Source organism: Zonotrichia leucophrys, chromosome 6, assembly GCF_028769735.1.
Source record: "Zonotrichia leucophrys gambelii isolate GWCS_2022_RI chromosome 6, RI_Zleu_2.0, whole genome shotgun sequence".
Classification (NCBI taxonomy): domain Eukaryota; kingdom Metazoa; phylum Chordata; class Aves; order Passeriformes; family Passerellidae; genus Zonotrichia; species Zonotrichia leucophrys.
Genome location: NC_088176.1, coordinates 10,086,028 through 10,209,137, shown reverse-complemented (window position 1 = coordinate 10,209,137; position 123,110 = coordinate 10,086,028). Strand labels below are relative to the sequence as shown.

The 123,110-nt window shown below is 41.8% G+C and overlaps 1 protein-coding gene and 1 long non-coding RNA gene across 9 annotated transcripts; both read left to right on the top strand.

The window, feature by feature from the left end:
* Positions 1-18,821: 18,821 nt before the first annotated feature.
* Positions 18,822-110,929, top strand: ADD3 (adducin 3). Of its 8 annotated transcripts, none has more exons than XM_064716431.1 (16): positions 18,822-18,841; positions 52,269-52,314; positions 86,399-86,619; positions 97,502-97,640; positions 99,046-99,197; positions 99,314-99,394; positions 100,442-100,591; positions 101,436-101,579; positions 101,668-101,766; positions 102,796-102,978; positions 103,218-103,475; positions 104,541-104,660; positions 105,938-106,027; positions 106,715-106,835; positions 107,736-107,831; positions 108,549-110,929. In XM_064716431.1, the coding sequence occupies exons 3-16, from the start codon at positions 86,428-86,430 to the stop codon at positions 108,839-108,841; spliced, it is 2,118 nt and encodes a 705-aa protein (XP_064572501.1). In that variant the 5' UTR covers positions 18,822-18,841; positions 52,269-52,314; positions 86,399-86,427; the 3' UTR covers positions 108,842-110,929. The 8 variants fall into 8 exon arrangements, with proteins under 8 accessions (XP_064572501.1, XP_064572499.1, XP_064572505.1 ...); XM_064716429.1 differs by lacking the exon at positions 18,822-18,841 and adding an exon at positions 19,052-19,186; XM_064716432.1 differs by lacking the exon at positions 18,822-18,841 and adding an exon at positions 19,953-19,975.
* Positions 110,930-116,254: 5,325 nt separating this feature from the next.
* Positions 116,255-119,250, top strand: LOC135449895 (uncharacterized). The gene is made up of 3 exons (XR_010440878.1): positions 116,255-116,335; positions 117,203-117,326; positions 117,645-119,250. It is a non-coding gene; the product is annotated as an uncharacterized LOC135449895 (long non-coding RNA).
* The last annotated feature ends 3,860 nt before the right edge of the window (positions 119,251-123,110 follow it).

Below are 123,110 nucleotides of genomic sequence, written 5' to 3'. Positions count from 1 at the left end.
GGTGTGCTCCACACTGCAGATCCCTGGAATACAATGTAGGGTACAACACAGCGCAGCAAAACTTGTAGTCTGACAGAAGAGTATAAAAGGTCTGTTTGCAACCAGCATCCCAGCATTGGGAAGGGTCATTGGCAGGGGCTGGGATTGCAAACTGTCCCTGAGGAGGGACAAGAGAGAGGAGAGGGAGAGGCTGGTGACCAGGACTGTTATAACAGGAAAATTTCTGTCCTCATTAACCTCCTTGGGTGAAGCTAATTGCTATTTCTCGATTATTCTCACCTTATCTTTCAGCCTTGCCCACAGGGGACTCCTACAATCCTGGCAGTCTGGGCCAAAAAGGCCCATTTAGTTCATCACACATCAGTGTCCCCCTTGGGGTAAACTACAGCCGTGTTTTGCATTTGTGTTACAGACCACATTATGCTCACCCTGCAGAATATTTGCTGAGAAGATTAATTTCTTGGAAACCAGCCAGAATCCAGTGATGTTCATACTAAAGCACGTGTCAGGACATTTTAAAAGCACTGCAACATTGGCACGATGATCACCATCATTTGCTGATGGTGAACTCTGCAGCTGAATCCAATCAGGGTTGTGAAATACTCCTTTCAGCCTCCTCTGACTCACAATAACAGTAATAATAATAATTTGGGGTTAGATTTTGAATTTGGCTGTGGCTCTTAATAGAGGGTTGTGGAAATCTGCACCTGCCAGAGCTGTGCACCAGCCCAGGGAAGGGAAAAGGATCCGTCCAAAACATTTCAAATGTTTGTCATGTGCCTTTCCAGCTCTCCAAGTGGGGATGCCTTCTCCTCTCCTGTTCTGCAGCATTTTCAGTTTGTTTGAATTTAGGACAGAGGCTAAACACAAGGTAATGAGCCTGTGCCAGTGAAATTGTTGTTTGATTATTTTTTGCCAGCAAATCATTATTATATCACTTTGGGCTAGCTCATGGACTGTGGGAGCAGTGGCAATCAAATACAGGGAGGAAAGAAAATACTTCTTGTATGTGGGAGTGTGACTTGGGGAGCGTGCACAGCATGAAATACTCAAGCTGCTGGCAGATCCCAGTGTACCAGGGGGAGGACAGGGAAGGGGAAAGCTCAGCATTTTCACAGAACTTGCCCCAGTTGCTCCAGGTCTAGAGATGCCATTCTGCCTGTCCACAGCCAGTCCAAGGAAAACAACTACAGTGTGAAAGCAGGTCTGTCCTCCCCCCTCCTACAGCCTCAGCAAGAGAGGAGAACAAACCAGGAGGATTGAATTTTATTAACTTTCTCTACTTTGGACCCAGCTCAGAGCAGAAATAACAAGCATCACTGTGGACAGACTATCAATGTGATATTGATGTCTCTATGTAATTTTAAATGAATTAAGCCACCACTCAGAAATACCTTACTGCATTGTCTGGTGGCCAAAATGTGTCCTCATTCTGTCTTCCTCATCAAGTTCTTTATTTAATAAAGGTAAAAAAAGACTTCATTCCCATCTCCTAAAAATGTGCTAAAGGAAGCAGAAAACAGAAGGGAAAATATTGACGTCTGGAAGAGCTTCTAGGTTGTTACTGAACGCCTGGTATTGCAGAGCCACATTGTTAAGGTTTCTGTACCCAGAGGTGACTTCTAACTGGTTCTGACTCATTGAGCACTGAAATTTAGACTAATTTGGTTTCCTTCCTGATAGAATTAATAATGACAAACTGATGGGTATTCTGCATAGGAACCTCATTCCAGAAGAGTGATGATCTTGTAAGAAAAGATATTTTCACGTCACAGAGCATTGTGCAGAAATCTCCTGCCTGTGCCGGTGACAAGTCCTGTGCAGTGAACAGCCATGTCACAGGTGGAGGTGTGAGTGTGCCATGTGAGCTGCTATCCTGCCTGTCTGCAGGGACCTGGGTCTGAGCTCTGCATCTCAGTGCCACCTGAGCCAACAGGAGCATGTTTAGCCCATGGATGAGCCCTGAGGGCTCTGGATTGCATGGGGGGTTGGTGCATGGCCAGGCTGAATGAGCCAGTGGATTGCTGCTACAGGCTTTGCCTGGGTGAGCAGAGGAGGCAGCACTATTTATTTCATTTGAATAATACATGGCTAATAAGTTAAATAAGAGAAGGCAGAGTGAGCTTTCCGGTTAAGCCAAAAGGTTTGATGCTTGTTTCCTGGGCATTTGGAGTCTCTGGGAAGCTTTGAAGTGGTCCTAATGAACTTGCCAGTGTAGATAATGTAAAATCTTTAATAATTAATTTATCAGGCAGAGCTGTCTATGATATATGTTATTAGATGTTCAAAGAGATGAAAATGTCCTTTCTAAGTGGTTGTTTGACCTCAAATAAAATGATGGAAATTGTGATGCAAAGAATTTTATGGGAGCACTTCAATCTACCTGGCTTTGGATTAAATTCTCTTAATTAGGCTATCTTTTATGTCCTTAAAATGCTGCTTTTGCATCAGATAACAAAAGAGAAGGGTGAGGGAGAAAGACCTGAAGAGAAGCAACCAAAATTCCCAGAGACCAACATCACCAAATAACAGCCATTAACTCTTGTAATCTTGATCTGTATCAAGTGATCAAGGCCAGGAAATAAGCCATAAAAGAACTTGCTTTATCTTATCAACCCTCCTATACCCATTATACCTTTATTGTGGTTGTAACTTTCATTTCCTTCACCTTCTTCTTTTGGGGCACCTGTAATATTTAGACTCCTGCTTTGCAGTGTAATCACCAAAAATGCCCCCTGCCCATCTCGAGCATCCCGCAGCCTTTTGATGGCAGATGCTGTTTGGCACCTTGGTGAGATTTTGGTGACAGAAGTGACCCAGCAACCAGTCTGTGACCAGGATTTTTTTTTTCCCTTCAAAATAATGCAGATTTTTGTGGGAGACAGCAATGGAAACTGGGGATTTGTAGGAGGGGGCTGAGCATCTACACAGCTCTCACCAAGGGCAGGGGATGCCAGTGGTGTCTGCCAGTGGCTTGGGGCATCTCCTGGCCACAGGACAGATGAAAGGGTGCTCTCAGCCCTGCTCCCCTGACACAGAGGCTGGTGCCACCAGCACCACTGGGCTCTTTGCCATGGCCCCACAGTGCCACAGCCTCAGCACTGTTTCCAAGCTGGGAAACACAGCAGGAGACACGCAAGGGGTTGGAGGTGAAGTGTGGGATCATTTCCTCCCTGCCAACACAGGTCCAAAACACGTTTTTACAAGGTTGCACACATGACTGAGCAGTCCCTCCCATCAGTGTGTGAGCGCTGGGATTGCCTGGACAATAACCCAGCCTCTTGTGTTTGTGTTTCCAGGGACTGTCCTGCAAACTGTCACGTGAAAGTTTTACCACAATCCAAGTGAGCATCTCAGTGCTGGCTGGGCAGGGTCACATTCTCCCAGCCCAGGGGCACACCTATGTCCATGTGGGGGACAGCAAGTCCAGTTTTGTTCCTATTTCCACCCTAGAAAATTACCTAACAACAATTAGTGCCAGTGTTTTGGTTGTATATAACAGCAGTGGTGTAATGTGCCAAGACAAGGAAAGGCCTGAGAACAGCAAAAAATTGTTTGTATTTTTAGCTCTCAGCTCTGAGTTAAATGAAGGTTTCAAACATGTGGCATGAGTCCTCTTGGATCATGTTTAAAATAAATTTTGTATGTTTGGAAACAGTGAAACTAGAAACTGCAACAACAAATGTTGTGTTTGGGGGAAAAGATAGCAGGGAGAGAAGAAACAAGCCTATCTGGAGATCTTATCTTCGTTTTCCTTGGGAGGACAATTTATCTGGCCAGCACTGGAAGTTGATCATGGTTGGGTGGTTCCCAGCAGCCACATTTGGAAAGGAAAGGGAGGCAGCAGTAGGCCAGGTAGATATCTGAGTACTTCCACGTCTGCTCTTTAAGTGAAATCCCAGATGTTCAGGCTCTGCCTGCAAACCTTTAACGACTCGGATGAAAACGAAATGTTTGCTGCATTCTCTGCCTGGCTCCACTTCAACACCACACAGTGCACACACATCCCCTGTCACCTGCACTTGCCTTTTTGCAAATGGCCCAGATTTGAGCCTTGTGGCTATTTCCAGGACTCCTTAGTTTTCCCTTGTCCATTCTAGCAGGAAAAGATATGGGAAAAGCTAGATCTAATGTATGCAAAAGACACCACAGTGGTCACTGGTGCAGCACTGGTGTTAAATGCTTTAGGAGATCCTTTGTTCAGCCTGCATGAAACTCCATTCTGCCAAGGAAGCATATCCTGGTAAATTGCATATATTTATGGATATATACCATGTCTAAATTTTAAAATCATGCTCATTGCACAAGAGAGACTTTATCCAGTTCCTGTGATGCCATTATTCCTCAAAGTCTTCACTAGCACAAACATTAACAGGCCCCAGTGACCTGCCTGTATTTTGGCCTGACACCTGGGAAATATTTTTATTACACAAGGTTTCCTTATCTGCTCCAGCTATAAAACTAATGGAGCCAGGTGTCTGCTAGGTCCTGTCTGCTTGGGAGGCAAATGAGAGCCCTCCTGTGAGCTCCTGCCATGGACTGGGATAGCAGCACCCCTCCCAGTGTTAACACCAGTTCAGCATCTGAGATTGCCAGTGGATTTTGTTTCTAATTAATATGTGCAAGGTAATAGACATTTATTTGTGTAAATAAATATATAAAAGGACCACAATTTACAAGCCCAATTCCCACCCAAAGTCATTGCCTTTGTGAGTGAGGCCCGCTCACCTGCTGAAAAATCCCTTGAGCCTGAATGTGTTGAAATAATTTGGTGTCCCAAGCTGTGTAATATTTTAAATGAATCACAGTACAAGGAACAGATGTTTATTCCAGTGAGTGCAGGAGTCCAGACAAAAAGTATTGGGTTACTGTCTGTCTCAGATAACAGTAAAAAGCACAGAAAAGTTGGGATTAAACATTCTACATGTGTTCAGTGTAGAAAATTTAAACCTTAAAAATGTAGCCCAGGTTCTGTGCCTGGCCTTATGGGACCAGACCTGCAGTTGCCATGAGGCATTCCCAGGCTGTGGTCAGCACCTGGGCACAAACCTGGCTGCTGGCACATGCCCTGCACATTACACCCAACTGAGGCTTAGCTGCTTTACTTTGGGGTCTGGCCCTGTTCCTTAACTCTCATGCCAAAGTTGATCCATAGCTGATTTCTGTGAGAGGTTTGGGACATCTGAGACCCCACCTAGGACATTTCAATTCTTTAGACACTGCTGTCCTGAGATCTAACTGCAGAACTGGTCTTTTCAAATTAGCTGTTTTCCTTAAAATAAAGGCTCATTATATTTAATTAGTTGGTTTTGTCTGTTAAACCAAAACTCTAGATTAGGAGTGATAAAACCTGGGCTGAGTTGTTTTTTTTTTTTCCCCAAATGAAACATGAAATATGAGGCACTCCAGAGAAATCTGGGGGCCAGGGTGTCTTTGTCAAGCTGGCGCCTTGACTCTTAGCAACTTCATACAGGGAATGTTTGCTCAAAACTTTCAGGAGAAAGCAGGAGCCCAAGAAAGCAAATGAGGTAACTTTTCTCTCTGTAGAAAGATCATGCATATCCAGGGATGCTCCTTGCCTGAAACTTTTGTGCCCTGCACTGATTCTTTTATCATCAGCATTACCCACATGAGTCCTGCTTAGGGTCATTTCTAAAGACCTGAGGGTCCAGACTGTGCTGTGTGCTTGGGGACCCTGAGGGATCTCAGCCTTTGGCCCCACAGGAAGGCAGCCAGTGCAAAGCAGTGTGAGCAGGTCTCCAGCAGCTCCTGCCACCAGCAACCACTGTCCTTCAGCTGGCAGCAACTGCAGAAAATGAAAAGCACCATTTCTATATTATAAAATCTGTTTAAACAAACAGACCTCTGCTCAGAGAGAGCTCTGCCTCCTCCCACATCCCACCAATTGCTGTATCACAGGCAGTGCTTCCTGGCTGCAGAACCTGAGTTTCACTCATAAAGGAGGAAAAATCTGCTGCTTCTTTTCTGTTCCTGTTTGCATCCCTCACCACGCTTGAAATGAGCTGTATCCTGAGTTATTCTTGTATAAGCCTTCCCATTGTTCACGTCACGGGTTATGGATTCTGTCCCTTGGAAGAAATATGAGCAATGTTATGGAAAAGTGAGAATGGTGTTGAGTCTGCACGAGATACTCATGGATGTGACATACAGGAAAAGGATGAGTGCTTTGCTCTGTCCTCATGAATGAAGCCACAGGAAGGAGATGTGACAGGGCACTGGGCGAGCTGCTGAGAAATTTCCATGGTTTGTGACTCTGCACTGGCTCAATTTGCATCCTCATCCTGCATTTTCATTGACTGAAAATGTGCCTCATAAAGGGCTCCTCTGGCACTAACAGTCTTGTCTCTGCTAAAAGGTTTTTTTTTAAATACCTAGCACCAGTCATTCAGACTTAATTTGCAGGAGACTTGCAGGAGACTGAAGGGTGTCTTCATAGCAGGCTACAGCTTCCTCACAGCAGGCAGGAGATGGGCAGGTGCTGATCTCTCTTGGGTGACCAGCAATGGGACAGGAATGAAGCTGTGCCAGGGGAAGTTCAGACTGGCCATTAGGAAAAAGTTCTTTACTGAGAGGGTGTTGATCTCTGAAACCAACTCTGCTAGAATTCAAGGTGTTAAATGCTTTAGAGGATGCTCTCAGTCATAGGGCTTATCTGTAGGCAATACTGTGAGGAGCAGGGAATCGGACTCAGTGATCTTCATGGGTCTCGTCCAGCTTGAGATATTATATGATCTTATGACAGTCATTGGTCCCTTGCCCAACTTTCCACACTACACTGCTCCTATACTGTCATCAGCACTGCCAGCTGAACATTTGCAAGGACGGGAGAAAACACTTTGTGCTGGTAGAGACCAAAAGTGCCTCTCTGCTGGCTGCAGTCTCCTCCCCAGGATGCTGTTACCACAAGGTGTATTTTGCTGGAACAGGGGAAAAAATCCAAAACACCACAGCCAAAGGCCTGATTCAGGCAGGTGCTGAGCATCACCAGTCTGGAGCACTGTCCCTGGGATCCATTGTCATTTTTCTCCCCTCTCCCAGCCCTGGCAGTGCCCATGGTCACCAACACGGGCTGTGCTGCCCATGCCGAGCTCCTGCAGGCTGCTATCATGAGCACAAAGGAAGGAGAAGGCAAAACAAGCACAGCCAGGAATCACATAATATTGCTGCAGCCCTGCCAGGAAACAGACTGTAGAAGTTCCTGTATTTAAAAGCCAGGAGATGAGTTTTATTGTTAGGAGTTGTTATAGCAACCGGAGGTGCTGGAGAGTAATACATGCTCGGCGCGTTGCAACAGACTCTGACAAGTTCAAGACTGTTGCCTTGCTGCTAAATCTTGTTGCCAAGGCAATGCAACACAAGGCAAGAGCCTAGAGAAATGAATACTGCTGACAGCTCATGCCAGCAGGCCCGGGCTGATTAAAAGGGAACTTTTAAAATTGATGTTAAATTAAAAAGCACAGCAGCAGAAAGATATGGAGGAGAGCATCCAGAGGAGGAGCAATGGGTTAATGTCAAGCAATAGGTAAAGGAAAGCATTTGATTAAAAAACAATGTGGCTGAACAGGATGTCTTAGCTTGTGATGCAAGAAATGTGCTGCATTTTTGGAGAGAGTGAAAACAAATTCACTAAATCCTCACTTTTTATATTTGTTTGGCCTGGGCAGTGCTGCTGTAATTTGAATGGGAACTTTGGCTTTTTCCCAACAGTGTTGACAGCAAAAATAATTTTCTCAGTAAATTTGTTTAGTGGCATGAATGTTGTTGCTGCTGTAGTAAAAACCATGAAGTAGCTTAGTCAACTTTCAATTTTATGTTCATTTCCAGCTTTTTAAAATGCTTCATGGCAAAAGGTTAGCTGGAAAAGAGATGAAGCTGCAAGCTGATTATTCTCTCCTGTCTATGATTCACTGTTAATGCTGACAGTATACTCTGAATTGAAGGAAGAATATTACCCCAAGGACCACAGAGTCAAAATAAATGATCAGTGCTGAAGAAGTCAGGTAATTACGTTAATTTCAACTACACATACAATATTTTTACATTGCTATGGGATACTAGGGCTCTAAAATTCAAGTACTGCAGAAGTACCTCAGATACACAATGATCTCAGATGAACCTGTTGACTTGTCAATTGATTTGTGAATAAAAGCAAAGCATTTCTTGGACAATTACCATAGCAGTATTCTGTTCCACTTCCACTTATGCCCCACATATTTTACATTTCCATGAATTATCAATAGCTAAAAATGACCTCATGTTTTCCTATTCAATGACTACTCCATCATGTGCAACTTTCAGTACAGTAGTACTTCACCTGATCAAATGCCCTGTGTGGGAATTTGTTCTTCTGGCACCTGCTGTGGATCATGGAAAAGTCAGGTCTGCAAGTACTTTCTATTATATTAAAATGGGAAACTAAGACATGGGAAGTGGATTGCCAATTGTGCTGGAAATTTTTGTGTGTGCATTCCTTGGCAGAGCCATCTCTATTGACCTTCATAAAAGTCAGGGTTTTTAATTAACTGGCAAATATTTTTGTACTATTTTGAAGTTCTTAAGCTGTGGGCCAGGAAGCAGGCAGGTGACTGGTCATATGCTTGTAGCCATCATTTGGTTTTCAGCAGCTAAATTATATTCAAAAAAGCTGGCAATGTGTTACTTGCACCCTTACTACTGTTACTGGCATTTTTCCACAATTGCCATAGCTAGCTGTGAGATATTATACAATCAGAAAGAAGGGAAAAACTGGTTCAGGCAATTGTGAAGGGAACATGGCATTGCCCCAGAGGATGTTTTTGTTTGGAGACTGTCCATTAGACAATGAAACATGAGAGTCCACGATCTGGGCATTTGCATATTTTTTTAAATTTTAATAAGAAAGCAAAAAGAAACTCTATTTTTAGTCTCAGTTTAATTTCTCTGCTGATAATTCCACATGTGGTGTTACTTCTTAATATATTCATGAGAAGGTTTTGAAGCCCTCCAGAATATCCTTCCTTTTTCTGAAAGGAAGCATACACAGAAGTCAGGCTAGCAAAAAGGCAAAACCATATGGGCTGGTCACACAGCAGCACCAACATTTAGCTGAACTGCAGGACCCCGGAGCACTTCCAAGACCTGGCTCTCCTATCTGCAAGTCCCATCTGCCCCTAGTGCCTGTGACAACGGGATCCTTCTCGGAAGCTTTCTGGACCATGTTTACCAGCCTGAATGTGTTGTGTGATGCCTCCTCCAGGACAGATGGGACACACAGGGGAAGCTCAGACCCCACAGAAAGAGCCAGGGCTGAAAAGCACTGCAGCTAAATGCACCTTGGCACAGCTCTAAAACATTGATGTACAACCCAAGGGCATCCCCCTCTGCCTCCTTCTGCCTCCTGTGCCCCTTCCCTGCTGGAGAGCCACCCGCAGAGAGCAGGGAGGCACTGTGGAGCTGGGACAGTGTGTCATCGAGATAGATACTGATAGCAGGGCAGACAGAGCTATTTCCAGAATGATTAATACTATTAGCACATGCTGAAGCTTTAGGCTAAACATAAGCTTCAGAGGAATGGATTTTGATGTAAAAAGTGAATAAATGAGACAACTGTCAGAACAATGAGTGGTGAACCAAGCAAAGATTCTTAGTGTAGGAGATGCAAAGCACTGCCTGCTGGCCTGTTTTCACTGAACCTGCTGGTAAAATTCCCCCTGCCCTTCAGGCTGGAGAAACAGCTCAGCAATAGCATGTGGCACAGAGGTAACCCAGCCAGCAGGCACCAAGGCTGCTCCCACAACTCATTAGCTGCATGGCATTTGAGCAGAGGCACGGCCATGGTGACACCCTGGGATCCAAGGCACCGATCCTCCCCCGGCCCAGACCATGCTCCACTGCCCTGGAGCCTGTTTGAAGATCTTTGTGCTGCCCTTTACTGTACATACCTTGAGTGCCTGCAGGAGTACCAGTGTGAAGGCTCGTCTGTCACTAAATAAAAAGCACGTCTCCAAAGGGCCATCTGACTTATGCTGTCTTCTCATAATCCCCATTCCAGAGGTCTCAAATGCCATAATTGAAAACCTGCTGTTCATCCCCTGAAAGTCAGGTTTAACTTATTGTAAGCAGCTCCCAGAAGGACAGTATTTTGCATAATCAGTTACAGGGGATACATGTAGCATCTTTCTGTTTTTCTTCTGATACTTTCCTCACAGGAGAGCAAGCAAATAAAATGTAGGCATAGCTGTACAATGTCCTCTTCTCCACTTCCTTTTTTTTACCTCAATCATCAAGTCTACTTGTTTTCTTATGGCAATAGCATTGTATTTACAGTTCTTAATATCTTTTTTGAAAATTTATTCTTATTTTTCTTACATAAGACATCTTGAGAATAGATGTCTTGAATGGATTCACCAAAATTAGGTGGGTTTGTTACTTTAGATCCATGTCTGCAAAGAAGTCACATGCTCAGGGCGTTTCTCTGGAGTAGCTAATTCAGCTTGGGCCCAGCCACATGATCCCCCTTTCCAGCCCTGCCTTATGGCCTCTGAGGAATGTTGCATTGGCTGCGAGGGAATTGCTAGGTCTTGGCAAGACGCGTTAATATCTTCGCAAAGACTTGTTAGGGACCAAGACTTCAGCCTCCAACTATTTCCTCTGATAAAGCAGAGTATTCACAGCAGTTCATTAGTCTTGAATGACCAGTTTGACTCTGAGAGAAATGAAAGTTCCTCAGAAGCCAGAGGGGCTCTGTAAGTAAAGCTGGCTGGTGTTGCCAGCAGGCTTCAAAACAGAAGCATAGTGTTGGATCCAGTCAGACAAATCAGTGGCTCAGGACACTTTAGTCAAGGGTTGGGAAAATGATCATCCAGGTAGAAGAAAGGTTATGAATTATGGCCATACCTGCTGTAATGGGGTTTGAAAGACCAGCTTCAGGACATGGAAAATTTTGACATGGGCATTCAAATTTGATGTTTTCTCCTGACGATCTGCCCATGTTTATACACCAAGTTTGTAGCAACAACAGAATTACAGCCTTGTTTTATTACAAGCAGTTGTTTTGGGTTTTTTTTAACACTCAGTGTATCTTTCCATTAGCATCCAACATTACACTGATAATCCTTGAAAGCAGCAGAGCATGAGTATCATATCTGCAGCTGGATCTCTCTGCTAGGAAGCTCGTTACACAGCATGGAAAGAATTTTTGCTATCTCATTTTGAATCATTGATAACAATATCACAAGTGAAGGGAATGTATTGTTCATCCATGAGATTGTAAGGGATCACTCCCACAGTCTCAGCACATTGCTGTCCCAAGCAGCCACTTGCAAGGCAGAGAGGCAACATCTGAGTTACACATTTTGCAATCCAAGAGCAGTTTTCCTAAAGTGTGGGGGGCACAACACTGGTGCAAGGGACAGAAGGAGTATCACAAAACTGGTCCCTCCATGCCAGCTTCCCAAAGCACTTGTATCATTGAGCTGAGCTTCAGAGCACAGCCCAGAGGACTTTAAAGGAGCCTGAGAGCTGGCCCCTAGCAGCAGCAGCCAGCTCCAGCAGCTGGAGTGTTCCATCTGAGGAAGGGTAGCTATCAGTCAGATGCTCAGAAAATCCCAGCTGACTCAGGGCCCCATTTCTTGGCTCTGTGCTGGCCTCTTTACACCTCTGGTGTTGGAAAAGGAAGTGAAACAGCCGGTTCTCATGTATAGGTTCAGCAGCTTTGAAAAGCCCCCCGTTGTAGAAAAGCGCAGCAGAGCTGCGAGGTCTGGAGCTGGTTTCCTATCTGAAAGCCAGGCAGGATGCCTGATCTGTAGCTGCAGTTCAGCTTGACAGAGGGCCAACTCCAACACCACTGTTCTCATCTGCTTCAGTGTCAGATGAACACTTGTGTGCCATTTTCCAATCCAGCATCATACAAGCCTAAACCAAAGAAAAACGTTCCCCCAGCTTTCTGTAGAGTGGTGGCATGAATTGCTGTCTTGTTCAGTGACATTTTCTGGCACCCATCTGGCACTGGGATCCAAATCAGGGCCCCAATTTAGCAGCTATTCAGTGACTGTCCCATTCCAGCCTCCCTTGCCCTAGTTAGGCACATGTTTAAAGAACTCGTACAGCCATGCTTATGCCCTGAGAATAAAACATCCCAGCAGAAGGGCAGAGAACCAGCTTGATCAACCACACACAGTGAGATGTGTTCAGTCCAACTAATGGGTAATCTTGTGTCTCCCTACCACAAACACACAAGATAACTCACTGTCCTGCTTGGCAAGACAGTGTTATTGCCTCTTGGGGAACAAGCCTTCTTCCTGGTCAAAGATTATCCTTGTAGAATAAATAATCAAACCAAACTAATGATGTATGTGTGTGTGTATATATACATACATACATATATTTATATATATATATATATATATGCAACTTGTCATATGAATCCATATGAAATACATATATAAGTATATGCATATATATACATATATTTCACATGGATTCATATGACATATTGGATATACTTATGTCGGTCTATCTGATGGGGTAGAAACCAATGGGGAAGGTGCAACTACATGGAAGGAATGGGAATTTTCTGGTGAGCCTCAGCATGGCAGAGACTGTTCTCAGAGGTCGTAAAAGACTTCTGCAGCCTGCTAATTATACACTAGCCAAATCTTATTACAAACAAGTAATAAGTACAGGCACGTTTGTTGGTTTTGCTAATGACATTAATGTCCTTTTTGATGATTTGCAGAGCTCCAGGAGGCCAGAGACAATTTGTACTGATGTACCTCTCACTCTGGTGAGGTCTAGGAAACTCTGGATGTTTGATAGTTTTTCACCATTTATCTTTAGACAATCCAAGGTCTGTTTTCTTGCACAGTAGTTTGAGCTGCTTCATCTGCTGTATAACACACACATTCAGAACTCTAATTAGATAGTGGATCTGTGTATTATTTTCTGGTATGTAAGTGATGCTATGTAGAATTACACATTCTTCTTAAAGGGAATTTGTGCTTTTACTTGTCCACAGTTTCCTTATCTCCCTCAGCTGTGACACTGAAGTCTGTTCTGTAAATTCATTTATCTTTCCCCTGTGGAGTCCCAGAGAGTTCAGATATCCCTGTTAAAACCACAGACTTTGCAATTTAGGGTAAATCATCACAGGGTAAGAGACAGACTTGGAACTGGTTAGTACACATTTTGAAGAATTACCAGGATTTGCTGGGCAAAGAGAAGCAAAGGTTTTTCTCTTTTCTCTCTATCCACATTCTTCTGTGACTGATTTGTTTTGAGTTTCCAGTGTCTGTTTGCACAGACCTGAGCGCTGGTCCCACTGCCCTTCTCCACTTCCTGTCTGAGAACAAATGGAGACAGTCAGCAGCAGCAATCTCACATCCTTTCTATGAAAACCACTGAACACAGCTTGTCCCACCAGGGAAATCAGTGCTTTAAGAATGTGAGTAATTCACTGACTTCATAGGAATATCTCAGGATGGTTTTTTCCGCCTGCTCCATGGCTGCAGTGACAGAAGGACACTGCCCTGAGCTCCCTCTGGCAGCTGCAGGCTGGTGCCAGGAGCTCTCTGTGGGCACTGCTGGCCTGTGCTGCAATTTGGGGAGCCCTGCTGTGCTGGGGCAGCGAGCTCCTGCCCCCAGCTTTCGATCCAGCCATTCCTAGCATTACACATCCCTGGGAATACACTCAGAAACTACAGATGAGGTCATTCCCAAGAGTCTGCTTAGGTATTTGGGGCCCTTGACACTGAGAGGAGCTAAAATCTTATGCTTTATGAATGGTTTTTAAAGGGAAAGTGGAACTCTTTTTATAGTACATTAGCTGTTTGCTAATCTTGAATGGGTAAATTATTAACTCCTCCACAATTTGTTTGTCCTCGTTGTTAGATACTGCACTAATACACATTCTTTTATCTTACTGGCCTCCTAAGGAGCTTTGGGAGTGACAGTTACTTATCAAAATCCAAAATAAAACATTATTCATGGATTAATATTGTTTAAGCATATTAACAAATCTGAGGCTGACTTCATTGCCTTGCTGTCCTTTCAAGTGATCCATCAAATATGAAAAGCAACAGTTGGCCCAAACAGCTCTGAATTTGACTTGATGCTCTAAACTTCGAAACATTTGTCCAGGAATTTACACCACATGCTCCTTTGTGGGCTCTGAGATAACACAAAAAGCACAGCATGCCAAGATACCTCAACACTGAGGATGGGGGACTCTGTCCTATATTCAATTTGTCTTGGGGTAATGAAGAAGAAAGTGGAGCTCCAGGGTAGTTGCAGAGAACTTTTTTCAGACTTACTGAGTCAACAAGCACATCTATCAGTGTGCCATGACCTTGGGCTCCCACACTTGCACACTCCTCTCTCCCAGCTGGTGTGTGTCTGGTGACAGCACACCCATGTCAGAGATGGCACTTGAGGTTCCAGGCACCATTCATGAGCTGACAAAGAATCCCCACCTTGTTGTTCAACCAACACAAACCTTTTGCCTGGGTGTAGATGGTGCTGAGCCAATAAATGAGGGTTTAGTGATGCAAAGAAATGTGCTGTGCTCCAAATGCCTCATCAGAATCACAGATTAGCGATGTCTTTTTAAAAATGTGCTCCGAACATGAGTTTCTCCTTCCAAAAATAACTTTTATTTTGTTCATATTAGAAGAGCAGGATGTTCTTTCCTGTCCTGAAGGGATAAGGAGGAAATGAGAACTATGGGGTTCTTACATGGTATGAGCTACTATTCTTCTGGACTAGTGCTGTGAATCTTGACTTTTTTTCTCCCCAGCCTTAGCATTTTATTCCCCATGGACCTAATTTTGCATTCATTCATGCTGATGTTACTCCAGTGAAGCTCTCTGATATCAAAGGCATTCCTCCATGTTTACAACCTCTCTCATCCTAAGGCAAAAGACATTAGAGGGGAGGCAACCTACTGAAGACAGTGCATGCTAAATGTCTCAATTCCCTTTTCAAATGACATAAAGTCAGTTGAGAGACATGAGTGGGGGCAGAAAGCATCCTTTCCTGTACTCTGTGTTCAAGGAAAGAGACAGCAGTTTGGAGGAAATGTGAACGTAATGGACTGTGCATTTGTATCCCATTGTACCGAGGTCTGACAGGAAACACTTGGGGCTTGATTCAGGAAAAAGTAAATCCTATCCCTTTATAACACTCTCATAACCCTGGTTATCCTGCAGTATCTGACTGCATCCCTGTCTTTAATGTATATATTCTCACAGCTCTCTCCAGAAGACCAGAAGGAAATCTGGTCACTGGGGAGCAGGGGAAGCATGGGAAGAGATTTTACAGCATTTTCCATCCGATGGCCTTCCTGAGTGATAGCAAAAGGCCAGCAGCTCTTCACTTTTAAACCAAAGGGACTCCTGAGCAGCTGCCACCATAAGCAGTTCCTCAAATGGGGAAAGCTGCAAATACCAAACTTTGGATAATTTCTGAGCAGCCTCTGCCAAGCCCATGAGAGCTGTTTGTTGCCATTGGCCTTCGCTGTAAAGTGTTGATGGTTGCAGTGAGTTCCCACCATGTGTGCAGGGCCAGAGACTCCTCAGCAGACACTGCAGAATCCCTTGGTTGCAGGCTCACCCTGCAGCAACATGGAAAAGGCTCCAGCTCCCAACATTCTGCAGCTCTGTTCCTCAGGCAGCCTGCTGGGCTGTGTGGGATCTGTGCTGGTCCCAGGAAATGCTTTAGCTGCTCCCAAGGGAGCCTCCCTCCCCAGTGAGCAGGGTCAGGGAGCTGTACAGCCCTTTGTCTGCGGGGAACATGCAGTACCACCAGTGTTTGGCATTCTGTGTACAGCTCACGGAGCTGCAAAGGCTGAAAAAGAAACCAACCCCCACACGTGACCCAGAAGAGATGGATTGAGGACATAATGCCCTTGATTGAAAAGGGAGTCACCCAGGAAACTTTGTGGTATATTTATTTTTTTTTTAACTAGAGCTAAAGTAATTTGGCATGTGTGTCCCCTGAGCTGCTTCCTAAACCACAGCTGCATGAGGAATTATCCAGCTCTTAGCTGAAGTAACTTCTCAAAAAAGCCCCAAACATGTAGGTCATTAAAGTGCTAATAAAAAAAAGTTGATGAATCTCTGAGCAGTGCTCTGATTATCTCTCTGTGGGGAATGAAGGACTCATTAACATGAGCTCCGTGCCACTCCCTTGTCCTTTCTCTGAGTTTGGCATAGAGCAAGGAAACAAATGTTTGTGGTTTGGCCAAGTTTCTAATGAGTAGCTCAGCTAGGTCCACTGATGAGACACGTGGCTTTAGGGAAGGTGAAAAGGCTGCCCTAGCATGTAAAGTGGCAAAGAGTGGCAAAGCATTTCTGCCACACTGGGTTCCCAAAAAGGAAACACTACTTCTTGTGTGGATTTTTTTCAATGTATTTAGCAAGAAATGTACAGAAACAGAGAGGGTTTCCTTGACATGGCCAACAGAGAGAAACAGTGTGAGGTCCAGAGAGGGTAACAAAGGCAGGTGTATGTCTGAGGGATCATCTCCAAAAATTGTTGCTGCAGCTTGTTGTGTGTTTGGTTTCACTTGTTAAGGGGGGGATTTAATGCTAAGATACAGTCCAACCCCAAAAGAACAGTCCTGTCTGCTCAGTCATCTGTCGTCCTTGCTCTGGATGTGACCTGTCCCACCCCACAGCAGGATGGATGCACAGGCAAAGGTGTCCATTTGCTGCATCACCTGCAGGAGCTGCAGCACTGAGATCTGTCTAACTAGAGAGTTAGAGAGTCCACACCACTGACTAACTAGAGAGTCCTCACCACTGAGTCTCTAGAAGCATCTGGCAGCTCTTTTGAAGGAGGGAGCAAAAGCTCCAGAACTAATGGGAGAAGTCTCTTCCATGCAGGAGAGTTTCTCCTTGATCATGCTTGTAATCCATTTATAGCCTGAATCATCAGTAAATGTCAGCTTCATAATCCTTCCGAGACTAAAGTAGAACTCATCTACATGCCCAGGAGAAGAAAACTCACCCTACAATAAACCTGCTGGGATAAGCAACTGCTGCCTCTGAAATTCAAATATCAGGGTGTGTGATCAATGTCATACAGCACCTTAGCACACCTGAGACATCAAGTCTGTCCCCTGCTGCTGCAGACAATGCATTGCATAATGACTTTAATAAACTACAACTTAAAAGCAGTGAGATTTCCATTCCAAATACCCCCCTTGGAAAAGACAGTATTTGATTGCTCTAATGGTTAACAACTCTCTTCTGGTTTCCAGCTGAAATTTGTGTGTGGCCAGTTCCTATTCAATCACTCATGTGCCTGCACCTTCTCTAGCTAAGCAGTTGTCTGGGCCAGAGCTCAGAATTCAAGGCAAATCCCAATCCACTAATTTCAAAACCACACCTAAAGTTTGTAATTTATTGGCCTCTTCGGATTCAAGGTTTATTAAAACACGATACAGCTGTAAATTTTTTCCAAAAGGAAATAAAAATGAGGGGATGAACATGGATGGAACAGCCCTACAAATTCCATGAGTGTTAAACTGAATTAAGAGGCAAATTGGAGAAAGCCAATTGCTCTAGCCTTCACAGCACACTCCACATGTAGTTACATATTCTTCCTGTGCCCAAGGTAAGTTTTAATTTTCAACAGCCACCAGTATTAAAAGTCCTGTATTAAATAACAGATGCTGTGCCACCTCATCCCCTTATTAGTGGCTGTTCCCGTGGTGCTGGAGCAGCCAGGTGGAGCCATCTCAGTGCTGGGCACACATTTGCAAAGTTAAAACGTGTTCTGCACCCTCTCTGCATTCAAATCAGACACCCCATGGCTGGACAGTTTGGTGCCTCAGGCATTTTTTCCTCCAAGGACCTCTCTAGCTCCCAAGGGCCCTTGCTGACTTTGCAGCGATGGTCCTGGAGCTCCTACACTGATGTGGTGGCAGCAGCCGGCCGGGCTGGAGCCTCTCCGGGACTCCATCAGAAGAGGGTCCTGGCACACAGGGTCTCCATCCAGCCCTGCTGCTTTCCCCATCACCACAGTCCTCCAGGGGCTCTTTAAAAACGAGCAGGACCCAGAATTAAAAGGTTTCATCCTCCGAACCTACATGGAGTTAGTTAATGTGTAATTTTGCACCTGAAAACAGCAGTGCTGATTTCAAAGAGACCTTCCAAGACTTTTAAGCATATTTTACAAAGTTTCTACTTTATTGTGCTTGTAACTCACTCCTAGCCTGGATCATGGGGACTTGTTGAACTTGAGGACTTCTGTGTCTTAGAAATAAATTAAAACATAATTAAAATACAGAGGGATTTTTTTTGTTTGTTCTGTTTTGTTTTTTGCATAAAAAGGAGAACTATTACCCAGTGCTTCCGTGACTTCAAACGTCTGATCAGAGCCGCTCAAATGCAACAAAACCAGCCCTGTAAACCGAGAAACCAAGTAACTTTGGGTGGGGAACCAAGAACAGGGATGATTTCAGCCGCAAAGCGGAACAACTACAGAAAGCCAAGAAAACAAAAAACAGGGAGTAAAAAAAAAAAAAAAGGCGAAAGAAAGGACAGTGTTTGCCAATATGACTTTAGATTTTGTACAGCTTTTTTTAGCCAGGGTTGCTCTCGGCAAAAGAGCTTTCTCCTGAGCAGCACGAGCCATCTGGAGAAGCCGTCTGCCGCCTTTCAGCCCCAACAACTGTTTGAATTTCTCACAATTTCACTTTCAGCCCAGGGTTTTGTTGTTGTTGTTTGTTCAGGGGGCGTGGGCTCTTTATTCATTTTTCCCGCACACACCTCCCCGTGTGCCCCAGCCCCCGGAGCCGCTCTCCGGCCCCTCGGGACCGATGCTCAGCCCCGCACTGCAGGTACGGCCGGGGCGCGGGGCGGGCCGCAACAATGGAGGGCAGCCGGGGCGGAGGACGCTGGCGGTGCCGCCGCCCCTCGGCCAGGCTGGAAGCCGTGGAAGGGCGAGGGAAGGCGGCCGAGATTCCAACTTGGCCGAGGGGCGGCCGGGGAAGGGCGGCGGGCGAGCCCCCGCGAGCTGCCAGATAGTGATCCTCGGCGGGCGGGCGGGCGCGGGAGGAGGAGCCCAGGTGTCCCTTCCTGCCACATAGTGCGCCGCCCCTTTCCCCGCCCGCCGCCGGTGGTGCTGGCGCTCCCGCCGCCGGGCGCGGGGATGGACTGCAGCACAAAGGCGCGGGCCCGCTGAGGTAACGCTGCCCGGGCTGCGGGCACCGGCGCGGGGGCGGCGCGGATCTCCCTTCCCGCCCAGCGCGGGGCCGGGGCCGGCCCGGAGCCGCGCTCGGGGAAGGGGGGCGGCGGCGGCCGGAGGCCCCGAGCGCTCCCCGCGCTGCCGCGGCCGCCCCGGGGCTGCGGGGGGAGCGCGGGGCCGCGGCCGGCGGCGGGATGGGGCGGTGCGGGGGCACGGCGGGGCCGAGGGGAGCTCGCCCGCGGGGCTGCGCCAGCTCTCCGCCCGGGGAGATGCTGCAGTGCTGCCGCTCTGCCTCGGCGCTGGGCTGAGGAGGAGGACGGGGCTTTAAATAATGCGCCTCCGCTCCGAAACTCCGCTAATCAAATAAAACCTTGGGAGTGAGCGTTGTAACCGCGGGCTGTCCTTGCTCCACCGCAAGGCTCCGCGCTCTCTACGCCTCCCGGAAAACTTCTTAAAATCCACATGATTTGGGGTTTTTGTAGTGGCGCGCAGCTCCACCTTGGCCGCGGGTCGCGGTGCGGGGAGCCCGGGGCTGCGCTGCCCGGTGCGGGCTCCGGCATTCCGGTCACGGCAGCGCGGAGCCACCGGCGTGACCGGCATCAGCCCGCGCCGCTCGCTGCTGCGGGCTCGCCCTGGCCACCCAGCCCCTTGCCCTGCTCCCAGCTTGGAATTATCTCCATCCTGTGCCTCTCTTAGGGTGCAGGAAATTCAAGATTGCTGCCTTGAACTTTAGGCTCCAGAAAGGAGGATTTACCATGGCCTTTTGGGAGTTCGTCCCTCGCTGTTGGTCAGTTTTCGTCTCTCATTGAAAAGCTTATTTAAGAATTCAGAGCGGAGTTCTCAGTCAGTGTTCACTGCAGACTTCAGGGCAGGCAGTGTCTGCATGGCTGAACGATGGGATTTTGGCAGGGAAGCCTTGGAGTGGCTCTGTCAGGAGGGCAGAGCATGCCTCTAAAGCAGCAGCACAGTCGTGGAGGTGGGTTGCCTCTGTTTCTGTCTCAGCATCATTATGTTACAGGCAGGTTGAGCCTGAATCTGCTGGTTTTCATTCACATGTCCTGGACTCGTGTCTGGAGGGTAGTGATGTGATACCAAGTGGAGGGAAAATGTGTAGGCATGCCTCATCTGTGTAGTTCCACTATGTGGAGGAGTTTAGTTTAAAAAAAAACAAACAGATAAAATCAATGGCAATGAATATCTGGGCCAAAAAATGAATGGCCAAGGGTTATAAAAGCATGAATGTATAGAATTGCTGAATTGTGTGGGAGAAGTTGCTGCTTAAATGAGCTTTGGTACCAGAGGAATGAAGCTGACAAATGTAACCTCAGCCTTTCAAAGAGCGCTTCGGTGTGCCTGGGGCAGCTGTCTCGCTTACCTTCTGGTCCAGTTGCTGATGACTGGAGTGAAGCACAGGTGTGGCAGAGGCACGGTTGTGTGTGATCTGCTGGGAGGGGATGGTGGTGGCTTTTGGGGGGAGTGGTGCAAGACGGGGCAGGTTCTGCCTGTGTCTGCTTTGACAGCAGTTCTGCTGTGAAAAACTCCCTTTTGCCTCCCTGCCAGGGTTTGCCGTGTACCAGGGAGTTCTCAGGGCTGCACACCCGGTCACTCCAGTGGCCTTGCTGGCTGGAAACTGTGTGAACAAATTGTACAAACCTCCTTGGTGGCATCCAGTCCTTGCAGGGAAAGAAAGTGTCAGCCCAGGGGACAGCCTGAGCTCTTGGGCTGTTATCAGACAAGCTCCTCAATGCTGATTTGAGTAAGAAGCGTGTGCATTTCTCAATGAAACAAAATGATAGTTGTGTAACTAATAGAGTATACCAGTTTTAAGTTTAGATGTTGTCATGTTAATACTTTTAGTGTTAGTTGCATTATTTCTCAGAAGATATTATTACTTGAGTTTAATTTTTGCTGGAAGAATATGAAGTCCCAGGCAGGAGGGGGTGGGCTGCTTAGGGGCTGAGTGTTTAATGATAGAGGTTAGTGCACGACGATGATGATGATGAAGCACGTCCTTAAATCCTGACCAATAGATGGAGTGCTGCTATGCTTTAGGATATCTGGGGATTTAATGGTCTCTTGGTTAAATCAGTCATTATCCTTGACTCTTTCCTGAGGATTGTGGCAGCTGACATTATTTCAGGGAAAGGTGATTTTAGGGTGGTGCATGCAAGCTGCCATGTACCCCACAATCATGTAACCCCAAGAGAAGGTCCAGGGGTGCCTCTGACCCCGCAGGCTTTGCAGTGCTTGCAGGGAGGTTGGGCTGGAGCGATCTGGGGGCACGGGGCAGTTTCACTGCCTTGGCCAGCAAGGTGTACTGCAGCCCTTACAGTGCCTGCTTATGAAATGGGCTGGGACAGGGCTGGCTGAGCCCAGCTGGGCTCGGTGGAGCTGTGCTGGAACGGTCCCTGTTGCATGTGATGTTAGAGGTGACATTGCACGCAGGGGCCGCCTGCTTTTGTTCAGCTCCACTTGCTAGAGGCCAAATGACCTGGCATAAGACTATTTGCTGTGAAAATCATGAGAAATTAACATGTAAGAGTGAAAATCGTGAGAAATTAACATGTAAGAGGCGACAAATGAAAACTGTTTTAAGAACGGCCGGCATTAGTTTGTTTCCTTTTGTAAGGGAATGTTTTACGGATCAAGAACGGAACTGAAAGAAGGCAAAATGCTGCTGGTTTTTCCCTTGTTAAAATCATCATTGCCAGTTAAAACTGCAGTGCTGTCCTTGCTGTGCTGTGGATGGTGCTGGAATGATAATGCTTAAAAAAACCAATTTTAATTTAGGGGGATAACTTGTTTCACTTTAAAATGGTGCATAAAATTGCCTTTTTGCTAGCGCTTTTTAAACTGGATATGAATTCTAGTTTCTTTAAAAAATGTCCTGTAACTTTAGCAGCCATAGTAACCTCTGGCTAGTATTTCCCTTGTAAATCAATTTTGCATTTTCATAGTGCTGCTGCTTCAGAAACCGAGTTGGTCATTGTTTTGGTATTGACTTAGAAGAATGCAATCTATATTTTTTCATGGCATTGCTTCCCCTTACATCACAGGCTTTTCTTCAAGCTATGTTTTGAAATGCCTGTTGCCATATGAGAGATGGTGGTGTGGCTTCTGCTTGGATTCTTGGGGGTTAGTTGTCTTTTGTGCAGTGTTTTTTGGCAGATGATGATGAATAAAAACTACTTGACCCTTAGGGAACAAGCAGTAACTTACTCATTGTGTGTTAATATTAGTTCTGTTTGCCCACAGAGTCTACTCTGCTTCTATACTAACTCTGAGTCACTTGACATGTGGGAAAACACTTTTGTTTCTTTTCTGTATTCAAGATAACACATATCATTGTACATCATCACAGATGGGATTTTGAGGTATTTAATTTAAAGGTATCCTAGGAAGTATATGGCTTTTTTGCAGATAATTTGTGATCCAGATTATTAATTAAGAGAAACAAATTTTAATTGGTTAGATAAGAAAGTATGTTCAGTTATGGCATGCTCTTAATCTGGGCTGGTGGCAGAGGGGTGGCAGTTCAAAACTGCAGAGTAAACTGGAAAATGTTGGCTACTAAAAACTTGACATTTTCTACAGATTCATTGAGAAGTTGAATAGTGGGAGAAGGCTTGAGTGCATCACACCTCAGTGGGAGGGTGATGGCTCCAGGTGTTTTATTGCCCCCTGGATCTTTACAGCCTGGTGAATGTGATGTAGGAATCTGTTTATTTAGGACTCTGGGAGCATATTAAACATCGTTTGTGTCTTATGGTGGTAATGTCAATTCCGCTCGACAAGGATGCAATCGGCTGTTACAAAGTGCTAATTAGGGAAATATTCTAATAGCCTCATTCATTGTTCTCGTCTGTTAAACTGTTGTGGTCTTGGCTAGGAAGAAACTCTTTTCTTGCCTTGTATTGTCTGGCGTGTTAAAATCCAAGTGACATCAAAGCAGGAGGCAGCTTCATGTGAGTCAGCAGGCTGAGGTGAAATCCGTAAATCACAGGCTGGTGCGAGAGCTGGGGCTTGCTTTGTAGCATCTCATGTTGTGTTTTCTTGACCCACAGCAGCTGACAGCTGGTAAATCCCTTCTCCCCTGTGCAGCTGGAATCTCCTGAAGTTATTCTGCAGCTGAAGTACGTGGCAGCCCTGAGCAGCCCGGAGCTGACAGCAGCACGCTGCTGTGCCATTGCTGCCCCGAACAGTACCTGGTGTTCCTGCAGCGCTTCAGCCCGGAGCTGGGCTCTGCTCTGTTGGCCAGAGAGGGTTCACTGAATTGCTTTGGAAATCTCTGCTGGTTGTCTTCATCTATACCTGTAATAACTGATCTGATCTCACACTTTTTTTTTTTTTTAAATGCATATATTCAAGTGTTAAATGATACGGGAGTTTCGTTGTTTTGCTTCTGTGTGACTTTTTTTTTTCCTCGTATCCCTGTGCATATTATCCATTGCTATTACACTAAACACAGCCTAGGTCAGAGGCCAGGTGGACCTGCATATTCTGATGCAAATGCACAGTAAATGGAAGGATACCTGCATACCCCTGTGGTAAACAGAGTGCAAAATGGGAAAGCTTACTTGATGGGTAAAGCTCACTTAACTATTCAATGCAATCAAAACAAGGAAGGAAAAATCTAATTATAAATATATATTATATTCCCCCCTACAAATGTAGACCAGCTTTTTTTTTTTTTTTTTTTTTTTATTTTGGACAGCTCTAGAAGTCTTGGCAGAATTCTGTGGGAGCAGTTAGTTTGGTGCTGAGGTTGTCTGTGTGATTAAAATAAATAGTTTCTAGAGCAATGTAAATTATAAATTGGCTGGATTCAAAGAGATTGCTGGTATTAATGTAAGTCATTTCATATAATCCAGTATCCCAGTACTGTCTTAACAACCCATATGATGTTTTAGTCTTTATGGATGTATATACAAAAAACCTCTGTATTTATAGAGAGCATCACTAAAGGCCACAAAGTCAAGTATTTGAAAGCTGGGTAGTGCTTTCCAAAGAAAATATCCTCAATTTAAAAATTAAATTACAGCATTGGAAAGTACACTTAGGAGCCCTGATGTCAGAAAGAGAGAAGTGTTTTGGCTCAGATGCTTCAGATCTAGCAGACACTTAGCAGAGGCAACCTTCAGCCTAACGTGAAAAATTAGGTGAAATTGAAAATAGAATTTTGGGACGGAAACAGTGGACAATACTAGGTAGTGCATCCAGCTCTGTCTAGAACTGAATACAATAACTTGAAAGTACTGACCTCACAAGTACCTCTGTTTTTTCCTGACTCAGATACACAACCATTTTTAGGAGTGTTAATGAATTGCATAACAATTTCTCTAGGCTCCTGGTCAATGCTAAAACAGGGGTAAAACACAATTTAAGCAAGCTGCCTTTTAATATTATTTAAACTATTGCTACACACCAGGCAGCATACCATATTTGCTGTGTGTCCTAAACCACCAAAATCTAACCTAAATTTTTTTTTCTTGGAACATACAGACTTTATACAGCATTTGAAGGTGTGCCCTGTGGAAGGTCAGATCAAGTTTTCTCAAGTTATTATTTTCAGCTGTATTGACTACAGTTCTTTGAAGGTACTGAGATTTAGGGTGTAAGAACTTGTGTATGAATATAATACCTGGCATGCCTATGCTACATTTGCCTGTGTAGCTCTCCTGATACAGCATTACTGTAATAATAAATTAATACTAGTTCAATATATATTTCTGTTACTGTGCTTAAATTGTGATAGTACCCACAACAAGCTCATCATCCTGTTTCAGATCTTGATTGCAGATGAAGCTTTGCACTAAATACCTGGTTAGGGGATAATTGTCCTCGTAGTGCTCACAGTTCACCTGTACAATTTCTGGCTTTCAGTTGCAACTGTCTTTAAATGCCTAAATATGCCTAAACATATAGGCAAAGGCAAAATGCTTCTGGTAACCCAAATGGTTTTGGACCCAGCCATCAGGGCAGAAGGCAAAGATGTTCATGGTCTTTAATTCACCCACTAAAGAGAAGCTTTTCCCCCCTAGAGCAAACTGTGTCTTTTCAGGCCAAAGTCTTTGTAACTTTCTTATTCCTAAAGTTACTGAGGTTGTAAAAGCATTTGTGGGTATGTGTTAATTTTTTTCCCCCTTTCCCACCAGTGGGCATAATACTGAGTACAAAATGAGATTTCTTACTGATGTGCTGATTGGAATGGGTTGGCTGTGCAGAGCTGTTTGTCTTTGACACGTAGCTGACTTGGCATTCAAAGGACACGTGCATGTTCTGTGTTAAATGGCTTAAGGACTGGAGTGACACAGTTGGAGGGCTTGGCAGATACCTCTGTGTGTGCATGATTTGGAACAAAAAACTCCATCTTCCAAGACAAACTGTCCAAAGCAGATCTCTCAGTCAAAATTTCATAAATATTTTTATTGCAGAGATTTAATTCTGAGCATCTCAAGAAGAAAAAAGGACTTGTGATGCATGTTTTAATAATGGCTAGTACAATGTTTTGTAAAGCCCAGTATGTCTGTGACCAGCAAAGCACTCTTTAGGTGTTTGTTTTGTTCCTTATCAACCTGATCAAAATTATGGGTCTGTATGGAGCAGGGAGAAAAATGCAGAAGAAATTGCAAATACATTGAAATTTATGGTGTTTCAAAATAAATAAATGAAGCCAACACAAAAGCAGAACCCAAACCAAGTGGTCTGGCAGTCAGGTTCCCCCCTCCATTTTTTTACTCTGTTTCAAACTTTGTTTAAATACTTCTGCAGCATGCTGAGAGATTGAATACATCTGTGTAGTGCTAGCATGAGAGAGTCTGTGCTCAAAAACAGGTTAGTTCAAAAAAAAGAAAAAAAAAAAAGAAAATCTTGAAATGAATCCAGGTAGCTTCCTAGTTAAAACATATCAAATAACATAAAGTATGTGAACTCAAGACAACTCAGTTTAACTATATAAAACATTCAAGCTGTAAAGCATCAGGAGGTTTTTTTTATAGGTGCCTGGATAATTTGCCCTGAGGTGGCAGGGGAGCAGATTGGGTTGGTTCCCTTTTTACATCAGATGTTTTCCTGTGAGCCAAGAACTTGGGGAGAAACTGAAATACTGCTTCCTCTTTAAAGGGCTGTTGCATTGTATACATTATGCTCTTTGTGTGTGTTTGCTAAAACTTAGATGTTTTCAAAGATCTGTGTCCCTCGTTTTAACATGTCCTAAGACAGCTCCTGGTGAAGGGCCGGATTTCAAAGACTGCTTAGTTCTTCTCAAGCACCACACCATTCAAAATGGAAACTTTTGCTGTCTGGTCAGCAGGAAGTGTTCTTTTTCCTTGCCATTCCTAACATGAGTGTTTTATTGCATGTCAATGTTTCTAATCAAATCAAGTGGCACTTAATGTATTGCCTGTGTCCTTCAGAGTATCTTAAGTCCCCAATTGCCTGGATCAAGGCACTGTCTCTCAAGCAATGGACCCAAAGTGGCAGATGGAGGCTGTCAAGTGTGGTTGTTATTTCTTCTGTACCAGAGAGGTGTCATCCAGCAAAGGTGGGCAACACTTCAGCCCAGTGCTTTGGGGAATCCTTGCTTGGATGTGGAGATTTCCATCTGAGGAGAGGTTTGGCAAACCCACAGGACAGACCTCGGGCTGAGAGGGAGGGAGAGCTCTCAATGGGGACGAGAGGTTGGAGCGCTCTGCTCCGCAGGCAGGGCCAGCAGCAGCCCGGGCTCCTCCAGTGCTCCCAGTGCCAGCTGCCTCCTCTGCCTGCTCCTTTCCTGGACCTGCAGGAACAGACAGCCTAGGCCATGTGTGTCAGCAGAGCAATGTGAGCATGGTGCCTTTCCAAGCACCTCGAGTGCTGTGTGGCACTTGTCACCGAGCTTGGCTCAGTGAGCTGTTTCACAGGAACCCATACCCCAGACCAAAGTAAATATACTTTTTGTCTTATTGTCTGGGTCTTATTGTCCCAGTACTTGTCTTAGGAGATTCTCTCTCTCCACTGGAAAAATGATCTGTTTCCTTATTGAAAAGAGTTGGAATTCTCCCCTTTATGGGAACAATATTTAAAAATTAAAACAAAAACTCCCACATGTATCGCTTCCTCTCCTATTAATATTAGTTACTCTATTGCATAAAACTAATGTACGTGCAATGTTGATTAAAAAGAATTGCCTAATGGTGTGAGTAAGAATAAAAGTTTATTTATAGCCTGGGCTAGCCTTTAACAAGAGAAAATAGCTTGAGGTATAGCATGTAACACTAGTGTCTGGCTACTATCAAACATGCTGCAAATATATAGTAACAGATATTGTGGGCAGTAAATTTATCTTTGTAGTAGAAACCTGATGTTGTTGCTATTCCCAGGGGCTAAGTTGAATTACATTATTACCAAGGCTGAGCTAACAGAGCTTTGCTTATAGTATACATACAGACAAGGCGGTTCTTCACAGAGAGGTGACCTCTGCTGTATTTTGGTTTCAGATTTCACAGGGACCTATTTCAAAGTTTTTTGCTTCAGTCCACACCCTGCTGGTAGCTAGCTATAAAACTCTCTTTGAAGTAAGTAAAAAAAAAAAAGTCTGTCCTTTATTACTTTAATAAAGTCAGATAAAGGTCATTTGTTTACTCATTTTGTGATATACACTGCTGCCACTGTTCCTTGTCAATACAAGTGATACTTGAAAGATGGAACTAAAGCTACAAAATTACTGGTTGCAGTGTGCAAATGCATAGTGTAAGTAATTATCTTTTTTATGGGTCTTTTGTTTATTAGTTAACTTGGAGAATGTGCATGAGCATATATTTGTGCTAGAGAAGCTATTATGGTTGACATGGCATAATATAGTGTACTCCCTCCAAGGTTATTCTACACTCTCTCTAAACTTTTTTTGTGTTTCTCTCTCTCTCTCCAAAACCAATTTAAAGAGCCAAATTAAAGCCCTGTAATCCTATTTAAGAGCTGTGTTGAATAAGAAGTCTGTATGTCACTGTTCCAATAAATATAATCACCTCTTTAGTGCAGTCACTCCTCTCTAGGACAGATTTCCATCAGATTGAAATATTTGGGTTGTACATTACAACCAAGCTGAAGAGGATACCCTGCTCTTCCCTCCTGGCCCTGCCTCATCCTCTCTTGTGCAAGCTCTGCTGCTTGCTGAACTTGTGCAATTTGCTGTGAATTGCAGCAGAAAAGCTCCTCTCCCCCCTCTGACTGCATCAACTCTCTTCAATAAGTTGAATTAGCTCAAGAGAGGTTTGAGTGAGCGCTGGGTGTGTACAAGGTGTCGAAGGCAATGGGGAGGAGCAGGGAAAAGGGGGGGTGAGAAGATGGGGCACTGTCAGTGCTGGGCTCCAGGGAGACTCCAGCCCCTTGATCCTGGTGGGATGATGCTCTGCAGCACTGGGAGGTGTCAGTGAGCACTGCAGGGTGGGAGAGCAAGAGTGATCAAATGTTTTCTCTGGGCTTTGAGATACAATTTAGCAGCCCACAGATTGCAAGGTTCCCCATTACCCTCCCAGTGCGCTCAGAGTCTGAGTGGGAATAGTCATGTTTAAAGGCAGATTCTGGGATAAATGCAATGTTTTGGCAAAACAACATAATTTAAAAAATATTTTAATTAAAATAATCTCAGTATGCTAGGCATATCCCAGCTCTGTGTGGCTTTCCAGTGGGTGACAGTCCTCTGTGGTGTGCTGCTCTTGGGCACTTGGTGTTGCTTTCCACAGCATCCTCCCCTTGCCTCCAGAGCCTGCACTATCCATGCATAGCACAAGATGCACAAATAAATTTTCTATAGTAAAACTCAAAGGTTTGCACTACTGAGCAGTGCATACCATTGCTTCTCTTACTTTTTCTTTATTTCATAAGTTATATATAAGAAGTAGAGGCTAAACACTGTCATAGCAGAACTTTATTACATCAGGTAGGCCACACTGTCTATATGTATAGAACAAATTCTTTCTTTGGTGAGAGAGAAGGGTGGGGCTGCTCTTGGTTCTAGTAATGAACTTCTGCATATGTTTACAAGATAACTTTATATATAATAAAGAATTCAGAATTCCATTGAAGGAAATGTATACAAATAAGTTGCTTAGCATATCTCAGCGAGCTGCCCAAAATGCTAATTCTAGCTTGCAGTCTCTTAGGTGCCTTTCACAATGGCATTGCCTCTCTTCTCTTTGCATCCAGGTTCTCATCAGTTAAAGAAAGTGTAAGAAAACCTGGCAGAAGAATTGTTTTAGGAGTGTAATGCTGAGCTCCTAGCAGCAGAAAGCTCTTTGCTGCTGGAGTTGACTGAAATCGTTCCAGGGCATCTCTGTGCAGGTGGTGGTGATAGAAGCTCTCAGTGTGAGCAGCTGTCCTGCAGATAGCACTTTATTGTCCCCACTGCCAGATCCTCCCAGCTTTCCCCTGCACCTCTCTTGTCCTTTTTTCTCCTCTTCTAGCTGCAGAGAAGGATTGTCTTCCAAAGTTTGCATTTGCTCTGCTTCATATGATATGCAGGCTTCAGTGTAGAGACTTAAGGAGTCTTATCAAAGTAATACTGGCTCAGTCAGAGTAAAGATGCTTTAGTTAAATAGACTATGGCTGTGTTTAAAAATAACTGCTCTAGCTGTGTCAGCGTGTTGGACGACCTGATACTGACTTCAACAGAAAGAGCTTCTGAAATTTACTTTGCCTGTTGCAGTATTGCCCCAGTGTGAGCGTGGTTACTGTTGGTAGCATTTCAGTGTTAGATGAACCGAAACAGAGCCCCTGAATTTTACAAGTGAGCAGCCAAATGGCTTCAGAGAGAGCTTGTTGTAGTGGGCACCTTTTCAATGCACAAACAGGAGAAGCAGCAGTATTTTTCTTGATCACATTGTGAAAATAGCAGTGCCTGGGTTTGGGTGCAAACACCACCCTCGTTTAAGCTCCGTTAGTTTTGGGTTCTCAGCTAGCTGTAGTGGAAAGGTGGTGTGGGTATTTTCCAGCCCGGGATCTGTGTGTGACTCCATGCTTGCACACATGTAGCCTGTTGCTTTCTTGTCATGGTATGGTGTGTGGAGGGGCTTTCTAGTAATTACTGTGCAGTTGTCTCATTTTGCCCAGCCCTGGTGTGTCTCTGACTTCTGCTGCCTTTCTGAACACTCATTTAAAACACTGATGTTCTTAAAAACTCTGGGAGAGCTTTTAATGAGAACTTTTTGAAAATACTTTGTGTATCTGATGTTTATTCTGTGTTTTACAGTTCTTGTCATGTGTGGGTTTTCTGTCCTTTTTTTTTTCTTGGCAAGGAAGACAGTAGTACATTCTTGTATCAAGAGGAAGAGTATTAAGCCTACTCATAAAAAGAAGATTTATTATCAAATGTAGTTTTTTTCATTTTGTCCATTGGAAATTATGGTTTTTTTTCAACTCTAACCATACCCAGATTACTGGCTTCATTCATGCAGTTGTATCAAGTTTGGATGCTTTGTTAAATTATGACTCCTGAGGGTTTTCTGTTACAGAGGTTTCTTCAGTCAGGGGAAATGAGGGTATAATAAAGAGGATTCAAGGACCGGACACAATGATTCCATATAACTGAAACAAACAATGCCAGATTTGGCTGATGTTGGATTTTCCATCAAACTTTTTTATTGGCGTTCATTCATTTTACTTTAAGCAGAGTTTAAAATTGAGGCAGTTTCAGTGCCTGAAGGAACTGAGGGACCAATAGCAGATGATTTGGGCAATACTTTTTTAATCACTATATCCTATCATTGTGCATTTATTTTGAATTCTGGCTTACTCAGGAAGTTGCCTTGATTCAAATGCCATTAGAGCAGTAAATCCAACAGGAGACATCCAGATTCACTGAAAGGACTATCACTAAAGCCAGTGTAACAAACCTGACTGTGCCTGGGCTTTCTGAAACACTGATTCCAGGCATTGAGCTCGTGCTCAGTGAGAAGCAGTGCTGCTTTCTGGAGAGTGAGTACCTGACCTTCACTTCTGTAGCCTCTCACTTGCTGCAACTCCCTTAGCTGTTATTGGTAGTATATTTTGTGTTTTACCACACTTATAAAATGTTATTAACTGTAATGTGCTAAAATAGGGATAAAATAATCAGAGTGTGCTTCATGATGCAAGCAAAATTGCTGTGAGATTTTATAAATAAATGACTGCCAGCCAGAAATACAGTGTGAAGCAAGAGCACAGGGTATGCTGGTAGCTCCCTCTCTTTCTCATGTTCAGCACTGCCAGAAGGGGAATGATGCTGAATCTGTTTTTCACTGCCTCTGCTATGCCAGAACATTGGATTTTCGGGGTAGAGAGTATGCACTACTGTAATTTTCTGCAGATAGTTCTCAAGGAGAGAGAGGAGGAGAAAAAAGTAGTATTAGTTTTGACATTTACAAGCTAAGAGGTACTACATTAAGCTGAAGTTGAAACTGTAGCTGTTGTTTAAATGTCTTTTAAATTATTTTAGAATGCTTTGGGGTGTTTTTCCTATTCATTTCTGTGTCTTTGCTCATTGGTGAAATCGGATGCATTGGTTGATACCCAGCACACAAAACTCTTTCCTCTTCCCATCTTTTCTGTGTCTGATCTTCAATGTACCTTATCCAATTCTTTATTCACAGAAATCTAGGAGAAACTTTCCTAATGCTCTTTCTCTTATTAGAGAAATAATAGTGGCATCAATAATGAACAATTGTTCAATGGCAGAACTTTAGATGTTCCTGCATCTTTTCTGTCTTCAGTGGCTTAGAAGTAAAAATGAAAGCCCTTGCAGTGACCTAACATGTAGCACTTTGGAAGATAAAAACTAGATTCATCATGGAGCAAAAAGCTGTATGTGATCTGAGATTAGCACTAGCATCCTTGTGCATTATGGTCAAATTTATTGGACTCAATGTTTTTAGTCTTTTTATGCAGTATGTGGTAGACGAGGATTCTACTTGATGAAAGAAAGAAGGCAAGCTGACAGAAGGAGTAAAACTACATATTGCCCCAAGGATAAAATTTTAGAAATATTTCTCTGGATTCCAGCAATGGGCATTACATAAGAAAGAAAAATGTCTGCCCTGAAGTGCCTAAGTTATTGAAGCATTTGTAAAAATAGGATTTGTCTGTCCAGAAATTTATTGCAATGTCTACTTCTGACCAGAGGTGACACGAGTGTGGATGCTTTGTAAAGTCCCACTCATCTACAGGAACCTGTGGGTTTTGAGGCTGCAAGGTTGTGTAACATGGTGTGAAAAACATAAAAGGTTGCAGCTGATATCTTCAAATTATTTATTTACCTTGCAGTTGGGTGAAATTAAGTTTCCTGAGAGGTCTGAGTGATGTTATTTACTGTAAGATAATCTGATCTTGTAGTTGTTTGTTCTTTGTGGTGAACTGAGCTAGCACAAATGACCAAAAGTGTGCAGTTAGGCAGCTCTCTAATGAGAGGGCTCTCTTTGGTGTATTTGGTAGGTCAGCATTGAGGAGTGGTGGCTGTAAAAGCAGAGAGGAGAGCTGTCATCCCTGTGAGATGCAGAGACTTCCTTGTAGCATCTTGTGGGGAGGAATTTGCACTGGACTCAGACCCAGGATGTTCTCTTGAGGCACAGCTCTTTGTTTGGCTCAGCCCTTCAGGGAGCAGAAAGGCAGGAGGTATTCACAGCACTGTTTGTGGCCAGCCAAGGCCTTCCACTTAATCACATTCCTGCTTTGAATTGCTGTTTGGAGAACACTGAGGATGCTGGAAGCCTTAAAACAAGGCAGACTCCAGTCAGGCTTGGCTGGCTAATTGAGGTGCCCCAGCAGAGCAGTGAATCACACACTGGGGTTGTTATTCCTGCATACAGATTCTTGGTACCAGGGGCCTGGATCTGTGGCTCCTCTCAGCTCTGTGCAGATAACACCCAGATAACAACTCTCTTAATTCTCAGCTCGTTATTCAGATTGCTGTTCCATTTAAATATTCTGTCTGCACTTTGGCTTAATCTCTGAGAAGACTTGGGCTGTGAGGTTTTTTCTTTAAAACTTCTTAACACAAGCTGTGTAAGTGCTGCAGTATGTTATTTTTCTCCTTTTAAGATCTTTTATCCCATACTGATGTGACAGCTGTTCATGTTCACCCATCTTGGCAACTGTGAAACCCTACCTGTGAAGTAGTTGGCAAATAGTAGATGAATGGAGGTTTTGCCATTGATTCATTAATGAGTCCAGAAACCACCTGTTAGGTTTTGGGTTCTCAAGCAATTCCATTTATTTGTCTTCCTTCTGAAGAAAATAAACAAATACTCACTCATCCTCATTTGTTTCTCCTACCCTCATCCATAGGTAGGCTTCTCAAACTGGGATTTCTTTTTTATTTATTAAAGAAAAGACTTTGCTAGCAAGACTCCTGTTATAAATAGCAGGTGAGTGCACCTACACATCAGGGCTCTCTTTTTAAGTGAGGCTGTGGCAGCTGAAGTTGGGGGGTAATTTTTGAATGCTCTGCAGATAGATTGCATGGTGGGCAGAGCCTCTCACCTGCATCACACCCACAGACCAAAGCAGCTGGAAACCCTTGGGGGGAGCAGAGCTGAGCTCAGAGCTTGGGCCCTTCAGCAGCCTCTCACTGAAGAAGCCTTTCCTTGAGGAGCAGGAACAAGTGCTCTGCTCGCCTCTGGGCTCAGAGTTTGTTTATCCATCCTTCCCAGAGCTTCCTCTCTGAGCAAGGTGTAGCCACACTTAAAATCATCCTGATTCCCCCACTAAAAACAGTGTTTCTACAACCATGCATGTATATTTAATCCTGCTGAAAATGATTCTCAAAACAGATGTTTAAAGCTCTTGTTAAAGGTCACTTGAGACATTTTAAATAGTTGTGTAAAATTCCAGTTGTCCTGTTGTCCTGCCTCCAGAAGCAATGTACCTGTTGGTTAGAAATTGGCTGGTCGTGAGAGGATTTTAAAATTTCACCTCCATTCACATCATCTGACACAGAATTTCTTAGTGAAAGTAGGACTTTCCCCTGTTTTGATTTTTATTTTTTGACTTTTTCATCATTTCATATGACCTTTTTAATACCTTGCTTGGAAAAGATAATCTAGATTAATCAAATATATGAGCTTTACCAATAAATGTAGGTGCTCCTGCATGGTGCTGTCCTCTGAAGGAATTACTTAGTTTTATTTTTTAAAGGTCTAATCAAAAGATAATTTGGGGAAAGGGATTGCTTTCTTTTCAACTGTTGGTTCTCAGTGATGTCACTGAGAACTAAGCCAGCTTTTCAAGTATTTTTGTCCTTCAATAAATTCATTGCTAAGGGAACAGTCTCAGTAACCACTGAACATTTTGGGGGGTTTTCTACTTTAACTTCCTATGCTCATGGATGTGGAGTGAGAGTAATGATTATAAAGAGAGACCATTTTTCTTAAGCAGTGGATTCTCTGTTCTTATGAGTAAGGAGTGTGTTTGTTAAGAGGACTGTTCTTAATTAATTCAATACTTGGCTATCAAATATCGTGAAAATCTCTTGGGTTCAGGTGTGGAATGATGCAGTCAGTCTTTCTGTACTGTTTCTCTTCTGTTTTGAAAAGAGTTTGAGCTTTATTCTAATTTTCTTGAGGCTCTAGATAGGATTTTATAAACCAGCAAGCATGAAACAGTGGAGTTCTTATTCAGACTTTACTGATTTTGAATTTAAAACTTTTCTGTTGTTTCTGCTCTTTTTCTTGGTTCCTCAGGGTTTTATCAGAATTATAAAACCTTCTATATTCTAAGCAATTCTATAGTACACCAATTAAATCTTTAATTTATATTTTGATTGCCGTAGTGAGAGTTCTCTAAATTTGTAAGAGATTTCAAGGATGATATTATTAATCAAAAATTTTGGTATGTTTAGTTGACTTTTCATTTTCTTTACTTAAAACACTACAAATAATTGCTTAGAGTGTCTACAGTTTCCACAGTTCTGCAAGCAGATTTGTAGCACTATTTTTGCACTTTGAAAATTAAATTACAAGTCAGATGCAGTGCTAGCTAAGTATTGTTTGTAGCAAGGAAACCCAGTCTAGACTTGATTGTAGCCTGCATCATTGCCTTCTCACAACTGGTAATGCACTGAGCTGCTGCAGAGCAGGGTTTCCTCAGCACCTGATCAGGGTTTTTCTATAACAGTGTGCTTGAATTATTTTTTTTTAATTATTTGTGAAAGGGGAGGGCATGCAACTTTTTCAGTTCTAGGAAACATTTTCTTTGTGAGTTAGGAGACCTAGAGAAAACATAGAAAGTGAGTGAAATTCACATAGAGAGAATTTTTCCTTAAACACTGGGTTCAGGATGTAGGCCACATCTGTAATCATGTTTTTAGAAATGAGTCCATATTAAATGGATTCTCTGCCAACAACATCTGGTTGCACTTTATGTACGTGTTTTCTTTCATAGAGAAAGCAAACCATATGACATAACCCCAGCCAGATAAAATGATTGTTTATAATACTTTGTTTATTTATATAGCACCACAAGATGAAATACATCTTCATCTGAAAAACCTTGCAGCAGATTACCAAGGTGAGCAGATGACATCTGCATTTCCAGATGGCTGGTTTGGGGCACTGTGTTGTGTGGTTTTTAAGCCCTGCTTAAAGGCATATAAAATTAGAGGCTGAATTTGGTAATTGAATGGGGGCTAATAATTCCAGGTGCCTTCATGGGGAATGTCCCATATTCTGTAGAGGGGCTGTGATGCTGGAAGTGCTCCTGATGCTTTGCATGGGGTCAGAAGGAGCATTACTGTGCAGTGACAAACCTTCACAGACACAATGCCTTTAGGACTGGTAGTAGCCCTCTGGTAGTGGCCGCTGCTCTGAGTAAAATTTGAGAGCAGAGATTTTTATTAAAATGGGCAGCCCTGCAGTTGCTGTGCTGAGCATGAATTGCTCAGAGTAATTTCAGCAGGCTGATCTTACCTGGGCTCTTAGAAGTGGCTTCTTTGCTTACAAAACTAGCTGTGTGTGGGACTGGTAGTGCTCCAGCCTGGACTCAGCTCTTGAGCCCTGCTTGGAAACAAGCCACAAGATAAGAGCTGGAAATACCTTGCAGACATCAGAGTGTGATATCCTGTATTAAGGAGTGCTGGGCTGTGATGCCCTGGGAGCAGGGGGAGCTCCCACTGGGGTTTCAGCTGCTGAAATCCCAAACAGCAATCTCCTCAGCACCTGCCTGCCCAGGTATTGAAGGGTGTCACCTGTGTCTTTGTCACCTGAAAGCTGAGCCACCTGCAGCTGTAGAAGAAGCTGTGTTTAACTGAGCATGGATGGTACTGTACTCCTGAATCTGAGATATTCGGAAGGAGGAATTTCCACGTAGGCCAGCAATTATTTCAGAAATAGCTTCAAGTATCAAAAGCTCGATGGGAGCTTTTCTGCCCTGCCAGACTTTGTGTGTCAGTGAGGGACATACTGGGGAGGGAGGCAAATGTCATCTGCTGCACGGTTTATTTCTTCCCTGAACAGATTTCTATCAAATGTGCACAAGGAAAGAGCATTTTGACAATTTGTACCCAGATAAAGTATCCTTGTGTGCTTGATGATCTCAACTGAGGTCCAGGGTGTCTTTCATTCTGCATTTCTTAACTGATTATTCATACACTAAAGCTGCTTAGAATATGCAGTACTCAACAAGTAATAATTTATTTGACTCTTTGCTGCAACTGATTAACTTTTCTGTTAACAGCATAGCTTCTTCTTTTGAGCCAGTCAAAAAAATGACAGTGGTTTTGAATGGATTTTTCTTGCATTACCCAAACAAACCAGAAATTTAAATATTGTGGCTATTAGACCTTTTAAAATTAGGCACCCTAATTAACAGAGCTAAACATGACTTAATTACTTAATGTAATTAACAGAATATCTATTACCTTTTTAGTTGCTAAGCTAAAAGGTTTTTACTCGAGTACAAGCTTTTGCTGTGCATGATGACCCTTTAAAGGCTTTTGGGACTCTGTCCAGCTGGCAGCTTGGCATTGCTGAGCAGATGTGGCTGCTCTCTGGAGAGCTGATCTCTCCTGCTTAGCTTTATTAATTCCTGACATTCATATTGATCTGTGGGTCCAAACAAAAGTAAAGAGTCTCAGGTGGAAGTGGCATAGTGTGTAGCTTCCTGTTGGCCTTTTCTTGCTATTTTCAGGATATATTTCGGTATTTTTAGTCTTAGCAGCTCTTATTTTGTTGTATGTGCATGTGCATGTTTCACTGTTTCTTGGCTTCATGCTCAGTTCTTGGTGATTCATAGAGCATCAAAATGCACAGAAATCATGTTCTCAGCACTTTGGAAGACCTCTCCAAATAATTCTGCACGCTGGTTGTTCACAGGAAGCAAGTGGGCGTGCTGGAAGAGCATTCAAGTTTCCCGAAAGTGCTCATGATCACTGAGGAACTGCTGTGCAGCTCCCTTCTGAGAAGCAATCTTCACTTCTTCCAATTATTTAATAATTAAAATATTGAGGTTGGGAGGAAGTCCATTTTCCTGTAATAAGGCCAGGTGGTGTTGAAAAAACAGTTGAAAATGTGTGCTGGTGGACTGAAGTTTGGTTTTTCCTGAGATGTACTTTATATCCATAAAAAGCAAACAATAGTAAGTTTGACAAAAGTGACAGATTTTTCTTAGTGTGGGGAGAGTTGTAGTCAGATGTTCTGTGCATGGGAAGTCTTTGTGGGCCACCCATCAGTGTATTATTATCACAGTAGTAAAATGAAGATTTTTTTTTTTATGTTTATCAAATTCAAGAGGAAATTTGAGGAGTTTATGAATCAGAAGAGTATGACCAGAGCTGGCATGTTGGAGGCACTGATCACAGGTGGTTGCAGGCTGGTTCTGGAGGTCACAGTGGAGCATGCCAGTGGGCTGTGGATTTCCCCCCGAACCACACTCTGTCACAAATAAACATGGTTTTTATGATTATTGCAGCAAAGGCTCTGCACTAACACACACTGCTGACCTCATCCCAAGAAACACAGCACCAGCCAATTTCTGATATAGCTCGGGAAAAAACATTTGTTTAAATACTTACTGAAAACAGATGTTTGGGAGTCTTGTTGGGGTATATTAAAGTCTTCTGAAAAAAATTTAAATCCTGTACTGTAATTATAGTAGCTGATAGTTTATACCTTTCCAATCCTTGGTCTCTAAGGCCATGCTTTGATAATTTCTCCAAGGGAAGCACTTGCTGGTCAGAAAGTGGATTCAGATTGAGACCACCCAATAGTCACAGAGTAGAAGTCACGGCAATATGTGTGTTTTCATTTAGTATAAACATTTTTAACTTAATGACTTCCTGTTTCTAAGGATGAGAATAATCTTGCCTAAAAAAGGAGGAGGAGGAATATTAAAACAGGAAACTTACATGCATGACTGTAGTTTGCTAGCAAGCCTATAGGCTGATGCCAGCTTAGGAGAAAGCTCATTAGATGTTTTGATAATTGCAACTTGCAATTCCTAAGGTATTTGTCAAATAGTTATGGTTGTTTTCCTACAAACACACAAACTTGTTCATTTTGCCAGCAGAAATGGACCAAGTAACAAGAGTTTGTTGAATGGAACAGCAAGTGAGGGATGAGTTCATGTCAGGAAGACAGAAAGGGAGAATACAGACAGTGTTTTAAGTAGTGTCTTAATGAATGTTACACTGGATAGGTGTTCTGTTTAAGCAGGTAACAGATCCTTGTTTACATTTTGAAACCTGTTCTGGATAGGCAGATATTGCTATAAAAGAGTAAAAAGAAAAGCTTAGCTAAAACCTCACAATTAGACTTGAATCGTTTAAACATTCAGCAAATTCAAGCTGAAGGTGTCTGTCCTAGTTTTGTTCACTTTCCTAACTGAATTTGATGTACAAGTTCTCAATGTGACTGCCTTGAAAATGGCTGGTTTTTTTCTTGAGTTTGGCACTTTCAGCAGTGGTAAAAATTGAGTTGCAGAGATAGGTAAAGGCTTGTGTAAGTTGGCTGAGGTGCACCTACTCAGGGAATCTTACAATTCTGTAGTACTGTTTTATTTTAGACCTGGGTGTGGATTAATTCTGCTGGCCTTCAATGTGCCAGCGGAATTAATCCACAGCAGGGAAACCTTCAATGTGTATCTCATGCAGTTTTGCATCACCATTTATTGGAGTGTTCTGGTTGATCAGCACATGTTCCCTTCCCTCCTTTAAAGTAATTTTTGTTGAAGGGATCCGGGTGTGTGCAATAAAGGCTTTAGCCTAAGCTGAGGATCTTGTTAGAAATGCAGCTACTGAGAGGTGACTTTAAAGTTGTGCATTTATTTTCCTGTATTGTTACTTTCATAGATTTTCTTCATACCTTAAAACTAATAAAACCACAACATGAAATTTAGTATCTTGTGTTTTATCTGTAAGTGGCAAAAGGTGCTGGAAAGCAAAGCTGGGTGGCAAGTGAAGACTGCTGCAGTATACAGATTTTCCTGTTGCACTTAGACCTTGCAGTCACTGTTAGCCATAGTCGCCACTGAAATTCCTAATTTTTGATTTCCAGCCTCAATTCCTTAAGCTGTGGAACTGTTGCATTAAAAGCCTAATCTCCCTTTACTAACATTGTCATGAACTAAGGTTTTACGCTTGCTGAAATTTGTCTTAACAGCATGGGCAGTGGTGCAATGAATTTTTTAGTACCAGGCAAAGAGGACAGCAGTGGTTTCCACTGCCTCCCTGGCATGTCCAACCTGGGCATTCTTATCTATTCAGTTTTAGCCCTTCCTTTGGTAGGTCACTTGATTTCTGCACGGTTGGCTTGCTGTGTTAGGGAGAAGTGGGCTGAAATGCAGAAAATCTTACCTCCTAAACATGCCTGGAGTGTGTGCTAGGACTCATTTCCACAGCAGGGATTTGGAGGTTGGCTGCTTGCTCTGGGTATGGCTTTGTTCCTCTCTCCTAAGCTGGTGTGTGCTCCTCAGCACAGGAGCTTTTGAGTACAGCCACACTTTGTGGATGTTTTGGATACAAAATCAATCACACTTTGCTTGAATGAAAGTAAAGCATCAAACAAGGGTTGTTTTGCTTTTAGTGTTTCTAGCAGGGCAGTAAGAGGCAGCATCCTTCTATTTGGAGAAATACAATTCATCTCTCTTGCAATAACTCATAGAGTATGTTTGGTAAGGAAAGGCTTTGAGATTCAAAAGGGAAAAAAATACTTCATTATATATTTTATATATATATATATATGTATATATATCCCGCTGAATACAGGAGGTAATCTTAAGAAACTGTGTTCTTGCCAAAGACAAGATCAAAGTTACTTGATGTTTCCACATTGTGTTTACAGCTAAAACCATTGTTCTGATTTGCATTCAGAATGATGCATGTGACAGGCCATTATCTGGATTATTCAGTGTGTATAATTAGGCATTTCATTTCTTTTCATTTCAGAGTATCTGTGCAGATTTTAAAAATTTGAAGTAAAAATTATCTGTGCGCTTTGATACAGCATTTGCATAATTAATTTGAGAGGTTGGTCAGAAGGATTTATTTTGAAGCTTTTGTGCCTAAAATAGGTTCCATTGATTTATGGACAGAGATGAGTATTGATGTGTGTTCTGCAGTGGAATAGCATAGTGGAAATAATACCCCAGCCTGGGGCAATGTATTTGGAATTTCAGGGCTGGATGTCACCTCTGGCCATCAGGCAAACAGTTTTAGAAGTAGACTCTTGACACTGAGGTTTTGAGATGCATTGATGTTTTCCTTCTGAAAACTGTGCAAAAAGAATTTTCACTGCCCAGACTGACACAGCAAAACAGAGTTCCCGCTCAGGTTGAAATTAGCCTCACTCAAACACCTGTGTTGAAACTGCTTTAGAAACATTCTATTTTCAACTCACCATCTAGTTTTCACTGAATGTAGAGGGGACCTGGGTTTATACTGAAATGTGAGTTTAAGATAATTTTAAAAAACAAACAACAAACCCTGTGTATTCTCAGAGAGAAATTGTGTTGTGAGAATGATGGATAACAAGAGTTGTTTTCCCTCTTGCAGACAGGTACACGTGTGCACCCTCTGTTGCTAAGCAGTGAGTTATGTGGCTGGTTGATAGGAGGAATGTTTCATTTCAGAGTGCACCACAAACCTCAGAAGTTTTAAATTCTCCAAGGAATTCTGATTATTTTGGCCTGGAGGATCTCATCATCTGGAGCTCCCTGGTGTAGCTGCCCTTCCTGCCTGTCTGCATGCTGAGTGCAATCCCTGCACACGGGGTGCAGCCCCAGCTGGGAGAGCACCCAGAGCAGCCCTGTGCCATCAGGTTGGAGGGATGCTCCCCAAAGCCCAGTGCTCATCACAGCAGGGAAACCTGCTTGGCATTCGTGGTGTGGAAACCTCTCTTGAAAATCAGCACCTTTTATCTGACCCACTTGGAGTCCTTGGACAGAAAAGTTTTCTGCCTCACTAGTTAAAGATTTGTTTTTCCTCTGAAAGAGGAACCTTGAGATGTGGGCAGTCAGATTTTCTAAAAGTCACAGCAGAGCCTGTGCATGCCTGAAGGAGCAGACTATATTCAGTGCCAGCTGTATTATTTTTAGTGTCTCTTTCTGCACTGCAGTTGGGAGGAGCAGGCTGGCAGTGGCTGTGAGCTGCTGTGCATCCTGCTTACACCTCTGTGCTCTCCTCAAAGGGATGAGTGCCTCACCAGTGAGCCTGCCACTTAAATTGCTTGTTTAGGATGCCAAAGGTCCAATCCCTTAATCAGTTTGGAGTTTTGCTTCATGTGCCTTCTGCAGCTGATGCTGTGTTTGCTACAGAAGCAGCCCAAACACAGAAATTTTGTCCCTTGGATTCTGCCCTGTTTCCTTAGAAACTAATTTCATACCATAGCTGCAGACTGAGCATCAAGTCACTTTTGTTCTCTCTGTTAGAAACATGTAAAACCAAATTGAGGCAGACTAAGTGCAAATATATTATTCCTCACTTCTTGGCAGATTCTTCTCTTCTTTGCAGCAAATATTCTCCTACTAATAATTTTTCAACTTGGATGCTCTAGAGAACAGGGCCCATTAGGCTGTGATTGCTACTCCTTTGATTAAAGCTGTGAGGAGTTGTCACTGCTGGAAGTAAAACTTATTTTTAGTAGTTTGCATAAAATGTTCAGCTTGTGTCTCAAGAAAAGGAGGTTCAGGGTTGCCTGAATGTTTATTGTCCATGTCTTCAAAAAGAAAAAATATTGCAAATTTGGGGGAAAATTTGAACAGTTTGAAATGGAGGGGGAGAAGTCCTTTTTAGTAGAGGTATTGCTCAAATGATAACAGATCTCCTGGGGTTTTGTTTCTGATAAGTAATTTGGCTGTGCTTCCCTAAAGCAGAGATATGCTGCATCTTCACAGCACTTCAGCTACTTTCAATCACAAACTGTTTATTTGCTCTGCTGGTCTTTTGAGTTTTGGAGTTGAGGAGGGAAAAAACTGGGAAGTTTTTTTCAACAAAAAAATGTTGAATCATTCTAGAGACTGGCATCTTTAAAAGAAAGCAAGCAGAATGTGGTAATGTTTGGGTGAGTTATTTCAGTAGTTATTTTTTCATGTGGGCATATTCATTACATTTTTAATGCATTGTTACCTCTCTGCTGTGTATTTCTCTAATGAAGTTACTGTGGCTGTGGTGTGCAGCCTACCATACATCTGTAATTGAACTTCTACTCCTTGGTATTCCAGAAGAGCTGCTGAAGAGACAAGATACTTGACATGATCATGAAAAGTCCTTATGCCACTGAAGGGTCACTTTGTTGCACTAAATTCAGAGGTTCAGCTGGAAAATAAACAACAGTAGGGAGTTCTCTTTAAGGAAACATCCCTCTAGAAATGTATTTTTCTTCCTAGTAAGTATTTTCTAATTTATGTTACATTGGCATTTTTCCCTTATACAGGTATTAAATTAGTTCATTAAACTGAATTAATATTTGAAATTAGACAGATGTTTGGGTCAGGCATCAAAAAGCATTGGAGCTCTTCAATTCGTGGTTAAAAAGCTGAATGTCAAGCATCACTCATTGCTTTCATTAATTTTCTGTGTAACTAAGACACCAATCTGGCTTTCATTTAAACTTGATGCAGATTTCTGGTGCATGTCAACTGGAGCAGAGTAAATCTGCAAAATAGCTTTTAATGATAAGCTGTAGTTATAGACTACCTTTGATCAAAAGAGATAGTGTGCCCTGAAAAATAGGGTTATAAAATACTAAAAGGCAGACTTGTACTGCAGCTCAGATAAAATAAAAAATAGGTGGGGTTTAAGGATGTGTGGTTGAAAGTAAAACCAGTTTGAAGCAGTTTCTTGTCTTCTGCAGTTTGTGCTTTTTCTTCAAGTTTCCTCAGCATACTGGATCAGCAGTGTTGGGAGAGGGGTCAGAGCACTGATAGTTTGATGAAAATGCAATTTAAAAAAATTGCGTGCTCCTCTGTCCTGTAGCAGCCGAGATGCAGCAGTCACTGCCAGGGGGAGGAATACCATTAAAATGGATACAAGTTCAAAAGTAAATGTTTGTCCATGTTCCTCTTAAAATTTGTCTCTGATCTTAGTTTGGCACTAGTTCATTTTATTTGCAAAGCTGTCACTTTTACTGTCTAAATAAACACTTTGGTACAATTGCTTCTATCCTAATCCATCATTCATGAACTTTCATGCTGTTTGTAAGGGCTTTTGTGAAGAGAGGGTGAAAACTGAGGGGAAAAATAGTAATTTCTATTTTTAATTTTTTTTTAAAGGCAGCAGTAGGAAATTATAAGCAAAGAAGTTGTATGACATCAGTAGAGCTCATGAGGGAGATTGAGTGAGGTCCCCAGAGAGATCAGTAATTTTTTTGAAAAAATAAGAACTTAAAAGATAACTATGGAGACAAGACAGAAAGATAGTAAGGAGATTTTCTTCGTTCATGAGCAAGTTTGACTTTCTTCTTAGTAATGTAAATACAGTCCAGATGGCTGGAAAGTACAAGATGCTCCCAGGGGTTAGGGTGGAGGTTGGCTGAATTAAGCTTTGCAGAAGTCAAAAGTGAACGAGTGAGATACAGAGTTTAAAAAAATAAAGCTGTAGTTGGTTTTGATCCTTTCTCAGGTTTGGGGGCTGAATTGACTGTTTCATGAGCATAATTAAATAAAAGAATATAAGAGGCAATGTTTCTGTTCATAATGTCATTATGAAGTAGGGCGAATACTGATGAAAAACTGGTTTTCTTTCACCAGTGGAGTTGGTCATTTTGTAAACAAATCATAACCTCAACTTCCAAATACAGCTTGCTCTAATAAATAAGGGGCTTGGTCTTTCAGAGAGGAGGAAAAGTGTTTCAAGATCTTCATGTACATTATTATCTTTGCAGCAATAATTTGGTGTCATGGATCCACCTATGGCTTTATCCATAAGTTAATGCTGGAAGAAAATAATATCATACATCTGAAGTTTATGTTGTGAAACATCTTCTGATCAAGGCCAAGATTCCTTGTGGTGGTTTTGTCCTGCCTTGATGCAACTGGGCTAATTGCCCCACTAATCACTGTGGGGAGTGTGGGGAAAATCCTCTTTAACCCCTCAAACTTCAGCTGCAGGTCTTCACTTTTATTTCCACCATTCTCTTCCTGTTCGCAGGCACAGTATGAGAGGAGTTTTGTCAGTCTCAGACAGAGCTGCATAGTGCCAGTAACCTTGCTGGGAATGCTCAGAAGTAATGTTGCTGCAGTAGAGTGAGAGTAACACTTCAGCTGCAGAGCTGAAGGACAAAACTCTATGTGAGTGCAGGTTAAGAGGTGCTGTGGGCTTGATGGCTTGCAAAATAACATCAAAATAGCATTAAAGGAAAAGGTGAGAATAGGAAGGAATCAGTGTCTGCTCTGGTGGTTGAAGCATTAATTTAGCAAGAATCCCTCCTTAGTAAAAACATCCTAAATGGACATTTTTAGCATTGATGTGACAAAGGCAGCTTGCAAAAAGAATTGCTGAGAAATTAAACATAGGGTAAGAATATGCTAGGTATTGCTTTTACTTCATGGGAGAAAACATATGGAGAGAGTCCATATGAATCTTGCCTTGCTTTGTATCCTTAGGCAGACCATTGCTCATAGTGTGTGGTATTACATTACTAGGTTTATAAGTGTGAAAATTTAAGTGTATTTTTCACATGTGAATCTAGTGAGAAGGGAGTCATAAATACCTGCACATACCTGAGCGAGTTGGGAAGTTGTTCTTGTTTCCTTGTGTGGGAAATGGAACCCAAGGGAGCAGAAGTCTTGCTCCATGAAGTGCCCATTCCTTTCTTGAAGCTCTGGGGCTGTGTTGGGTAGAGCAGGAGGCAGGTGGTCTGTGTACAGACCAAGAAGTTACTTCCAGTTGTGATGTGAGGTGGTGGCCAGCACAATGTGTCTGGGCAGCTCTCTGCTAGGAGTTCATAGGGAAAGGAATGGGCTGGTATCAGAATCAGAAGTAGCATGACAGAAGGGACTTGCAGTGGGTGGAGGGTCGGATTTCTTACAACCATTAGTAGTTTTGGTGTTCCGGAAGGGATGTGTGTTGCCAGGAGTGGGATCCTGCAAACCACAAGGAAGGAGTGATTGGTTTCTGGTGAGAAACCAAAAGCAGCTTTGGAAATGACCATTCTACATTAGGAGGTGGGGGCAGAGGACAGAAGTGAGACTGCAGCGAAAGCTAATGGGTTGAAGTTAACTGAGTGATGGTAGAAAATGAGAGATTTTGTCTCAGGGAGAAGAAAGCAGGAAACCTGTGTTAACAAAAGGTGAGAAAGGAGTCATGCCAGGCCTTCACATTTTCTTTTCTTTTTATAAAGGAATGTAAGATATTTTTTCTTTCAGGAGAGACTTAAAATCTGAGAAGTCTGAATACAAGAATATATGTGGAGTGAGACAAAAAGGAAGAAAAGAGGAGGGAAAAAGGTTCAGGAGCATTAAATAGCAGCTGAAAAATGCTAGGTGTCTTTCTTCTCAATGGCCCAAGCATTGGACATGGCTTGACAATTATTTTACTTAAGTGGATTTGGTGTATTTTCGTTTTTCATAAGGAAGGCTAAAGGAGCACTGTCTGCCTCCTCTAGACAGGCATTTGGAGCTGCAGTTAGCACTTGTGTTTTGCCTGGTTTGACACAGCCATTACTGGAGGAGATGCAGTGCATTACACTATATTAACACACACCTTCTCTCATGCCACTCTCAGCATGGACCTCACTCATTTGAAGGGAGCAAGGGCAGCAGAAGTACATAATGCAGAAACTACGTCCCTGAGGCCAGTTAGAAGGTCTATTGCAAAACTGTACCCAGCAGTCAGATAAGGCCATTCAGATGAATTCTGACAGTGTCATTTCCCATTGCTTGGATTGTATTTATGTGAAAACTTAGTAGTGCAGTACTTAAAATACCCCACCTGAAACTAGTTTTATTCTTGCTGAGAAACAGTCATTAAGATAGATACCAGACAGCAACTTTATTCTTTACAACACGAAACTGTTGAGCACTGGACCTTTGTTAGCGGGGTTTATCAGATGACAAAGGTAAAATTAAATAGCCAGTTACTATAAACAATAACCCATAAAGTAAGTGTGAATTAACACCTTTGTTTAATATGTATTTATTTCAGCCAGAAGTCATAATTAAAGCTTTTCAGTTGCTCTTCAATAGCTTTAATTTGTAATATTTTTCTAAAATCAGTCTCTGCTTCCTTATCAGCACCAAAGCTTCTAGTGATTGTACTGGTAATTCAACTTGAGCATGAATGTTACATAAATTTTGCCTAGTAGTTTCTTGCCATTCTGAACATGCATCTTGGTGCAGTGACTGTAGGAAAAATTAGAAATGAACTGTGCATTTTAATGAAAACCAGCAAATAATTTCTTGCATCACTTGGTATTACTATGTTCTAATTATGGTGATCGTGGTGTGCTGTAAGTGCTGCCTTGCTTTACAGTCTGCAGAGTCTGGGTAGTACTCTAGCAACACCAGGGAGATTAAATTGAAAAGGTTTTGGTGCATATTTTTTTCTTAGGATGTTGACAGCAATAAAAATAAAAGATAGGTTTTGACTTCTCTTCTAAATCTCAGCACACTTTGATGTATCAGCTGAAGTGGGGTTTTGTTATCTAGTTAAGATAAAAACTGGAAAAAAAAGTTTTGCTCTACTATTATAATTAAACCAAGCTGTTTCTTTGTATAATTTATGTCTAGAGCTTCAGAATGATCCAAACAGGAGGGGAGATTTCACGTGTTTGTAACTTCAGAAAAGATGAATTCTCCAAGACCAGCAGTGTGCTGTGATGAAAGGTCAGCTTCTGAGAGTTCAGTGGGCATCCCTTTGAAAGAAAACATCAAGAGATGCAGTAATTTAAATAAAGCCTAGCTTGAAAATTTTAGCTACTGGTTTAGCAACTCCTGGTAAATGGTTTTGTATGTGAAAATATTATGGGATGTAGTGGTATTTTATCATTGATGATCTATGGAAGTGCAGTACTGACATGTTTCATTTATGATGGTGACCTCTTGCTCTGTGGAGCCATTGGAACCAGTGTGTTGTCAAAGCCTCGTGGCCCTGTTTGGGACACTAGAGCCATATTCATTCTGCTTTTAGAAGAGCATGGAGGATTTTCCTGTGTTCCCTCTTGAAAGGGGAATTCCAAAATTTGAAATCCTGTAAGAGTGGTTTCCTTGACTACAAGCATAATAATCTCTCTGCCATGGATTGTAAACACTTCCACACTAGCAAAGTCTTTTTATGTCTCTATCTGAAGTTAAGACATTTGTCTGTCTTTTCTACCATCCAAAATTCTTGACTTGTTTGGCAAACTAATTCCATAAAGCTTTGTCTTTCATTGGCTTTGTTTGTTTTGGTTTTTCCTTTTGAAAACAATTTGGTCTCTTTGTAGCACATTCCAGTTTTGTTCTCCTTTCATGACTTGTTCCTTTTGCTTTCCTTCAGCCTGAATTGAGAGAATTAAGTGCAGTTGTAGCTCTGATTAAAATCTTGCCTTAATTGAGTTGCAAATTTGCAATGGCATATATTGGTCAGGGTGCTGATGTAGCACCTTTCTCATTCCTAGTGCCTTCCTGAATTCTGACAATAACGCGTTTTCAGTTGCCTATGTTCATTTATCCTATATTTCTCTCTTCACAGCATGAAGTTCAGCACAGAGTGTAAATTGCTTTCTCCATGATAGTGACTTGTTAATTATCTGTCAGGAAAATTAGGTCTCTTTGTAAGTCCTGTCTTGCCTTTCCCTTGAGGCACTTGCTCCCTCTGATACTTGCTCTCCTTGTGCAGTTTCTGGTAGAATGTCAGTTCTGAGCACCATTTCTGTACAGGTACACAAACATTTCCAGCTTCCTTTGGAGGGATTCATTATGTCAGTTGACATTGCTCAAATAAATCCTAAATGAAGAAGGTGGTGAGGAAATCTACCCATTAGATTTATATGGGATGTATTCTAAGGTACAAAGAGTAGCATTGCTTTTCCTTTCATTAACTCAGTTGAGTATCAGCCCGTGTTTTTGTGCCTCATCTGCCTTTCTGTCAGGGAATGCTGTGGGAATGTGTCATGTTACTGATATGCTGAATTATGGTTGGGGATAGGGGTCTGTTTTGGGTTGACAGGGATGCTAACAGCATTTGAGGGAAATTCAACAAATTAGTAGAATGTTGCAGTTTTGTTAATCAAAGGGGCTAAATAATTAGGCAGAAATTCTCTCTGGAGCCCCTAGGAAGTATGTTTTTGTTAAGTTTCTCAGGTGCTGATTTATAGTAAAGATGTCTTGTGGCCCTGGTATGACAGTTTTGTATTCTATTATATCATCTGTTTTGTATGCTGAGTGCTGAGAATGGAAAAGATGGAAACATGGTTAGATTGCCAGTTGTTTCCAATGAAGAATCTCTGTTTGGTGGAACTGTTTGCATTCCTGTGGTCAGCAGTATAAGGAAATACCATGTTATGAAAAATTCCCAATTGTTTCCTTAAGGGCTCTTTGAGTTGCACAATCTTTTGATGGTTTTGTTTGTTAGAAAAAAAAAAAAAAAAAAAGAAAAAACTTAGTTGCCAGCTCTTCAGTTTGGAACTCAAAATTCTCTTAAATATTTACTAGAGCTTTGCTTTAGTACTCAAGGTTTGGATTCAAACCAGAAGTGTATTTTCCTAATGCACACCGATCAGCCACTATAATATGAGTAGCTGAGGAAGATTATCATTTCATTCCAGGGCATGTTTCTTTGGGATATCCCAACAGTTCCTGGACTATCCATCATTGTGATTACTCATAGTTTCTGGATGCAGCTCTAAAACATTACTTCTCTAAGAGAGGCAGAGGTAGCTCTCAAGTAACCAAGTGGCTTTTGCACTTTAATTCTCAAGATAAATGGTATTTCTGACACAAAAATTCTTTTGTCCTACAGGCTGAAGCCCACATTTAGCATTTAATTTGTACTTGCATTTTCAATATCCTGTTAGGATTTGTGTAGTATGTCTGATTTCTGACATATGCAGCTATTCAAATGTATTGAAAATTTTTCCAAAGCTGTTCATGTTCAATATCTGTCTCACTGCTGTCATCTCTTAGTTAAAATCCATTTCTCCTCCAAATTTATTCATCCAAGAATGTATATTGCTGTTTTCCCTGATCTGAGAGGTGACTCTGAGTTTATTCTTTAATGTGTGACTGTTACTCCTTCCCAGATTTTCTTTTTCCCATTCTTGATATGGTCTGCATCCTTTGTTACTGATTATATAATTTTATTTTGGCATGGAGTCATTTAACTGATGAACAAGAGCTGAGAATGTCACCTAAACAATGCAAAGTGCAGTGAAGACATTTCCTGACCAGTGCCTGTGTCAAAGTTTCTTGCTCATACTCCAGGAGTGGGTAGAACAGGATGAATGGGAAATTCCCTCTGCTGGATTAAGCAGAGAGAATTAAGTCATGGCACTAAATGGCAGAGTAGTTTGATAATTGTCACATATTTTTGTTGTTGTTTTAATAATGAGAATTTTGAAGTGGGTAGGGATGAATAGGGATGAATTGTGAAAGTGCATTGAGTGGTAATAGGGAGAAGGGATGTGAAGTAGAAGAAAAAGATTGTAACAAAGAGCTTGTGACAAAGGACGGACTGGAAGAAGTTTGTTCAATAGCATTTTATGTTTGCAGTGTCACAGTTTCTGGCTTTGTCCTACAGTACCTCCTTCTATTGAGAGCTGTAGAATCTCCAGCCTGTGCGGTGGCCAGAGGTGGGGACAGAGCTGGGCAAGCTGCCCACGGCTGTCCTGGGGCTGTACTGGGCAGGAGCAGGGCTGTGCCACGCTGGGGAGACTGAAGTGGTGCCCCACGCCTCAGATATGGGCACCTCTGTGTTCTGCAAGCCACTGCTCCTAGACCTGAAGCTGGAAAATTGGAGAGACTGAAATTTTCCCGTCTGAGAGTGGTCTGTCAATGTCCTCTGGAAACAGGAGCTGCTAGCCTGGAAGAGAGTCTCTTCTTGCTTGTGACGGCTACGCTTAAAATAACATATCAGGAGCTTGCGTAAAAATAGTGTTCCCTTATCTCTAACAGTGTGAAGTAGATGAAAAATAAACTGCACTCATGCCAAGAATAAACAGTCACGTTAGAGTGTTTAAATTCCTGATGCTGTGGAGTACTCACGCTCTAGCATGGCATTTTGGTGCCAGTGGATTTCTTCTTCTTTCCCAGTCACTGCCACTGCTTTGTGTGCTCTGCCAGGGAGCAGTTGGCAGGGCAGCAAAATGAGCAAATATGCTCAAACCCCACAAAGATCACCTAAACAGAGAATTCTGTCCCCTGAATCTCCCCTACATCTGTATTCCTGTCAGGTCTAAAAGTAGATGAAATAGTCTTGCGGCTGTTTACCTGTATTACACATATAAGTGCATTGTTCATTGCTAAATGCAAACTTTCTGAGCAAGACATTGACTTTATATAAGTAAATAATTCAGAGAAAATAGACAATTTGAGCAATACCAAGATGCAATAACATCTTATTTTTACTTCTCTTGGAATTTTATTTTTTGCTTTAGAGTATCTTGCAATTATAGTGTCTTCCAGTAATTTTGTATAATTCTACTTGCATTATTTTTGTGCACATTGGTTTTTTTTTTTGAAAGTCAGTTCTTTACTCTTGAAATTCATAGAGCACGTTGAATAATCCAGCTTTTAGTGCTGATGGGAAATGGGATAACCAGGCTGCTGAAGTGTTGAAACTGGTGAAGTATTTGTAGTGTGATATGCTGAGAAAACCTAAGCAGTAGTGCTTGAGGAGAGAATGGTTGAAAGAGTCTGTTGCAACCTGATGAATTCAAATAGGGTAACAAGTTGGTGAGAGGTACCAGCCTTGCCTCATGGTAGGCTGAGCCCAATGTTTTCACAACGCATAAAATGTCTAATTTGCAATGTACAGATCTTAGAAAATGTAGCATATGTTTTGTATGCATGCATGAAAGGAAGGAGTCTGGCCCCTGTCCCCAGGAAATAACTTTTTTTTCTTGGTGGAATGGCTGAGGGAAAAAGGAAAGTGCTAGAAATAATTTGTCAGGTTTGACTGAAGATAACTTGTGGTCAAAGCCTGTGAAGACAAAAGATGACAGAAGTAAAAATTGCTATTTACTCATTTTACTTCCATGTTAGAAGATGAATGCAAGAGGAAAACCCATTCCTGCTTGGTGTTGGGAAAGGGTCAGAGCAGGGCAGTTGTTCCCGTAGGAGCTCTGGGCACTGGTAGTGTTCAAAGGGAGCTGTTGTGTTCCTGTGCTCTGCTCCTGCCCCAGCTCAGCCTCTGCTCTGGGGCTCAGCTTCCTCAGGGCTGCCAGAGGAGTTGTTGATTGTGGCTGCTATGCTCTACTTTAAAAATGCAGCAAGTAGTCTGGATTTTGTGAGTTGTAACCTGAGATTTCCAGCTAGGCACTCTTAAATGAGACTTCCCTTTGAGATTTTGTTATATGAAAAATGCATTATGTGATAACAAACTAAAATTTAATTCAATGAAAAATTCTGAAAAGGGGTTCAAGAAGCTAAATATACAGTATACAGTATATTCCAGTTATGTTGAGAAGCCTACCACAAGTCAGTTATGTCTTTTTTCTGTTTTTCAGGTCAACCATATTACTAGAGAGGAGGAGAGCTGTGGAAAAACTCAAGGTACCTAAAACATTTTACTGCCCAAATTCTTGCTGTATTCTAGTGTAACAATATTAGGGTGGAAGAGGGAACTGAATCAGTGAACTGCCACTTTTAAAATGTTTTCATTAAAAACCACAGACAAAAAACCCCATCGCAATAATCTCATTAATGTTGTGCAAAGTACTTTTGTGGGATGAAGTTTTGCCTTAGCTTTGGTGTGTGTACAAGAGTCTGAACAAAGCTGCATAATACTTGCTGTAAATATATAATAGAACTGCACAGACATAGGGATATTGCAGTGTCCTGCAAGTTCCAGTCCCACTGAGGTGGATATTCCCTTTTTGTACAGTGGGGTACAGGCACCAGCTGATGATAAATATCATCAAAGACGAGTGAGTGAGTGTGGTGATTGCAGCTTTGACTTTCTTCAGGGCAGTTAGCAGACTCAGCTTACAGCAGTTAGCTGCTCCATGTACAGCTCTAAAGATGCAAAAGGAGTGGTGAGAAGATGGCAGAACCTGACAGCAGCCTGGATTCTACAAGCTGAACTGGGGATTCTTTTATGCATTTTTCAGACACTTCTGTTAATGCCTTACAAGTGTATCTGTGGTATAGATAACATATATTGTGTTGTAGTCTTTATAATAATAGGCAGCAAACACTCTTGCAGTGGAATATTTTAGGGATTTGAGTGCCTAATCTCTTATCTGAAGTATTTTTTTGTCTAGCACTCTTTTATCTAGCTCCCCAGGTCTTTATTAAAATAAGACAGTGTTATAACTTGCATTTTCATGTCTGTTATGTAACTAAAAAGACTATATTAAAATAATCCTGTTGCTACCACTTGGATAGGGTTCTTTTGAAAGATTTTTCTTCGTTGGAGAAAGTTTTTCTCCTTTCTTTGCTGGGAAGTATTATCTGTGAGATGCTGCATGTACCTTGCAAATGGAACGCTATGAGGCAGAAGCAAGGAAGAAGTCAAAATATTATCACTTCATCAAAATGGAAAGACAATGGCTTTTGGTAATAAAAGCTGATTTTATACTTCTGTGCACTTCAAATTGAGAGGAGCTGAGCTGCCTCCTTCCACTAAGAGTGCACCAACTTGTTACTTGTGAGTAGTGATGTAGTGACCTCTGGTCCTTTCTGTCCTGTAGATGCCAAGTTTGTGTTGTTTGTAGCTGTGTAGGTTGCTTGTGCCACACATGCAAAAGCAGTTTGCTATAGATGAGAGCAGAGTTTATATGGAATTATTTTCTCAAATTTCTACTATAAATACAACTTTCAGAGATGAGTTATATTGAGCCTTTGTGATTGATGGAAAAAATAATGGATATTTTCTTTTTGTTTGAAGAGTGTGAGAATTTAAAAGAAAGGGCAGTGCAACTTATGGTCCTGGTAAAAACAAAATGTGTTCAGTTCTTGAGCTGCTGGTGGTAGTTACGCTTACATTGCACATGCTACAAAACTACTCATGTCTGTTATTTAGACAGAATTGAAAATGCAGGAGAGCAAAACCTGTCTGCTGTCCAAAAGCAAAACCAACAGTGTTGTTGTCACTGATGTGTTCATCAATAATACCTTTCATTTCAAGAAACTGGGTAATTTCTTGGTCCTTTCACTTTTGCTTTAAGATGATTCAGATCATTGGTTCCACCTTGAAACTGAGGCCTTCTGTGATGCTTGGGGTATTTAAAATACAAGATGTTTTCCTGGGATCTTGGGAGAGTGCTAGACATGGAGCCCCAGTGTGGCTGCATTCCCTGCAGTGTTGGACTGGCTTCTCCTGCAGGCTCCTGGTAAAATGAGAAGCTGGCAAAAGGCATAAAAAGGAATTAATGTGTAGCTGGAAAAAAGATACAGGGGACTCTTAGACATTTTATCTGGCGTCTCCAGTGCTGAAGGAGAGGTTTCTATCTCTTTGCTCATTTTAGACAAGGGATTTTACTCTTGACATTTTTTTGCCCCTCACTGTGCAGAACCTGTCAAATCCTTTTCCTGACACTTTCTCCCCCATCAGTCCCTCAAAAAGACTTCAAAAGAGATTTTTCCCAATTGCAAAAGGAACCAGGCATGGCCTTTCTAACTCACCCTGCATTTGAAGCATTGATAAGTAACATGTGGCTGGCTCTAAACTGCTGACTTTCCCAGCCATTTAAAAAAAACACAGAGTATGGTTTTAAAAGAAACTACAGGATTGTTCTCCCTTCTTTGCAATTGCCTTTGTGTAATGTGTCCCAAGAGGTTTGATTCTTTTCTGTCTGAAGCAGTGAGAATTCACTACTGTCTTTCTGATTAACACATATTGAAAAGAAATGTCAAATTTTAAAAACTTTTCCATATGGGAAGTGTTTCTTTGTTCATAATCTGTGTCACGCTCTTTAAGTTGTAACTTTTTTTTATTTAATGCCTTTGGATCATCACTATTTGGAGGTACCCTAGCAGAAAGAAAAATATTATTTTTAGAACTTGATATTGAGTAAGAGGAGCCTGGAATAAAAATCTACTGTCTTGCATAATTGTTTAAAGCTGCTATGGAGTTTGGCAAAGGTAGAGACTGACAGTTCTTTTCCGTAAAATGTGGTTGGGGCTTCATGTTTAAAGACAGGGTATGCCTGAGGACAGCCCTGATCCTTTTAATAAGAGTTAAGCTTGCTTGAAAGGCGAGGCTAAAGATGAAGAAGAATGTAACCTGGGGATTTTTCAGCTTATTCAATAACTCCAATCTGATGCATCTCATTATAATGATATGAGAACATGGTAAAACAATGGCCTTTTTATTTCCTGCTCTAAGGAACAATCTAAAAGTAAACTGTACAAAAATACAATAAGATGCATCACTAACAGGAATCTGTCTTCCAGTCTATCACCTGAATTGATTTTTCTTTTAAAAATAATAATAAAACCCCAAGCCCTTCCTGAAATACAGACAGTGTAGCTGTATTACCCATAACCATTTCACTTGGTCAAATAAAATTCAACATTGTCTCTTAGCTGTTGGGAAAGCTGCACTCTCTCCATGGTTTGTGTGAGGAGAGCTCAGATCTTGAACTATTGAAACGTTCAAAGGGTTTGTTGGGGCTGTTTTTGAAAACATCTCACAGAGCTTTTAAGATTCAGCAAGTGCTAAAGTTGATATTTCTTTTTTAAGGTCTCTCTCTCTCTCGGATATGAAGCATATTTCCAAGCTGCAGGTGGCATTACTCATTTAGACTGTTAAAATCCCCTTGCACATAGGACTGAGGAAGAGGTCAAGGTAGGGCAGAGCAGGACAGTTGCCAAAGTATTTTTGCATGTTACCAGCGTGGAGTTGACTAAACCTTTTGTCTGTGCCCTGCTGAAGTGCCAGCCTTTAGTGTCCCATTCCTGCCACCTGCACGCACCATGTTTCCCAGCTCTGCTGAAGGTCATGTTCCTAACTAGGCTGCTGTGGTGTTGATGGTTTTGAGCCCCCGGGCTTTCTAATCCTTGAGAGAGGCTAGATGTGTCTGTGGGTCTATTTTAAGCATGCTCTTGAGTGCTTTCCTCCCACCCTGCCCAGCATCTTTCACCATTCCCTCTCCATTCTCCAAACAGCCCTCACCCTTCCAGCCCATCAGGGAGGAATTGGGATGAACATTGGCTCAAAATCCCTTCAGGCATGATGCTTCCTAGGGTCAAGCAAGGGAAAGTGTTTAAGTGTTTACTCCTGAATTTATTCAGCAAATATGGAAAGATTGTGTTCTCCATCTTTTGTCTCAGCTACCAGCCCTGATGGAACCATATTTAATCATCCCAAAAGCCTGGGGTCCTCTGGTTAAATGTAAATTTATTGGCCCCTCTGAGCTCCATTGTCAGTGAACTTCCTGATTCTGGTCAGTTTTTTAATTGGTGCTGTTTAAGTTGCCCAGATGTGGCTCTTCAAATGTCAGTGACTGTAGATAATCCTGTCTGCATGAATATTGAAACAGAATATGGGACACAAGTATATTTCTGCCTTAAATTCCTGTTTCCAGTAAAAAGAAGTTGTCTTGCAGTCTAATAACAAAGACAAAATTAAACACGGATTTGGGCTTATGCACATTTCATACAATTATGTAATCTGATACTTTTTTCTCTAGAGAATCAATTTAAAGCTTTTTTTATTCCTAGTGTGAGAAGTTTCAATGCATAGAAGTCTGAGTCTTTGCTTTTATCTCATTAAATATTTGTAGTTGCAGACAGTAATATTTGTTCATGCTGTTTCTGCAATCTGTGTTTTTCTTGTTCAGATTGAAAGGTAACCACATTAATTGTGAAGAGGATTTGCATTTAAAGTCATGCATTGGTTGGACTTTTCTTTCCTGTTGAGGTGAAGAAACTCTCTGGAACTCAGTTCCTGTTTACTTGGCTGTCTCAACCTTGTCCTGTATGGATGTGACAATGGTGTTTTATCTCCTCCACTTCTCCAGCTTTCCCTGCTGCTGGTAGTGCTCATGCTGAACTGAGCTGTTCACTGTGACCAGTTCACCAAAGCACTGGAGCTCTGCCCAGATACTCATAACAAATGAAATAAAAAGTGGGATATATATTATGCAAGTTAAAGTAATCAAAGAGAATTAAAAAAAAAAAAAAAAAAAGATAAAAGGAGATCCTGTTCAACATTTCTGTAGTTGTTGCCTTTCTCCTGAAAAAACACTTGCTTTGTGTGTAACTCCTGTTGCTTTTAGTACATATGTGAAAGAGCTATGGGGTTGGTTGTGTTTTTAATCATTATTTTAAAAACACAATAATTTTCAGCATAGATTGTTGTTACAAACCAGAACCTGGTTCTTTGTAACCTCAGCACCAAGTGATGATTGTCTTGTCTCAAAAGAGCCAAACTTAAAGTTTCTCTGACATAAACAGACTAAATTTGAGCACTTATGCTGCTTCTCTCGCTGTGATGGAAAGCTGGTGTAGCTTAGAAGTTGAGGATGAGGAAGATTAATAAGTAAAACAGGAAAACATCACCCTAGGATACTTTCAGAATTGCTGCTTCTTGGATGATCCAAAGCAGTAAGGAAGGCTTATCCAAATTCCTGCAACCTTTTAAATGCGAAGTGGGTGCTTGAAGCAAAGATCCCACTTCCTCCTCGGGCATGCTGCTAATCCCTGAGTTTGTGCAGAATTTCTGTAGCTGTAACTTCTGCTGAGGATTTAGGAAAAAGACATTCAGACTTTCCAAAACAGCACAGCTTTCGAAGGCTTTATTTCACTTTTGTTAAAATACTGAATTGTTGGTGCTGCTTTTTTTTTCCCCTTTTGTCTTTTGCTTTTTGTTCCCCTTGAGTGCCTGGAACATGCTGAAGAGTGTTGGATTGCTCTTTGCCATTTTCCCTTTCCGAGGTCCCTTTCATGGAAACAGTTTGCTGGCAGCAGATAAGTGTCTGTATCTCATTCCCAGTCAAATTCCTCAGTCCATGTGATAAAGAGTTCCATGGGAGGCAGGAGGAGGAAGAGGACAGCATTCATGTGAAGTTGATTTCAGAAGGGGCAGAGGAGCTTGGTGGGCACCTCCAGAAGGAATTGTAGGGAGTTGCTGGGCATGGGAGAGAGGCGCTGGAGCTCTGGTGTTCACCACACACAAACATTTCCAGCTGACACAAGAAGGCTGTTCAAAGTTAGTAATACAGATTTTTATTATCACATCCTGTTAATTATAAATTAATGAAGAACAGCTCTGCAAAGAGGAGCTGATGTAACTCTTCAGTTGCTTGTGACATGGTGATGAGATTTTCAGCTCTTTCTCTGTGATGATGGAATTAAGGCTGGAAATGCTACTCAAAGTTGCAGACTGGTATATTTTAAGTGGTCAGGTTTGTAACTGCAGGAGAACAGATCTACCTTAAAATTAAATATTGTTTCCAAAAGATAAACTCATTCTATTTTGCTAGCATTATAGCCATTAATGAAATGTCTTTAATTGTGTCTCTCTACATCTACCACATTGTACTTAATTTTTTTTAATTGCTCCTTGGTGTAGGAATAAATCTGTTCCTGATGACTTAAAACTGCTGAATCTTTGTAAAGCATAAAAAACCCAAATGTGGCTATATGAATATTAGCTTCCCATTGTGTGTTTACTGTGGAGATTGTTGGATTTTATCAGGTCTGGCTTTATTAATCAGCTGTAGAGTGAATGAAGAATATGTGTTTTAAAACTGCAATTTTTTTTCTAAAGTAGTTCTAAATCTTGAAACTCTCCTACTCAGTACCAATTTAACTTCAGCAGCAGCCTGTGGGTTTGTGATTTTTCCCCCCTTCACTTATCGGGCTGTATTCAGAGATTATAACATCCTTAGCAAATGCTGATATTTAGAAAGTCAGTTTTTTGTTTTTGTTGTGTGTCAAGTTAAAACAAACTCAGTCAAGTTCTTTGCAGCTGATGCTCCCTTAATTCTGCTGCTCCTGCAGAGTTTAGGCTGCTAACTGAGACTTGCCAACACTCAAGTCTCTGCTGGTTATCAGGGTGGAGTGCTAGGAACTGTGATTTGTGGTGTGTCATTTAGGCTGAGGGGAGTCTTGGTTGAAGGGGAACGGGGTAAAAACAATCACTAACAAAACATGAAAGTCTGATTTCTTTATGCTCCACTTTCAGGAACAGTTTTGCAGTGGTTGAGAGTTGCTGCTATTACCCAGTGTCTACACCTTAACATAGAAATAGGGAGGGTTTCATGTCAAGAAGTTCAGTTTGAAGCTTATCTATACCATTAACTGGAGAAACCTATAATTATCTTAATTCTAAATTCAATTTAATCACGTTTTTTGGACTAACAGTAGTGCAGCTACACAAATTGGTGAGTGAGTTGCTGAATGAAATGTGTTTATTATCCATGGAAATGGAGCACTTGCACTTCACATAGGCTGTTACTTCTTCTAATAAACTGAAGCAGTCAATCCCTCAAATATTGCAATTAAACAACGATAAAACAAATTCATCTGCGTTCTGTTTGCAGTGTTTGAGTATGTGTCCTTAAAAAAAAAATTTGAAAAATTGTAACACACAATACAAATAGGGTTATGCTACATTGAACATCGCCTTGATGTTTGGGGCAGCAACCTGCTACCATGAAGGTATGGAAGGAAGCAATTTTGTGTTTCCAAAGCCTGTGGGTACAAGTCTGAAGCTTGTTGAAGGCAATGACTTCAGAAGGCATCAGTGTTTCTCTCAGCACGTTTGTGTCTGGGATAGCAGAGCTGTTCTTCCCTGGCTCCCAGGAATGTGTTTGTCTGATTCAGGTTCAGGGGTCTGAGCAGTGCAATTTCCCTGCCAGCCTCCTGCCTTTGCTAGTCATAAAAATGAACATGCTTGTTATAAGGAGGTTAAAGTCTGCAGATAGTAAAGTGGCTTTTAAAAGAATGAATGAGAAATTGGATAAAATATATACCCATCTTCTGAAGACTTCAAACTTTTTGTTGTTGGTACTTTTTATTTTTAAGAGGCAAGGAGGGGTTTATAGCAGGATTTAGGAATCTCTTAGCAACAAGGAACCATCTTTCAAAAGTTGAAGTTTTTGCCGAAGAAAATAGAAGGAGGAAAAAGACTCTCTCACAAATTAAATTTTAAAGTATAATAAGTCTGGCCAAAAGATATTCTGAGAAACAATTTGCTAAAGATACCAGAGCCAGCAATAAATCCTTTAAATTGAATCATTTCAAGTACATCAGGAATAAACATCCTGCCAGACAGACTGGAGAGCTGATAGATGACTGAAGTATAGAAGAAATACCTTGTGAACATAGGGCACAGTAAAAAAGCTAAATGGTTTTTATCCAAGATTTTTCCCTGAGAGATTTTAGGGCAGAAACTTCACTTTGCAGGTCATATTTTGAGAATTGGTCTCAAATTGAAATGTTGGTTAAAAAGATTTTTAAAACACAGAAAAAAAAAAGTGTCAAATTGCCAGGAGTAGATACCATTTACCCAAGAGAGCTTACAGTAACCACCAGTGACAACACTGATCTGGCAACTGTGATCTGTTGCTTAAAATGGCTGTGAGATCAGAGCAGGAAGGTAGACAAACACAATTTCAAGGTATTAAAAGCATTCCAGGAATAGCCAGGGTACCACAGACCTGCAGGTCTGTACAGGCAAGTTGGTGTGTTTCATTAGGAACAAAGACCACAAAATTGGTAAACACATGGGCAAATGCGTGGGCAAAAACTTCTCAGGATTTGAGGGAAGTGCTCATGTGCATTTCAGATAGATGGCCTTTAACCTTAGGGTGGGACATGCAGTTATTTAGGTCTTGTTTTCCTCCTCTTCAGCTTGCAGAGTTGAAGTTGCTGTTGGTGTAAAATGCAAAAAACCCCCAATCACTTGCTCTGTAATTGCATAACTTTTTGAAAAATGTACTTGCTTAACAGCCAGGAACAGAATACTATATCACAATGCAACTATGTGATAAATTAGATGGACCCCAATAAATAACTGGATTATATGAAACAGTGGACTGAAATTAACTGTGTTGCCTCAAGAACACTTAATGACACATATGTAATAAAAATCTTTGACTGCTGGTGTACATTAATTTAGATGTGAATGTTTGTTTAATTTTGGTCAGGTTCTGACCACAAGATGTAGGTGAAGCTTACTTTGTGGTATGTGTGGCATTGTCTGTAAGCAGACTCCTATGAAATCTGCCAAGTCTGAATTTTCTCCTGTCTTTGTATGTGATTGGTGCACATCACACTGAATGTTTCTGACTCTTTCTTACATTACTGATAACACACATTTCTTGGTAAGAAGATAGAAAATAAATAAGTTAAAGTGTCATATTGGCATCATACCAGGCTTTAGGAAAAAATATTTTTTTGGACTAAAAGCAGCTTCAAGCTTTTTCACGGCTAGAGCCTCTTTAAGGTACTTAATGATGGTGAAATAGCTTTAAAGTGAAACAGATTTACTAGAGCAGCCCTCTTCAGCATCTGTCAGCTTCATACCAGGTTTGTACCAAAGAATTACAAAATGACCAAAGGTTACCAGAAAGATAAAGTTACTTCCATGGAAATATTTTCTTTCACCAAATCTCTCCTTTAGGCTTTGGGAGTATACACTGTAGATAAAATTATGCTATTCTCTTTCAAGCATAAATCATGAAGTTTGCACCATTGCTATTTTGCACATTGTGTCATATGGAAGAAAGCATATGTTTGTAGGTGGGTACTGATAAGTTTCTATGATTTAGAAAAGTATTCAAAAATCTTCTCATCTTCGCCATAACTCAGTGTTGCATGTTTGTCATGCATCATGCCAATTCAGCCCTGGCTCATCTAACTGTCATGTAAGGAGGAGAGCATAAATCAGCTTTTACAAAATACATTTCAGTGCAGTGCATTCAATACATTTCACTGCAATAAACTCCTTATTGCCATGAATACAGCAAGGTGCTTGTAGTGGGCTGATGGATGCGAGGGGTTTGTTGTTGCCTTTACTCCACTTTCAGCATGAACCATTAAAGGATTTCTACTATAAAGGAGTGCTTTGTTTATTTACATGTCACGCTAACACTGAGATGTAGCAACTGTATTACCATGCTGATGTCAAGAAGTGTGAGTTGTGCAGTGCAATTGCTAACTTTTTGGCTCATTTTTCTTTTTTGAGATGCACATTAGCTGCAAGCACTTACTGAGAATGAGAGATAAAGCTTTGTTATTACTTTAAAAATAATTTATGGAACTTGTTAAATACTATTTCCTATTAAGCTTGTTTGCTTTTTAGTAGTCTTCACGGTGAACATTTTTGTAATCCGTAATTTTTTTTAAATTATTTTTCCAAAAAAACTGTGTTTTGAATGCAAACCCAATAAAATGTATCTGCTAGCTTTCCTCTGTTCCTCCTTCCTTCACTTTTCCTTCTGTTCTATTCCCTACATGTTGAGATTTTATTCCTTCTTATTTTTTGAGGAATTGGTCATATATTTTTACTTAATGATTGCTATATTGGCAGCTCTTGCACTTGGTATTCTGAAACTGTGTTTGTGCCTGGTCACAATTTCTCACAGCATATTTTAGTCTACACTCACACTGTTGCCAGATCTTGGGATGTGCTTGGCACTGAGTTTCTCCTTTTATGCTGTGTTGTATCTCACTGCTGAGAATAAGTCTGTAATATGTGGTATTGACTTGGGCAATGTAAAAAAAGACCTCTGGTTGTGAGATGCATAGAAAAGTGTATTACCCGTTGTGCACGTGAATTGCAAGAATTTAATGAATTGGTTTTATATCTGCCACTTGGATTTTTCCCTCTGGGCTAATAAAATAGTTAGGTGATCTCTTAAACGTTCATTCTGCCTTGCCTGTAGCTTGTCAGTGTTTCAGAGCAGCACGTGCCTTGCATAACTCGAGATCTCTTCAATATCAGTGCCTGCTTGTGGATTGTGTGCCTCTGTTGGAACTGCTCTAAGTCTAAGAATGAAGTCCAGATAATTACTCACTTCATGCCAGAGAGAGCTTAGTTAGACAGTGAATTCAAGTGCTATGTAATTATCTGAAGTTAGGCAGAAAGAATTGCACTCTAGGACCTAATGGTTTCACAAATACACATGCTGAACATGAAGATGTTAAATTTCAGTACTCAGTAGATAATATAGATGATAAATGAAAACTGTTACTTTAGGACTTAGGAATTTTTCTTTCGAACTGGGAAATTTTAGACATTGAGCAACTTTGTTCCTGATTCACATCTCAGAGAGAGAACTTAAGTCATCCCAAGTGACTCACAAATTATTTAACTGTGAAGTATGAACTTCTCTTGCAAGTTCAGATGGTGCTATTTATCCTTAACTATTATGTGATGTAAGCATTTCTAGGCACAATCAAACAACTTCCATATTTCAATAATTATTCCAGCAAATGTGATATGTGTTCATATTCAGCCTCAGTAAAACAATTTGCATGTATTACAGCTGGACATGAAAATTAGGGACTTTCTAAACCCCTTTTACATTTTTTTGGTGTGAAATATTTTGCTGTGTATCAATTCTGAGAGGTGTGCACAGCTAAACCTCACTATTTCTCATCTGTAAGTCTGGTTTGGGACATAAGTGGTATGTGGGCTTGGAACCCTCTCTGCATCTGAATTTTAACATTGGTGACTAAAATTTATCTCCAGCTTGAAGTATCATGCCTAAATTTAAATGGTAAATCCTTACAAGCCGAAGAATTGTAAGGATAGATATTTCATACTTTTAAAGAGTACATAGATCTTGGATAGGTTTGCTTCACAAGAGGGAATTTTGCTCTGAAGAAGCAGGAAACAGAAGAGACTAGTCAGTGAAGAGTTTTGTTTAGTTAGCCAGTTGGCATATGTGCACTTGCAAGATTCACTTGAATGATTTCTATTTGTAGTGCTCAGCTGAGGTCTACTGATGCAGTGAAACTTACTGTTATCACTTTCAGCATCTATCACTATTTTCACAGCCTTCTATCAAAATATTGCTGAAAACTGAGCCTGAGAAACAAATTTGAAATCAATAACTAACACCCATTCTAGTTAGTGCGGTTGGGGGAGGAGGAATTTTTAAGCTACATAATTTTTTAAGGCATCTGCAGCTCTATCGCCATTCCTTTCTTTACTGAGATATCTTCCATTTTGAGGTAAGTCTAAAAAAGCCTTTAATCCTTCTGGGATTTTTAAAGACTTTTCCATATTCTGCTGTTTAAAAATACTTTTGTCTTGTATTGTCCAATATTTAGAATAAGTAGGATATTAAGAAATAAAATTATTTGCATTGCTGAACTTCATGTGAAAAGGACTAATGATCTTGGGAAGGTGGCCTACGTACCTTGAAGGTCTTGGCATTGCTCACATTGTGATGTGATTGACTGATCATCTCCAGGAACTTTCTGTGCATGTTTCTAATATGTGAGAAAGCCAGGTTTTGCTGTGGCAGACAATAAACAACATAGGAAATCATCCCCCCATGGATTTGCCCAATGTTGAGTAGCTAAAAATGAAATTATGGGAAGAATGATGAGTGCTGTTCTTGCTTTCCAGCAGCAGTGGAACTGTTCATGCAGCAATATAGTGAGATTCCATGAAGTCTAAATTGTGCTATGCTTCTGATTTAAAAATGTACTGCTTCTGTTTAGCCTTTATTGAGTCATTGGTTCCAAGAGAGAAAAAAGGGATGGTATTTTAAGCTGTTTGTACAAATTTATATCTTCCAGTCAACCATAGGGTTTGGATTTACTTTCCTTGAGAAGCTGTAAATTACTGAAAGTTCTCTGCTTTTCTGTTTTCCAAATTTTAACACTGCATGCTTGTATCATGGTTTTGGAGATTATACCAAGCTTCCAGAAGCATTGCTCTAAACTTTAGAGATCCTTTCTTGAAAAGGCAATTGTTAAATATTTCATCAATCCTTAGCTGGAAGGATATTTTTCTACCATTTGTTTTATCACTGTATGAACATTTCACAGTTTTATTTCTGCAGAATGCTTTTCTTTCCACACAGTGGGGCACAAGTGTGTAGTTTTAGCAGACTCAGTTTATTCAGCAAAATACACAAGCTGGTATTTCACTGCTTTTTTGTGAAGGGAATAGCCCTGTGATAGTTACTTCTTACCATAGGCACTGATCTTGAAAATGGTCAAGTGAAAATACTTTCTTATTAGTGTCATTCTTTTGAATACCTGTACAGTTTTGAGAGGATTGATTGCTCCATCCAATGACTTGCTGCTACCAAAAATCAAAGGAGCTATTTTTTACTGGTGGTATTGAAGCTGAAGAAAAAAATGACAGTAATATATATTAGAAGTGGTTTTCTGTGTGTGGCTTTACCCAGCAAAAAGGAATCAATTTGTAATTTTTATACAGGGACTGGCTTAGATTAATGGAGGAAAAAAGTACATGTTGTTTTGAGTGTTTAAATTATTAAAAGTATTAGAGGAAAAAATGAGCTGTTCATGTAAACTAGTGAGTTTGAGTGGGCAGAAATTTCCAGGGCTCTAACAGGGTGAAAATTGTTGATGATACCAAAGCATCCCCCTTTTATATACTCTGTGTCTTTCCTGAAATCTCAAGGGTGGCATGAGGGGATTTCATTCACAGGAAAGACTCTAAAGGACTGGATTCTACCTTAAGTTTTGGGGCCTGAGGGCTGCAAGCATTGGTGAGATTACTTACTAATAAGTCTTACTCTAGAATGGGTGGAGCCAAGTCTCTACTGCAACTTTGCTGGGAAAGCATGATCCCAAGTGACAGTAACAGCTTTTGTGAAGTGCCCCCAGATGTACCTGTCTGCCATCAGTCAGCATAAAATCACCTTGGCAGAGCTGACACAGACCTGCAGGTTTCTGAGCTCATCCCACCTTGTCTCTGCCAGTGTTGGTTGTGCCCCGCAGGCTGAGCCTGGCTTTGCTGGCCTCCCTCTGCCCCAGATAACTTTATCCCCATAGCGCAGATACTCAGTCTGGATTTCATTTCTTCCCCTGCAGCTCCGTGCGATCGCGCGCGCATTCCTGACGTGTTACCAGCAGCCCACATCTCCGACAGGGCCGTATCAGCTTTCAGTGGCCCAGGCTCAGAGGGGAAACAGCCCAGTTCCTCCACACACAAACAGCTGGGCAGTTGTGGATGGAATTAATTGCTGATATGCACCGGGCTGTGTTTTTCTTCTCTTGTCATTTCCTTTGCAGCTGTGAAAGGCAAGGTTTTAAGGCTTTGAAAACAGAGCAGACCTTTTCAGTGGGAGTAATGTAAGAGTACTGAAATATATGTGTAGATTAGGATTTGCATATGAAGCAAAACCTCTCCTAAGATGTAGCAACCGGCACTGTTGACGTTGATATTCAAATTCCAGGTGCACCCTGCAAAATTAATTTCTGACTTTGGATTTCCAGCTTGAGGAAAAATTCTGGCTGAGGAGATTTGGATTTCTGAAAGCAGTAATCACTGTTTTCTGAACATAGGAGTCTGAAGTTGGGCGTTGAAAGCAATCTGTTATGAAAATGGTTGTCTTCCATGCACACTTGGAGCTGGTTTATAAAATGCACTGATGCTGCTTTAGCCAAATGTGAGAGTCAAGTTGCTGAAAGTCATGTTCCAGCCCAGCAGTTATGGGAAATTTATCACGGGGTTGGAAAATACATATGTTATCAACAGGGCTGCATGTCTGCCTCGAGGCTTCACCCAGCCCATAACAATCCAAAAACAAACCACCCATCACAAATGAAAAAATGCTGTCAAAAGTAGGTTCTAAGCCCTAATGCTGTCAGAAGCTGCAGCATGCTGGGCTTAGTTGTAAAATCAGTGGAAAAATGTGTGGTACCTGTTGTTGAAGATAATATTTTGTGAGCTTCCAGTATGAAAGTATAACAGATCTTTTTCCCCTTGTTTATTAAACTGTTTTAAATGCACTTTTGTTTTATGGAATTGTTACACCTCCCCTGCAAGTAGGCTTATGCTGCCGTGCAGTTTACTCAGGGGAAGATCTCTAAGCTCTTTTGCCAAAGTAATTACAACTCTCCTAAGTATTTTACTAGTACACAGTATTTGCATACCATATATTTATAAATAATCTCATACCTGGAATGAATTGTTTAAACAAATGCTTGAAAAAGGTTTTGTTGTTTTAAGACCTGGTCTTAATAACTAAATAAATGAAGTTGTACAAATATGCTGAAAATGTCCCCACCAGCTTGGGTTGTGTAACTCCTTGTATCTTAAGATGAGTATTTCAAAGGTCCCACTGAAAGCAGGGCCATTATTTGTGGTAAATACTGTGCAGAGTGAGGAAGGGTTGACAGACCAAGATCTTTAATAAATAAATAAATAGAAATTGCACAACTCTTGAAAGGAGCCAAACTTTCAGTCTCAGCACCCACATCAGCCAAACTCTTGCAGAGACTGCTGCAGAGAGCTGTGGGATTGTACTTCCAGCAAATACAGAGGAGTGCATCCTTACATCCTAGTTTTTCAGCCTTCCATGCAAGGGATTTCCGCTGTGACCTTGTCTGTCGTGGCTAAGAGCACGCAAGGGGACAGCAACCCAAGTCTGGCTCACACGGTATGCAGGAAGTTCAGCTGCAGTAATTTGATTGTAAATCTGAGCCTGAGAGTCAGTAACTCAGATCATGGCTGTTACTTCAAAGAACGAAGGTTGCCTCCTTGAAGGGCTTTTAGTTTTTATAGCTATACAAAAATTAACTATTACATTAGTTGTATGTTGTACATATCCATATATATGGTCATATCTTATTATAAATATACATGTATTATAGGCACCCTGTTCCATATCTGTCATACTAAGTACTTTTTTGGCAGGTAGTAGAAGTTATGGAAACAATTAAAATTCCTGTGCAACACTGGATTACTTATTTGTTTGGAAGAGTGGGTGGTGGTGTAGGGAGGGGAAAAAGGCAGATCTCTGCTTCAAAACCAAAGAGTAAAAGCATTCTGGAGTGGTTTTGCCAGAAGGTCTTTTTGTCAATTTGTGTTTGGACAGAAAGGTCTGAGTATCAAGAATAGAGTTATGGGGTTTGCACTCTGGTGTATGTTGTTAGTAAATATTTAAGGAATTATAGAGCGACAGTTGTTTTTATGGCCAGCAACCAACTGGTGATCCTTTCAAGGCAATAAACAGTGTATGAGAACAGTGTTCTTAATTACCCCAGCATGTAAGAAGTTGTTAAAGGTTAGAGACTGGTTGTTCTCTGCTCTGCCTTCACTTTAATCTAGTGCCTGTCTGACTGTGAGATTAAGAGTGGCAAAAAAATCCAGCCAGTTTTAAGGAACTCACAGAGGAGCTGGGCAATTTAATTCATCCGACAGTGAGTATCTTGATCCAGACTGTCTGCACTGTGCTTTTCTGTGGGGTACGTGACAGGTTGGTGGCGTGATTTGCTTTGCAAACCTGTAAATGAGTTCATGTTTGTGAATCTTTCAGCTGTGGTTTCTTTCTCCACCCTTTTCTCATGAATAAACTTGAAAAATATTTAGGACAAGATTTCTCTGGACTCGCCAGGTCTGATGGTATCTTTTTCAACTGTGGTCTTTGTATATATGTGCTTCTAAAACAATTGGGAGGTGTGGTGCAGTGTGCTTCCTTGGAGGGAGGCACTGATTTGATCTGTGAGAAGAGTCAGCTACAGAAAATGCTGAAACTAACACTGCCTGGGAGGAGTCTGTCGCTTTGGTTTTTAACTCCCTTTGAGTTTTGCCAGTAACTTGGAGCGGGGAAATGTTTGGTCAGCTGTGGTGTAACACTGAAAAGATTCTTGTCCTGACAACTACATTTATCAATATAGTAATAAGTTCAGTGTCTTAAACAACCACCTGACTTACTACATGAAGAAATTGTATGCAGTCAATAAATACTTCAGATTGTTCTGTGTGTGACTGACAAGCCATAGTTGACTAATGAAATACAGGATTTGGCAGTGCTAAAGCTCGAGACATCGTTGAGTGAACTTTGTGTAAGAGTGGGTTCATTCAATAAAAAATAAAAGGAGCATTTAAAGAGCCTTTTATTCCTGTCATAAAGATGCTTTGTGCTATTGCAGTTGTGTGTTTGACAGAATGGTTGGGGATGGATGCTGCAGATAGTTGTCTTGTAATTTGAGTGTCTTCTATTTGACACCAGCATGATTTTTATCTTCAGTGTTGTGACATGACTGGTGAGTTACAGTTTCTCTGTTTGAATGGAGTTTTCTAGTGCAGTTAGTATCATGTATCCATAAATCAGTCTGTTAGCATTGGTCATTCTGTATATTATGGGATGGGTTTGTTGGTTTTTTGTTTTGGTGCTTTTTAGGAAATGAGATCTGATTTTCACTTCTGCTTAAGCCAAGGAGAACACCAGACTCAGTAGGACTGGGCTCAGAGTTTTGAGTGTTTGTTGGCAGCTAAAGTGAACACAGCCACATGGGGCACAGGGCTGATTGCACTGTGCTGCAGTACCATGGGTCCCTGTACCTTTGAGGTTTTAAGTCTGTGAAATAAAATGAATCACTTATATTTTGGTTTGTGGTTGAGTTTGGTTTGTAGTTGTTTTTTTAATTGCTGTTGGTTTGGAGGTTTTTTATAGGTAGGTAATCTTGATATGTTTGAACACATGGCTCTCTGAAACAGCTCATTACTGGTCACACAGTTACAGCAATTGTAAAGAGAGATGTAGTTCCCCATCTCTCTTTACTGTATCAAAGTAGTTCAGCTTCTGTGAGTATGTGTGCTAATGAGTTTTTATCATGTGTGTGAGTAGTAGCAGACTAGACATTCTCCCATATTAGTCATTGCAGTGTGATAGATAATAGAGAAGTCTATTCTCATTTAAAGCTATAGCAGAGTGCATGAGGCAGCCTTCATTAATGTATGCTACAATTGTATTGAATTTCTTAAATTACATCAGATTCTTTCATTACACCAGAATCAGAGAGATTCGTATGGTAAAGGCATGACCAACTAGTTTTAAGTAGTCTATTAAATTCAATTTTCTAGTATCCAAAAGCATACATGCACCCTGGTCAAAGAAAAAAAAACAAGAGCTAAGTACCCAAGTATTTTAAAATATATAAACTGGGGAGAAAGGATGAACAAAAGGCTTCTAATTTTGAGTAGATTAATCATGCTTTCAACATCTGGAATGAAGGTTTTTCTTGAGCATAGTTTTGAGATACACAATATTAATCCCAAAGCTTTGTGAGGGTGAGCAGAGCTTAGCCTAGGAGGCAGATACTAAGTTCTGGCATTAGTTTTTTTGCATTGTTTCCACATTCTGGCACTCCACTCCATTTCCTCGCCTCACTGAACACTGAAAGGGACATAAATTGACATAACTAGATTTTTGTGACTGGGGCAAGGGAAGCAGCCTGAAAGATAAACTTTAACCTGTCATCCTGTCAACAAATTTGCATTGTTAGAAAAGTAAGAATTAATATACCGTGGAGTCAAGAATAGTATGTAGGGACAATGCATTGAGAAAGTCCATATCTGAAGTTAATTTATTTCAGCCTAAAAATAGAATTTAAACATCCCACTGTCTGATTTGCTTTTTCATTAAAAAATCTACGTTTCCCTTTTTCTGTCATAAAAAAAGCTTTGAGTACTCTCACTGCCTAAAGCAAGGAAGTCTGAACTATGATAAAAGTTAATGGGAAAGTAATGGAAGAATTTGGCCTGTCCCTGTAGTTTTGGGACTGCTAGCTTCTCTTAGCAGTCTATACTGTGTCTTGAGAATGCTGCAGTTCAGTTATGCAACCTTGGGAAGTTTCTCTCCCACTGAATGCACTCTTCCTTTATTAAGGCTAATGGGAGTCATGTGTTCGTGTCAGTGGGAAAGCAGACCCTTACAAATCTTTCTGGTAGATTTGGTGGAAACAGAGCTCACGTTCGTTATTGCTGCTCTGGGCAGTTGGATGTCTCATTAGCGGAATGTTAATGATGTTCAGTGAACTTCATTACTGGACGAGAGGATGTGGTGAAAATATAAAACGAGTGACTTTTCAATCTTACAATTTCCTGTATTGTTGGATTAATTTCTGCCTGTTGTGTCCATTCTCCCATCCCAGTACTTACACGTTGTGTACCTGGAGTCTGGTGGATGTGATGCTGGGGGTGCTTCAGCCCTGGTGCTGGGGCTCTCTGCCCTGAGCCCATGCTGTGGCTCCTCTCTCCTGTGAAACTTACAGTAGCGACCATTAGATTGTCAATCCTTCTGCAACCTCAGGTAGGAAGCAGATTATAAACCCGTATCCAGCAGGTAGGAGCCAGATTTTAGCCGTGGGACTGTCACTGCAGTATCTTTACTGAGTGCAGAGGGAGCGAACACGGCTTCGCACAGCCCTGTGGGGAAGGCGATGGCGAGACCCACACCATCCCTTCACTGAGCAGATGTTCCTGCAAACCCCCACTAACGAAAACAAACCCACCAGGTCCCCGCCGAGCCGCAGGATGGGCTGGCCCCATGTGAGGCCGAGCCCTTGGCTGGCAGCGGGAATTCGCTTACCCTCTGAAAACGCGGCCTTTCGTTTTATCTCGCTGAGGCGGCCGCAGGGGAACAATGGGTTATTAGAGCATTGGAACAACACGGGCTTTGAGTGACCCCCGCGGTCCTGTGTTCTGCAGGCGAGGCTAAAAGCAGAGATTGGCTGCCCTCAGAGTTAATTTGGCAGCTGCTGCCTTGGGGCCTGGGCTGGCGGCGGGTGTGAGGTGAGGGTGGCCATGAGGGAGCAGGGAGCGCTTCCCCTCAGGGCCCTCTCTGGGAAAGGGAAAGAAGTAAACACAAAAACAGAGAGCTGGCAAAGTCGAAAGTGTTCAGTTTGTTTTCTCTTTCTAGTATAAAATCTGTTTTCCTTCATTCTTCAGCTTTTAAGACAAAACCGTTGCATTGCTGGGTTTTGCCACTGGCAGTAAAAGTGGCTGGAAATGGCTGAGTGGCAGGTGAAGAGTCTGGTCACAAGCAGAAGTGTGCTGACCTCCCCAGTTCTACATGGAATGGCACAGTCATTTCCCATCCCATGCAGGGTCCAAAGACTTTGATCTTAAATGTGGCCTTTGGAGGTGTCATCCTCCCTGAGGGTCATCCCCCTGAAGCTGTGCACATCGATGAACAATTAGGTAGATTATGCCATTGATATCTCAGAAGTCAGATCCCAGCATGACAGAACAGACTGAGTTGGAAGGGACACACAAAAATCTAGTCCAATTCTTAGCCCTGCAAAGAAACATCCCCCAGAATCACACAATGTGCCCAAGAGCATTGTCCAAGCATTTCTTGAACTCTGTCAGACTTGGTGCTGTGACCACTGCCCTGGGGAGCTATTCCACTGCCCAACCACTCTCTGGCTGAATAAGCTTTTTCTAATGTCTATTTTGCTGTACCAAAAATTTGTTTTTTCAGAGTAAGGATGTAAGGCAATGTTTTAGCCTACAGACAAGGTATGTTCCAGGTATGTATGCTGCTGGTCTTGAAGGTGCATTTTTATTAGAAGCACTCATATTTCAGTGCTGGTAAAACATGTAGAGCTACAGAGTGGACATGAATTTTTAGAAAATCCAGAAGGCACACAACAGCCAGATGTTTGCCAGTAGCAATACTCCTCTTTTGTAAAGCAGAAACCCGTTTTTTAGTTCCTCAGCTTTCACTTACACACATATCCCTAACAACAACAAAAAAAGAAACCACCTCTCCTGATGACACTTCACTGTCCTGGGTAGAATTTTCCTGCCTCCAGGGCTGAAAGATGAGCCCCTCCAGTGAGTTATTTGTAGGTCAGCTGGTCTTCCCATAATGAGAAATAACAACGTGATGAAACTAAGTTTTATATTCTGGACTGGTGTACCTATTGCATGCTGAGGTTTTATGTGTATTTTTTAATGTGTTTTTCTCAAAGCACATAATAATGAAGAATTGTGGCATCCCCTTCCTGGGTAGCTATCTACTCAATATGCAAATGTATTCCCAATGCCCTGCTGGAAGCCTCCCAGCCAGTCCTCACAGAACAGTTCCTGCATTGCTTCTGAGAGTCCAGAACCAAAGACTTTGCTGTCAGTATGGTGAAAGCAAAACGGGCTCTCCATGAAGGAGGAAATATTTAATAGTTATGTTGTGCACATATTTCTTTGGGTTTTTTTTTTTCTTTTTTTATCAGTTGGGGAAAAACAAGCGGTGGCAGCAGCTGTGCCATGTGAGCGAGTGTGTCATGAGCCTGCTGGGCAAGGCATAGTGAAGGGCATTATTCCTCTGGGAGGTTGGCACTGGCCATGGCCCTCCAGAGTTGCCACAAAGGATTTTCTGTTCAACATCTAATGCAACAAGCACATTCGTATGTTTGCAGAGGGTTTCCATGGAAACCATGTAAACTGTGATGCTGGCAGACAGAGGCAAAGGTTATACTATTGTAGAGGCCCTTTTGTATTCTCTTTAAATGTTTCAGAGCAGCTATATTTCTTAACTGATATTCTGAGCCTGTGCAGCAATTTGTTCAGATTTTTGGTTTGGTCTTTTGTTTTTCCTCTTTCCCCCCCTTGTATTTTTCATGGTTGTACTGAGGAGGTCAAATGAGATGTAAGAATAACAACAAAAATGTGGGGGTTTTTTGTTTGTTTTTTTTTTTTTTACATGGGATCACTTGAGTGTCATTATTTGAATTGACTTATCTTTCTGTTAGTGGTAATGATGCGATTGGAAATGGAAGGAGAGAGCACAAAACCAAATTCAACCCCTAGCAGTACATTTCTCATTTTTGTCAAGTGCTTTTATTGCTCAGGTAGAGCTAACTTGGGTCATTGCTCACTGGCATCTGGAAAATTTTTAGTGCTGGTCTCCTCTCAGAACAATGAACTTATGCTATTTATAGATAGCAGTTTTAACACTGGCTGGCCTTTAGTATGCTATGAGGGTACATGCTGTTTTTAAATTTAACCTACAGATTTAAATTTCCAAACATACCTATTCCTTTGTTCATGTTTCAGAAGTACTCCCACCTTTGGCACAAACAGAACTTATTAAGAAGAAAGAAAATTATTGACTCTTCTATATCCAGGTTCCCCTTTCATAGTCCATGTTTGCAGAATTATGCTTGTTCACAACTTCAGCTTAATTATCATGGGAGGTTATTTTAAATGACTGGATCTGTGTCTGGGCTCATGCTGCAGGTCAGAGAGAGGTCCAGGTACTGCTTGTTCACTTGCTGCTCTATGAAAGTGATATCTTACCTGATCTTGCTGTGCATGTATTCATTCCTGCCACTTAACTTTTGAACCTATTGCTTACTTTAAGCCAAATGTGGTACAAAGGTAAAAACATCATTTGCTTGTGCTTTACAGAAGCTGATATCTGGTTAAAGATTTTGATGCTGAGCAGCATCCTCAGTACCTGAAGCACAAGTTGCTCAGTCCATCTGATTATAGGGCACTGACTAAAAGAAAGTCCAGGTTAAGTGTAGATAATTAACTGAACTCAATCACAAGTTTGCAGAATCAAGAGATAATTAAAATTCTCGGTTTTAAAGACTAAAACGTATTTCCTGCAAAAGGGGCAAAAACCTTTTAGGTGTATAAAATATTACAATCTTAAATAGACAAGTAACATTAAGGCATTGTGTTTCTGAACTTGTGAAAGTGCTGTCATAATTACACAAGGCAGCACTTACTTTTTGTGGACACAAGAATGAAACAGCCAACTTGGAGAACTTATTGTTGTGAGAGACAGCTTCTAACAGAGAATGAAAAGGTGGAATGTGCTGTTAGCTCAGGATGGCTGCTGATTTACCTTAGGACAGCCAGGCATGCCCACAACCTGCTGCACCATGCCAGGAGTGGCCAGGAAGGGATAGCTTTGTTTGTTTACTTATTTCTTATGTTTTGCTATTTATATATCAGATGTATAATTGTTAAAGGCTTCATATCCAGTGCCTCATGAATGTGACAGTTAAAAATAACTTCAAAAAAATAAACCATCCATTTTAGTCTTCTAGAAACCACTGATCTCCCAGTCCAGTATCACACAAACAACATGTTAAATATGACATGAAAATGAACACAGGATAGATGTAATGAAAACCTTTCTTCAAGTTTCATCCAGCATAATTGTATAATTGCACTCTCTGAGGGACGGGGGTTGTGTGCCAGGTAGGAGTGTTTCTCATTATGAATTCCACTTCTCTGAGTTTGAAGCCAGAAGTCTCAAGAAAAAGTCTGTTCTTATAACACAAAACTTTGCATGCTTTCATCACATCATACTGACTGCTTTTCAGTACAAACTTTGATTAGTTTTGATAATTTATCACAGAGAGAGAACATGTACTGATGAGGTAGGCCAAAATCAAAATTCCTTAGCAATTTGCCAGAGAATTAAAAAAGAACAAAATTATAAACCCACAGCAACCCCCAAATGGTATCTTACATGCTTGTTTCAGTGCACACTGGAAGCATCACTCAGTAATTAAAATAAAAATAGAAATCCAGCTATCTCCCTGCCCAAAATGCTGCAATAAATTAGCAAGTTAGAGGAACACATCTTACAGGAAAAAAATAAATTTAAGTACTGCCAAACTCTAAAAGCAGCACCTACTCCTATTCCTCCAGAAACCTTTGAGATCAAACTCCCAAGACCAGATCAGTCCTGCAGATTCCCTTTTTCCTCTTTGGATTAAGAAATGAGTTCCAAAAAAAAGATGTGGTTCCTCCTTATCCCCACTGTGGTTAAGGCAGAGCTCAGAGCTCTGGCTGCCCTGGGTCAGTGCTGTCCTCCACAGCATTCCAGCACATCTGTGGGAGCTGTCATGAAGGAGCCCTTGGCAAGCATCTAATCACCTACTATTCAGCACAGTTTTGTGGTATTTTTTGGGCATGTTCTTGCATGGAGATCTTTAATTCTTTGAAAAGTATTAGGTTTTCACAGATGTTTATAAAAAACTCACGAAGCACCCAACACAAAAGTGAAAAAAACCCCTGGAAAACCTAGAAAAGATGTTACTTACCTTTATTCATCAAGTAGATTGTCTCTCCATAGCCTCAGACATTTTTTTGTATCATCAATAATTTTCTTATGGTGTAAGGTGAAAAGCTGTTTACCTAGGATCATTTCCATTAGTTATTCAAATATTGAGGGGAAAAAAGCATCACCAAAGCTCAGAACATAATGTCATTTTTCTAAAAATCACTAATTGACTTTTAAATATGTTGCTTTTAATTCTTAATGTTAGAGTTGAGGAAAGAATTTGCCTCTACATTTCAGGCTCTGAATTCAGCCCATGGGTAAGGTGTCAGATACTTCCACCCAATATAAACATACACAGGTTTATTTGCAAACAAGCCAACAGTATTTTCAAGCCAGGTTTACTTATGAGCTTTGGAAATTCAAATAAAATTACTCTTAAGTATTTAGTTAACTAGAAGACAGATCCATCTAATATATTTGTTGGCTTCAGAATATTCTTGAAATTACAAACAACAAAAAAAGCCAGTAGAAGCCAAAATTGAAAGAATTGTTTGGGGAAGGATTTGAGGGAGAGTCTTTAGTGCTGCATGGGACTGATCAAAGACTGCACATGCTTTCAAAATTATAACAGAATCTTTGCAACTGGAATTCTGGGCTACTGGTGCTGCAGCTTCTTCAAGTCCCTGGTTAGAGGAGAAAGCAGGAAGCTTTTCTTCATTGTTCACTTGCTTGACAATGCTGCAGTATAAAGTGAGTGTCTTCTGAAGCAGTCTGGGGTGGATGGTTGCTTGTACCACCTTGGCCGAAGTTCTCAGTACATTGGACCATCTCCTCTTTAGACATGAAATATTCATGCTTCATGCAACTGAGATCAAAGGAGAGGATGGTTTGAGTCTCTAGGACAAGTGTTCAGTGTCAGCTGGTGTTCCATTCTAAGAACAATCACAGATGTGTGCAAGTCCCCATGATTTTGTGTAGCATGGCAGGATGCATCCATGCTCTTTAGTACCAGAGTAGTTTGCTGTGGAGTGTCTTTATTTTATCCAAGTTTCCAGGGCTTACTAGTGATGATGGAGGAGGAGAATTATGGGATAACAGTGCATAATTGCTTGCTTGTACTGGAAAATAATAGTAACCTAATTATGAAATATTTATGTATTCTGCTTTTGACTTTTAAAATACTGCTCTTACTACTGGGCTTGATGCTGACTCACCCTACCCCTCACTGTTTGTCTTACCAAAGCTTTTGTTAGTAAATCTTCAGCACTTTTTCAGAGATGTGCTGGCTGCTGCTCTGGGCACATCTGCTTCTCTGTTCAGTGCTGTGGTTAAATCCAAAGTGACCCTCTGCCATTAACTGGGATTGCTTGAAATTCAGTGGAATAGTTTTCCATTCCTGAAGGTGTAGAAGACCTTCGGCTCTCTAAATTCAATTTTCTTTTCTAATACCATGAGCAAAAGGTGGCAGAGACAAGAAGGAGGTCAAATTCAGGCCAAGTCAATTGAGATTGATGTGCATATTTGTATAGGTTAAACTTTGAATGCATGCGAAACTTTCTGCATGTGCTAGTTGGGTAGTTTGTGGGGGGGGTTTAGTTATTTTCAAGCAAGCTGAAGACAATATTAACCATGTGACTATATACAGAAGAAGTGTTTCTCACTACTGTAAATCCTAGGGATTTCCCTGGGAAGGATAATTAAAGCAACATGCTGTGAACGTAGCTAATAAAGTAGTTGCCTTTTGAACTTTTGAGTAGGTCAGGCAGGTCCTTGGCCCTGCTCTGCTCCACACTTTCCCCTGCTCTCCCCCCCAGATTTTTTTTAACCCTCATGCCTTTGTGTAACCACTGTAGAGTCAAGCTTCATGGAGAGATGTGCTTAGCACAATTAGGGAATGGTATTTTCAGAGGTGGAGGACTGAAACATGTGCACTGGGAGGGGCAGGATTGCCTCAAGGCAGCCAGGAAAACATGAAAAATTGTAGCATAAGGTATGTGTAACTTAAGTCCTCTAAAGATGATCATTTTTTAAGTATTAGGGATGGAGCTATAGCCTCCATCAAATTCTCTGTTTGTTCACTTTTCCCTTGTTATGTTTTGACAGTCACAAACATTTGTTTATAAATGGACCAAGAAGGGGAAAAAATGTCCCATATGCTAAAGCAAGACTAATTTTAGTAATGGAGAAAAAAGAAAGTCTTGGAGCCTTGAATGGGGTGAGAAAAGACACTCTCGGCATAATCTGTGAATAGTGATTTACAGATTTTTGTCCCTTGTGCCATCTCATGGCCGACATAAGCTGTTAGTCCTATTAACAGAGCCTTCCCTCTACAGCTCAATTTGAACTTGTCTTTTTTTAAGCATTTATTAGAACAAGGGGATATAGTTCTTTTCTCACAATGCCTAAGGTTTTTTCACTTGCTCATGGCCAGTCAGTGGCAATGTGCCTGCTGCACAGTCAGGCCTGGGCTTGGCTGGCGTCATTTGTCTCACACTTTCATCAATCCCTAAAATTATTATCTGTAAATTCTAGTTAAAAACCTTAAGACAGCCGTAACATTACACTAAGCCTCTTCTTCATATGTGAAATCAATATACGTAGTTGTGTTGTTTTATCTAAAATATTTTGAGTTTTTAACCACAACTATCATAAATCAGCTTTTTGAAATGCTCTTGTTTTCTGTTTAATGTGAGAATGGTATATAAGTCAGTAAAATGTTAAAATTCCTTTTTTGAGAGGCTAGCCAGTTTATTTTGACATGGTCAAGCTGATATTGGTGTATTAATGTGATTATGTTGTTGCTCTTTGTATAAAATTTATGGCAGAGTGATTCAGAGATCCCAGGATGAACTGGGGAGAGTTGTGCTGGGTGTGGTGCATAATATTAATAAAGATACAATTTGTCCTGAAGAGTGTATGATCGAAGACCTGGCACAATTTCATCTTTCCTTCAAGTTTCCAGTTACAATTGTCCTACTGAGATTAGCTGCTGGCCAGGTTTCCCAGTGCTCACTTGTGAGTTATGGAGGGCGTTGTGCTGCAATTCTGTATGGTCAGTGCATGGTGGTGGTCTTAACAGGGTCTACACTGAGCTGTCAGTGGTGCTAAAGGTCAGGATTTGCTGTGAAGAGAGAGGATCTCCAGGGGTTTGGGCTATAAAAAGGTTTAGCTGTGTGCTACCATACACAAGATTGGTTGTTGGTGTAAATATTTGTAAAATCCAGCAGTTGCCTCGTGTCGATCATCTGGATTGCCCACCATTGCAGCCTCTGACCCTCCAGCAAAACCCAGGAGGCAGCTGCTTTGGTCTGACATTTCTCAGGATAATCAAACTGCCATAAATCACCAAGACTTTTCATGTGCCCTGGGACTGATAAGAGGTTTCCCTGCTCTCCAATGTCACACATTGTACCAGTGACCCAGGAGAGCTCCTGCAGATTGCTGGGAGTAGTCCTTGTTACTCCAAATGGCTCTATCCAGGTTGATGTGAATCAATGGATTTCAAAATAAGTATTTGCATAACAGACTTCTTTCTTCTACTCCATAACCTTATGTAGATTTGTATATAAAGCAGAATTGTTTTCCCCTGCATCTGTGCAGGTCAGGGACAGCCCAATAAAAAAGTCACCAGAGGAAGCTGGAGACTTTGCAAGAGAGGGAGAGGGAGAGTGTTGCGAAATATGGAAGGCTGGGACTGCCATCAGCTTTTCCAGTTAAGTTTTCTTTTCACAGAGTTCTTATTTTATACGGTAGAGGAGCCCAGGTTTCATGTCTTCCAGGTGACACAGGGACATTGTTCAGCCATTGTCTCTGTGTGTGGGCTGTGTGTGTGTGCCTACTTTCACAGCTTAATACGGATAAGTGCTACCAGAACGTAATCTTTTAATTTAGCTCTCTGTTGTCTGCTAACTCGTGAAATATTTTTAGGTGACTTAAGTAGAAGTGATTATGTAGATAAGCAGGGGTGAGTCTTTAAAAATAAAGTGTTTTTCATTGTCACCTGTGTGAATTGTTTCACCAACAAACTGTATTCCTCCTCTGCTACTTTTCTGTGACTGTTTTGCATGTGTGACTGGGTTTGTTCTGACTTGCATGTTTTGTGTACAGAACATGATAATCTCAAAGTGTTCATAAGGTCTGCACAATCTTGACGGTTTTTGTGTAAAGCAAGGAAACATTCACAGAGCAGAGCAAGGAAACCATTACACTGCTGGCTGCTCAGGTGTCATGCAATGCAGTGATGGCAACATCCTGGTCATGTACTGCCTTTCCTTGGCACAAGAGGTTCCACATGGGCAGGGTGGACCTTGGAGGTGAACTCCCAGGGTTGTGCTTCTGAGACTGGCATTGTCTTTTATCATACTGACTCTCAGAAAAGGATGACAGGATAATTTGCTTATCAAGGGTTCCCTCCCTTTTTTTACATGAAAAACTGATGCAGCAGTGAAGGAAATAGTTTGGGTCTACAGGGTTAAGCATGCAAGTTCATTTATGAGACTCAACACATGCAAATAGCATTTATGGCCATGTGGTGGAGCATATTGGATACATCAAACCAGCATTCTGGGCTCCGGAAGTTTTTTCCCCACTTGTGCTGAAAAATGTTGGCAGGCCAGGCTGCAAATGTGGAGGTGCAGGCTGCACCTGCTACAGGCTGAGTGCATTATAAGGAACCTTCCTTAACAGAGAAAAAACATCATCCCTGCAGTTAAAGGTAAAGCTGCAGGCCTCAAATTCTCATGTTCTGTGTGGCTGTCAGCGACCCACTTAGTTCTCACTTCTTGACAATAAAGTGTGTCTGGCTCTGTTCCAGTTTACACTGAGTAAAGTGTGAGTTGCACAGCTTGACTATTTGTGTTGATTTTAACATTGCATGATGTAACTGGGAAAAAATAATGCTTTAGATTTAGCACAGCAACACGAAAACAAGGTTCAAATGCACTCAAATGCTTATTTCTTAGGAAAAAATATATCTTGATGCCATACAGTCTCTTTAATGTGGTGTCTGAAAAGAGATAATCATTTTATTACCTTGCTCTGTTTAAAAGCAGAGGGACTTAAATGTGCAATGCTGGATTAGACTATTTGATTAGTAACCAGTTTGGGCTGCAGTATGACAAATTGTTTATGGCTGCATTGCTACTGGAAGCAATGGTGTTTGACACTCCTGTATCATCATTATCTTTATTTCAGAACAAACATTTGTGTAGATATGCAGCTAACTGCCAGGGTAAATGATACAGCTGAAAATGAATCCATTAAAAAAAAAAAAACAAACCAACTTAAAAAAACCCTTACAGGCATTTCCTGATATGAATCTGAAGATGTGATAAAGGGGAAAAGATTGAATGGCTGGGCAGGCTGGGAGAAGATATGGCTATTTTTAAATGCAAATTAATTTGTGTCAATTTGATGGTGTCATTTGGCTTGAGTACTAGTGTAAGGAATTCCTGTATATTAGTAAAATCAGTTAATAAAATTTTGAACAAGTGCTACCTATCTAGTTATTTCCAGTTCCACAAATTGAGTTTAGGAAATACTAGCATCTGAACACACATCTTACTCACCTGAACAATGTGTAAAGTAAGGAAATCCCAAATCCGTTGTAAGATAAAAAGAAAAATGAACTTTTTCAACTTGGATATTTATGGTATTTGATGTCCCCATTAGGGGAATTTCAGAATTAATTTAATTTTGAGGTGCTTATTCAAATTTTGGTTTTTGCCTTAAAAGGGTTGCAATTATTCATTTGTGTGTCATTACTAAAATATGTAGAAGGAAGGACGAACAGTTAACTTTCTAGTGCCAGAAAATAACATTGGTGACCCTCTTGTCAGTCCACATTCCCCTACATATTTCCCCATCCCTCTGAACCGTTCCCCCATATTCCTGAAGTGTGTGTGCTGCTGCCAGCTGACGTAGGCAGCTGACGGTGTTTGCTAAAGCCAAGTCTTTGATTCAGACTGGAACCTGTTTCATGGGGAGGCTGGAACTGAGATCAAGAGACGCCCAGTTTGCTTCCAACAAGTCTCCTGGCAGACAAGATATTGGAGGGGGGTGGGGGGGAGAGAGAGCAGCCTGTTCCTTAAAAACAAGCAGGCGAGAAATTGCAGGAGCAGAGCAGCTGAACGTGCTCCTGAGAGGAGCTGCTCCGATGAGGGGCGGCCCAGACCCCAAATCAGCCACAGCAGTTAATGATGCTGTGCACACACTGCTGGCTTGCAGTGCTGGGAACTCTCAGTAAGATGGATTGCACTGCATAAAGAAAATGGAGATGTCTGAAACCAGCCAGAAAAGATCAGCATAAAAGGTAGGTTAATGTTCTGTTGCTAGGTGATCTAATAATTTGGTCCTTTCACTGTTATTCTGTCTGGTGGTATTTATTTTTATATACATTCAGTGCATTATGAAAGATATAAATATATCAAGTCAGTGCTTTCTGGGGGGTTCTTTCCCAATATAAATTTTCCTCTCATTTGGTCTCCTGCACTTTTTTTTTACTTTAGTACTTCTTGTTTCTCTGACCTCATTATTATTTTTGTGATTTGACATTGAAAATAGTTATTGCGACGAAAGCAACGCAGTAGGTTACCTAGATTTTACAAAGTGTCAGATGGGGATGCTCAGGATGCAATGTTGCAACCTAAAATCAGCAGTTCCGAGTTCCTGGAAAAACAAATTGAAGCTTTCATTAAATGAGACTAACTCCTAAGTAGAGAGATAAACAGCTTCCTGGCAGAGGGGGTATGTTCTACTTTCTCTGTAGCCCAGTTACGGGTTTGAAATACAGAGCAGGATATGGAAGCCAAACCCATGAGCTATATAAGGCATCAAAGCACTGGAGGACACGACCTGTTTTCTTTTGTATCAGAATTCAGTTCAGCATGAACCAGGAGGGCAGAGCCCGGAGGGGGAAGTGGTGTTAGATTAACAAGTTACATTGTAGCAAGACCTTGTGAGCTCTTTTGTTTTACAGGTCCTTACAAGTATTTTCAGCGGAGATGAGGATTCTGTGCAACAAAAATTTATCCATTTTGAATTTCAGTTCTTAGTTAGGCCAAATTGGAGCAGTTGAACAAAGTGTGGGAAAACTGTGAGCCCAAGTGTGGGCTCTTCTTTAACTTTGAATCTCTTTTTAGCGTGTCAGCATGTGCATGTTAGGTCAAAATGAGAGCTAAAATGTGTGCCTCAGCAGACCAGGAGTGATGGCTCTCACCAGGATGGAATCAGATCTGAGTTTATATTTGATTTCTGTGTATGTTTCTCTGTTCTGACCAGTCTAGATACAGTGTCTTGTTGCTGTAGGGTCTCTCATTTCTACCTGTGCCTCAGTGTCTGCAATTAGTCTGGAGCATGCATAAGTAATGTTAGCTAGTACTGTTCAGGAAGGTGGTAGCTCACTTTTTTTTGATTCATAAACAGCATTGGAGGGGATGGAAGCCAAAAGTAGCCTTGCAGCAAAGTTGATTTCTTCTCTAGGCACAAGTATCACACACATATAATCTAAAAAAAAAAAAAAAAAACAAAAGTGGAGGAGAGGATCCTCTATCACAATTCATAAATATTGAGATCTGGATTTCCTGTAAATACTTTTGTCTTAATGCTGGTTCTATGCTGAGAAGGAGATATTAATTTTTTGATCCCCTAAAGCTGCTGGCATTTTTAACAAATATCCTCTTTCTTAAAAAAAAAAAACAAAAAACAACAGTTGAAGATGCAAATAAATAATAAAAGAATGGTTGATTTGTTTGAAAATTTTCCAGGAAACAGTAGGGGTTATATGAGAGTCAGCCTGGGCCCAACAGAGCGGGCATTGAACCAGACCTAATAAGAACAACTGGACCCAACACCCATATTATGTTCAGTAATGGAGGGGTTTTGTACTACAAGGACTTCAGTGTTGTAATCTTAATGGCTAGAGGTAACAAACCAGGCTGAAAGGAAAGAGGAAAAACTAAAGTCCAAGGCAATTAGAAAAATCTCTTTCGTGGATTTTGGGTATTGCCAGTCATATTTGTGCCATTTTTACAGATGAATGGGCTTTTCTGTCACTGTAAGAATGAATTGTAAAGTAATGGACTTGAACTAATTATGTCCTATAAACCTATAATAATAACAATAAATGTGTTTTGAAGTTCAGACATGCGTGTAGTTGATCCAGCCAACTGAGTCGATCAGCAGCTGAGCAAGTCTCTTACTTGGGGTTAACAGGTCAGGTTTTAGGCAAATAAATGGTCAGATAAGACAACTCCAGGGAAGGAGGAAAAGAACAGGAGTTACAGCTGGTCACCAGTTCAAGCAAGGTTCTTGCTATCTGGCTTTCTAGACTGGTTTTAGTTACCTGCAAGTGATGGAAGGTGTCTGTTCTGGTTCAGATGGAGGTTCTTATCCCAACACAGATGGAGAGCAGTGAAGGCCGACAGGTCTGGTCTTGAGTTTTTCTTACCTTGTGGCATTTAGCCAGTGATTTCATGGTCTTATGTTTTCTCCTGATGCTTTTTTTCTTTTTCTTCTTAAAACTGACCATTTTTTGGCACGGGGGAAAGGGAAGGTACACACAGGGCAGTGGAGCAGAGACATAATACACAGTTACATTTATAAGAGTATTTTTCCTAAGTGGTGGTCAGATTCCCAGACACCATCCCAAGAGTTAAGTCTTTAGAAAAACTTAAACTCCTTTCATACTTCTAGCAGATTGTTCCCAAACTCTCACTTCCTTGAAGCAAACTCCGTTTACTTCCCAGCATCCCCAAACTGATCCCACATCCCAGGCTTTCCAGAGGTCAGTCAGCAAATGCCGAATGAACTCCTACTGCACCCGAGCAGCACATGCAAAACTCACCAATGTGTTTCCTCAGCCTCTGGAATGAAGCCATCAGAGTTCATGGAGCTTGTTTCCAGGATGTGAATTATACATCCCAGAACATGGTATGTTCATCCAGCATGCCAGGTACCTCCTGGGAGCTCTGTGTATGCAGCTGGATAATGTTGCATCCCAGATGATGTTTTCTTTTTCTCTCTCTCTGTAGAAAAAAAAATGGCAGGAAGAGCAAAACCAATTAAACCTATAGGAACTGTTGTGTTTTATCTCAATCCCAAATTTTATCATAATCTGTAGTATAAAACAAAGTCACAGACATAGTTTTCTTGGCTCTTACCTGCTAATTCTTTCCCAGCTCTGTCACTGGTTTCTGTCTGGCGTTTCATACTTGGTGGCAGGGCTGCAGTGCCCCAGGATTTCATCCTTGTGCTCTCCTTTGCACTGTCAGCAAAGCTATTTGGGAATCAGTGTGGGAAACTGGCTGAAAACCAGTTTACATCCTCAGCCATCATGGTGTGGCTGAGCAGCAGAGGGTGTTACAAGGACTGAAAGGACTTGCTGCAGGCAGGAGGAGGGCTTGGGCTGCTGAAGCTGGTTTTGACAGGGATTCCCAGTGTTCCACCTGGGAAATATGTGAGATTACAGTGGAGGCAGTCTGGATGCTCCAGGTTGGCTCACTGTTCACAGAATGTCCCAAATGGTAATTGCAGTGCCACAAACAAGGGTGAGTGAACTGTGCCACACAGCAAGGACACTTTGATCCACTGATACCAGAATGTCAAACCACACTTGAACACTGCTTGACTTGGGCTTTTTTCCTCTGAAGATGTGACTTTACATACCACATATTTTTTTCATGCAAATATTTTTATATTAAATGTATTATTGACTGTAGATATTTGCATGTTAAAATGTATTTTCATAATAAGCATATCTTGTCCTTCAAATCCTGCTTCTCTTTGTTCCTCAAACCTGAGAAAGTGTCCCTCTTCAGTAGCTTTTGAGGAATGGTGTTCCTGAGTGTGCTTTTGAGCCTGATTCTTTGTATGAAAATTCAGGTGTCTGCTTCTTTCCTTTTGATCCAGTTTTGTTTGTGTTTACAAATGCTTATCAGGTTTCTTAATGAGATTTTTAAGCTTTCTACCAAGACATGAAAGTATTTTTATTGGTGGTTTTTTTTTCTTTTCCTAATGTAATGAGCTTCAGTGAGAATCTTTGCATGCAATTGCACACAAAAGGAGAAAAGCTAAAGTTCAGCTGTTTGCTGTGGATGTGGTCTCAGTGCTGTGTAAGCCAACATACAACCTCTGCAGTTCCCTCAATGTCTCCAAGTGCTTTGTGAAAGAGCAGGCACCAGCTGGAGCTCAGTGGAAATTCCCTGGTGGTCCTTGAGTCCTGAAGCATTATCTTTAAGCTGTGGTTATGAGATGCTTTGAAAGTGCTGTAATTGAGGAATTTCTTCATTCAAGCTGGGAGATGAGCTATGGGCAGATATTAAACAGGCCTTCTCTTCTGGGTGTTTGCTTGAACAGCTCTGGAAGGAGAGCTGTATAAAAACCTTGGGAGGTGGTGAGTGTAGTGTGAAATTACAGAGGGAAGTTTGTCATAAAATGTACGATGGTCATTTCAAATGTCACTCCTAACTGTATGCTTTTTGGTTTTTATTTTACATCAAATACAGATGATTGTGCACCATCAGAGAACTTACTAATGGTTTTTAACCATTTTTCTAGAATATTTCCTAAATTTTCTGGTTGTGATAGTTACTCACTTGTTCTCCTTTCATTTTAGATGATCTGCAGAGATGCAAAGGGACATTAGTTGTGTCCAGACTTGGAAGTTCCATGCACTGGCCTCCTTTGAACTAACATTTTTCCCTGCTGTCCTTTTGTTTCAGGGGAAGCCTTCCCTGCACAGTGTTGAAGCATGAGTGCTGATGCCAGCCAGGTGATCACTACTCCTCCCCCTGCCACGATGCCTCACAAGGAGCGGTACTTCGATCGCATCAATGAGAATGACCCCGAGTACATCCGGGAGAGGAACATGTCCCCCGACCTCAGGCAGGACTTCAATATGATGGAGCAGAGGAAGAGGGTCACCCAGATACTGCAGAGCCCTGTGAGTGCCACTGATGGGGAGTAAAATGGAAAGGGTGTTGTAAAAAAAGAAATCTGTGTCACAGCTAGATGGAATATCTCTGGACCATCTTCCAAGAAAAGTTGCTAAACAGATTATCTGGCATTTTGTTGGTGTGGTGTTTTGTCTGTGGGCAAGCAGCCTTTATAGTGTTGTTTTTTTCTCCTGATACTTTTATATTCTTATGGTTCATTGCATTGTTACAGAAAGATGTGGCTGGCTGCAGGGTTCCTAATTAAAACTTAGGGACGGGGAAGAGAGTGAAGGAGTCGCTGGTCAAATAGGAACAAATTAGGGCATTACGTGGTGTTCTGCTTTCTGGGTTTGAATATTAACCTATCATTTGCATCAGGAATGCTTTAATTAACATTTATAATTGGGTTAAGTTTATTTAAAAGCTAGACTATGTTCTTTTTATGTCCTTGAGGGTGATCATACCCCTGCTTAGCCACGTTAGTGCTCATCTACTGGTTGTGTAAGTTCAGTACTTGTGTAGACTACATATAAAACTATTCAATCTATTGAACCGTATTTGTAGTAGTTTTAATTTATATTTTAATACCTATATTCTTTGAGTTTAACCTGATGAATACATTGGAAAGTAATGCTGTTGCCTTGAGTATTTTGAAGCCATAGGGACTGAGTAAGTCCTCTGGAATGATCCTTTAGGGGTATCCATGTGTAATGCGAGTATTGAGGATAATGGGACTGGAAAGGGGCTAAGCAGCTTTACAGATCCTTCTGTCTTCAGTTCCTCTGTAAATTGGGGTGCTTCTGTAATTTTTTTGAAGCTTTTCCATATGTAAAGAGATTGCAAACAGCTGTTAGTAATCACCCTATTATAGTCATCCATGAATAACAGGATTGTTTACTAAAGTGTTGTCCTGGAATGTCTCTTGGATCTGTGTGTTGCTTTGAGTATAACGTGAACCTGTTGACTAAGGAATTTATTATTTTTCAAGTCAATTTGTGCAAGCTTGCGTTTGCAGCCAGGCTCTTTTATAAGGAAAATACTCTAAGGAGGTACTGCATAATGTTTTAATTATGACCATTTTATGTTAAATACTCAATTGTAAAATGTGATCAGAGTCTACTCATTCCTGTTAAAATACTCATATTATGAGTAGCCAGGACTCACAGAAAGACTAAATCTTTAGCCTAATAGATAAAAATAATTTGGAGAGATCGTTTAGTTTTGTATGTGATGGTGGTTTTTTGGTCCTTTTGATGACAGTATTGAATCTGATGAGTGTAACTATTTCATTAACATTTTATGGCATATTTTGCCAAGACTGCCAGATGTAATTGAAGTCCCTTTGCTGCAGCCTCTGTAGTGTTTTTTTTTATAGTAGATGCAATGTCAGCATGCAGATTTTTAGGAAGGGGTGTGAAGAGGGGCATGAATCCCTGAGTTTAGGCTGCTGTTTAACAGAAGGTTGTGGGACAGAGAGCTGCTGGGCTGCTGTCAGTATCCTGCTGCAAGAGAAGCTGAGCCCAGCACTTTTTGGAAAGTGACTGTTCAGAGCTGCCAATAAGTTGCAAGTTTTTGTTGTGTAAGGGAACAGTTGTCCAAATAAGCCAGGGGCCTGCTGCCTGCTTGGCTTAGAGAGAAATGGGAACGTGGGAGCTGAGTGTGGGATCAGGCACGAAGAGGAGTTGTCTGAGCTCCCACTTCCCCTCAAGTATCTCCTTTTATCCTCCCTTTTCCTGATACAGAAAATTTAGAGGAACTCTGCAGTGATTTCTCACGCAAGGAAATGAAAGCATTTTTATACAGTATCTGTGAGCAAATGTCCATCAAGGGAATTTCAGAATTTATTTGGGGTGGAAGGTGCAGTGTGCCAGGCTCCAGCTGCTGTGTGCCATACTGTCCCTGGGACTCAGGACTGACAACATTTACCTTGTTCTCTTGAATTTAAACTTCATCACACAATGGCCAGAAAGTATTGTTCCTGTTACCAGTTTGTGTAGCACAGGTTCAGGAGTGAATTGATGAGCATTGTCCATAGTGTTTTTGTTTTATAGCTGCAGAATTACATTGTGTTAGATATTTTCATGGAACTTTGTTGCTTTTCTGGATTACTCCACTTGACAGAGAGAATATAATTGTAAGGTGTTTAGAAGAGGAGAAATTATGAGATATAGTTGTAAGGTGTTTAGAAGAATAGAAATTATGAGATGCAGTTTAAGGAAGAGCTTGCTTTGCTGGTGAATCTTCATCCAGTCTTACATCTATAAATGTATATCTTCACCAAGCCTTGATAAATGCATTCAGATCAAAGAAATAGTCAATGACTCCTTTTCTGGCAAGTATTAGTGAATGTGAAGTGTATCTAGCAAGGATAGCAGCTGTCTTAAAAGTACACAAGCATGTTGTGGTGGTGATATATTGAGGTGAGCTAACATGCACTTTCCGTGAGCAGAGGTGCAAAACTAAAGGGTTAATCACTGTCACATAGTAGGAAGCTTAGGTACTAATTTATGCTGGTTTTATTAACAAGCTTTATTTATTTCTTTCAAGTGGGAAAATCTAAATCCTTTAGAAAGACAATAAATTAGAGAGTATATTTCAGGAACCACCGTATATATAACTCTGTGCATGTTGTTGTAAGGGCTACAGGCCTGACCAGACATCTTCAGACATCAAGCTGCTGCATCTCTCTGATGTACTCTTTGGTGCCCATACTAGTGTGCCATCTGACTACTCCTCTCTGATGTGCAATTTCCCTTTCCTAAATTAAATAATTTAAAAGCTACTGAAAAGCTATTTCCATTACCTCTGATGTTTGCTAATGTCTTGGAGCCTGTTCATATTAAACCTTAAACAAATCATAGCTGTTTTCTGACCATTGCCCATGGAGAATGTCCTGACATTATCAGTGAGTTCTCAGATGCGTTTGCCTAATGCTGCATGTAACCCCTGTAGAATCTGATAAACTGAACATGTTTGCTCTTCTGTGTCTGTTAGAAGGGTGGAAAGAAATTAAAATCAGCTGGGCCTGAGCAGCCTGATAGCATCCAGAAGTACTGCTGGCCAATCTTAGCATAAAGCCATTTAGGTTTATTTTAGGAACATCTTCAGTTTCAGAGGATTCAGGTAGCATGTTGTTATTTTTAAAGAAAGGTACTGCATTTATACAGTGGGCTAGTTTTATTGCTTATTGGGTTCAAGATAATTGCCCTATAACATACCCAAAATCTGAAAAGATAGGTTGGTTGTTTTGGGATTGTTTTTATATTTTCCAACTTTGCTCTGCAATTAAAAACAGTTTTGTCTGTATGCTAAACAGTCATATGTTGCTTGTTACACAGAGTTACTATGTTTTTCACAGAGCAAAAATATATTTGCTGTACCATCAAACTCCTTACTTCACTTATGGTACACAAGTCCTTCTGGCCTTTATTTCCTTCTAGCATTTCTCTGATGCTGTCACCATAGCAACCAGAAACTCTTAAAGCACTTTTTAAAAAAAGGGCAGTGGTTGTGCAGATATGATGTTTATGAAAACTGAGCAGCCAGTTCAGCACTGAGGAGCTGAGTGAACATAGAAATGGGGAGAAGATCCCCACAGCCATGGTGAAGCAGGAGGGAAGGTGTTGGATGTTTTGCAGGCAGGCAGCAGTGTCACACTGCTTCCAGCACAGTGACACCATGTCCACCCAGCAGAAAAACTTCTACAGGCTTGAGCTAGCAGGACAATGTGTGTAACCCAATGGAAAATTAGGATCAGGGCTTAGGCTGCACTGAGAAGTACCTTCCATCCCTTTATATTGATCTATTGGAAGGAAAGCTACAGGTGAGGGTGGAAATAGGAGAGGATGCATTCAAAAATGCACTATATGAGCTATAAATATATGTGTTATATACATATATATTTATGTATATGTGTGTATATATATATATATATATATGTTCATTATTTTTCCTCATGTAAGAAGAAGTTGTGTCTGGAGCGATGAGTGGAACAGCTGTTTCATGTAAACATAAAAATGCCCAGTTACTAAAATTTAAATGTGCAGTTTATGTTTTTAATTTGCCAGTGAAGTTTTGTGTGGCTTCTTGAGACCCATTGGATGTGCACTGGCTATTTTTACATATAAAACACAGCTATTTGGAGCTTGGGATTTTTTTTTTCCTAAAGTTGAGCTCTGTGTTGGCAGGATCCCATCAGGCTTTACTTTAATTTAGTGCTGGATTTAGAGAGTGTCTACCAACCCACTGCAGGGAATTCAGGGCCACTCTGGCTTGGTACTGCCATTGCAGGAAGGCCCAGGTGAAACTATCCAGACTGAAAAATTTGGGGGGGTTGTACTGAGGATAAGAATGTACTTCTGTGCTGTGCCTCCCTTCCTGCCTTGCACATGCACAGCCCCCTGCCTCCCACACTAGCCGGTCTTGCCCAAAGAAACATGGGGAGATAACTATACAGCTTAGCAACTCTTCTATTCAGAGGTCTGCCTTAGCATGCAGCATGCAGGCAGATTTTTCTCCTCAAAAACAAGCAATCCCACCCACACTTGAATTTTTTTTCCTGGATATGTTATTTTCAAACCATCAGGACAGAGATGAAGGATGATTTAATTTATTTTTTCCCCCGGCTTTTGCTGTTGTTTAGCTTACTTTAGTTTGTATCGAGTGAACATCCAGTATTTTTGCAATACCACTCCCTTTTGGGGCAGTTTATTTTCTTAAAAATATCAAAGTCCTTTCAGTTCCTCATATGTTTTGGCTTTTACTGCTCTTTTCTCAGCAGTTCAAAAGCCTTTCACATCCTTCAGAAGCCTCACCCATTGGCCACAAAGGACTCACAACCTTTTGCTTCACCTGAGGACCTCCTCACTGGGCAGTCCTCTCACCCTGCAACTCCCTGCTCTGGCTTTTGTCTTCTCTGACATCTTCCCAATATCCTGCTGGGAAGTCATGACTCTCCTCCCATCCCAATAGCTTATTTAGTTGCATGCTTTTGTCATACAACCTGTACAGCATTTTGTTCACCCAGAGGTGAGAGCTCAATTGATGTCATTGAAGACATACTACAAAATGTCCCTTAAAGATCCCCTGTGCACTGTGACAACATTTGAACTGAGAGGGAGTTTGTGGTCAGGGTAACATTGTCTCAAATCAAGGCCATGCACTGGATCTCTGTGGGGACCCAAGAAATCCCTGTGCCCAGCTATCATTCATTTCTGTAGTTGTGGTGGAGCACTGTAAATTCACACCAACATCCTGTACCACAAGTGCACATCATGAGAATTTCCTTTCTTTCTAACTATCAAACTGGGTTCCCTTCACTCCACTCTATTTCCATATTGCTCCTTTCCACTTAGTTTGACCTGTATTTTTTTTGTCATTAGATATAAATGCCACCAGATGAACAATACCTGGAAAACCTTGGAAAGCCATGACTGGTTACTTTTCTCCTTGGCTGCATCCAGAACACCCTGCAAGAGTCCTGCCATCCCTCCTAGTGCATCCTTACCATGTGTGTTCCCACCCTTCCAAGTCCTGCATTTACTGAAAATCCCAGTTAATTATGTTCAGTAATGCATGAGACCCCTGATGAGCTGAAATTTTATTTTGTCTAGCATTTTACATTTCATTGTACATTCCAATTGCATTCATTACATTTCATTTACATTCCATTTGGCAGGATGTATGGTATGGCTTTACTCCACGAGAGAACACGAGGGAGGGACCCAGACCCCCATGCAGAGCAGCAGTTGTGTGAGTGGCTGGCTCTGGGTTGGTGGGGATGGGCTTGGCAGAGGAGTTGAGTGCTTCAGGTTTGGCTGTAATCATGGGGTATCTCTAGGCTGTTTATCATAGGAGTGAACACTCTGCTGCAGCTCATGGAGGAAAGCCAGTGTGCACCAGGTTAGAGGAGCTGGAAAAACTGGCACAGGCTGAGCTCTGTGTGGGGAGCGCCTTGCTGTCAGCCCAGTCACTAAATCCAGCCCAGGTCCCCTCACCCTTCAGTGCAAGCAAAGAGATTACTGTAACTTCAGCTAATTCCCCATACTTATGACCGAGGCTGCTTCTTTTTGTCTTAACCCAGAAGCCCCATCCCCCTTGTTCTCTTTCACAGCATTGACAAACACTTTTTGTGACTCTTATCTTCTCCCCGCCAGCCTTCGCTCCCTGGCGGTTTTTTTGTGGCCAGCTCCACCCTTTTCCACTGAGGGCTCTGGCTGTTTGTATCTAAACTTCAGTCTTGAAAGAGCCTCTAAGGAGCTGTATTGGCTGTTTCAGTGAAGGTCTTCCTCTCACAGGCAGCCGTGTTTACAGCACAGGAACCAAAATTAGCGTCTCTTCACTCTCGAGGACAAAGTACCAGTTAAGTTTTGAAACTTTTCTTCAGTGGTGGAGATTTGGCTTAGAGACTCTGTGTGGGTATGTTTAGATAAGTTGAATTATGCCCTTTTTAAAAATGGATTTAAGATACTAGAAACTCTGATCAAAATGGGCTAAAGCGAAAACGGTTGAATGGGTTTTTGGATCATTTGGCAGTTTTAAGTCTAACAGCAGTGCTGCTGTGAAAGGTAGGGACCTCACATGTATTTTTCAGCCACTTTCCTGTAGAATGATGTGAAACTGTTTAGTCATTACTGGTTTTAGTCCTAATGTGAGCACATGCTTTCCACTCTTAAAGGTTTGCAGTGGTGTGGAGTATTTGTAGATGATTTGTATACCATTATTATTTGTTTATTTTATTTCTACTTCTTTTGGTTGGATACATGTAGAAGTCAGTGGTCAACAAAAAAGAAACAGCATAGGTAGTCAAAATACTTATAAGCCTTTGTACTTCTTAACATCCTTAGAGAGCTGCCTAGCAAGATGAAGAGACTAATACAAAGTTTTTTAGTAACATCATTATTCTGCACTATGTATGTGTATATCCATGTAAAATAGGTTATTCTAACAAGTTAATTATTCTAGTTCTTCCTGAAAAATACTAGTTGTCAACTGGTACATGCAGATGTTGCTTTGATTCTTAAAAGCCCAAATTTACACTGTCAGCTCACAGTTAGACTGTACTTCTGAAAGAAAATGGAAGTAAATGAGTCAGAACTGAGCTTGTTAACTTCACTCTTGACTTTCAGGCGATCTAAGTTGGAAGATTTTTCCATCTAAACTGCCTGAGCCTATGATGTGTATTTGGAAGATGATTGCAAATAGTTCTGGAGAAGAACTATTTTATCATATTAGAAAGACCTTGACCTAATCATCCTACTAATGACTCCATCAAGAAAAGCTGTGTCTGTTCTGCAGGCAGTGCAGTACCGTGTAAGGCTCTAAGCTGGTGTAAAAAAGCTGAGTACAGTTTTGGAAAGAGTGGAATTCTGGAAACAGTTTTAGGAACAGGCTGAGCTGCCCTGTTCATTTTTACTGGTGAGTGGTGGGGAAATTCATGTCTCAGAGCAAGCTGGTAGAGTGGGACTCAGAAAGTGGGTGAGATGGAAGCAGAGCAGCAGCCTGCATTCTGCCAAGGTCAGGCTACTCTCTTGGGTGACTAAAGTAAAAGCCCCACTCAGCATCCTGCTGGTTGTGCACCTTGTCTGAAATGTCACTGTTCCTCCTTCCCAGCAGCTGTCAGGGGCCCAGTTCTCACACCATGGGATATTTCCTATCAGACCTTCAGGCTGATGCTTGAAGTGCTGCTTCAGCACAAACAGGGGGGCCCCAGGTGCTTGGCTGGGCAGGTGAGGTCCCTGAAGACAGAAGGATGCTTGTGCAAACAGGAAATGTTTCCCAGCTGTGAGGGGTGGGTTAGCCTGGCTGCACCCTTGCTGTGTGCACGCACAGGCAGGTGTTGAGTCCAGCTGTGCTGGCAGGATCATGGGCAGCCAAGAAGTGCTGTGCTGCTCACTTTGGGATTTGTACCCCACTGCAGAAAGTCACTGCCCTTAGTGTCTCATGTCTAAAGTTGTCATGGTTTCGAACAAACAAACAAACAAACAAACAAACCAATGCACATGTACCCAAAGAGCCTACTAAATCCCTGAAACTTTCTCTTGATTGAGCAATGCTGAGCATACAGCTGAATAACATAATTTTTCATTCATCTGACAGTACAGTTTTTCTTGGTCAGCTTTCTCTTGTCAAATACTACATCTGAAATTACCTTTCTGCTTGAAAAATATCTGCTTTGTGCCAGAGCAGCATGTTTGTCATCTTTTTGAAAACATCTCTCTCCAGTATGACTTGTATGACTTTTGCTTGATCACTTGTGGGCAGTGTAATGCCACACTTATATAAATATATTACAATCTCACGAATTAAAGCAAAACCAAACCATTTGGTCTCCAGGCTCTAGTTAGGTTTTTAGATGCAGGCTCCTGCTTCTCTGGTCAGATCCCAGAATCAGAGCCCTGCAAGCTGGTGGTTTTACAGAAATCAGTCTTGTACAGTGAAATAAATGTCCAATAAATATCATTCATTTAATGACTCTTATTAAAGGTAAATTGTTGACCACAAGAAGGTGGTGCCCTTCATAGGAGCCCACTGGGATAATCAGAAATGGAGGAAGGTTGTGTTAGCACATGTGTTACATAAGGATATACAGTTCCAAGTCTCAGAGGTCTGTAGCAGTGGATGAAATGTAGTGGAATATTCGTAGATACCCATGTGGCAGCCTGAAGGCTGCTAGCAAACATCATTATGCAATGGCCTGTGGATAAATTGCATACCTGATTTTGTGCACTTCATCCGTTTTCTCACCTGCTTTACAACTCATCCCAAACCTCCATATTTGCTACTTTCCTGCCTCTTACCTATCTTCTCTTATTTCTAAAACTGTTTTTAAGGGAAACTGCTTGCTTGGTTTAACAAAGCTGTTGATACAACACTAAATCCTCATTTGTAGTAGTCTCAGCAAATGTGTAACATACTACTGCTAGCATTAAGGTGTTAAGCTCAGAAGAAGGAAAATAGCATGACCAAAAAGCAGAAAAATTAAAAATACAATATGCAATAAATTAAAAAAATTTTCTTTCAAAAATTTCCCAAAATATATTACATTACCTTTTTTTCTGCTATGGAAGTAACATTACTTGTACAGGTTAAAAAACCTCCAGAAGTCTGAATATGACTAATAAGAGTTTACTATTAATGTTTTTGCAGATCTTTTTTATAGTCCTTCTTGAATTGAAGGAGGAATAATTTAATATAATGCAGAAAACTGGGCAGCCTGGTCCACTTCTCTGCTACCCTTGATCTAAAGTTCTTCCTCATGTTGAGCTGGAGTTTTGCACATTTCAGTTTACGGCCATTGCTCCCTGTCCTCCACTTCTCTCCCCCTGTTAGGTTTTTTCCTCTCTCAGTTCTGTAGTTTTTCCTTTCCTTCTCCTCATTTGCTCCTTTCTCCTGCTGCATAGACCTTACCAGCAGCAGCCACAAAAGAGAAAAATCTGACTTTGCTTGTTCATCTTCAGGCTGGTGAGAGGTTCTTCAGCTGTTGGGGGGATGCCACGTGAATATTCTGGTCTGCACTGAGAGATCTGTGCAGCAGATCCATTCAGAGTCAGTCAGGGGGAATTTTTAGGGGACTTATGGAAATCTGGCAAGTCTCAGGTACAGACATGATCCTGACGAAATTATTCTAAGGAGAGCATGGATATATGAAAAGTTGGGAATTAGGAGTCCTAGAGACTCAACTGTGCAGCTGAGGAGGCTGTATCAAGCAGAGGCTTGAGGATGTCTTTGTGGGGTTCAGTAGCACTCTCTCCTACTAATCCAAACCTGTTGGTGAACAGACCCCAGGGATTGGTGGATTTTCCCCAACAGAGTGGGTGTTTTGAAGGACTGAATTAAAATTCAGTGAAGAAATTACATTTGTCATACAGAACTGTTTTCTTTCTTTAATTGAGAGCGAGTGCTCTGCCAAGGAAGGCAAACAGAAAGGAGCAATTACTTACAGGGAATAGTCTGGAGTTATAATAGGAGCCAGCTGCGTGGTAAAGACACCAAATGTCTTTTTGGAAGGAACCAGGAGTGTTCACAATCCACCTCAGCTCATGTTGTGTGCAGCTTTGGGTACTGCAGGGTTGGGGAAAAGCTGCAAGATGCTGCCAAGAAGTAATGAGAGGGCTAGAAAATGTAACCTGCAAGTTTGAAGGAACAGAATTTATTGAGTCTAGGAATGTCAGGACTGCAGTGGTCCTAGGACAGGGGGTGGTTGTAGATAGGGAATAATCTGTTTATCATCTCAAAGGAACAGGCTTTGTCCACAGTGAATAGTATATTAAATTTAATAATACTATGAAAACTTTTTTATTAAATATTCTGCAAGAGTTTATCTCTTGGGCTTGCAATCACTTTATTCAGAAAAAGAAGGAAGGGTTTTTCCCTTTGGGGATGGAAAAATAGAGAGGAGATAGCATTCCTTCTAGTTTTTGCATGTCTGTGATATTACTTGAGCGTGGATAAGCTCCAGTTTTCCAGTTGTTTATAACTTTATCAAATTTGAATGGGTTTTCATAGGGATTACATTATAAAAAACATATCCAGCACAGAAAGCAACACATCCTGATCGAATTGCAAGTATCTCTTCCAAAATATGGACAATAATTACTGATAAAAATGAGTTCAATAATTTCAAAAAAATACATTTTATCTTGTTGTGTACTGGGAAATAGTAAATCCTCTGTGACCAAACTCCTCCTTTCTGCCCCACAAATTGCCAGTACCTAGCATGCAAAGTTTAGGTCAGATGATTAAGTCTGGCAAAGTTAAAACAGCTAAAAACAAATTCTGTGGGGAAGTTTCATGTAACATTAATAAGAGGCAAAACTAGCAGCCCCACCTATAATAGAAATAAGGTTATCAAGGCTGGGTTTCCTTGATGTTTTTCAAATGTTTCTACAGGCTTTTAGAGAAGATCTGGAATGCCTTATTCAAGAACAGATGAAGAAGGGCAATAACCCCACTGGACTGCTTGCATTACAGCAGATTGCTGAGTACATTACAGGGAGCACTTTTACAGGTTTTTCCTCATCTTCACTCAGTAAGTGAATTATACATAAACTACTCTTTTTTCTTTTTTTTTTTTTTAATTGTTACCAGGGCTTAGGAGTGCTGGAATCTCCTCTTTCCTTGAATAAAAATTCTGTCAGAGCTTGCTTCAGCTGTGAAGTAAGCTCTTCTCTTAAGATGGTGGCCTTAACTTGCCTTTTTAGGCTTCATTCTCTCAAAGTCTTTGACTTGTATAATAATATCCAAAATGGTTGGAATCCTCAAACTCAGTTATTCTATAATTTGTTAATGAAAGTTGAACTGACATAGGGAACAAAATGTTGTGCTCTGTTTCTATAAGGAGTTCAACATGAATATAAACTGAGATGTGAAATACATTGCCATTTAGTTTATTTTTCTACTCTTGCATATAGATTGTTACTAAAAAAAAACCCAAGAACTCTGAGGTGGGGAGAATCCCCTGGCAAACTGAGTTATCAGATAAAGAGCTCCCACAGTTAAGAACAGCTCCTAGTCTGCACTCTACTTGTAAAGATGTCACTGGGATCTCGCAGTTAACACCCAAGTTCTTTCCAAGTCATGAAGCACTGAGACATTCAAGTCAATTTAAGTTCTGTGGGTGGACATCATATGGGAGCTTACAAGCCTGAAGTACAGTGGCAGCTGTCAGCATTCATCATCTTTGGGGATTTGGTCCCAAAATGGTACTTCAGGGTTTATTTAACAAAACGAGTGGAAGAGAACAGAGAGCCCAGATAACCTCGTGTTCATGTCTCTGGTTGGTTACTGAGACTCTGAGTCCCACTGTTGTCTCTGCTGTGTTTGCCAGGGACAATGGGGACAGATCCCAAAGTGCACACTTCTTTTCTTGAAAACCAAAATGACTTTTAGCTCTTTTGATCTTAACTTTCCCTCTGAACAAAGGTTGTGAGCTCTCAGAAGGCTGTCGTGCATTTGTGAAGGGGAGAAGAGTATGTTTGTATAGTCACAAGTCAAAGACAGAAATTGATGTTGATGATTTCTCTGTTAAGAGGTGATACCTTCTGTCTAAGGGTTTGAGAATTCTTGCACTAATCCTAATTTCTTCATTAGGGCTGAAATGAAGTGCTAAGACTGAGGTTTCTCTTCAAATTAGTTTTGCTGGTGTTAGAAGTCTACAACGAATCTCTTCTCCTGTAACAAAAACAAATCTCAAAGTTTAAAGTAGTAAAGAAGTATAAAAATACTTCATTAGTGACAAATGTCTTAGAGCTCAGTTCCAGTCCTATGTAGGATATTGATTCAGGAGACAGCTCAGGAAAACCTTTATTCAGTCTCATAAACACTGGTACTGCTCTGCTAACCATTTAAATACACTGCATCTGGAAGATCGTGGCATAGCTGGAAATATATTTAATTGTCCAGCTGGCCATCATCTGGTTTTGTCTGTTTTTCAGGCCATGGAATGATTACACCCATCAATGACCTACCTGGGGTAGACACCTCCTCATTTGTTAAGGGAGAAAAACTCACTCGTTGCAAGTTAGCCAGTTTGTACAGATTGGCTGACTTGTTTGGGTGGGCACATTTGCCAAATACCTATATCACAGTAAGTATTTCAGAGAAAAAAAACTTACTTAGAGTCTCACCTATTCATTCAAATTATTTTTCCCTCTGAATAATGTAAATTAGATCAGTAATCCATTTCCTGTCTCTCCTTTGCAGGTAAGAGTAAGCAAAGAACATGACCACATTCTAATTATTCCAAGAGGGCTGTCTTTTTCTGAAGCTTCAGCTTCTAATTTGGTATGTGATTCACCTGCTGTAATAACCAACAAGGCTCATCCTGTTTTTTAAAATACTTTTGTGGCTGCTTAAATGGACTTCTGTAATTATGCTGTTGTTTGGGGTTTTTTAATATTTACCCACCAGATGAAAAGCTGATTAACTGCCTAGATAGTAGCAGCCTTTGTTGCCAGTATTTCTTTTTGGGTTTAGTTTTACTTTCTGTTTCTTTGTCTCCAGCTTCCATGTGGAGCAGCAGAGTTTTGTGTTCCTGTCTGATGAAACTCAGCTACACCTCAGTGTAGCCTTTTATAACCTGAGAGTGTGGCAACACATGTGAAATGACTCTGTAGGAGTAGTGTTATCAGAATCACCTCTTACCTTTGGAAGTGAGCTGATAAAGTCAAATAATCTTCCCCAGGCCCAGTAAATGAGCTGGTGAAGTTACAGGCTGGTATTTAGGCAGTGGTAGCTGCTAAATCACACATCTTTTGGTGTAGAACCTGCCATATGCTCTTCATGTCAGTGCATATCTGTAAAGAGACTGACTCAAGGTGAAAGTAGGACCAAAATGAGATTGATACTATTACACAGCTAACACAGAACCAAAGTACCATGACACATGACCCTGTCGTTTTTTGTTGATCCAGGAATTACTATTTTAATGTTCCAATGAATCTGAAAATTCCTTATGCATTGAATATTCTTACTGGACATTTCTCAGGCTCTGAGTTATCTTCATATTTAAAATGTAGGAAATGTTAATGGAATGCCTTTTTGAAAGTCAAAAACAAGGAAAGGTCAGCTTGACTGGAGTAGAATATATGTTGTATCAGGGTCTGATCCTTACTTCTTCCATGACTGAGCTTCCAGCAGCTGCCAAGGGCAAGTATAGCAGGGTGGTTTATTGACACACACATTCATGGCTGCTCTCCTACTTTTTGTGCTCTGAGCCTTGAGTGTGTGTGGGGGAAAATTTGGTGCTAAATAAGAAAGGAAGGCTATTTTCTAGATAACTAAAGTTGCCACAACCTTTCTGAGTGTCATTTGTCTGTTTGCCTTTTTCAGGTCAAGGTGAACATCCTCGGAGATGTCGTGGACCAGGGAAGCACAGCTCTCAGTATTGACAGTGTGGGCTTCAGTCCGCACGTGGCCATCTACTCCACCCGCCCCGACGTCAGATGTGTCATACACATCCACACCCCTGCCACAGCTGCTGTGAGTCTTCCTTGGGCACAGAATGAAAGAAAACACCTTTGCCTTATGAACTTAGGGCATATTTCTCCTCACAGTAGTTTCATTTTGGTTTTAATATCAACTCTGCCCAGCCCTCTCTCATAAAAGTATGAGAGAGGGCTAGGCCACCACAGTGGAATGGCATCAGAATAAATTGATGCTCAGAGATTATTATACTGAGGTTGAGGAGGTTGTAAAGCAAATAGTTTACACAGGCTTCATTTATAGCATCCTAGATAATATAATGTGCTGTATAAATCATCTTCATTTGCATTATGCAGCTCCATTTTTAAGTGGTTTGATTAGTTGTTACACTCAGTTTGGATTTACCTCAGTATTTAAATGTTATAGTTAACATAAACTTTAAATTGTCTGGATAATAATGATAAAAATGTAAGCAGGCCTGAAAGAATTGGTTTGAAATAACTAAATTCTTACTGTTTTATCTTGAAATGTATATATGTATATACATATATACACATTCCTTGGCTACAGACAAATTATAAAGGAATGAATAATTTCTTTTATACTAGCTTTTTGAAGTAATAAATGTGAGAAAGAAGGATAAAGCATTAAGTAAGATGAGAATTAAGCACGAATAAAATTCACAAAAATTTCCTCCAATAAATATGTGCCTAGACTGGGTGACAGCATCTCTGTCATCCTATTGCAAATTAGACTGGTGGAGGGGTTGTTTCTAAGCTCTCCCTATGGAGTTTGTCTCTTTTCTAACAAAGTACACCCTGCAAAGGCTTGGGTGGTTGAGATGTGAGTTTTAAGAGTTCCATTTTTCCCTAGTTACCAGCATTTTATTTTCATGAAACAGGTTTCTTCTATGAAGTGTGGCATCCTTCCCATATCCCAAGAGGCTCTGATTCTGGGTGATGTTGCTTATTACAACTACCAGGGATCTCTTGATGAACAGGAAGAGAGAATTCAGCTTCAAAAAGTTCTTGGACCCAGTTGCAAGGTATTCAACCTCATTTATGCTCTCCCTAAACAATTTTCATGTCCTGCTCCACTTTCTACCATTTAACATTAGTGTCTTCATTTACTAGGTATTAGTTTTGAGAAACCATGGTGTGGTAACACTAGGAGAGACACTGGAAGAAGCATTCCACTATATTTTCAATGTGCAACTGGCCTGTGAAACGCAGGTGAGTGAGAATTTATCTGTGTTTCATTTCAAACACTTATGCTGCAGAGTTGCAGATTGTAGCCCAGATGGGAATTCCTCTTCCATCACACAGTTTTGGACTTGTGGAATATATACAGTAATCCTGTGTACCTGGTCAAAGAGAGACTGGAGTGATCAGGGAATCACCGAGGGAATGGCACAAATGCTCACTCTAGGAACACTGACACAGTCTCAGTGGTGTTACACTCCAAAGGGTACAGAAGGTTTTGTTCCATGCTGTGCAGAGTGAGCCTCATGCAGGGAATCTGTCAGATGATAGATTTGCTGGTACTCACTGCATGGGGAAGTGTGACTTAAGATCCAGCTCCTTTACTGAGGCTGAATGTTGTGACAAGAAAAGAAGCTTCTCTCTGTGATCTCAGACTTGTGAAACCAAATTAAAAGAAGGTCTTTAGAGCAATGGTAGTGGGTGGCATATTTAAAAATAACTTGAATCACAAATTCAGTGTTTCCATTCTGTCTAACTTTAGCTACCTGGTTAGGTATCCAGATATTACCTATTACATGTGAAGAGAGACCACTGAAAGTGTTCTCACCTTTCATAAGTTTTAAGCCTGTCCCCAGAAACTTCATCACTTTGTTCTTATTCCCCAGTGATCCTGTCCTCCCTAAGAGGCATTTGGATGTGCAAATGGCAGACTCCCATTCCTCTCCTTCCTTGCCCTACCATTCATTTTGAGTTCAGACACTCTTTAATTTTGAAACAGTGACAAAAATGAAAAATTTTTAATCTTGTGATGCAGAAAGATGTTTTTAGGGTACTCTGAAAGCAGGTATTTCAGTCTGCCCCTTTTGAAAGCAATTAATAGCAGATGATATAATGCTTTCTGTAGCAGTCACTTGCTATGTATTTTAGTGCAATTTTTGGGCAGTAGAAAAATAGCCTGAGAAGTAACCACAGCATGTATTTAAGCAACCTTTTGCTGCAAATTCAGAAAAGCAAAGAATACAAAAGTTTTTTCACAAATACACTCCTTGATGTGCCCAGGTTCATGCATTGGCTGGAGCAGGTGGGATAGACAATCTCCTACTACTGGATCTGCAGAAGTTCAAGCCTTCCACACACGCCGTGGCAGCAATGGGAGGAGGTGGAGTTAATATGGCTTCACAACAAAAATGGAAAGTTGGGGAGCAAGAATTTGAAGCACTCATGAGGATGCTGGACAACCTGGTGAGAGCACGTTGCTGGTGGTATCTATGTAGTCCTGTAAGGTTTTGAGTGTAAGGATTAGCTTTTGTAAAGCAAATAGTTTTTTAGTCATACTGTTTCTGACAGCAGTATTCTGTCTTAATAAGATTTATAATGCTTTGAGCTTCAATTTTGTCCCACCATCTTACAAATATGTAGTAACTTAATAGTAAAAATCTTTAATTTTTTAAACATTCTTTTCTTATTTTTCTCCTCCACAGGGATACAGAACTGGCTATGCCTATAGGCAACCATTAGTCAGGGAAAAACCCAGACATAAGAGTGATGTTGAGATCCCAGCCACTGTGACTGCCTTTTCCTTTGAAGATGATTCAGTCCCACTTTCCCCGCTGAAATTCCTTGCACAGAGGCAACAGAGAGAGAAGACAAGGTGGCTGAACTCTCCAAACACATACTTGAAAGTGAATGTGCCTGAGGAGTCCTGGAATGGGGAAACCAGTCCCAGGACTAAGATCACGGTAGGTTGATGTGTTGGACAGTCACTTTGGTTTTTACCCTACTTGAAAGTAAGCTGTGCACGGTTTATATGATGAAATCTTGACTAGGATTAGCAAATAAGTTTATTGAGCAAATTAAAATAGACTTTTCAGAGCCTTAATGACATTGGTACTAAGGGTCTCCTTTCTTACAGGAGAGAGGGGTTGACTGTAAGAGTAACACTTCATGATAAAATTTAACAATTATTTCACAGTTCTAACCATCTCTTCTTATTCCTGAAGTAGAAAACAGTTTTTCTACCACTTCTCCTTGTGCTATTAGTTATCCACCAAATATAGTAAGGCTTTAAGTCAACCGTGGGTTGTTCTTCTTTCATATGAGGGAGACACAAGCTCTAATTCATTTCTTGCTGTCCTATTTCTATTTGTGAGCCTACTGAAAACAGCTTTTGAAAGGTCTGTTCGTGCTACAGGCTTTCAATGACGATGAAGATTTTCCCCCTCCTGCAGCTCAGCAAGATGCTTGCACTTCTTTTCCTGCCTGCAGAGAGGTGGCCCTCGTGGGACTGCAGAGCGTGTTAATGCTCCTCAGCTACTCCCAGTACAACTGTAAAAGCATCAGCTCCTCCTGCTGGCAGGCTGGCAGGTTTCTAAACTTGAGCTGGGGAAAAAAACCCTCAGAGCCCTGCCTGAGAAGGGAAAAAAACTGTAGTCAGTGTGCGGTCAGCAGATATGGAAGCTGGTTGCATGAACAAGGGCTCTGATCTACATGCCAGTTACTAGAAAGTGTGATCCTTTCTAAATACAGCATCATTAATACACAGCTAACACTACATTTTTCAGGAATGTATGTCAGTATTTACAAAAAGTAGTCATGTTCAAGGCAACTTAAATCCTCTTGGGCAAACACACAAACCTGTAAAGGAATTGGGGTTATTTTTTTAGGTGTCATGTGGAATTGAAAATAAAGTCAGAAAGTCCTTCTTTATATCTCTTCTTTAACAGGAAAGCAACATAGAGAATTGTTCCTTTCCACCATGCTGGGTATTTTAGCTTCTGTCTTTTTTTTTTTTTTTCCTTTTTAAGTGGATGAAAGCTGATGACTCCTCCAAGACTAGTGGAGGAACGCCAATCAAAATTGAAGATCCAAACCAATTTGTTCCTCTAAACACAAATCCAAGTGAAGTGTTGGAGAAGAGAAATAAGGTAAAATGAACTGAAAATTGTAACATTTCCAAATAAAATTATGTGTTCAAGTAATGATTCAGCAGAGCAGTAAAATAACATTTTCAAATGTTTTGATTTTATTAAGAAGGTTCTTACACTATATGTGATTTTTGGCACCAAAAACATGTATTTAAATGTGTGATATACATAAAATCTGTAGATACATATGCAGTATTTATATATTTAAATCTTGAGTGTAATAGTCTGATGAAAGATGAGTGTTAACTCTGCAAATGATAGATTGGGAATGGTAGTCCCTGTTATTTAGCATTTTATTTAGTAGATAATTAGGTGTCAACACCAGCAGAATTGCTGTGCATCATCTGCAGCATGATTCAATCTCAGACTCTAATCTTGTTCTGTTCTGTTTTAATTTGCCTAGTGCTTGTTAAGCTGGAATTTCTAATGGCAGTAAAAAAAAAAAAAGAAAATGAGAGATTATTGTTGGATCTCTCTGTAAACAGAAATATCTCTCTGCCTTTCCCTTCCAGCATGAAAGACGCTGATTATCAGACTGACCAAATACTCCACCCTCAGCATAACTATATTAACAGATATTCAGGACGCTTTTCATTGGATTGCATATCTTTTTCTTTCTTGGAAAGCACTGTGTCAGTGTCCTTGGGGACTGAAGTGGAGTTAGAAGGAGCAGCTCCCTTCCTCAGAACTGAAAAGGCACACTCTGATCATCCAGAGATTAATAAGACAAGTCCCAGGCAATGATTTTTAAATTCATGCATGTCACTGGCTCACAGAGAGTTTATTCCTAATTCTCTGCTGTAGGATTTTTTAAATATGATCTGTACTGGTATTTACATCTGATCTGTCAATCTCTTAAGCTCTGAAAATTAGAAGCTAGGGCTGTTAGTTTAGGGAAAACAATAAACTATTCACAGAAGGAAAAACTTTACCAACCTTTGTGGCCACAGAGTTTCCTCCAGTAGCTGAACATGCATCCTTTATGAGGGGGAGAGGACAGCTCAGGGGCTATTCCTGGGAGCTTATTTCTAAATGTTGGCTTGCATGAAGTGCAAGAACTGGGACTGGGGTAAATATTTGTGAGTACTGAAAGAGCCAAACAACATATGCTGTGTATTCAGAGGTGGAAGTAGAGTTCTTAATTTTTGGTGCAGCAGCACACAGCTTGACTCTCCAGCCTTCCAGTGCTGCCTGTTAGTGGCTTTGCAAAGCTGATGGGCATAAGGTTTGTGAAAGAGAAATGTCTGCTTCTAACCTGGTTTGTTTTCTCTCTATAGATAAGGGAGCAAAACCGGTATGACCTAAAGACAGCAGGACCTCAGTCTCAGCTGCTTGCAGGGATTGTAGTGGATAAAAAGCCAAGTTCAGTGAGTACAACATAATTAACTAATTTACAGCTGTTCAGGTTATTTGGCTGCCTGTCTTTCAAATGTCAGCTTGGACCATTTTTGTTGTGAATGTTTTGTTAGAACTGATTATTTTAATGCCAATTTTTGAGGTGTGATACATCTTATTCATGTTTCATTTTAAAGGTTTAGAAAGTTACTTTCAAATTGAGATGTGCATGTTAAGTTTGCCACCATTAATGTTAATGAAGTAGGATCCTTGTCTAAGCTCATTTAAGTGAGAGAGGAAGAACTTTGGAATGCATAGGGCCAAAAATAGCCTTCATTAGTCTGTGGAAGTGATGCTAAAGATAACAATTGAGTCCAAGAAGTAGCTGAGTTAAAAAGGTGGGATGTGACAATGTGAAAGGCAGCTTTCATTAGAAACAGGGTTTCCAGTTTCTTACCTGCCCATATTAATCTTTTCTTGAATAGAATATATTCCAAACACTATAGATATCCCTAATGAGGTTATCCAACATACTGTGGTGAATTGGAATTCTAAGAGTTTCCAGCTATCCAACAGTTAGTACATCTGTGTTTTAATTCTGTATTCCCTGCCAAAACTTTGTCATCAAACTTTGGCAAAAAAAAAAAAAAAAAGACCTGAACTTTTGCTTGTTGTTTCATATTTTTTAACTGTTAAATTCTGTGGCTTTCCCTTCCCAGCCAGTGCAGTTTGATGATGAGCACGCGCCGCCAGCACCGCCCAACCCGTTCAGCCACCTCACCGAAAAGGAACTGGAAGAGTACAAGAAAACCATTGAGCGCAAGCAGCAGGGCTTGGAAGGTCAGCAGTGTGGTTTGAGTTGCTGGGGTTTACATTTTAATAATAAGCCTGAAAATATCTACTGTAAAAAATGTGTACATGGTAATTACTAGCATATACTGCTGGCAACTAGCTTAGGACTAATCATTCCTTGAGGTGGTAGAATTCTTTTGTTAAATGTGGTTCATTCTTTTATTTTAGTTAGTGCTGAAATTAAAGCAATTAAAGGTTTGCAGAGAAATGGGGTTGACTAAAGCACAATTAACCATAATGAATTTTTGTGTCAGAATCACAGAATAACTTAAGGTGGAAGAGTCCACAAAGGTCATGTTAATCCAGCTCCTCCTCAGAGCTGATACTAAAGTTAGATCAAGTATCCAAGTCTGTGCCCAACTGAGCAAAAGTTTACTGAGATGTTTGGCCCTGGCTTCTCTAATTTTACTTCTGTTCTCTCAGTGTGCAAGTCTCATCTACTTTCACTTTTCTTATCTTCTTCCAATACTACTCTTCCATAGAGAATTACTAATTCAGGGTGATTTTAATTTTTAACAATAGCACTTACTGTGAATTCTTCTTCACTAATACTGTGTAATAAAACAACTTTGCTATATGTCACACTCAGGACATAGTTAATTGCTTACTGTACCTGCAGACTGGGACAAGATAAAACTATGGGGCTTGGAATGCAGTCCTGCCACCTTTTTTAATGCTTTCTAATAAAGAACTAATATATACCAATTTTTATCAGATAAAACAAATCCATAATTCTTTAGAGTTTCAACTGTTCATTGTAATTTTGTGTTGTTGTCAGCATGAGCAACACAAAGCTGTAGCAGACCTGTAAATCTTGTAGCATTAACACTGACACTCTTGCTTGATTTTCGCTTTTGCTTGGCTACTAACTCACATCTTGTCCTGCAGATGCTGAACAGGAATTATTCTCAGATGACGGTTCATCTGTGTCACAAATTCAGTCACAAACTCAATCCCCGCAAAATGTCCCAGAAAGATTAGAAGGTATTCCATGCAATTTCTGTTTGATGCCAAGGGCCCCAATAACCCAAGTCCTTGGCTCTTCTGCTGCACTTTTACACTTGCATGAAGTCAACTGAGTCAAAAGGAGCAAGGAGCCCTCTTTTGCAAAGTTTGGGTGGTACTCTGTCCAGAAAACTATTTTTTCCCAATTTTTTCTAATACAACATTCTCATAACACAAAACAACTCAGGGTGTGCTGAAACTTAGATATTAACCAGGTGGATCAAAGAGATATTATATTTGATTTTACTAAAGATGGTTTTTTTTAGTAAAAAAAACTTTGCCTAAGACTTTTCTAGAAGTCTGAGTAGGCATTTTAAAAGGCACGTTCTCCAATGCCTTCTGTATGGATTGGCTGTGTTTTCATAAATCAGTCTCTTGCAGTAACATGTAATTCTCACTGTGCTCGAGGCTGTGTATGCTGTGTAGTTTATTTGTAGATACTCTATACAGCTTGAGCTGTGTATGCACCTGGCAGAGATAAGGTTAAATTTGTCAGCCCATTTTCCCTTAGTGACATTTTGACTGTGTTGTCTGCTTACAGCAACTAAGGTTGTGGATAAAGGGGAAAAAAACACATCTAAGCACTTCGGGTTTCATTCTTTGGATCACAGTCCAGACTCTCAGGCTTTGTTTCAACACTGGGTTTTTTTGCATGAAATTGTACATAAATAATTGCAAAATCATTTGCTCTTTCAGAAGATCATGAGGATTTCTACACCCAGAATGCCAACCTAATATCTGTGGAGATGCCAGTTGTGGTGGTGAACGGGAAGGAAGATGCACACGACGTGGAAGAGGATCTCACCAGGAGGGTCAGTCAGTTGAGTACTGTGGAGAGTGTGGAGATTACCATTAAAGGCTCTGAAAAGATAGAAGAGGCTCTGTCCCCTGAAGGGTCACCTTCCAAATCCCCTTCAAAGAAAAAGAAGAAATTCCGCACCCCATCCTTCCTGAAAAAGAGTAAAAAGAAGGAGAAGGTGGAAGCATAAGTGCAGTTCTGTGGTGAGGAGACATTGCACATTTTAAACCTTTAAGTTGACCATTAACAGCGTAGTGTTAGGGGTGTGCAGTAAACTGGACTTTTAACCTAAACAAGTAGAAACTGGAAGAGGTTTTGCTTTAAAGAAACCAAACAAAGAGACAAACAAGAAAACCTTTCATGTTAATTGCAAATTAATTCATCTCTCACTTAGCTGTGTCCAAAATTGCTATGAGGGTTGGAAACATTGATTAGTTTCATGTAGAACTACACTGGCAGGTGCTCAATTACCATCATAGCAAGGTCAAATACCATCACAGTATGCAGCAGCCAGTTCTGCTCAGAGTATTTTGCAGACCTGAAAATTTTCAGTACAGTTAAAGTCTTTATTAAAGTTGCTGTTGAGTGATCATATGACTTTTAAAAACTGCTGTCTCATTTGGAAACCAGATCATACATTTTTGTATTGTGGTTTTTGACCATATATTTTATGTTTCTGTACCCCTATTTGAGTGGGTACATATTAACAGCACACCTTTACATCTTTTTTAAGATTAGCTCATATAGAAATAATATACACTGGCACATAATACTAGGGGAAAAACTGTGTAAGAGAAAGTTTATTTGGAATTATACAAAATGTCTAAAGAATTCCATTATTCAATAACTTTTTTGCCAAATATTTCATTTTAGTGAAATATAATTTTTGAAGACTTCTTTTTTATTCTATCAGTTGGGGCGGGGGAAACCCTTATTTTTCAAGAAGGGGGATTTTATACACTTAACATTGATAATTTAGTTTAACTGACAAAACAAAAAGAAGATTTTATATGTTCAAATGTTTGTATACCATTCAGTATAAAGGTATTATAAGCATGTGAACCAAGCATTTAATAGTTAGAGTGTATTTAAGAATGCTTGGTTTAGAGTATACTTAAATATAATTCAGGAATCCAGGGACTTCAAAATCAAAGGATAAAAGCATATAAAATTGAACTGGATTCATGTTTAAAAATTATTTGTGGGTTGTTCTTTTTCTCTCTCATGGTATTGCTAATGAATGAAGAAAAATAATCTCTTAACATAACCAAATGAAGGAAACAAAAATGTTAAAAGGGAAAGTGAAATAGTAGGGAAATAGGAGGAGACAAAGAAAGTAAAAGTTCGGTGATTATTTTTTTTAAATATATGATATGGATTGCAGGATATTTTTATTAAATCAGCAGAGTGACATTTCCATATTAGATGTTTTAAATAATTTGTATGGATTCATGCAGAGTGCAACACTTTTGGTTTTTTTCCTCAGTTTCATTCAAGTTGTAAAAGGGTCTCGTGAATCTGTGTTGTCCTTTGGATGAACCCAGAGCAAATCAGAGCCTAGTGCCATGGGTAAGGGTGGTACTGCCACTTACTCATTTTTACTTGTGTTGTCATTTTAGTACTTTTACTGTATTGTAAATACAAACTAAACATAGAGATTAACATAGGGGTTTCTTCGCTGTGTCAAATGTCTGTAAATCAGTCATCCAATAGGAAGTACATCTTTTAAGATCCATGTGATTCCCAAATTACCGGTTGAAATATTATACAATATATAATTGTTAAATATGGCTGGAGAGTGGTTTGGCATGCAAAAATGTTGATTATAGCATGTTTGGGGGCTGGTTAGCTTTGACCGTGTAAGTGTGATAATGCAATGTTGGAATGGATCCTGGAAACAATTTTCTAGCTGTCACTAAATACTGGAATCAGTGTTTTTAATCATAGTGGAAACTTTCAGTTGCTTACTTTGTTTTTTTATGTTCTACATTATTTGTGTTGTATTACAACATATGTAGAAACAGTAACCTGTGAACTACGCTTTTCATAACTTTTTTAAAAATATATCTAAATGAATGCAATGTGCATAAATATTTTTTAAAATGCAACCGTGAACTATTTGCACCTTTTGCTAATGCCTCTATTTACTTGCTTTGGCATAAAGAATGAGCCAGCCAACTCTTGTGTCCTGTGGAAAATATATAAATGTTATCTGAAATTGCTCATAGATGTAATGCTAATTAATGTTAAATCACAAATAAACAGTATTTTAAATAGATGGATTTCATATAGCAGCCTTTTTTTTATGCCTGTAGAGAAGATGCTTTGATTTTGCACATTGCTTCTCAAGAATTTATTCTGGAGAGGACTTCTTGCTTGTGCTTATCTTGAGAACTGTGCAAGGAAATGACCTGATCTTGTGTTGAACAGCTTTTGTCTCTGTCACAGGTGCTGGAAAGAGGACAGGCCCTTGGTAAAATTTAGTAAATTATTACTAAAACAAAGGTTTTCTTATAGAAAAAGCTTAATGCAAAGTTATTTGAAGGTATCTGTGTCATGCCCTGCCAACATATGGTGTATGTCGGAGCCTGTGAAGCTGCAGGAGTTGCAGTGTTTTGTTTTTGTAGCTGTATCTACTCTGTGAAATGTCTTTAAGGACTGCACAATGTTTATTTTCCTTGTCCTTCCACAAATCAGCCTTTTGTTTCTGTTTACAAGAAAGTCAAAATTCAGTCCTCTGAGTCTGGTGACAGTTTGATGAACTCAGTCCCCATGTCGTAGAATAATTTTGGTTTAGCGTTTTAAATAAATCTTGACCAAGATTTTAGTATTTTTCTGACTATAATTTGTCTCCAGAAGCATCTACAATCTTTTTAGTGCTGCACTAATGTGTAAGTAAACACTGTATCCACCCAGAGGAGTGTCCACTGTAAGGCCGAGGGCATACATAATTTACTCCTTCAGGTTCTTTTTATTCCCATGAGTCTACAAACCACATCAGACCCTTCATTTTCACTTAAATCTTACTCCTTCACAGTGTTACTTGAAGGATCTGAGATTCTGCAAGCCACAGCATGGAAATAAAGTAAAAATAAAGGATGCCTGTTTGTAACAGGCATAATAAACATCAAAACTTAAGTTTTGGGAAGTAGGAGCCCTTGGACAGATAAGCTTCAAAATGGATCATTAATATGATAGGAAATAATTATTGTCATTAGGCTGCTTAGCCCAAGAGCGAGCAATAGAGAGAAGCAGAGTTTACTGTGAGGAATTGCATGCAAGCTACCAAGCAAGAACATTAGAAAGGACTTATAAAGCTGTACATCCAGGTGATGGCCTGTTGTCTTTTACAGACTTCCAGCTGTTCTGGAGATAAGTGTTACATAGCAAAGCAGATTTTGCAGAATCTGCAGAATGAGCTGTGTCAGGCTTTAGATGGCACAAGGAGACAGAATAATGTCATGGTTAGGGCTGTAATAGGCCATTTTGACTCATATTTTCCTGCCTTGCCAGTTGAGACTATTACACACTGTTGAGCACATGGCATAAATTGCTGTAGTCTCTGGGGCAGGTAGTTGAGGATTTTCTATTTTCTGCATATCTAGTTTGCAAAACTGTTGAGTTTTCACTATTTGAGCCCATGGAAACTTCTCAAACAGGATGTGCTGTGGTGTATCCAAGGACAGTGAGAAAGGGCCCAGCGTCCCATGCTGTGTACGTGGGTCTGATGGAAACTTCTGACGTGAGCACCGATGTTCTCTCCCTTCCTTTCTGCACACTGGCAGGGAAACACATCCCTCACCCATGGGGCTGCTGTGTGGGTTGGTGTTTGTCCTTTCCAAGACCCAGGGTGTTCCCAGAGGAGCAGGGCTCTGGAGGGCAGTGGCCAGGAGCTGCCTGGCCGTGTGTGTGTGTGTGGGGGCAGCTGGAGCGGGGCCAGCCTGGCCGTGGGCATTGCCACGGGCACAGCAGCACACTGGGAGCACCAGCACAGCATCCAGCGAGGGTGGGCACTGCTGGCATGCTGCCTGTCCCACAGCCTGCAGGAACTGCTCTGCCAGAGACCTGCAGCTGCGCCAAACTTGCACAGGCTCCTGGGGGAACAGTAGAAAGCCCATCCTCAATATAAACATTGCTCAGCCCTTCGCCACAGTCTCTAATCTCAATTGCAAAGCTAAAAATAATTTAAGTTTCCAAGAGAAAAGATTGACAGATTACAATATGAAAAGACTTGTATTTTTGTACAGCCTTGTCCTTTGGAAGTGTTGGAGTACAACAGCTGTACTTTTTACACGTGCCAGCAGTACGTGCAAACACACCCAGGCAGTTTTCACATGGAGCAGCACACAGCATGGACAGCTTCGGTCAAGTTTGATCAACTTAAACGCAAACTAAACAAAGCCTGATGATGGGAACTGGAGGTTGAACAAGAGTTCACACTCTGAAATTGTGGCTGAGAGTTCCAAAGTCAAGCAGAGCCTCTGGGAGGTGAGAATTCAAGCGGCCTTTAGGGGGCATCAGACCCTCGCGTTTGCTGCCTTTGTTCCCTCCCCGCAGTCGCAAAGCCACCAACAAAGCGCTTTCAAAAGAAGGTATTTTTGGTGGAGATTTTGTGGGCTTTATTCCAGTTCCAGTGCAGAGAGATGAAAGCAGACATCTGGCTGCCGGACTCATTTTCTATATTGATTCATTTCAAAATCCAGCAATGGAGCAGGCTTTGTCAGGGAGGCAAGGCTCCTCCTCTCCCCTCCATCCTTTTGCAACCAGCTAAGAATGTTGAAGTTTTTTTTGAACTTTTTAACTCACTCCACTAAGCAGAATAATATCCATTTGTTCAGCATTTTCTCTCTATCAGCCTTACCCACAGGCCAGAGAGTTCTCAGTGGTTCTGGAGGGTGGGGCAGAAGTCACAGGAGACCCAGTGAAAGAGCCCTGGTGCCAAAGGTCCCCGCACCCTTCTGTCTCACCTGCTCCCACATCCTGAATTCCAGGTGCGTTTCCTTTCACGTTTGCAGTGGTAACTCGATACAACTGCGTGTCTCTGGACTCTGCTGGAGCTTTTGCAAATTTTTAATTTGCAAATGTTATTTGTAAAAACAAAACTTGTGCCCTGGGTTATCAGGATGGTGAGTGGTTGAACTCTGTAAGGAGCAAGTGAAATTCTCTGGGGTGGTGACGTGTTCCTGGGCATGGTCCTGACCACTCCCAGCCCTGGCTGACATTGCCAGCTGGTGCTGGCTGTGACCTTTGGCATGTCAGCTGCTGGCTGCTCTCTGACCTCCCAGGCACAGCTCTCATCCCTCTCCTCCCAAAGGTACAGAAAGTTCAAACATCCACTCAAGTGAGCTGCTTAACTTAATGGCCTGGCTGTTACAGAAAGGCTGAGCACTTAGCCATGCCAGGGAGAGCTGCAGAGGAGCAAGTTGTTGAGCCCTCAGCTGCATGCAGTGAGAGCCAAGTAATCCCTGAACTGCAGGGGAAATGCAGCCCCCAACATGAGCATTTTGAGCTGTGCTTGAGGACCTTGCAGGGGCTGAATTTCTCAGTGGAATCCTGTCAGCCCAGGCCCTTCCCTCTCCTCCACGCCCTCACTGGGGTGGAAAAGGAGAGGTTGCTGCAGATGGCTGAATTTCTGTGTCCAGGCTGTTGAAAACAGCTGACTGATCCCTAATAAACATGCCATGGTCAGGGTCTCTGAGTGTTAATGGCAGTGTGGGGACCTGCCTGAGCTTGTCTCTTGAGCTGGTGTTTGGCAGAGTGGCACTAAAGCTCGGGGACACTTCAGGTCCCTGCACAATGGCCATGTGGGGCAGACATGTACCCAGACAGGTGCTGAGCACCTCAGAGGTGCTCCAGAGGACCAAAGCCACCTCATCTCCTGAATTGTACCTTTGCTGGGTGCCAAAAAGGACCTACAGAAAACTCTGAACACACTGCAGCAGCTGCAGTTTATACACAGTGCTTTGCCCTTGGATGTTGGACACTTTCAGCCCCAATCCTTCTTTAAGTGGATGGACAAGACAGAAGCTGGCTGTTAAATCCACTCAGCAGAATGGGAATGTGGGACAATATCTCCCTTTCCCAAACAGGAACTACCAATTTCTTATTCCAGTGAGTCTAAGCATCCTCCCCTTTCTAGCAGGCAGAGGTGCAGTGTTTTCAATACTTACTCTTTCCATCTGGCTAGACAGCTCTCTCAAACACCAATACCTATAATTACATATATTATGTATATTTGTATATACATATTACACATGCTAATTATATCTACAGAGGCATTAAAACATTTACCCTGCTTGACTTCAGTTTTATTTTAAAGTTGGCAGCATCCAAGCAACATTAGGAATATGCTGTATAAGTAAGTAGAGTTTATTTAGATTTATTCAACAGTGTTTACAACTAATAAGTAACCACATCCATTTAAGTCTTGATCTCCTGGCTGGCATGTCACCTACATGTGATCATTCACCTTCAGCTGGAGCAGCTGGTTCTTCCTGGGTTTATTTAATGGAGCTAACTTCACAAATGACCTGGAAAAGGCACATTGGGCAGAATTTGCTCTGCCACTGTCAGTCTAATGGGAGAACATTTGGGCATTGGAGTAGTTTTCTTACAAACAGATATTTTGGGCTGTCTTACTCCACTTGGCTTGGATTCTGCCTTTCCACTTCCAGTATGGGCATATTCCCATAAGAAGAGGAGGTCTGGCAAGCAGGAAGCATTCCCCAGTGTCAGCCCATGCCCAGCACATGAATTAAATAGCTTGTGCTGCATGAAGCCAGACAGGCTCTTGGAGCAGCAAGAGCATGTGTGCAAGTGCCACTTTTGGCAGCTGCCTTTAATTTGATAGATGCAGTTATGAATTGATTTTAGGATTTTGGGATTTAGACAATGCAATTCCTCCCATCATAAAGGAATGGCAGCACCTCTTAGCTCCTGTGTTAACCAAAATGCTGTGGCCAGGGGCTGGGATGGCTATTTCCATGGTCCAGCTCCAGTGGTGGGAAGGATGCTCCTCCCTGCCAGCCAGGGGCTGTAGGATGCCCTGTGCTGCACTTTGGGCAGGGACAGCGCCAAGTTACTGATGGCTCCCTTCATCCCTTTACTCCCCTGTTGGTTCAGTGTCCATTTCCTGTCCCTGAGCTACCTTGCCGGTCTCATTGGTGCCTGTGCCACCCCAGTTCACTCAGCTGTGGCTGCCAGAGAGCATTGAACATGGCAAGGGAGAATGGGAGTGTAATTGAGCTTCTCTAAACATCACTTAGAGAGGTGAAAGGCCCCTTGAGTGGTAACACTGAGCAGAAGCTGCTCCCACAGCACTGCCAAAGCTCTGCCCATTCCTGCCTCCAGCCCAACACCTGGGAAACAGCACCAGGGTGGGATTTGCCACCAGCCATGGCTCACCTCTGCTGCGCTGACAGACAAAAGTCACCAGAAGTGAGGATGTGTGGAGGGATAGGATGTATGAAAATAGTGCAGAAGGTAGTCTCACACCTGAGACTGTACTAATCACCAAAGATTAGGAACAGGCCTGCCCTCAACAGGCCACAGCTGTGTCCAATAAGGATGAGTGCTACAAAAGAGTGGTTAGCTGGGTGAGGAGAGAGATGGAGTTTGTTGGCTGGGCTGTGAAGATGCTGGAGTCAGTGCTGTGAGGAGCTGCATGTGATAGATCACTGAGAAGGTATGGGAGCTTTGCAATAGGATGGTAACAAGGATGTGCAGTAAGTCACCAGCAGCCCTCAGACAGCTGATGAGCAGGAGTGAGGTTTGCTGTTGCATCACCTGCTCCCAAATGTGCTCAGGAGCACTGCTGCACAGGAACAGGGCCTACCCCAAACCTCCCCACTGATGGGAGCTCCCAACCACCCCCCCAGAGGAACGTGCACTGTGGGTGCTGTGCAGCCATTTGCTGTGGCCCACACAGAGACTTTGGTGTGGTGGAGCCTTGGAGGAAGCCAGGAAACATCCCATGCCTGCCCGCCAAGGATGCAGCTCTGCAAAGGCAGTGGAGCCACACTCTGGAGACCCCTGGGCCCCAGGCTGAGCCCTTGGCCAGGCTCTCCAGCCAGCCCATCCTGCTGTGCTGGGGGCTGACAGACACAGACTCCTCTTCCCTCTCTTGGTGGGATAAAAACCACCCACCCTATTGTTCACAGCCATCCTCTCAGAGTTTATAAATAAACCCCGTTTCCCTGCTGTCTTTGTGCTTTCCCATTTTGACGCAGCCTTGATTTCCTCCTGTTCCAGAGGCCTTCAAACAAACAGCTCCTTTTTTTTGTTGTTGGTTTGCTTCCTCCCAGCCTGTGCTGGAGCAGACACCAGTGCCTGTGCCTGGTGCCAGGATGCTGAGTGCTGGGACAGGGTTTTATCTGCCAGCTTCCCATAAATTGCCCCATCTCGTAGGTGTGGGTGTTAATGTGCAACTTGGTGAAAAAGCAGCTGGTTTTATTGCATGTGCAGCATGTTAGCAGTGGGAGGAGGATGCTGAGCAGTCTGGGGATGGGACATGGGAGCCTGGTGCTGTCCCAAACAAGTCTTCCCTCTACAGGGTGAGGCAGAGCAGTCAGGCTCCTTCAAATCCAAGCATGAAGTGGGTGAGCCAAAGGATTCACCGCTGCCCAGAGAGCATCACACCTCCACTAGCCTAAAAATACTGGAGTGTTTAATATGAGGTGATTCCCCAATTAATTTTAATGGTGATACTTAATTTCTAGGCATTTTAAAGCACACTTCTTGCTGGCAATTTGCAATCCTTTAACAGCGATTCTGGGTAAATATTTAAGGAACACTAAAATCCACCCATGGTCTATATAACTGCCCTTCTTTCTGTATCAATATTGGGGATTGCTCATGTAATACATGGCTCTATTAGATGTGGTCATAAAAGCAGATCTGTGGCCTGGGCCAGAACAAGGAAGGGCGTGTTTTGCTTTTTCAGCACTTGCATTGCAAGGGCAGGCTAATTTTTAACTCTCTCCTAATATTCACAGTCCACTGACTGGAGCCTGGGGTCCAAGCAGAGCTGGGGAGAGCAGGCATGCTCTGAGCATCATGGTGCTGCAGGGTGAGATATGGGTATGAATGAAGCTTTCCCTTTTTGTTCCTTTTTGACCACTTCTGCTGAAACCAACCTGCTGAGAAACACTGAGGGCTAGCAGAGGTGTTATGACAGCCCTTGTGCCTCCTAAGTTAAAAAAACCAGTTGGGTCATTCCCAAGCAGGAGTGAAGATGCCATCTCCCCTATCTTAACCACTAAGGTTTAAGAAGAGCAGAGAGAGAAGTCTTAAAATATCTTGACACCAGAATTTCAGGAAGAAGAAAAGGAAAAGCCAGGGAAAGGAGGGATGTGCTGAGCTGTAGCAGCACGTGGGCAGCCCCTGTGCTGGCACAGGCAGCCCGGCCCTGGTGACGGTGTGGGTGCTCGTGACTTCACCCCGGCTGGCCGCACTGCAGCTGGGTGTCTCCAGCTGTTTGACATTCCCCTTCCTCCTCCCCAAGGCCGAGACGTCTGTCTGTCCACATCCCGCCCATGTCTGGAGCCAGCAGCTCCAAAGGGGAGCAGAAGGAGCCGGCGGAGTTTCCCCGCTCCGCTGCCTTTGTGTGCAAACCGGGTTTATCTGTATTGTTTGGCCAGCGCCAGCAAATTACAGCCTGCCTAATGCGTCGTTAGGGAGAGGCAATTAAATACCAACCCAACGAGTATTGCGGCCAGCGTGACTGGCGAGAAACAGCTGCAACCTGCATGGCAGCTGGGACAGACGGGTGGAAAACACCAGCCTCTCTATTTGTGTCTTTATTTGTGCCTTTGCTCTACCCTCTGCCGTGCCTGGCTGGGTGAAACCTGTGCAGGGCAGGGCAGGGTTAGGCAGCGATTGTGCCTGGATCCGGTGAGTTTTCTCTGGTTTGACTCCAGCCCAGTGGCTGGTGGTGCCCATCCTGTGTGGTGCTGGGTCAGGTCACCAGAGGTCACAGGACTTTGCTTTTCCCCTGCAGAGCATTCCTCCTGCTGCTTTGCAGCCCTGTGGGCTGTTCTTGCAGGCACATCCTGTACATCCCTCTAGGATTTAGGGCTCCAGCTCAGTCTCCCATCAAATCCCCCCTGGTTTTCTATGGCATCGTCTTCAGTGCCCTTGTGCCCGAGCTCCTGACACCGAGCTTGTGTCAGTGCCACCCACCTGCAGCCTCCTGTGCTGTCCCCAGGTGAGGTTTTCTGTCCCCTTCCTGCTTCATCTGCCATGATCAACAGCACATTCACATCTCTGTTCCTCAGCCTCCAGTGCTGAATCACCCCAAGTGTTTTGTACACCACCAATCCTGTTGCTAATCCTGGACACCCTAATGAATCACTTTTTCTCCCCAGATGCTGTGAGCACTCATGGGGAGGGAGCCATTTTGCTGTGGCCTGGAGTGTTTTCTTAGTGTTATACAAATAAACAGGGGTGGGTTTGAATCGGGATCTTTGGAATCAACTTCCTGCAGGTGCTGAAAGAATTTCTGAGTAGATTTAGAGGGCTACCTTTGCAAACAGCATCTTTAAGAATCACTGAAGTGATGTTCATGTGAAGTGCTCTGGCACCAGAAGCAGGTGACGAGAAAATCACCACTGGAATCTCAAGAGAGCCAAGGATTTAAGCTGGCTGTGTGGACCAAGTCATCTGCCACCAAGCCCAGCCATCTGAAATGTAGAGCAGATAATCTGTGCTGCTTGCTGTTACCAGCTGTCTGAGAGCCAACAGTCCCAGGTTCATAGAGGGTTTGTGAGCCCTAAACAAAGGGTGCACAGGGGGTTCCCAGGAAGGGGAATACCCATGGCAGGGGAGCCCATCAGTAACAGAGAACAACCATGCTCCTGCCAAAGCCACTGCCCACAGTCAGCTGCTGATTTAAGCAAGGTATCTGCCAGGTTGGCCCTATCAGGAACCCACAGTCACTCTTTCCTGCCCTGCACATTGGTTTGGGGCATTTTATGTGGTTTTACTCTGCAAGTTGTTTGCTCTTTGGGGGATCCTACAGAATCCGAGTCCTGGGGGTAACAACAGGCACAGGGTTAAAAGTGCAATGAACAGGTCATGCTGATTATTGTCTTTGCAACCAGAGATTTTTCTAGGCCAGGCAGTGCAACAGATCAAATGTCTTCTCCAGACAGGTGTCTGACAGCACAGTGGGAGTCATCATCAGTGGAATCAGAGCAGGTGGGGATTAGGGAATGGATTGCAAAGTGAGTAATGCACTGGCCAGGGAGGGGAGCAGAAGGGCTGGGGGCATCACCCCCACTCAGCAGAGCTGGAACCTGCACAAAAGAAGGGTCAGGGCCAGCAGCAGAGGGTTTTGCTGTGACATGCCTGCCATGAGATGTGGGGATCTCAATCCATTGGAAGCCATCCCTGTGGGATTGCTGTGGACAGCAAACCAGGGGCTGGGATGCTGAGACTTGTCCCTGGTGCTGCTGCAATGATCAACCACAGCCAGGGTGGGGACAGAGGATGCCAGGCAGGATCAGCCTGGGAGGATGCACAATCCTTCTCCTTGGTTACAATGACAGGGAATAGAGGAAGATGAGGAGGAAGCTGTAGGGAAATACTGGGGAGAGGAAATATCTTTTAAATCTCAGCTAATGTTGGCACACGAACAAATGGGTATTAAGTGGTGGGGGCTGCTGGGAGACTGGGAAATTTGTGAAGGGGATTATATGACGTGGCTGCTCAGAATAGTTGGATAAATGACCCAGCCTATCCCCTCTGGTTTTGCCCTCCCCTTATGGCACCAGGTGATTGGAGTAGCAGCAGGGCTGATCTATTTGTATTTGAATATTAGGGTGTCAAGCAAGCAAAAATAAGAAAAACTGCATCCAAACACTGGTGTGCTTTTTCTGTTCTTGAGATGCACCAGAAAACCCTCCTGCATCAGCTTCTGGGGTCAAACCTTGCCTGCCAGTGGCCTGCAGAGGCACAGTGAGCTGTACTGGAGGGAGATGCTTGTAAGAAGTGAAGGAAATCATTAGACAACAGCAATTACACTGAAAGATTCACGAGCTGTCTCTGAATGCATTGCACTGAACCAGCAGAGCTGCTGGCACTGGAGGTTCCCAAGGTGCCTCCCAAACCCAAGCTCCTCCTGGAAGCATTGTCCCCTCCAAGTCCCCTTGCCCAGCTGGTGGCATCACTGTGGCTCCACAGCCAGGGGCTGCTTTCCCCTGCCCACACATTAGGGACAAGAGCAGCATCCTTGTGCCCCTCAGCCTCCAGACCAACCCCAGCAGCCTTTGCCCATCGGGTTCCTGCAGCCTGTCCCTGTGCACTGAGCCTTTTTCTGCCTGAGCAGTAACTCCAGGTCGGAGCATGACCTCTTTAGCCCACAACATTTTTTCTGAAGTTTAAAAAATTTTTAAAGTTAAACCCTCATCCAGTCTTTTATTTGGGATGACCAGCATTCCTCCTCTCCTTTCAAGGGAAGAATGCCATTTTTCACTATTATTTAGTTGCTGCTCTTGCTGGAGTCAAGTGTCAGCTGTGCTCTGATGGATTTCCCCACATTAACATCAGACCCAGGTATCACAAAGCCCAGGTTAGCAATGAAATCCCAGGAAACCAAGGAAAAATCAGGATGTCGTCTTTGTAGAAACAGTCTGGTGAGTCCAAGCTGTGAAAGCTTTGGCAAAGCAGAAATAAGGAATTGCTGAAGGACAGTCTGGGGAGGCCAAAACTGATCCCCTGCTCCTCCAAAACTCTGGGCATCCTTTCTGCATCCTCCATCTCGGGGTGGGGATGGCTGGAAACCTCCCAGGACACTTCCCCTTGCAAAGCCTTTGCCTTTCTTTTCCTCTGGACTTTATCTCCTGCAGCCAGTTTGCCAAGACACGAGGCCTGAGGGGGTGAAAGGGAAAAATGAGGCACTGAGCAGGTGCAGTATGTGTGCAACTCCAGAGATGCCTGGTTTCATGGCAGCCACCACCTCAGCAAGGCCATCCTGAGCTAAAGCATCAAAACACAGGAGGCTGTGTGCTATGACATCAGTTAAAAGGCTGAGTGGAGGGACACAAAGCACTCCAAAGTGAGAAGAGGCTCAAACCTCCATTGGGAGGTGTGGGATCCTCTTTCTCTGCTCTTCCCACAGCAAATTCTACTGAGCTTGTCCTAGTGGCTCCTCAGCCCCAGCCCAGAAAGCACAATTCCCAGAAATGTGTTGGATGTCACATTACTGAGTCTAACATAAAAACTCAAAGCTGAAGCATGCAAAATTGCACACTGAGAATGTTACAAGATCCTCCTGCCTGGAGCAATGTCAAATGACCTTCTCTTGATCTGCCAGCCCAGACCCAAGGATCAATTGGTGCACTCCTAGGAGTGATGTAAAGCTTTCAGTTGAGCAGATGGAGAACTAGACCCTCCACTTGGCTCTTTTCACCAGGGGAGACACTCTTGGACCTTTTGCCACATCCATCCTCCCACCTGCCTTAGCAGGTCCCATCCACGCCCACCCGCCCAGACCCACCAGGAATATTCAGCATTTAATCCACCCACCAGGAGATGTGCCTTTTTTCTGCTGGCACAAGGCAATCTCAGACCATATGTGTACTTTCCCTTAAGGGTGGGCAAGAAAAATTCTTTATTATTTTTATATCAGAACTGCATGGCAACTACTGTGAAAGGCCAAGTGTGAACGGCAGAGAACTAGTAGGAGCTGAGAAGAGCTCGTGCCATCTCCCAGCCTCTGAGACAGAAAACCTACTATTTAGTACAAAGATGGAGAGTGAGGAGGGCAATTAGAAGGCTGGAGGTAAAATAAAAAGCTTATTGTAAAAGCAGAGATCATAGGTTTGCCTGATGAAAGCTGAGATCAGGAGATCAGGGGGCACCACATGAGATATCAAGGAGGACCAATCCCTACAGGACTGTAAGGAGGGAATTCAAAGGAAATTAAGTAGAAGCTTTAGAGGTACTAACAGGATGAACCTGTAAATAACAGCATCATAAATGGACCTGAGAGAAGCAGTATGGCTAGGCAAGGCAGGACCATCACCACTATTTGTAGCTCAGTTATTTGCAGCACACACCAACAGAGAGCACCAAGGACAGGTCGCAGAGGAGATGTGGCAGTGTGGGCAGGCAGAGACACCCAGAGAAACCACGGAGCTTCCTGAGCCCCAGCAGAGGATCAGGAGCACCCAGCCTGCAGGACAGCTGCTGGAGCAGGTGCCTGAAACCCTGACAAGGGTCTTTCTCCTGGAGCACCCCTGAGTTATCCTTGTTCCATTTAGCAAGGAAGTGAAAGGCCATTGTAATGGTGGCTTCCTAAGAGGGCTGGATGCAGCCCCCCACTCTGGGCCTGGCCAAGGGAGAGGCTCTGACAGCACCCCTAAGGACATGGATCCCTTAGGGATGCAAACATCTACAGCCCCACAGAAGGATGTGTGGCCCTGCTGTAAATCACAGTCCCATGTCACGCCCTGGGACAA

Bases quoted from the DNA above. Each gene is read 5' to 3' on its own strand.
- ADD3 (XM_064716431.1), top strand. From the start codon at position 86,428: ATGAGTGCTGATGCCAGCCAGGTGATCACTACTCCTCCCCCTGCCACG. The intron at 97,641-99,045 runs GTAAGTGAATTA...TCTGTTTTTCAG, and splicing joins TTTTTCCTCATCTTCACTCA to GCCATGGAATGATTACACCC. The intron at 101,580-101,667 runs GTATTCAACCTC...TTCATTTACTAG, and splicing joins TTCTTGGACCCAGTTGCAAG to GTATTAGTTTTGAGAAACCA.